Source organism: Hyaena hyaena, unplaced genomic scaffold (assembly GCF_003009895.1).
Source record: "Hyaena hyaena isolate Hyena2069 unplaced genomic scaffold, ASM300989v1 scaffold_589, whole genome shotgun sequence".
NCBI lineage: Eukaryota > Metazoa > Chordata > Mammalia > Carnivora > Hyaenidae > Hyaena > Hyaena hyaena.
Genome location: NW_024081220.1, coordinates 549212 through 667347, shown reverse-complemented (window position 1 = coordinate 667347; position 118136 = coordinate 549212). Strand labels below are relative to the sequence as shown.

The 118136-nt window shown below is 51.8% G+C and overlaps 6 protein-coding genes and 1 long non-coding RNA gene across 9 annotated transcripts; 3 read left to right on the top strand and 4 right to left on the bottom strand.

The window, feature by feature from the left end:
- The first annotated feature begins 12729 nt into the window (after window positions 1–12729).
- ZNF385C (zinc finger protein 385C) lies at window positions 12730–42774 on the top strand. Its single transcript, XM_039256738.1, has 9 exons — window positions 12730–12813; window positions 12903–13154; window positions 33376–33521; window positions 35720–35830; window positions 37222–37387; window positions 39947–40240; window positions 40756–40949; window positions 41223–41333; window positions 41802–42774. Exons 1-9 carry the CDS (start codon window positions 12771–12773, stop codon window positions 42036–42038), a joined length of 1554 nt encoding a protein of 517 aa, XP_039112669.1. The 5' UTR covers window positions 12730–12770; the 3' UTR covers window positions 42039–42774.
- On the top strand, window positions 20706–32978 carry CUNH17orf113 (chromosome unknown C17orf113 homolog). 2 transcript variants are annotated; one of them, XM_039256735.1, is made up of 3 exons: window positions 20706–20741; window positions 28433–29170; window positions 30462–32978. In XM_039256735.1, exons 2-3 carry the CDS (start codon window positions 28628–28630, stop codon window positions 31944–31946), a joined length of 2028 nt encoding a protein of 675 aa, XP_039112666.1. In that variant the 5' UTR covers window positions 20706–20741; window positions 28433–28627; the 3' UTR covers window positions 31947–32978. The 2 variants fall into 2 exon arrangements, with proteins under 2 accessions (XP_039112666.1, XP_039112665.1); XM_039256734.1 differs by lacking the exon at window positions 20706–20741 and adding an exon at window positions 22673–24014.
- A 360-nt stretch (window positions 42775–43134) lies between the features above and the next one.
- NKIRAS2 (NFKB inhibitor interacting Ras like 2) lies at window positions 43135–47331 on the bottom strand. The gene is made up of 4 exons (XM_039256737.1): window positions 47211–47331; window positions 46146–46253; window positions 45510–45751; window positions 43135–44819 (listed from the first exon to the last, which is right to left on the bottom strand). The coding sequence occupies exons 2-4, from the start codon at window positions 46237–46239 to the stop codon at window positions 44580–44582; spliced, it is 576 nt and encodes a 191-aa protein (XP_039112668.1). The 5' UTR covers window positions 46240–46253; window positions 47211–47331; the 3' UTR covers window positions 43135–44579.
- A 2485-nt stretch (window positions 47332–49816) lies between these two features.
- Window positions 49817–76927, top strand: DNAJC7 (DnaJ heat shock protein family (Hsp40) member C7). 2 transcript variants are annotated; one of them, XM_039256731.1, is made up of 14 exons: window positions 49817–49925; window positions 61380–61468; window positions 62187–62311; window positions 62784–62897; window positions 63541–63615; window positions 67791–67909; window positions 68461–68614; window positions 69134–69298; window positions 70133–70224; window positions 73304–73377; window positions 73778–73924; window positions 74434–74586; window positions 76166–76228; window positions 76692–76927. In XM_039256731.1, the coding sequence occupies exons 1-14, from the start codon at window positions 49849–49851 to the stop codon at window positions 76727–76729; spliced, it is 1485 nt and encodes a 494-aa protein (XP_039112662.1). In that variant the 5' UTR covers window positions 49817–49848; the 3' UTR covers window positions 76730–76927. The 2 variants fall into 2 exon arrangements, with proteins under 2 accessions (XP_039112662.1, XP_039112663.1); XM_039256732.1 differs by lacking the exon at window positions 49817–49925 and adding an exon at window positions 54116–54171.
- On the bottom strand, window positions 51531–54190 carry LOC120248393. The gene is made up of 3 exons (XR_005532566.1): window positions 53806–54190; window positions 52568–52725; window positions 51531–52267 (listed from the first exon to the last, which is right to left on the bottom strand). It is a non-coding gene; the product is annotated as an uncharacterized LOC120248393 (long non-coding RNA).
- A 2221-nt stretch (window positions 76928–79148) lies between the features above and the next one.
- LOC120248439 (2',3'-cyclic nucleotide 3' phosphodiesterase) lies at window positions 79149–85201 on the bottom strand. Its single transcript, XM_039256799.1, has 4 exons — window positions 85098–85201; window positions 83236–83905; window positions 81108–81247; window positions 79149–79700 (listed from the first exon to the last, which is right to left on the bottom strand). Exons 1-4 carry the CDS (start codon window positions 85098–85100, stop codon window positions 79251–79253), a joined length of 1263 nt encoding a protein of 420 aa, XP_039112730.1. The 5' UTR covers window positions 85101–85201; the 3' UTR covers window positions 79149–79250.
- Window positions 85202–86772: 1571 nt separating this feature from the next.
- ODAD4 (outer dynein arm docking complex subunit 4) lies at window positions 86773–109765 on the bottom strand. Its single transcript, XM_039256773.1, has 12 exons — window positions 109638–109765; window positions 107917–108048; window positions 107553–107703; window positions 106774–106835; window positions 106312–106477; window positions 104757–104981; window positions 104380–104587; window positions 98183–98269; window positions 95944–96140; window positions 93335–93435; window positions 89779–89863; window positions 86773–87499 (listed from the first exon to the last, which is right to left on the bottom strand). The coding sequence occupies exons 1-12, from the start codon at window positions 109749–109751 to the stop codon at window positions 87000–87002; spliced, it is 2028 nt and encodes a 675-aa protein (XP_039112704.1). The 5' UTR covers window positions 109752–109765; the 3' UTR covers window positions 86773–86999.
- Window positions 109766–118136: the final 8371 nt, after the last annotated feature.

Genomic DNA, 118136 nt, shown 5'->3' with positions numbered 1-118136 from the left:
GGCAGTCAGCACAGAGCCCGACGCGGGGCTCGAACCCACGAACCGCGAGATCATGACCTAAGCGAAAGTCAGACGCTTAACCGACTAAGCCACCCAGGCGCCCCACATTATCTCTTAATTGTCCCAACAATCGCACGAGGTAGATACCGTTGGGCCCATTTTACAGATCAGTGAAGTGAAGCCACTTGCCCAAGGTCTGATGACTCCAGAGCCTGGTCTCTGTCCCGGGTCCCACAGTGCCCCCCGGCTGAGGTCACCGAGCAGCCCTGCTGTAGGAGGCCAGACAGAGGGTCTGGGGGCTACAGGGCATGTTGACAAAGCCCATCCCAGGGCCATTCTTGGATTTTCTCAGCTGGCTTTGAAAGGCCTCCTTCATAGCCTGCAACGGCCATGTGGTTCCGCCCACCAGCCAGTTTAAGAGGAGGACTCTTTGGGGCACCTGGGTGGCTTAGTCAGTTAAGCGTCCGACTTTCGCTTAGGTCATGATCTCGCAGTTCGTGGGTTCGAGCCCCGCGTCGGGCTCTGTGCTGACTGCCAGCTCAGAGCCTGGAGCCTATTTCGGAGTCTGTGTCTCCCTCTCTCTCTCTCTGACCCTCCCCTGCTCGCGCTGTCTCTCTCTCTCTCCTAGAAATAAATAAAAATATTAAAAAAAAAAAAAAAAAAAGAGGAGGACTCCTTGATGTGGTGGGCACTTCTCCCTGGCCAGCAAGGTGGACTATGGCCACCCCTCCATCTCCCTCAGCCAGAGTGGGCTTGGAGGCTCTCCGTACGGCCCCCCTGCTCAGGGTGACCTCAGAATCTCAGGGCCATTTTCAGCTTCTCCCTGCCTCCATCCTTCTGGATTCAGCTTCTTATACTGAGGAAGGGGAAGGGCCCCCAGGTCTGGTGGGGAGGGCTGGGGTGGGAGGATTCTGTCCAACAAACTAACTAAATACGAACATCAGGAAATGAAGGGTGGGTCGGGAAAATCCAAAGATCTTAATTTCTGCAGGGTTGATCCTGGCTGGTCGTCAGGGCCTTTCCCAACCTGCTCTGAATGCAGCTCTTTAAGTAAGAGGGAAGGTGGCCAAGGTCCCATTGAGGACCCTGAGGCCCTCAGCCTTTCCCTTCCCTCCCACGGGGCAGTAGGGGGGAAGTCCCGCCAGTAGGCTGACTGCCTTCTTGATTGCTGCTATTGAAGTTAATATTCTGAGGAGGGGGCCGCCCTGCTGTGGGCACCCCAGTTCCCAGCTTCCTCTCCTCCAGCCTCTCCTATACAACTGAGGCAGCTTTGCCAAGCTGGGTGAGGAGGTGGAAATAATTTCCGTTGCATTGGCAACAAACACAAGTTGGATACAGCTTTGGACTGGGAAAGAGTGGGGGTGAGCCGCCAACCTTGTGAGGGAAGAAGGTGGGCAGGAGGGGAGGGGTCGGCCTGGGCATGGGGATGGGCACCCTGGGTGGGAGGGGGGATCGTGGCTGACATTTTGGGGGCTCCACCCAGACCCATTTGTCTTCCCTCTCTTCTTGCCCCATTGGTTTCCAAGGCACAGTTCTTTCCAAGGAAGTTCTTTCTGCAGCCTTCTCGCTGTCCCTCCTGTGCTAATGAACGTCATCCTTCACACCACAATGGCTCTTTAGGGCCTACAGGGAATTGTCTGTAGGTTATCTTCTTTAATCTTCTCAGCTGTCAGCCTTGGGTCGGGGGAGTTATTAGTAGTTATTGTTATCCTCTCCCCATTTCACAGAGGAGGATACTGAGGTGTGGAGCAAAGAGGCGTGTTCCCAGTCACAGGCTAGTACGTGGCAGACTTGTAATAAGCGCAGGTTTGCCTGATCCCAAGTCTCTTGGATGCCCCTGAGGCCCTCCAAACTACTCCCACAGACAAGGCTCATCCCTCTCCCCTGCCTCCGCCCCCTGCTGGCTCTCCACAACTCAGGAGCAGCCCAGGCCTGGACAGGTCATTCTGTCCATCCCCCTGCCGCAGGCCTGGTGCAGTGGAGCCACCAAGTGGCTGGCATCTGGAGCCATGATCCAAGAGAGGGTGACTATGGCAGTTGGGGGAGTCAAGGGTGTCAGCTGCTGCTGCTTTTTGAGCAAAGACTTTTAAAGTTTAATGTGATAATCTCATCCTGATCACCACAAACTGAGGCCTTCGCGTCCATCCAAGAATCCATCACCCGGCCTCACACTCTGAGCAGGAAGGCTGCGCTGGGCCCTCCCACCAACCCCCGCACACCCCCACACCCCCGCCACTGTGCATGCTGAGATCCACTGAGCCTTTCGGTTTGGTTTTAGTGGAAAGAAGGTGGTTCCAGATCATGTTGAGGATACTTTGGGTCCTCAAGACCGGACAAGCGTCTTGGACAAGGTCTTCCCTTTTACACATGCGAAGCTTGCGTTCTGGGAAAGTAAGAAGGGTTGCTGGAGAATCTGGATGGGAGGCCCATCAGAGGGCATAGAAGAGCGGCCTGGCCAGGGACACCGGAAGTCAACACAGCCCCCTGCTCCGTTTTACTGGCTGGGAAACCGAGGCCTGTGGCCGTTGCCCCCACATCAGGTCTGCCCAGAAGTAAACCAATTAACACCGTGTCTGGTTCTGTGTTCCTAGCGCCTGTCTCATTATTTGGGGATTTATGTCTCGGTCACCGTGAAGGACAACGGTCCCGGTTTCCACTGGGAGAGGGGGAGCCTGGCCAGGCCTGGAGCTCAGCAGGGCAGGGGTTAGGAGGTGGTGCCGTCCTGCTTGGGGCAGGATGGGGATTTAATTTCAGGGGGATTTGCAACCAGTGGGGAGCCGCCCTGGGCACATGGTGGCTCTGGGCTATTTTAGGAGGCAAAAGGCTGGCCCCGTTGGGGGAGGGATCATGGCGACCTTGTTCAAGCCATTAGTGATTCTGCCCTTTTGGTGGGAATAGAAAGGACCTGTGATGGAGGGGACAGGCCCACCTGAGGCTGAGGCTTCTCTCTCCCTCCTGGAACCCAGGGGCCCAGAACTGCTCTGCGTACCCCAAGCCTAGTTGGGGCCATGATCAGAATAGAAGCCTGAGCCCCTTTGCTTTGCTTCAGTTGCAGCTCTTGGTATTCTGAGGAGGAATGATTAGTATAGCCATCACATAATTTTGTGGTAGAAATTAGATTTATTGAGAGCTCAGGGAAGGCCCCGTGGGGCTGGGCAAAGGACTCGCCTGTGAGGCAGGCACAGCCCGGCTCTTGTTCTGTCCAAGTTGGTCTCACAGGCTACATAAGTCCCTTCCCCGCTCTGAGCCCCATTGCCCTGTCTGTCACTTGGGGACCATGACCCCTCATTAATGATACTCATTATTAATTGGACACATTTTATCAGGCCCTCTGCAGGGTCGATCTCACATCACCCTGTGCGTTGTGGTTATGTATTAATGGCCCCATTTTACAGATAAGGAACCTGAAGCTCAGAGAGGGAGAGTAACTTGCCTAAGCCCACACAGCCAGTGTAAGGAACACACTCTATGTCTGGTGCTCACAGTGAGGGGTGGTTCGTTCCTCAAGTCCAGCAGTAAATATTGGTTGCTTTCGGTATGCCAGGCACTGCTCTAGGGCTGGAGACTCTTCACAGACAAGACAGGAAGAGGAGGTAACAGAATGAGACTGGGCTGCCCTGAGAACTGAGTGACCCAACTGGACACTAAGCAGCTTTGTTTAGAAAAGGGTCATTTTCTGGCTGGGGGAAGGCAATAACCCAGGACCTGCATCCTTCCTTGGACAAGTAGTAAGTGGGCAAGGACGCACCAGCATGACCTGGCCCCTCCAGCCCTCGTGATTATGAAGATGCTCTCCATGTTTCCTTTCTCCTCACCCCCTCACCCCACCATTATAAGAAAAGTCACCGGCATATTGAGATCAGGCCTTTAGAGCCACCACGACCTGGAGCAAAGAGCCTAGACCTTGGAGTCAACCAGATGGGTTCCAACTCTACCCCTTTTTAGCTGTGTGACCTTGGGCAGGTAAGCTGACCTCTCAGAGCCTCCCTTTCCTTATCTTCAAAGGGAGGAGAGGAACACTGCTCAGGGCTAGGGGAGGGATGAAGGCATGGGAAGAATACAGAAGGCGCACAGCTAACGGCAGTGTTTCGTCTGTGTGAGGGGCTGGAGTTTAGGGGTGTGTTATTCCTAGGTATCTAGGTGAAGCCACGTCTTTGCAGTGGCACTAAGCTAGCACCTGTGTTCCCGCTGAATGACTTCAACAGGCTGGGCAGAGACGGAGGGCCAAGAAGCCTGAGCATAAAGTCTGGTGCTCCCAGCTCAAGAAATCACTCTCTTGGCTGAACTTGCTGGCGTATCATGTGAAAATAGCCCTGAGTGGGGGGGTGTTTCATGGACCCTCAGTTCTGTATAGCGCCAACTCGAGAGTGCAGAGAATTTAAGGAGTGGGCAGCATTAGGAGAAAACAAGGTTGAGGATCAGGGGAGTGACTCTCTCTCTCTCTCTGTTCTGAAGAGGACATTGAAAGCCTAAATTAGCTTAGAGGGATGTGACCAGGATCACAAACCTCTGGAGACGCATGTTTGTTAAGTTGCTTAGTTCATCTCGGTCACCATGCAAGGTATTGGGTGGAAGGGAGTAAATAAAAGCTTAGAACCACCCCACTTGGTGCAGGGAGGTGCCTGGGGCAGGCTTTGGGGAAAACCCTTCAATACAGTGTGAGAAGTACTGTGTTAGGGACCAATACAAGGTGTCCTGGGAGAACATAGGAGGGGCTTCCTGGAGGAGGTGGCCATGTCAGGGGAAGAAGAGTTGGAGAAGAGACGCCTTAGGATGGAGCTGCCAGCCATGTTGAGCTGGCTGGGGAAAGTGGTGTACCTTCCTTTGGCGCCACCAAGGAGCAGGTCTGGGGCCTGTGCATGGGCTTTACAGGAAAGCAGCTTCCAGACCTCCAGACTTCCGTCCCCGAGAACCATCCCACAATGGAACAGGCTGTCTTGTGAGGTAGTGAGCTCCCTGTCACTGGGATGTGCAAGCAGAGGCTGGAGGGTAACTTTGGCAAGTTACAAAAGCGACAGGATGACCTCTAAGACCCCTTCCAAATCTGAGCAACTGTGATTCTCTACGGACAGACACAGGATGTGGACTGTGACAGGCAGAGGTGTGACTGGATCAAGTGGGAGGGCGGGTGTGCTGCCGGGGGGGGGGAGGGGCAAGGTGCGTGTACACCATGACCGTCAGCCCCACCCCGAGCTTTTTGATAGTAGCTGCTGTATTAAGATATAATACACACAGCACACACTTCGCCCAGTCGAAGTGTGCAACGCACTGTGGATTTGCTTGTCGGGTGGAAATGAACTCATGCATTCATTCAACAACTGTTTATCAAGCGTCTGTTTGCTAAGCACCAAGCTTTGTGCTGGTGCTTCAGGTACCTGGGAAATAAACACTGTGCCCTCACAGAGGTGACAGGTAAGTGTCCAAGGCAAAGAGTGACCTCTTGGGTGACGTGCCTAGAGGGCAATAAAGCAGGGGCTGGAACAAAGAATAAGGGCCCTGGGGCAATGGGGCCTGGGGAGGTGATATTGGAGTGGAGGCCTGAGCGACAAGGCAACAACCCCGTGGAGGTCAGAGAGCCCCGGCTGAGGGAGCAGCAAGGGCAGAGGCCTCAAGACAGGAGTGAGTTGGTGGGGGCGCGGCCCCGTGAGCAGTTCTGGGAAACTGAGTGGCCACCGGGTGCCCTGCCCCAGGGTTCGAGGTGTTGCCAGGACTCCTCATGGTGGGGCCTCCTCTCTGCAGGGCCTGGTCCACACGAGGCCAGCCCTGAGCACAAGCAGGGGTGAGCTGCATTGACGCCTCTTCTTTGGCTACAAGAACCGTTTCTGTCCCCTTTCTTTGAGACTCATTTTCTTACCCTGTTACTGCCTCCCCATTAATGGAAAGGTAGTAGAGGGCTCTCGGGAGGTCCGGTCCCCAGGCCCTGCCTCCCACCCTCCCCTGCTTGGCTTCATGCCCCGGCACTGTGCCCCCACTCTGGGCCAGACGCCACGCACTCTGATTCCCTGGGAGAAATCAGAAAAGACCCCCAGGTGAACAGACACACACGTGAAATCCCCCCTTCCTTTCCCCCGCCCCCCCACCCCCACCCCCAACCCCAACCGCTGGACTCCCAGAAAGGGATCCTAGGAGCAGTCTGGAATCTCCCACTTGGTGCTCACTTCCATGGGTTACTTAACATCCCAATCGTTTCAGTCTCCAGGCCTGTAAAATGGGGATCAAACCAATTCAGGCAGAGTGGTTATTAGGATTGAATGCCATCCCTCCTGGCATCCAGTGGGTGCTCCCTGAATGTCAGCTTCCTCCTTCTCTCTGAGCTATTCCCCCAAAGAGGGGCAATTGGCAGGGGGTGGGGAGATCGAGGGGCAATTGGCAGGGGGTGGGGAGGTCACAGCAAAGCAGTGGGACGCGGCCACTTCGGGGTTCCCTTCCCGGAGCTCTAGGACCCCTCAGACGCCAAGGGGCATTCTGTGCCTGGCAGGCCAGGGGTACTGGAGGATACTCACCAAAGGGCCCAGCCCTTCTACAGGGAGCACCTCTTGGACTCCCCTCGCCTTTCCTCCCGGGGAGAGCGGAGAGCCGCCGCGCAACTCCTTTCCGGGTCTCCCCTGCGCTCCCCTCTGCTCTGCTCTGCTCTGCTCTGAGCGGCGCGGCTCCTGGCACCTGGTCCACACGGCCGGCCGGGGGCGGGCTCGGGAGAACGGCGGCTGCCCCGGGACTCGCAGGCCGGGACTCCCCCGCCACGCACCTCTAGGAGCCGAGAATCCGGATCGTCCTGGGTGGTGGGTGGCCGTGGGCGGCTGGACGCAGCCCCGCTCGGGTCCACAGCGCCCTTCAGGTAGGCGCCGGCGCTGGGCGGGGGCCCGCGCTCCTGGCTCCGTCCCCATCCGGGACAGAGCGCCGCCGAGCTGAGCGCCCGAGGGGGCCCGCGTCAAGGTGGGGGTGTAGGGCTGCGGGCAGTGGCAAGGACCCTGCCCCACCTTGGCCGTAGTGGGGTGGGGGTGGGGGGGGGAGGTGGGCAGGCAAGAAGCCTTACACCGACGCTGGGAGGGGGGACACAAGTGATGGCAAGAAGGACTTCCAGTTTCCTCTAGGGGGAGCGAGGCTGGGAGCCACAGGGCCGAGAGGGTGAGACTTCCACCCCAAGGAGGGGACCATTCTCTGGAGACAGGGAGCTGAACAAAATAATTCACCTTTCCCTAAGGAGTTTAGAGAACCCCAAAATCAATCCACCCTTATCAGCCTCCTGGGATAGAACAGAAGGGAAGGAATAAGGCAGGGGAGATCTCCTGTTGTCTTTTGGGGGGTGCAGAGCGCATACTCGCCACCCCTCTCCACTTCCATGATCTCCAGTCATTGGAGGCCTTTCTGTCTGCCCTTCCCCCCCTTCAAGCCCAACACCCCATTTTCAGCAATGGGCATAGGTTGGGCCCTCCTGGCCGGCCTCCCACCCACAACTCTCAAACAGCCTGGGGACTCCCAGCCCTCCTCCCTCCAGCTCCCTCTGGCTCCCAGGACTCACCGCCCCCCCCGCCCCCCCGTAGTTTGGGAGTGCTGATGGCCATCATGGGCAGGGAACGGGATTTGGGGGAGCGACTGCCAGCCTGGGCCAGGAGAGCAGGCTGTGGGCCAGAAGGCCAGTGCACCAAGCTCCTGGGCTCTGGTGCTAAGAGGGGTGGGGGTGGGGGTGCATAGGGGGTCTCCTGCACAAGTCGGGTTTCCCAGGCCTTGCGTGGCAGCAGAGGCTAGAAAAGGGGGTGCTAAGGCTAAAATTCCCTTACTACCCTCCCCCTCAATCACAGTCCTAGAAGCAGCTGCTCTGTGTGGTCACTGTGGCCCCTGCGGAGAGATGCAGATTAGACAGCAAGAAGGACTTCCTTCCTGAGGGTGGTTTGAGGGTCTTTTGAGGGAGTATCACTGCCCAGAATAGGTAACCCCTACCTTTGGGGGTGTCAGGATGGCAGGAGGCCCCTTGGGACACCCAGCCAATAGGGGGTGAGGACCCAAGACTGGGGGAGGGGAAGTGGTGGGAAACGGTGACCTCATCTCTGGACCATGGCTCTCCCTCACCTCTCATGCCCTCTCTCTTCCTTCCTTGGAGCTGAGTGTTGACTTTCAGCACCTCTTAGTCAGTTCACTCCTGAAATCTGCACCCCCGGCACCCCCAGGAGAAGGTGATGGGCTTCCTCTGTCACCACGTTAGATGGGAAGACAGACATGGCTGCTTTGGTTTGCCCCATGGAAACTGACCCCCCCCCACCCCGCGCTGGCCCCTGACATTGGGAGCAGCTGTTGCCTAATCCCAGGGTCTCCTGCCCCTCTCAGGCCACCCTACTCCTCTAGGTGCAGGTCTCTGGCTCCTCTGGGCTGTGACCCTGGGGTGACTCTAGCTCTCTGAATCCACAGGATGGCCATGCACTGAAGTGGCTTATTGCCCGCTTTCGCACCCTAGACAGGTGTCAGCTTGGGAGAGGGGAGGTGGCAGGAGAGACCAAAATGGTCAATGGTGGCTGCTCTGGGGTGTTGAGGGGGGCAGCTGGGCTCAGGAAGGCTCACACTCTGTTAGGCCAAGAACAGACAAGGTCTCTCTTCTTCTAGATACTTCTCTCTGCATCTGGGTGGGGTGGGATCCCCAACTCCTACTGGTGATCCCGTGAGCCACTGGGACGGGGGCTGCCGGCATGTGCCCCCCTCCCCGGCACCCCAAGATGGGAGAGAACTTGTCCTACTCACCTGCCTCTCTTTTCGACTCTGAGCCTCAGTTTCCCCATTTGTAAAGCCTCATGGGGTTGTTGTGAGGGTTAATGGAGAGGATGTTCATACAGTGCCCAGAAGGCAATGGGCACTCGCTGCGGGCAGTTCTTTCTCCATACCCACCTGCCTTTCTCTGGTGGCAGAAATAGGCAGATACAACCCGGCCTTCCCATTACGCCCGCTTCAGAGACAGCTGCGAGGTGCCTGCAGAGGACCTTTGAGATTAGTCCAGCCCAATCCTCCGTCTGCAAAGACGGAAAACTGAAGCCCAGAGGGACAGGGGCTAGCCCAAGCTTGGCCAGCCAGCCAGGCTCCCGCTCAGAGGCAGGGCCTGGGACCTGGCTGGGAAAGGTGGGAGGGCAGATGTTGGCAGACGCTGGGGAAAATACCAGAGTGTAATTGGGCTCATTAAGGATTTAGTGAGGGAGCCCTTCATGCCCTGCCAAAGGCCAGGGACAGGCCTAGAACCTTCCTCTCCCGTTAACCCTCTGGCAAAAACAGCTTTTTCCTGAGGACCCCCTTCCCCAGGCTGCAGCTGAAACAACTCCCCGCTCTGCACTTTATGGCTTCCAAGGTCCCTTTCCATCCAGCCCTCTGTGGGGAGGCAGGTCAAGAGCTTCCCACTGAAAGCCAAGCCCTGAGGTCCATTCATCACTCAGCGAGAGTGGTGGAGATGGAGCCCTGGGGTCCTGCCTGAGTGTTCCCTCCACTCCCCACCCCCTCCAGCTCCATATGGATGGACAGACAGACAGTCATATAGCAACCCTAGCCTCCATCAGCTCCCCAGCTCTGGTGTGAGCCTGCCTTTTAGAGGGTGGCCCCCTCCACCATCCAGCTCCTCCTCCCTGCTGTGGCCCTTAGCTGTCTCTCAGGGAAGGTGGGAGCAGGGGAGCTAACCCCCTTACTGTGCAAATCAGACAGACAGACACCTGGGATCACACAGGCACTTTTTCTCTGCTTTTACTTGGTCTTTTCCAGAACTCTGTTTGGGTTCAGTTCTCCCCCTTTCTTCACATTCCCCTCTCCCAGCCTCCCTGGCTCTGGCCCCCTCCTGCCAAGGTGTGGCACCTCCCTGCCTGACACTCCAGCCTGTTAGGGGCTGGGCACCCCCAAGTGTCCCCAGGAGTCCTTCCCAGAATTTGTAACCACCCCCTGCCCCTCCCAGAAGCTCAAAAGAGGGCTTGGCAGGCTATTAGGAGAGGTGGGATAGGGCAGTGGCTAAGGACTTGGGCTCCAGGGTCAGACAAGTGTAGGTTCTGGTCTGGCTGTGAAACTTCTCAACACCCATTCTCGAATCAATAAGGTGGGATAAAAGGTTAATAATAGTGTCCAACTCATGGGGTTGTGCAGCCTAAAAGAGATCCTATGTGCAAAGCACCTGGCACATAGTAAGCCCTCAATAAATAGGGTTGTAATTAGAAAGAGGTGGCCTGGGTAGCTGGGTAAAGAAGGAGGCAAGGAAGCTTCTAGAAACAGCTCTTCATTGTCTTTTCATTTACTTTGTCTTTTAAATTATTATTTTTTAATATTTATTTTTGAGAGAGAGACAGAGCATGAGCGGGGGAGGGGCAGAGAGAGAGGGAGACAGAGAATCCGAAGCAAGCTCCAGGCTCTGAGCTGTCAGCACAGAGCCCGATGTGGGGCTTGAACCTACAAGCTGTGAGATCATGACCTGAGCCAAAGTCAGATGGCTGAGACACCCAGGTGCCCCTGTCTTTTCATGTAATTTAAAACAAGCCCACTCCCCTCGCGTGGGACTCAGTTTCCTCTTCTGTTAAAGAGAACGTGTGAACCAGATTGTGTCCTGGTGTAGGTCCGGCTAGGGTGAGTTGTGCTGCTTCTTATAGGGGCCAGGGCAGAGGATGCAGGCCTGCTGGTGCTCACGGCGGGGGTTAGGCCGATGTGTGCATGCCCACCCCCCCCCCCAGCTTTTCTGGCTGGGAGTCAGAGCTTAGCTGGAGCAGGGTGGCTCCTGAGGGGACAGCTGGGAAGGCTGGGTCAAGCAGGGCAGGCCGCAGCAGGCCAGCAGCCTGGCTGGGGGAACACAATTAGCCCCGGAATCCAGGCAGGCCCTGTGAGCCCAGAGGCTGTATATCACAGGGGTTTAATCAGCCCCATGGCACATATTTGTCTGCTCTCTTGGGCTGTGTCCTCTGACTGTCATAAATTGCACCGAGACTTCAAAACCCCCTGTCTCCTAACTGATGGGGCAGGTCATTGTCCTAGGCATGGCCAGGAAGATCTCGTTCCCCTGAAGCCTCTTCCCCCCAGCAGGTTGGACCCCCCCCCCCTTTACAAAACACTTGCACCTGGTACTCTCTTCCTGTGCCTTCCTCCTGCTGGGAGGTGGGAGGAGGCGGGGAGACTTGGGCCGCAGCCACATAACTCTGACGACCTCCACCTAGAGGTATGAGAGAGAGCAGAATGCAGGTGGGGACTCAGTGCTGTGTAAGAGCGGGTCACTCACAAGGTGATGGGAGTAACCTTCCAGTGTGCCCCCTGTGGGCAGAACTGTGCTCTGAACACCAGACAGTGCCCAGGAGGTTTGGTGTGGTTTAGGGTGGGGAGGCAGCCTGGTATCCCCAGAAAGTGTTGAGGAGTGGGGTCCTGCCTATAGGGAGGGGTATGGAGTCCTAGCTCTTAGCTTCCAGCTCGATGTTCACTGCGCCACCTGGAGCCTTGCGCTGGTACTGCACCCCAGCCACACCACCAGGCTTTTGGGACAGCTGCCCTCAAAACACCAGCCACCTACCAAAATCCAAGAGTCAGACCTTCCCTGTCTTGGTTTCCCAGCACTACTGCCACAAAGTACCACGCACCAGGTTGCCCAAACAACAGAAATGCATTGCCTCGCGGTCCTGGAAGCTAGAGGTCCAAAACCAAGGTGTTGTCAGTGTCGGTTCCTTCCGAGGGCAGCGAGGAAGTCACAGACCCCTGACCTCAGGAATTCTCTGTCCCCACAATGGAGGCTCAGGCCCTGCCCTCAGGAAGCCCCCAGTATGCAGCACAGACGGAGAGCATGTGCACCGAAGTAGGAAGGAAGTGAAATTAACACAGTTCAGTGTGACAAAGGGGGTCGGCCACCCCAGAACAGAGCCAGTTAGAGGCTGAGGAGTCAGGCAGACAGATTTCAGAGACATGAGTTGGAAAGGGAAGACCATGTGTGACAGATGAGAGGCATGGAGGGGTGGGGTGTGTATATGAGAGAGAAAGAGGGAGGGAGGGAGGGAGGAGAGGCTGTGTTCTGCAGACACAGGCAGCAGGGCCCAGGTTGCTACTGAAAATATCAACTGTTGCTACGGTCCTGGGCAGCCAACACAGCAAGGGACATCTGGAGCCACGTGGGGCCGGGGTGGGGATGGCTTCACACACTGTCAATGTTTGTGAATGTCACCCGGCTGGGCACTGGGCACAGGGAGGTAGGGTTTCTGCAGTCACTCCTCTGGTTAGCGGCTGCAGCAAGCGCCACATGCCTGCCTGCCTCAGGACTGTCAGCGCCTGCTGTGGGGCCCAGAATAGGGCCCTGGCTTCCGCACATGTGACTCCCCTAACCCCACTGCCGCCTCTCCCTCAGTGCCCACCCTGTCTGCTTTCCAGGTCTTCCTCCTTGAGCTTGGCTCTGCGGCCGAGTCCCCAGCTGTCAGCCTCTTGGTGTGTAGGCATTCGTGACATTCTTCCAGATAGTCCTGTATTTTTAAAAAATTTTTTTAAATGTTTATTTTTGAGAGAGACACACGCACGCGCGCGCGCACACACACACACACACGGTGTTAGTGGGGGAGGGGCAGAGAGGCAGAGAGAAGGAGACACAGAATCCGAAGCAGGCTCCAGGCTCCAAGCTGTCGGCACAGAGCCTCACACGGGGCTCAAACTCACAAACCGTGAGATCATGACTTGAGCCGAAGTCGGACGCTTAACCGACTGAACACCCAGGCGCCCCCCAGATAGTCCTGTATTTTAATACTGCTTTGTCTGAAATGGACCCCATTTTGCTCCCTTTTGCCACCCTTGGGTTGGGGATGCCCAAAAGCTGGGGAGTTTCATCTGGGACACGGGGCTCAGGTATCTCCGGGTCTTGAACTCCTCTTGCCCCTTCTGTGTATTCACAACACGCAGCCTTGGCTGACGTGTCTCCCTCTCTATCTGCTCAGGTATGAAGCGGCCACTGAGCCCATTTCCCCCAAGTGAGAAGGAGCTGCCCACATCTGGAGCTACTGAGTGCCCACCTCGGCCCCCAGAACTGCCTAAGCCCAAGCGGGAAAGAAAACGGCCGTCTTACACGCTCTGTGATGTCTGCAACATCCAGCTGAATTCGGCTGCCCAGGCCCAGGTGCACTGCGGGGGGCGCGCCCACCAGAGGCGGCTGCGGCAGCTCAGCTTGGGAAAGACCCCGGCCGGGCCAGGTCAGTGTGGAGGGGCGCTGCTCCCACAGCCTCCGTCTGGGCCCCAGGATCTGTGGCCTCTCTCTGTGGGGTCTTAGGTCCGGAATACTCTCAAGGGGGTCTCGGGGTGTGAAGTCCCCCTGATACCATACAGTTTTATGTTGCATCTGGACACCCCTCTGTGGGGCCTCCCAGGATTTCGAGGGTCTTTAGGGCTGAGGACTTCTCTTGAGGTCTTTTTGGGGTCTGGGAGCTCTCCCTGGAGAGACTTCTGGTGCCAGGACCCCAAAGCAGCATTTCTCCGATCCGGAGCCCCCTGGCAGGGATAGGCTGTCTGGCAAGGGCCTCACCTGCAGGGCGTCCTGGGGCCCTGAAGGCTGGGCTCCGCTGTGCAGCACTCCAGCTGAGGCACAGGCAAGGGAAGCCTCTCTTCCTTTGGCCACTGGACTCCTGGCCGGGATTTCTGCCTCTCCCTGGCTGGGGTGACTTTGCCGAGGTTTGGCTCTAAGCACGGAAGGGGCCGCTGGCTACAAGGCAGATTTCTGGGGGAAATGGGTGAATGAGTCGGTGAGGGTGATTCCAGCTGACAGGCACATAGTAGCCGTGGGGGCAGCAAGGAGAGGCAGACTGCTGGCTGACAGGGGAGGAAGGTTCAGAACCAGGCTCAGTGTGGGAGGTGGGAAGGGCCAGAACTTTTGCCTGGTTCTTGGAGGCAGCACCAGAAACCCACCTTGCAGCCCAGGTTGGCAGCTTTGCCAGAGAGCCGTAACAAGCCTGCCGGTGCTTACATTTTTATTTATTCCTTTTCATTTTATCTATTTATCATATATATATATATATATTTTAACATTCATTTATTTTTGAGGGACAGAGACAGACAGATCATGAGCAGGGGAGGGGCAGAGAGAGGGACACACAGAGGCTCTGAGCTGTCAGTACAGAGCCCGATGTGGGGCTCAAACCTACGAACTGTGAGATCATGACCTGGGCCGAAGTTGGACGCTCAACCGAGCCACCCAGGTGCCCCTCCTTTTCATTTTAGAGATAGAGAAAAAGCGTAAGTAGGGGAGAGAGATAGAGGGAGAGTGAAAGAGAATTTTAATTAGGCTCCACATTCAGTGTGGAGCCCGACACGGGACTCGATCTCATGACTGTGAGATCATGACCTAAGCTGAAGTCAAAAATCAGATGCTTAACACAGCAGATGAGTGTTGTGAGTGCCACATGTGGATATAAAGGAGAAAGGGTACTTATACCTGGGAACACCAGGAAAGGCGTCTTGAAGGAAGGGGGACATGCTGAACTTTGGAACAGGCGCACGGGAAGGAGGGACAGTGCAGGCAGAGGTCACTGCATAAAGCAAAGGCAGGGAATGGTCTGACGGCTGGTACTGCTGTCCACCTGAGCGCTCAGGGCTGGACACCAACGGTGTGACTCTGAGTAAGAATGTATCTGACTGTATGAATGTTTCCCGAGTGTGTGTGTGTATATATATTTGTCTGAGTTCAAAAGTCACTCATTAATTCATTAGATATTTATAGAAACTATGTGCAAGCTGATGTTTGGAGGACACTTTTATCCAGCTTTACTGAAGTATTATTGTCATATAACATGTAAGTGTAAGGTGCACAATGTGATGACTTGATATACACATTGCCAAACAATTGCACATATCTGCAATAAGGATAGTTAACACCTCCATCCCCTTGCATCTTATGTCTGTGTATGTGTTGATAACATTTTTAATGTTTACTTATTTTTGAGAGAGAGAATGTGAGCAGGGGATGGGCAGAGAGAGAGAAAGGGAGACAGAGGATACAAAGTAGGCTCCCCACTGAGAGCACAGAGCCCGACGCAGGGCTCGAACTCATGAACTGTGAGATCATGACCTGAGCCGAATTTGGGCACTTAACTAACTGAGCCACCCAGGCGCCCCTGTGTTGATGATATTTAACATCTTCTCTCACCTTAAGTATCTCAGACAGTATTGTTAATTACAGTCACCACGCAGAGCATTAGATGCCCAGATCTTATTTATCTTAAAGCTGGGAATTTGTACCCTTTGACCAATATCTCCCCATTTTTCTGACCCGTCAGCCCCTAACAACCATCATTGTAATTTCTATTCTGTGAGACTGGTTTTTTAATTTTTTTGAATTAATTTATGTATTTTGAGAGAGAGAGAAAGGGTGCACAGGGGAGGGGCAGAGAGAGAGAGAGAGAGAGAGAGAGCGCGAGGGAGAGCGAGAATCCCGAGCAGGCTTCATGCTATCAGTGTGGAGCCCAATGTGGGGCTCGAACCCATGAACTGTGAGATCATGACCTGACCGAAGATCAAGATCCAGATGCTTAACTGACAGAGGTGCCTGGGCACAGTCTGAAGACTGGCTTTTTTAGATTTTGCATGTAATTGAGAACATACAGTATATGCCTGGGAATTCACATTTTTCAAAGGTGGCATACCTGCCTGTCAAAAAAGAGTTGTCTGAATCCACATAGAGACTAGTTTGTCCAAGAGAATAACAGTCTTCAAAGAGGTGGGTGTACGGAGCCTGGAGAAGTCAGAGGGAGAAGTGAGTGGACAGAAGTCAGGGAAAACTTCAGAGAAGTGACATTGACATTGCATCTTAGAGACCCACAAGGGATCCCAGGCAGAGAAACAGCTAGAACAAGTGCTGGGAGGTCTGAGGCCTATGGCCGTCCAGGAGCCACTGAAAGTGCTGGCCATGTGGCCAGTGTGGCAGAAGGTCAGCAGAAACCCCTGTGAGGGCCTCACAGCCAGGCTGCATGTCTAGCCTTTGTCCCCAAGGTGATGGGTGTCACCGAAGGGCTTGGAGCAGAAGTAGTTAGTGTTTTTAGACATCTCAGGCAAGGTGGAAGGATAAAACTTGGGGGTACACGAGAAGGAAGGGGGTGGGTTGAGGGAAACAGATTCTGGGGTCTTTTCTGTAGCAGAACCAGCTGGACTTGGTAGCTGAGGGACGTGGGAAGGGAAGGCGCCAAGGATGACCCCAGCTTAGGTGGTGCTGTGCTGGCCAGTTCCACCATCAGAAGGGGGCACCAAGGAGGAGGCAGTGCTGGGTGGGGGAGGCCAGTCCTGCGTGGCTGCCCCCTGGCATGGCCTCTTCAGGCCCCACGGTACAAACCTCCCTCTTTCCCTTCCTGCCCACCGTGCCCACTTGGAGACAGCAGGTGGAGTGTGAGAAAAAAGGCCACAGCGCCACATGGGGCCAGAGGCAGACTGCCCAAGGAAATGGGGACCCCTTTGATTGGCTTCCCTCTTCCCACAATCCTCATCCCCCGAGTTCTCGAGTTCTCGGTAGGATAGGATTGGGGGTTGGGACAGCAGGAAATATGATACCTGGTACTCCTCTCCAGTTATTCAATGGGAAGCGAGACACTGTCCCTCCGGTCATCCGTCTGCGCTGGCCCATGCCGGGATTCTGCATGGAGAGGTGCTTGGTGCCTGTCCTTGGGCAGAAACAGTCTAGAGGGGGAGACAGCCATGGGGCCAGACCTTTCTCATGGCCTTGTGGAGGGAGTGAGCAGCGCGGTGGGAGTAGGCGACAGGGATGGCCATGCCTAGGGCAGGGATGAACGGTCCTCAGATTTCTGGGAACCCTGGAATGTAGGGGCTCCAGCCAAGAACCTGCTCTCCATTGGCCTCATTATTTCTGAGCCTAATTCAAGCCATGACCCCCCAACACCTACCCACCCACTCCTGTGGATCTCTGTGGTCTCCCTGGCTCTCTGAGTGCTGGGGTGGGATAGGCGGATGCCAGCAATGGCCCTGTGGGTGAGGGGTGGGGGCGAGGAGACCTCAAGCACCCTGAAGGCCTTTGCCAGCCCTTGGTGGGGACGGGGCCAGAGCAGAGACCCCTTCGAGTGCAGCTGAGTGGGGAGGCCTCAGCCTGGGAAAACCAGAGTCCCACCTAAACTTTCAAGAGGCTTGAGGCAAAGCAGAAGGAACTCTGACACCTTGCTTTGTTCCGAGATACATGAGGTCTCAGGCCTGCAGCTGGGAAGGTGCTGAAGGTGTGGGGGCGGGACAGCCGCTCTGGGAGGCTCCTGGAGCTGTCACTTTGATTAGGGGTCTGTGGGGCTGGCGGCTTGCACAGTGACAGGCCGTCGCAGGCGGTGAAGGCAGGGACCCTCTCCTGCTCATGTGCCTGAGGCCATCCTTGGGAGGGGAAAGCAGGGACTCTTCCCTCTCTGAGTCACCTCCCCATGCTTGGGTCAGAGGCGTCCTCACTCCTCCACACCTAGAGGAGCCTCGAACTCTTGGGACAGGGCACGGGATGGGGAAATGGCAGGTACCCCACACTCCCCGACTCCCTTCTCCAGGCGCCTCCACAGCTTCCCCTGCCCATGCTCTGCCCACCTGTCTCACACAGGCCAGTGGGGTCCTTTCATTCTTCAGCAATGTGTCTTTAGCCATCTTTCCCCAGCTCCTTGCCCTTCTTCCTCCAGGGTGGGGAGGGGGGGCACCAGGCACCTCTGCGCCCATGAAACTGAACTCAGTGATCCTATGGACCACCACACACACATGCACACATGCATGCACACACGCACACACCAGGCACCTCTGCCCCCATGATGCTGAACTCAGTGATCCTGTGGAACACACGCATGCACACACACACCCCCTCTAAACAATGTTAGGTGGTTCCTGAACATCTACAGAAAGGTTTGCTCAATCCTCATAGTCCCAACTGCTAGTGTGGAGGTTGGGCCGGCACAGGGAACACGTAAGCATCTACTTAGGACCTGAGCTGTCTGGAAACCTCTGCCACGTGCAGCAAGGCCTTCCCTCCTCACACAGCCAAGCCACGAGTGGATGATGACATTCAGCCCTCACTTTATTTATTTGTTTGTTTGTTTGTTTGGGAGAGAGCACGAGTGGGGGATGGGCAGAGGGAGAGAGAATCTTTTTTAAATTTTTTAATTGCTTTTTATTTATTTCTGAGAGAGAGAGAGAGAGAGAACGTGAGCAGGGGAGGGTCAGAGAGAGTGGGAGACACAGAATCTCAGGCAGGCTCCAGGCTCTGAGCTAGCTGTCAGAGCCCGATGCAGGGCTTGAACCCACGAACTGTGAGATTATGACCTGAGCCAAAGTCGGACGCTTAACCGACTGAGCCACCCAGGCGCCCTAGAGAATCTTAAGCAAGCTCCACACTCTGCACAGAACCTGACACGGGGCTCAATCCCACAACCCTGGGATCATGACTTGAGCCAGAACCAAGGGCCAGAGGCTCAACCAACTGGCGTGCCCAGGTGCCCCAGCCCTCACTTTACATTGGATACTGGAGCTCAGGGTGTTTAAGCCACATATCCAAAGTCACACAGCTGGGTTCAGATCCCAGCATGTCTGACCCACCCCCCAACCCCCTTTGCTACGGAGGAGAGCAGCACGTATTAAGAGATACTGGACCTTAATGTTTTAAGAATGATGACAAAGGATGTCCAGAGAAGGTAGACTGTCTCTCAGATGACCCCATGGTGCTTAGAAGCCATGGCCTCTCCTCTGCCCTGTGCCTTGGTATCCTCCACTGAAAAACGGGGGGGATGCCAGCCAGCTCCACCTTGGCCTCGCCCAGCTGGGGAGGGGAGGGGAGCCTCCCAAAGCCAATCTGTCCCTCCCTTCTCTTGGCAGGACTGACCCAGCCACACAACTCAGGGCCCACCCCCATGTCCACTATCAGCACTGCAACCTGACACGAGAGCAGAGAGAAGGTGATTTCAGAAATCACTTAAGTTCTGAACGGGCCATGGGGGCCTTGGGTGGGCAGTTCAAGGTAGACTCGAAGGGGGACAGCAGACCAAGAGATGAACTCAGACTATAATGGATTTCAGGGCAAAGATGCTGTGCCTTTGGGGGCAGGGAGGGATCAGAGTGGTAGGTGGCCGCTGTCCCCTGCCCTGCACCCCGAGACCTCCCCTAACTCCTGTTCTAATCAGACCCTCATCTCTTCTCTGACTCTGACTGCACAAGCCTCTTGCTGCATTCAGAGCCTCAGAGATCAAAGACCTTGAGCTCAGGTCACGCCTGAGTCACCAATTTGATGAGTTCTGCACCCCCCACTCCTCGCAGATGGATTAATTTCAGTCCCATCAGGAAGCCCAGAAGCCCTCCAGCCTGTGCCCCCATCCCTTCAGTATCTCCCTGGGCTGCTGAGTCCTTCTCAGTGCCCCTCAATCCATCCCGAGGCCTTTGGGTGCATGTTTCAGAGAAACTGCTCCCCCAAGGCCACTGGGAAGTTCTTCTTGCGGTCTAACCAATACCTCCTGCTGCTGTTCTCCTTAAGTGGCAGGTGACAGAAGTGCCCCTCGCTGTCTCTGGACAGCCATCACAGCTGCCTCCCCCAGGTGTGAACCTGACCATCAGACACTTCCCCACCCCCCGCCTGGGACCACCAGGAAATGCAAGGTTGTCTGGGTGGAGAATTAGGGGGCTTAGCTCAGATCCCTGCCCTCAAGAAGACAAAGATTCCGTCTGTGTCTGGGTGGGTTAATTAGCTCTGGGCTTGAGTTTCCTTCCTCTCCCCAAACAAGCAACTTCTTCCCCCAGAGCCTCTTCCTAACAAACCTGTTTTCGGGAGCTGCTGCTGCCAAGCCCTCCCCAGACCCTTTGCCGGCTGTACCGGCTGCTCCAGAGATTACAGGTTATTGTCTGGCGGAGACAGGATGCTGAGGGGGTGGGGGGCTAGCGCTGGGACTGGAATGCCACATGGGATCCAGCTGTGGGGTTGGCTGCCTTCTCTCCCCCATTCCGCCCCCTCCCAGCCACCAGGTGCTCAGGTGAGTAGAGAGCTGGCCCTGGGTCAGGAAGTGGAAGGGGAGGAGGGAGCAAATGGAGAGACAGAGACTGAGGGGTAGAGAAAGGTGCAAGCGGGGGAGGGGTGTCAGAAGTTCTAACTGATCAGATGACCCCTCCCCCACCCCACCTGGCACTGCCCAGGTAGCAGGTCCAATGGTCCAGGTACTGGACCAAGAGGGGTGGGCCGCCTGTGCTCCCTTCCCCCACTGCCATGGCCAGTGCTCTGGGATGAAATTGGGCCTCAGTTTCCCCTTCAGCAAAAGGAGGTCAGTGTAAGGGGATGGTGGGCAGAGGATGAGTAAGGCTGGACAGGACAACGGGGGCTCCTGGAGCAGCAAGCCCCGAGGCAGGACTTCAAAGTCCAGCAGGAACTTTCTGGCAGGCTGAGAAGTGGCTGGCGGGGTCTCCTTTCTGGAGGTCTGTAGGGCAGGTCAACTCTGCGCGTCAGTACAAGAGGCACTGGACAGGGACTCTCGGGAGGAGGGGGGATGGATGCCTCCCCCTGTCTCTAGTCCCCACATTTGCCCCTGACTCCACCACTGGGTCAGGAGGTGCCCTGTGCTTTTCACCCTGGTCAGAATGGGAGAAACCAGGGAACGGGCAGCTGCTTCCAGGCAAGGGGAGAAAGGGCCCTGCACCCGCCGCTTTCCAGCAGGAAGAGGAGCCCCTCCCTCCTCCCTCCCCTCCTGTCCCTCACATCCCCACCCCTTCCCTCTGTCACTCTCAGGCTGGTTTCATTTGCTCCTCAGACGGCGCTCCACAGTGCCTCCAAAGGCAGAGAATGCTCCTGGGTGAGTGCTGAGGCCACCAGAGCGTGGGGAGGGGGCGCAGACGAGGGTGGTTCTCTCCTCTCCCTGCCCTATCCTTGTCTTGCTATCACTGGCCCCCAAAAGTTGTCTGTTGAAAGATTCTGGTAGCCAGTTGACTCCTCGTGCCTTTTCCCAGGTCCAGGGCTGGGCAGGGGGCCCCCGTTCTGGCTGGGAAACAAAGGCAGGGCTGAGGGTGGCGGGCAGGGCCAGCTCAGAAACTGGCGGGAGGGAGGTGAGCTACGCTTTGGGGCAGATGCCTGTACCAGAGGTTCCTTGTATCAAATCATACCTTCTGCTGCTTCAAAAGGGCCGCCAGGAGCCTCCAACAGTGTTGTGTGTGTGCTGGGGGTGGGGAGGGGTGTTGAAAAGGGAGTTATTAATTCAGCAGAGAGAGAGAAGTGGACGGAGGGAGACAGGCAGAAATCTGGGTGGCTCCTAACTGAGGTCCAGCCACTGTGCTGGGGTCACTGTGCTGCCCCCCCACCTTTATCCATGGTCTCCTAGCTCACCTCTCCACACAGGGGTTGCCTGGCACTGAGGGAGACAGCCATTACGTTTTAAGGAGTATTTTGGGGATCCCCTCCCATAGGCATAAGGGCTGGAGGCTATGGGGTTGGGGCAGAGCTCTTGTGATAGGTGTTGGGGTCTTCTTCCAGCCTGCGGAGGGAGGGAAGTCGGTAACATCAACCCGTCCTATCCCAGGTGCTGGGCGACCCAGAAGTGGGCTGGGGGCTCTAGAGAATGTGGCCGGGGTGGGAATCCTAAGCCTACAGGGGAGCGGTCAGGCAGGAGATCTTGGATCAACCCCCCCACCTCCCTTCCCTGCCTTTGATTCTCTCTCCCTCCTAGACTCCTATTTTCTTCACCGAGTTTTGGTTTCACCTGTAATAGGAAGGGCAGCTTTACTATTTGAGGGTGTGTGTGTGTGTGTGTGTGTGTGTGTGTGTGTGTGTGTGTGTATGTATGCTGCCTCAGGGAGGACCCTCTCCTCTGCCCCTATGACTTGTGGTAAGGCGAGAGAGAGAGAGAGAGAGAGACTCTGGGTTTGGCTACATGAGCTTGTGTTTATGACTGATGTATTTAATTTTGTAAGGGAGGGTGTGTGCACGCACCTACCTCTGGGTAAATGTGTCTGTATATAGATCTGTGTGTACATGCATCTCTTTGTAACGGTACGTGCCGCTGCCTGCCTGTGGTTTCATTTTACGTCTATATGCCTTCATAGGGGTCTGAGTGTTGTCGTGTGTCTGACTCTCTGGGTATATGCGATCTGAGTGTGTCTTTGTTGATCTTGCCTCTCGGTGTGTACGCACATGCTTGTGCATGGCCTCTGGACCCACCTTTGCCCCCAGCCAGCATGGGTATCTGGCCATGTCTGCGTGGGTACCACCTCTGTACAGGCACACTGATGTGTGGCTAGACGGACTCATCACGAGGAGATGTGTGTAAGTGTGTGCCTGGCGTTTGTGCCTATTGCCACCTCTGTGGGCACCCACGGATCTCAGCATGTGTGTCCCATGCTCTTCTGTGTATCTTTCCAAGTGGTGGCAAAACAGGAGGATGTGGTTTGCCCAGATCCTCTCCCTTGGGTGGCAGCCAGAGTGATGTTGTTTCATTAGACACCTGCTCTGTGCCCCTGCCTCAGCCTCAGTTGGACCCCTGGGGGTGGCCTCTTCTCTGCCACTCACTTAGTTTGCTTGTGTTTGACCAGAGCAGTAACCCACCCTCTTGAGGCAGCCGTCCAGTGAGTAGTGAGTAGTGAGTGGGTCCCAGCCGTGGGTCCCTGTCATGGGCCCCGGTCCCTGGCCAGGGTTGGGAAGGGAGGGGCTTATGGGTGTCGGGCTGTGTGGTGCTATCTTGGGGCAGGTGTGGAATCTGCAGCGTCTCCCTTCATTTGAGTGTACCCACAAGCCAGCCGGTCACGTGTATGTGCATGGGACATGACTCATGCATCATCCCAGCGGCCCTGGGGGCCAGGGTTCACTGTGAATGTCAGCAGCAGACAGTGGGTGGCACAGAGGAGCTCTGTGGGAAGGGTGCTGGGGGAGTTCCCAGAAGCCACCGGAGAGGTCCTGACCTCAAATCAACATGTACCGTAGGCCTTGTGTGGGAGAAAAGTGTACCCAATTGGGGGAAGGGGCTGGAAGGCATTTCTGGGTGACTGTGTGGACTGGAAGGGGAGACTAAATCACCAAGTGCCCTGGCACCCCTTCTTCAGATCGCCTCCACACCTAGTCCATTTGTTCCTCAGACCCATTCCTGTCCTGCCCTCTCCTCCGCACCCAGCCGTAATTCCCACTTCACAGATGAGGAAACTGAGGCTCATAGATGCAGTGTACAACCCAAGGCCTCAGAGTTCAATGTCACTGGAACCTCACTGCAGGCCTTGGGGCTGCAGGTCTGGGAGGGATGGTCTGCCACAACTCCACATTCCTCCGCCTCCTCCTCCCCCTCCTCCCCTCCCCTGGGAGCCCACGCAGGGGTGAGGGACTTCTGTGCTCTGAGAGTTCTAGGAAGAGGCCACGCCTCTCTCCACCAGCCCTCCCCTTCTGGCATCCCCATTACAAACAACTCATTAGATTAAAGATTGGGCTCCCAGCTCAAACACCTCCTGAGGTTCTCCACCAGGGCTGAAGGTCAAAATCCCCAGTATTCACTGCAGAGCCTTTCAGCAGCAGGCACCCCCCACCCCTCCCCTCCATACCTCCACTCGCCTTGACTGCAAACCTGCACTGCACTTTCAACTTGGGCCAGGCCCACCCACTGCCTGGGATGCCCCTGTCCTGATGAAACTTCACTTATCCGCCAGTGAAACCTAACAGACTGTCCCTGCGGACCTACGGCTTTCCACCTGCTCCCGTGGGTCCCAAAGTGTTTTTGCGGGTGCCTCCCTTAGCGCCCTACCTGTTTGGCTCTCGCCTGTGAGCTCCTCTAAGAACTGACCGGGGCACGTGATGAATGAATGAATGACTCTGTCCCTCCTGCTGGCCCTGCGGGACACCTTTCCTGAGGTCTTGCCTCCGTCTTCCGTCGTTCCTGCTGCAGCGCGCGCAGCGGGGGAGGCCGAGCGCGCACTGGGCGACAGCCGGGGCAGGTGAGTCCCGGGGCGCCGCCACCCGGCCCGCCACCCCGGCCCTCGCCGGCTGCTGGCGCCTCTTCGCCCCGGTTACCGCTAGTGGCTGCTGTCGCTCAGTGGAGCCCAAGGAGACCGCGGCCAGAGCGTCCACCGCGCAAGATGGTGGCTCCCAAGTCTCCGTGAGTGTGTGCGGCGGGCGCGGTGCCCGAGCCGGGCGGGGCGCCCCCTCCCGGAGCTTCCCCGCAGGGGGCGGGAGATGGGTGGGGGCCCTGCGGGCGGGGCATCACGGTGGGCGGAGGCGGGGGGGTCCTCCAGGACCCATCGGGGGCTCCCCGACCACGCGCCCCCCAGAGGAAGTTCCCCAGCCCACGAGTCCGGAGTCCCGGCCAGGAGCAAGCGGAGAGCCCCCACCTCCCCAGGTCCTCTCCCGGAGTGCGGATCTTCCTCGGGGCTCCGGAAGGGAAGGGGCCTAAAAGGGGCTGGGGAGGAGGCTGGGGACCGCCATCCTGGGGCGAGGTAAGCACTGTGTTTGAGGCTGACCTGCCAGGGTGAAGTGGGGACCGCAGACCAACACACAGTGGCTCCAGGGATCCCACAAGTTGTGCTGGCTCACGTCCAGGTGGGCAGGGTGTGGAGAGAGAGGTGTGCGGGACCTGGGTCTGACAGGTGCACGCCCCTGGTCACCTTTGGTCAGTCACATAGTCACATTTTATTTATATTCCACCCCATGCAGCCTGGTTCCTTCAGGTTGAGGTAGGGAGGGGAATGCCAATGCTTTGGCTAGGCTATTTAGAACAGCACTGTCCAATAGAACTTTCTGGGATGAAGTAAATGTTCTCTGCCCTGGCCATTTAACACAAATAGCCAGTAGCCACGCGTGGCTATTGAGAACTTGAAATGTGGCTAGTGAACTGAGGAGTTGAATTCTAAAAGTTCATCTAATTCTGCTGAACTATAAACAGCCGTATGTGACTACTAGCTACCATATCTGACAGAGCGGTTTCAGAATCCATCTTCCCATGTAGCCTCCCTACCTAGTCTTTTGTTCTTTTATCGAAAACACCCCAGGTGCCATCATAATTTTATCCCTCTGCAGAAGGGGGGCAGGATAGCCAGTTTCTAGGTATACGGAAGGGACTTGGCAAACCTTTGAAGTTACCACCTTGGACTTGCACCTCCTCCCCAAAGATCCTTTGGGTGGTACGCTGGACGGGATCACAGAATCATGGGATCTTGGGAGGGAGAGAGGTCAAAGGCAGCTGTTTTAGCCACCCAATAGGTGCCCAAGGCCCCACTCCATTGTTCTCTCTGCTTAAAAGCTGGTGCTTCCTTCCTCATTCACTCCCCAAATTTTGTGGGGCACTTACTGGGTGCCAGGCAGCGTTCCCTTCTCTGGGGTTCAGATGTGAACAAGTTAGTTATGTTTCCTGCCCTCAGAAAACCTGCATTCTTAAGAGAGAGGGAGAGGTGGGGGGTGGGGGGAGGATGCCAAGCAACATAAATGCAGAGAGAATAAGCAGATTTGTAAACTGTGAGGAGTACAATGGAGGAAACAAACAGGTAGCAGTGACAGAAAAGAAGGGGACCTCCTGGGAAGGGATAGAGAAATCTCCTCGGGAAGAGGGTTTCTTAGCTAGGCTAAGACCAGAGGGGAAGTGAGACAGGCAAAGTGTTGAGATGGAGGGTAGAAACATTCTGGAAAGAGGGTACAGCATGTGCAAAGGCCCTGGGGATGGGAACCTGGCACTCTGAGGAACTAAGGGAAGGCCAATGTAGCTGGAAGGGGAGAGAGGCACAAGTGGCCACCAGAGAAGTCAGCAATACCTGGGCATTTGGCAGACCTCAAAAGGGATCCGACACTGGCCTCAGAGAACAAGAGGTCATAGAGGGGGTTTTAAGCAGTACATTTAGAAAAACAAAACAAAACCTCTAGCTGCTGTAGGTCCAGATGGTTCAGAGAGGGTTAAGAGTGAATGGAAACCCAGAGTGCCATCAGAAAATGACTGCTTTGGTCCAGGCAGGAGACGCAGGTGCCCTGGACAAGGCTGGTAGCAGCGACACAGAGAGAAGAGACAAGTTAGAGGCAGATTGTGGAGGTGGAGGCGACAGCACCTGTGGACAGACTGCGCCCAGGAAGAGAGCAGGGGCTAAGGGGGCATATTTCTGGCCACAGCACCTGGGTAGGAGAGCAGGTATTTCCTGAGCTGGGGATGATTGGGAGAAGAGCATATTTGTAGGAACAGATTGACAATTCCATCTAGAAGAGCCAGGAACGTGGTTCAAAGGAGAGGTGTGGCACCCAGAGGAATGGCTCAGGCTGGGCTTGTTTATTTCAGGGTGACCAGCAGGGATGGTTCTGAACTTTCTGGAAAGTTTTAGGTTAGGAAGAGGAGGAGGAAATGCCATCAGAGGTAGAGGGGTGCTGATGGGAGAAAGGAAACCCAGGGGACATAAGATCTTGGAAGCCAAGAGAAAAGCATGTTTCAAGGAGGGTGGGGTGAGCAGTCTCTGGGGAATCTAGGGGGAGAGAACTGACTGATTTCACCACATGCAGCAACAGGGAGCACCTTCCCCTGCACGGAACAGGCTGCACCTGGGGCTCTGCTCATCTGCCCTTGTACTTACCCACTAAGTGCTAGGTTCCGTGCAGGGAGGGTGCTGGGTGTATCCGGAAGACAAGACAGTCACCACTTTCTCAGAGCCCAGAATCATCTAAACGATAGCCTCAGACATGAGAGGTTCTTTCATAGAGCCCAAGTAAATCCTTTTAATCTTTTATTTATTTTTTTAATGTTTTATTTATTTCTGAGAGAGAGGGAGGGTCAGAGAGAGAGGGGAGACACAGAATCTGAAGCAGGCTCCAGGCTCCAAGCTAGCTGTCAGCACAGAGCCCGACACAGGGCTCGAACCCATGAACTGTGAGATCATGACCTGAGCTGAAGGCGGATACTTAACTGACTGAGCCACCCAGGAGCCGCCCCCCCCCCCCCCCGCTTTTAGTCTTTTAAACAACAAACTTGTGGTGAAAGGCATCTTGATGCCCAGGCACTTAGGGATCCCAAAGTGAACAAACATGATCTTGGCCTTCTGGGAACCAAGTGCAGAGCTACAGAGAGAGTCCCTGAGTTTACCATATTGTATCACCAAGACTCATGAGCAAAGAATTATGGGAGACTAGAGGACAGGTACCAGCCTAGCCTGGGGGCAGGGGGTTGGGGGTGGGGGGCAGAGGGGATGCAGAACTGCTCTCCAGGAATGAATGGAAATTAGCCAGGGAATGGGGAGGGATAGGAAATTCCAGGCACAGAGCATGGAGGCAGGAGCAAAGTAACAGCTGGGTGTGTGGGGAGAATGGTAAGCCTTTGGAACTGGCTGAGCAGACAGGAGCTGCGGGTGGCTGGGGGGCGGGCGGGGGGGGGGGCTTGCTGGCTCACAGTGAGGTGTGTAGACTCAGGCAACTGTTTAGGACACCACTGAAGAGGTGGAAGGAGGGATCTGTGAGCTCCCCCTCTGGCTGTTGGGCGAGGGACAAATCTGGGGGCATGCCCTCAGAGGCAGAGGCAGGTGTATAAGCCAGGTGACACCAGCGTGGCCTTTGGGGGCAGGAGGACTTAGATTCTAACTCTGCCTCAGCCACTTACTGCTTCTGGAACCTTGGGCAAGTCACCTAAAGTCCCCCAGCCTCCGTTTCCTGCTCTCCAAAATGAGGTTGAGACCACCTTCAGAATACTTGAAAGAGTGGTCTTAGCCTTCTCACAGAGTCACTGCAAAGTCCTTAGCACAAGGCCTGACCAAGTTCATACTTGACAAATGGTCATGACTGCTGTTACTAGTAGGCATGGAGAGGAGAGGACAGGTTCAAGGGATAATTAGGAAGCTGGCTGGTTTTGCCCGTTGGCTGAACATGGCCTTCTGGTCCTGAACGGTTCACCTGTCACCATGCCTAGGGCGGTGGAAGAGTGAGCGAGGTATAGCCAACCAGCTAGTTCCTTCTGTCTGGGGCCTGGCCCCCACTTCTGGGCTTCCCTTCCCAGAACCCCACTATCAGGGAGTTTGTGTGTGAGTGCACCCACGTATATGTTCAGGGAAGGGAGGTCCAGTGAAAACAAAGGACATTCCTTGGTCCCGTGGCTCCAGGAGCTCAGCTTTGTGTTAACTTCCTTCCGATGAAATAAGCGATGATGGACTGGAGAGACTGGCCATCCCCTTGAGTGAGGAGTCAAGGTCTGAGGTTCAGTCCTGGCTCAGTCACAACTTATTCATGGGCCCTGAGAGCCGCTGTCACCTGGACCCAGGCCCTCACCTATAAAATGCGGTTGCATAGACAGTGCCAATCTTTCCAGAGCTGAGTTCTGACATGCTCTAGCAGTAAGAGTTAGTCAGTGTCTTGTCCTGGATGGAGGGAGACCCTCAGAGTGGGCTGGGGGCCCCCAAACCTTCCCCACTTTGGATAACATTCTATGGCCCTTTGCATGAGCCCACCATTCCCAATAGCCCTTCCCCATTTGGTGCCCTTCCACCTGTCAGCTGGGGAGTGGGGCAGCATGAACCCACCACGGACCCCCTAACGCCTCTCCCTTGTCTCTTTCATCTCCAGTCTCCCACCGGCAGAGCGGGAATGAACGTTCCCGGCTAAGTTAGATTGGATGGTCCCCATTAGCCTGGCGCGCTGCTCCCCTCCTACCTCCTCACCAATTTCCATTGTCAAGTGAGGTGCCGCTGTGTGTGGGGGGAGCCTGGGGGACCAGAGCATTTGGGTAGGGGTCGGGGGTACCCTGCCCCTCGAGCAGGAATGGTACCCCCGGGGAAGAAACCAGCGGGAGAAGCCTCCAACTCCAACAAGAAGTGCAAACGTTACTTCAACGAGCATTGGAAAGAGGAGTTCCGCTGGCTGGACTTCGACTACGAGCGGAAGCTAATGTTTTGTCTCGAGTGCCGCCAGGCCCTGGTGCGGAACAAGCACGGCAAAGCCGAGAACGCCTTCACCGTGGGCACCGACAACTTCCAGCGCCACGCCCTGCTGCGCCACGTGACCTCCGGGGCCCACTGCCAGGCTCTGGCTGTCAACCGGGGCCAGCCCACTTTTGAGGGCCAGGCTGAGGGAGGAGGGGCCTACCCAGACCTGGCGACCACCCCCACCTCAGCCGGCGTCAAGGTGGAGGTAGATCCGGCCAAAGTCGCGGTGCTGACCACGGTGTACTGCATGGCCAAGGAGGATGTGCCCGACGACCGCTGCTCTGCCCTGCTTGAGCTGCAGAGGTTCAACCTGTGCCAGGCGCTGCTGGGCACGGAGCATGGCGATTACTACAGCCCCAGGAGGGTGAGGGACATGCAGGTGGGTGGCAGCCAGGGGTATGGGGGAGGGCTTGAGGAGGGAGGACAGCGGGCTGTCTGGGCGCAGCGCCAGCATGACAGGCCCCCGGGCAACAGCCAGAGCACTTCATTCATACCTTCCTTCACCCAGCAGAACCTTTCACTGAGGCGGATCATGTGCCAGGCCCCGGGCCAGCTGCTGGGGGCACAGCCTCAAAGAGGCCAGACCAGGCCCTGTCCTCAGGGGCACGGAGGTTTTCCCTCACCGCCTACGCAAGAGGTTGCAAGCTGTAGCCTGGAGCCTCAGTCGGCCCGCAGATATATTTTGTTGATTTTTCACAGTGCTTTTGGAAAACCTAAATTAGTTTCCAAGTTAAAAAAAAAAAAAAAGTGAGAGATTACACATAAAAATGTGGATTTGTGACTTCTGAAATGCTCGGTCCCTGTGCTCTCAGGGCAGGAAGAGCAGACCCAGGGCTTCTCCATTCCCTTGGGTGTATCCCTGGCCCACTTCGAGCCCAATACCACCCACGTGGCCCCAGGGGGCATGCAACTGGCAGCTCTGTCCTAGGTACCAGTTGTGTGGGTCCTAGGGGCTGGGGTGAGGGTAGGGGAGTTCGATCTCATCCTACAGAGTGATGACAGACAGACAACCTGAGCACACAGTTGGGGTTCTATGTAACTGGGAGGGGACGTGTCTATCAGTTAATCCCCAAGCGGCAGAGTGGAGGGAGGCTCCCAGGAATGAGGCCAATTGAGCCAATGCCATCAAAGCACACACCAAATGCTGTAGAATCTTTATGGTTCCTAAAGTGTTTTTACACTTAGATGGACAGCAACATTTGTAATTGATAACAACCTTTTTAAAAAAAATTTTTTTTGACATTTATTCCATTTTGAAAGAGAGGGCGTGAGCAGGGGAGGGGCAGAGAAAGAGGGAGACTGAGAATCCCGAGCAGGCTCCAGGCTCTGAGCTGTCAGCACAAACAGCTTGTGGGCTCGAACTCACAAACCAGGAGATCATGACTTGAGCTGAAGTCAGGCACCTAACTGACTGAGCCACCCAGGCGCCCCAACTGACAACAACCTTTTAAGGAGCTTAGACGTAGGCAGTAGTCTGATTTCAGAGCTGAGGAAACTGAGGCTCAGAGAGGTAAGATGACTTGCCCAAGGTCACACAGCTGGTAAGATGCAAAGCTAGGACTGGTCTGTCTGCCCCCAAGGTCTGTGCCCTCTCTCTCCCCAGTACTGCTGCCTCCCCTCTCAGGACGAGCCTAACTCTGTCCCTTCCTTTCTCTCCCCGGCTGTCCCAGGTGGCCATTGCCAGTGTCTTGCACACGGAGGCCTGCCAGCGCCTGAAGGCATCCCCATATGTGGGGCTGGTGTTGGACGAGACCAGGGACTGGCCCGAGTCCCACAGTCTGGCCTTGTTTGCCACCTCGGTGTCCCCCTGTGACGGCCAGCCTGCTACCACCTTCCTGGGCAGTGTGGAGCTACAGGAGGGTGAGGCCACCGCTGGCCAGCTCCTGGACATCCTGCAGGCCTTCGGCGTGTCTGCACCCAAGCTGGCCTGGCTCAGCTCGAGCCTCCCCAGTGACCGCCTTGGGCGCGTGGGCCCACAACTGCGGGCCGCCTGCCCACTGCTCACCGAACTACACTGCCTCCCTGGCCGGACAGATCCCGAGCCCCCTGCCTACCTAAGTGAATATGAAAGTGTGCTGGATGCCCTCTTCCGCCTCCATGGTGGCCCTAGTTCCCACATGGTCCCTGAGCTGCGGGCGGCACTGGACCTCGCAGCTATTGACTTGGCAGGACCGCGGCCAGTGCCCTGGGCCTCCTTGCTGCCTATTGTGGAAGCAGTAGCTGAGGCTTGGCCTTGCCTGGTGCCCACACTGGAGGCCTCTGCCCCAGCCTCCCCCACAGCGAGGGCCCTGGCCCTCGCCCTGCGCCAGTTCACCTTCGTGGCCTTCACGCACGTGCTGCTGGACACTCTGCCATCCATGCAGAAGCTCACCCTTGTCCTGCAGCCAGAGGAGCCGGACTTGGCCTTGTTGCAACCCCTGGTGATGGCAGCCGGAGCCTCCCTCCAAGCCCTGCGCAGCTCCGGTGGGGCGCGCCTCCAGGGCTTCCTGCAGGAGCTGGCGTCCTCCAGCTCCGACTTGGGCGGTGGCCCCTGCACCTACCGCGGCGTGGAGCTGGTGGGCTACTCGGAGGCTGCGGTGCGGGGCTTGCAGCGGCTGCGGGGGGCCTTCCTAGACTCCATGCGGCGGGGGCTGCGGGACTCCTACCCCGGGCCCTCGCTGGACGCCGTGGCCGCCTTCGCGGCGATCTTCGACCCGCGCGGCTACCCGCAGGCACCCGAGGAGCTGGGCGCGCACGGCGAGGGGGCACTGAGGGTGCTGCTGCGCGCCTTCGCCCCCGCCGTGGTGCGCCAGAGGGCGCTGGGCGACTTCGCGCTCTTCAAGCGCGTCGTGTGCAGCCTCGGGCGCCTCGGCCCGCGGGCCCTGTGTGCCAAGCTGGCGTGCGCGCGCTCCGAGCTGCACGAGCTCTTCCCAGACTTCGCCGCCCTCGCCGCCCTGGCCTTGGCGCTGCCCGCGGGCGCCGGCCTCCTGGACAAGGTGGGCCGCAGCCGGGAGCTGCGGTGGTGGGGGCAGAGCGGGGCAGGGGAAGGCCGGGGCGGCCCAGCGGTGAAGATCGCCGTGGATGGGCCCCCGCTGCATGAGTTTGACTTTGCGCTGGCTGTGGAGTTCTTGGAGAGTGGGTGGGCGGAGGGGCTCCTGGGGTCGCAGCTCGCGTGAGGGCGGCCTCCTTCCCTACGCCCAGATAGCCTGGGGCCTTGAGCACCCTAGGGGCCCCAAGTCAGATGTGACCGTGCTGCACCCTAGCTGACCCCCTAACTGTGGCCTTCAGCCACCTGCTCCGTGCTTCCTCCGCTCCACCCTGAGTACTAACCCAGCCCCGTGGGCTGTGGAGGAAAGGGCCCTGGGCCAACCCACAGAGATGCTAGGTTTGGAGACACCCTCAATATCGCCCCTGCCCTTGCCAGAGTTTGGCAAGGAGGAACTCACCCTTTCTGCTCTGGACCCAGCCCAGGTTTGGGCCATAGAAAAGCTGAGGAGACTTGGTTGGAGAGAGAAAGGAAGACTGGGTCTCAGGGATTGAGGGAAAGGAGAATGGATCTTTGGCTATTAGCTTCCCGCCTGGCAGCATCACGTCTCTTCAGATATGACCAGAGAGAGCAGATGATTTCCTTGGTTTTGACGCAGCACAGCACCCTCTCTGTGCACAAGCTACCAGTTCAAGGGAAGTAGGGGTGGTGGCCTCTCTCCCCTACCCACTGATAGGCTGCCTGAGGCTCTTCTGTATATAGACTTAAGCATCTATAAATGTAAAACAAATCTATCTTATCTTGTGTATTGTTAACCCACAAAAAATGGAAAAGGACTTCTTATGGCTTTGCAGTGACAGAGTCCAGGAAAGTTTCAACGGACTGGATTTATTTCTAATTTTTTTCTTCCTCAAAGTCTAGTTGCTCCCCAAAGTTCCCAGCCTCCCCCGGCCCTTGCTTCAGACCTTTAAGACCAAAGACTGTAAAACCACAGGGCAGGAGGGCCAACTCTGAGGACCAGCCTCAGGCCACACCCAGGGGCTGGGGGGCTTTTGGCCTCCTAGGAGGAGTTGGGGCCTCACCAGAGCTGGGGTGGGGTGGCAGGGACACATCCCTTCAGATTCCAATGGGTTTCCCATCCCCTCTGTCAGCCTTGCTGTGAATGTGTGTGGATTAGAGAGGGGTTTGGGTTTAACTTGCAATAAACTGGAAACCCGGTGCATTTCGCAGTCTCCGTGGTGTGTGTGTGTGTGTGTGTGTGTGTGTGTGTGTGTGTGTGTGTGGATTCCTCTGTTCCCTTCCTTGGCCTAACTCCCTGCTGGGATTCACTGGGGTACTTATGCTACCTCTGTAAGGGATGGGAAGGGCATCCTCCTGGACTGGAAAGCCCAAACTGTGGGCTCCCTGCTTCTGCTCCCCTAGTTGTGGAGAGGAAAGGCCCAGAAATGGGCGGTGATTGCCCTGGGCTTGGCCAGTGCGACTTTGTGAAGAGGGAGACAGGAGTTTCTGCCCCGGCTCCACACCCAAGAAGCCCATCAGCCACTTTTTCTGGCTGTGGAGGTGGATGGGAGCCCCGTGGCTCCCCGTTTCAGACCCTGCCCTTCTTCCTCCTGCAGCAGGCCCGGCCTCCAGCGCCCCCAGCCCCCTGCTGGCCTCCCTGCCCCTGCCTGCCAGGCCTCTGCAGCCCCCGCTGGACTTCAAGCACTTGCTCGCCTTCCACTTCAATGGCGCCAGCCCGCTCAGTCTCACCCCCAACTTCAGCACGGTACGGGCTGCCTGGCGGGTGGGGGCCTGTGGCCGAGCTTGATCTTGCGGGTGGGCGGGGAAGGTGGGCTCCGAGGGGTTGGCTCTCAGAAGCTGCATCTACGTAGGAGCGACATCCCCAAGAGTGACTAGGCGACCCCCCCACCCCCAGTGGGGACCCCTGGGCCCAGCTTTCCCTTAGGCCAGAGATTGAGGATGGTTCCAGTAACAACTGCTGGGCCTGCAGTCTGTAGGTTACACTTGAGCTTTTGTAGAGGGGCATCTACGGGTGATCTCTGTAGGTCTGTGTGCATGTGGGGTGGTGTGCCCTTCTATTTTAGTTCACGTCCCTCTGTGGGTCTTTGTGTGTTCCTTGTGGATGGGAATGTGTGTGTGTGTATGTGTGTGTGTGTGTGTGTGTGTAAATATCTCTTTGTGCCTGAATCATTGTATGTAATTAACGTGTGTGCCTGTGTGTCTGAGAGAGATTTTTGTGTCTTTGTGTCAACTCTGTACGTGTTTGGTGTGTTTCTGACCTCTGAGCATGTGTGTGTTTGTGTGGTTTGGGTTATTGTGTGTCTATGCAAGTGTGCCATTTGTACGCATGTGAGTGTGTATCTCTCTGCATGGCTCTGTGATTCTTAACTGCCTGTAGGCTTATGTGTTATGTGTGTGTTTACCAGTCTGTGTATTTCCATGTGTGGATGTGTGTGAATGACGAGTGTAGGGAGCATGAATGTTACTTCACTATATGAGTTATGAGGAGTAACCCCCACTTTAATTCTAAAACTTCAAATGTAATCACCAAGGAGCCCCACCCACCCCATCCTGACAAGATGGTGGGAAATTCAGTTTCAGTCACCCTTAGGAGTCCCTTCCTTTCTAACCTCCAAGGTCGCACAGAGGTCTGAAGAAGCCTGAGCCATTTGGGGAGGGCCCTCTGTTCTTCAGTCCCCTCTGTCCCCTCTGTCACTTGCTGACACACTCACTGTTCAAGCACACAGTCCCTTGGGAGTGGGTAAAGTTTCTTTCACCCTCCTTGCTGGGGACCCTGCTGGCCATTCTCCTGTCCCCTGCCTGCCCCTGGTCCTAGGTGCTGCTAGGTGAGGCTTAGAACCTCTTTCTGTTCTCAGGGAAGTTTCTGAAGCCATGCTTTTCTCACAAAGCCTCTGTTCTCGGGGCGCCTGGGTGGCTTAGTTGGTTAAGCGTCCGACTTTCGCTTAGGTCATGATCTCGCGGTTTGTGNCTTAGGTTATGACCTCGCGGTTCGCGGGTTCGAGTTCATCGTGCAGCAGTCTGCTGACGGGCTGGTGAGATGGGACTGGAGTTCTGAGTTTGTGTCTCCCTCTCTCTCTGACCCTCCCCTGCTCACGCTGTCTCTCTCTCTCTCTCTCTCTCCTAGAAATAAATAAAACATTAAAAAAAAAAAAAAAAAAACAAAGCCTCTGTTCTCTTCTCTCAGGAAGGTTGAGAAAGTTCCACTTGATAAGCAAGCCCAGACCACTTCTGCTTTTGGTCCAACAAACCAGGCCCTGGGAAAAAGTAACATGAGGCTTGGTTTGATAGAAGAAAAAAAGATGGTTCAAATAAGGAAAAGGAAAAAAAAATCCCACATAAATTAACATTCCAAACAAATAATCCTGCTGCTCGGGGAACCCTCTGGCCTCCAGGTGCTGCCACCTTTCCCTTCCTGGACCCCACCTGCCCTGGCCCTGCTCTCCCCCTCTCAGGCCCCATGACAGTGGCAGACCTGATGAGATCAGCCTTCTCTCCCCCAGCCCACGGGCCCAGCGCAAGGCTGGGTTATGGGAGAGGATTTCAAACAGAAGACTCTTTGTCCATTCCCTGCTTCTCCCTGCCTCTAACTCTGTCCCGATAGTTGTGATTCTTGTGAATGAGGGGAAAAAAAAAAACAGAGACCAGAGGGGCAACAAGAGATGCCAAGGTGATCACCAGGACAGGGTTCTGTTTCCCCGAACATGGAGGTCACCCTGGCCATCTTGCTGCCTCTAAGCAGAAACCCAGGCGGACAGAGAAAGTCAGCCAGGGAAGAGACTGTTTCTTTTGTGTGTCTCCTATCCCCAAGGATGGGGAAGGTCTTCCTATGGCCTGATCCCTGCCTTTGTCAATAATCTCTAGTTTTTGGCATTTTGCACTGCCCGCCCCCCCGCCTTCCCGAGCCGACCCCGTAGTTATTGTGCCCTCCCACCCCCTTCACAGATGGACCCGATCCAGAAAGCTGTCATCAGCCACACGTTTGGGGTCCCCTCCCCTCTGAAGAAGAAGCTCTTCATTTCCTGTAACATCTGTCACCTGAGGTTCAACTCAGCGGTGAGAGGGAGTAGTGGAAACAGATTGGGGAGGGGGCTGGGCAGGGAGGGGGCTGGACAGTGGCTTCCGGGGTCTTTTCTGGAGGAATAAGGCCAGCAAAGGGACTGGGGTCCATGTTTTCTGTCCCTGGGTGCAGAAGAGGCACACCCGGTCCTTTACCCATCCCACCCTCCCCTCTCCCCAAATTCCTCTACCTCTTCCCTCCCTCTCTATGGCCCTGGGACTCCATTTCCCTCCTGCTTCTCTCTTGTGTTCTGGATCCTTCTGCAAGAGAGAAGACTGCCCTTTCCTGCTCTGGGTCCCAAGGGCCGCCATCCGCTCCTAGTCTGGTGCTGAGTTCTTAAAGCATCTGACAAGTTAATGTGTTGAATGTTTTCATGCCCATCATCTTAAATAGTTCTCCTGATACCTTGTTGATGGATAGAAGCACTATTATCATCCCCACTTTTCAGATGAGGAAACTGAGCCTCAGAGAGGTTAAGTGGCTTGTCTGAGGTCATACATCTGGTGAGTAGCAGAGCTGAGATTTGAACCCAGGCTCAACTGACCCCAAGGCCCACATACTTTCTACCACCGCCTACCCCTAGGTAGTGAAGAAGCCTCATTCTGGCCTCCCAGGGAAGATTTACCTTCTGTCTGGACAGCTGTGGGGTTTGGAGAGATCTGCTCTGGTGAAAGGGTGTAGGGAGTGGCCATGGGGGCCTGTCTTTCCTATGCTTGGAAGCAACAAGCAGGGACCCCTAGGTGAAGAGGGGAGGACATGAACAGGCTAGATTCAGGGGTTCCCTCTAGGTTTTCAGGTTATATGAACCTTGCAAGAGATGGACAGGAAGACCTCATTCCAAGGGAAGGACCGTGTCTTTTTCATGCTGGGCTCCTGGCACAGAGCCTGGCAAAGAGCAAATGCTCAGTAACTACTTGCTGAAAAACTGAACAAAGGGATGAATGTTCTGGGGTGCACATACCCGAAGCATGAGGACTGCTATTTTTTCCATTTGTGCACTTATGAACCTGGTAACTAACATTTGTTGAGCACATGCTGTATACACTAGGCCTTTGTCATTCATGTTCTTTTTTTAATTTTCATAATCCTTTAAGGCCAGTATTGTCATCACAAAGTTTACGAGTCAGCAAACTGAGGCTCAGAGAAGTGAGGCAACTTGCGCAGGGATGCACAGCTAATAAAGTGGCTGAGACAGAATTTGAAGCCAGAGGCTGCTTGCCTGGAGGCTCATGTATGAGAATGAGTTCTGTAAACCTCAAGGCCACACACGTGTTGTGATGACAAGGATTCACCTCTTGTCTGGCCAGAGCCCTGCCCCTCGCCAGCTTATGGATGGGGTGTGCGGAATCAGCAAATAAATGGTGGCCCCAATCCCTCCCCTCCCCAGAACCAAGCTGAAGCACATTACAAAGGCCACAAACATGCCAGAAAACTCAAGGCTGTTGAAGCTGCCAAGAGCAAGCAGAGGCCACAAACCCTGGCCCAGGATGGGGTGCTAGTGTCCCCAACCCCGACTCCCGCCAGTGGGTCCCCTGGAGAGTCGCAGAGCAAAGGTCAGTCCTGAACTTTTCTTCCTTCTCCCCAACCCAAATCTGGTTTCTGGTGAGGAGTTGGGAGGTTTCTGCGTATTATTATTTATTTTTTTAATGTTTATTCATTTTTTGAGAGAGTGTGTGTGTGTGTGAGCGAGTGAGCGAGAGAGAGAGAGAGAGAGAATGAGCAGGAGAGGGGCAGAGAGAAAGGGAGACACAGAATCAGAGGCAGGCTCCAGGCTCTGAGCTGCCAGCACAGAGCCCAACGCGGGGCTCGAACCCATGAACTGTGAGATCATGACCTGAGCCGAAGTCGGACACTTAACTGACTGAGCCACCCAGGCGCCCCGGTATATTATTATTATTTTTGACTGTGCTGGGGTGTCTCATACATACAGAAAAAGGCGCACATCACAAGTGTTGAACTCGATGAATTTTCCCAGTCTGAATGTACTGAGATCAAGAAACAGGCACCCAGAAGCCCTTCTTGGTCCCCTGGTCACCACCTTGTTGGACGAGCTTACTAGGCTGCCATAATCAATGACCACAAACTTGGTGGCTGAAAACAACATACGTTTATTTTCTCACAGTTCTGGAGGTCAGAAATTTGAAATCCAAGTGTCGATGGGGTTGGTTTCTTCACGGGGGCTCAGATGGAGAATCTGTCCCATGCCTGTCTTCTAGCTTCTGGAGCCCGAGGCCAAGACTTGGCATTCCTTGGCTTGTAGATGCGTCCCTCCAATCTCTGCCTCTGTTCTTCACATCACGTTCTCCCCGTGTCTCTGTGTCTCCATGTGGTCTTTTTCTTTCTTTTTTTAAAATTTATTTTTGAGAGAGAGAGAGAGCAAGAGCAGGGGAGGGACAGAGAGAGAGAGGGAGACACAGAATCCAAAGCAGGCTCCAGGCTCTGAGCTGTCAGCACAGAGCCTGACATGGAGCTCGAACCCACAAACTGTAAGACCATGACCTGAGCTGAAGTTGGACGCTTAACTGACTGAGCCACTCAGGTGCCCCTCCATGTGGTCTTCTTATGAGGACACCAATCATTGGGTTGGGGTGCACCCTGGTCCACTGTGATCTCAGCTACTTACATCTGCAAAGACCCTAGTTCCAAAGAAGATCACATTGTGAGATTCCATGCAGACATGAATTTTGGGGTGATACTATTCAACCACTTCCACCCCTCCCCCAGGTGATCCTGACTTTTCTTGCCATCCATCAGTTGCACCTGGTTTTGGTGACGCCTACAGCATGGGGCTCTTGTGTCCCGCCTCTTCCGTGCTGTCACATACAGCTGTGGTTTGTCCTTTTTATTGCTGTGTAAGTGCTCCATTTGACTGTACAGCTCTCTCTTTTTTTATTTTTATTTTTTATTTTTTTAAAATGTTTTATTTTATTTCTAGGAGAGAGAGAGAGAGAGACAGCGTGAGAAGGGGAGGGTCAGAGAGAGAGGGTGTCACAGACTGAAACAGGCTCCAGGCTCTGAGCTGGCAGTCAGCACAGAGCCCGACGCGGGGCTCGAACCCACGAACCGCGAGATCATGACCCGAGCGAAAGTCGGACGCTTAACCTACTAAGCCACCCGGGCGCCCCAAGCTCTCTCTTTTTTTAAAGACTTTTTTGTTTTGTTTTTAGTGGCACCTGGGTGGCTCAGTCAGTTAAGTGTCTGACTTCGGCTCAGGTCATGATCTCACAGTTCATGGATTCTAACTCCACATCAGGCCCTGTGCTGACAGCTCAGAGCCTGCAGCCTAGAGCCTGCTTTGAATTCTCTGTCTCCCTTACTCTCTGCCCCTCCCCCACTCATGCTCTGTCTTCCTTTCAAAAATAAATAAACGCTAAAGAAACTTAATATATATGTATATATTTTTTGTTTTTAAAGTAATCTCCATGCCCAGCATGGGGCTCGAACTCACAGCCCGGAGTTGTGAGTCGCCTGCTCTACTGACTGAGTCAGCCAGGTTCTCCCCTCTCTCTCTCTTTTTTTTTTTTTTTTTTAATGTTTTTTGGGGTGTTTTGTTTTAATTCTTGAGAGAGAGACAGAGCATGAGCAAGGGAGGGGCAGAGCAAGGGAGGGACATAGAATCTGAAGCAGGCTCCAGGCTCTGAGCTGTCAGCAGAAGAGCCCGATGCAGGGCTCAAACTCACAAGCCTGAGCTGAAGTCAACCGACTTCAGGCGCCCCTCCCTCTCTTTTCTTTTTTTTGAATCTATTCTGTTGATGGATATTTGGATAGTTTCCAGTTTTATGCTATTATGAATAGCGCTCTATGAATATTCCAGCACATCTTTTTGGCGACTTCCACTTACTTAACAGTTAGCAAATAACTGTAAAGTACCAGGGGCTGTGAGGGCGATCTGAGACCACTCTGTCCAAGTCTACATTTTCAGATGGGGGAGCTGAAGCCTAAAGAGGCCTAAGTCGGCCCCCATGAGTTGGTGGGAGAGTGGAGTCTAGACCTCACTGCTGGTCATCCCTACGCCAGGGGACGCTTCCACTCTGCCCTGCCACCCCCAATAGGTCACGACTTAAAATCATGGTCTCCAGATGATTCTAACCCGATGCCTTCCATCTCCCCAGCTGTTCCTGCAGCCCCACCTCCTGGCCCCCAACTCCAGCCACCACTGACTCCTGACCCCACGCCGACAGAGCCGGCTCACTCAGATCTCTTGGATGCTGCCTCCTCTTCCTCCTCTTCCTCCTGCCCACCCTGCTCCCCAGAGCCTGGGAGAGAGGAGCCAGGGCCCGAGCCGGCGGCAGCTGCTGTGGGAAGCGGAGTGAGTGGGGAGGGCAGGGGCGAGAAGGGGCGCCTCTACTGCCCCACGTGCAAGGTGACAGTGAACTCCGCCTCCCAGCTTCAGGCTCACAACACAGGTCAGTGGCCCCAGAATCCAGGGGAGGTGTGGGGCAGGGAGACACCCTCCACAGCTGCAGACGGGCTGGAGTTTCTGGGCACTTTGCCCAAGGGCTTCGTGACAGAGGTGTTGTGTTCAGCTGTGATTGGGTGGGCATTTGGGGTTCTCCTGCTAATGCTTGAGGTGGGAGAATTGGGAAGAGAAGCTGGGAGCAGCAAGAACTGAACACTCAGAGAAGGCAGTAAGCACCTCCTCCATCTGTCCTTAGGTCAGACCCAGGAGGAACAGGAGCCAAGGGAAGCCGCGAGGTTCCCCTGCAGGAAGGCGTTCTGGGGAGGCTGGTGGGGGGCAACGAGAAAAGCTGGGAGGCCTGGTGGAGGGGGGAAGAGAACCCTCAGGCGGCTGGAGGGGGGAGTATGTGCAGAGCAGCCTGGTGGCTTCAGGGGGCAGCCAGACTGACCTAGTTCAGAGGCGTCTCCACAGCCCTGGCAGCCCTTCTTGGGTGCTCACGGGCTATCTTTCCTTCCCTCTCAGGAGCCAAGCACCGGTGGATGGTGGAAGGTCAGCGAGGTGCTCCTCGAAGGGGCCGGGGCCGCCCTGTGCCCCGGGGAGGTGGACACAAGGCCAAAAAAGTGGCAGGGGGCCAGGGCGGCCGACAGGGGCCCAGCCCCCCCTTTCACTGTGCCCTGTGTCAGCTCCAGGTCAATTCAGAGACCCAACTCAAGCAGGTGGGAGAAGCTAGAGCGGGGCTGAGGGGGTGGGGCTGGTGCCAGGAGACAGGAAGGAGCCAGAGGAGGAAGAGGAGCGAGGCTGGAGGGGCAGTGGGCTCCTGGAGGGGCCAAGGCTGGGTCTCACCTCCCTTCCCAGGGTGATACCCAGTAGGTGTGTGTCCAACGTGTGACTCATGGGTGGAGGAGGGTTAGCTAGTGGAGGAGGATAGAGACATCTAGGGGTCCCTGGGCTTCCTTATCCTGTTGCCAGTTTGTCTGTCTGTCCATTAGCACCTGAGCAGCAGGAGGCACAAAGACCGCCTGGCTGGGAAGCCCCCCAAGCCATCCAGCCAGCACAGTAAGCTGCAGAAGCATGCAGCCTTGGCTGTGAGCATCCTCAAGGTACCTGTCTCCAGGCCCCAGGTCCAGAGGGGAGAGGGTGGGCCAGAAGGCCAAGCTGGGGGGACGGGTGGGGGTGGGGCAGGAAGGAAGCTACCTCCCCCTTTAATGCTCCCTGGGCAGAGAGTGAGTTGGGCTGGGGTTTTGGGCCATCTTGGGATCTGCCCAGAGGAATTTCCGGGGAGGCGGGCCCAAGATAGTAATCTCAGGGTCAAGAGTGATGAGTGGGCGTGCATCTCCTAGAGACCATCTCTGCCCCCACCCCCCAGAGCCTCCTTCCTCTGGGCAGGAAGACAGGTGGTGGAGAAAGCCTTTTGGAATGATGTTTGGGGGGTGGGGGCGGGAAGGGTTTAGGTTTGGAACCCTAAAAGGCACGTCTTTCCTGCAACAGAACGCCTAAGGATGGGGCCCTGGGAGAGCTGGGATTTTCCCCGGTCACACGGTGTCCATTCCTCTCCCTCTTCTCTGCAGTCAAAACTGGCCTTGCAGAAGCAACTCACCAAGACACTTGCGGCCCGCTTCCTGCCCAGCCCGATCCCCGCCGCTGCCGCAGCCATCTGTGCTCTGCCAGGGCCCCTGGCCCTCCGCCCTGCCCCCACAGCAGCCACCACCCTCTTCCCAGCTCCCATCCTGGGCCCGGCTCTGTTTCGCACCCCAGCAGGAGCCGTCCGCCCTGCCACGGGGCCCATCGTCTTTGCCCCCTACTAGGCTTCCTGGGGAGGCAGGGCTTGGCGCCCAGCAGTCACTGTCCTTGCCTCGTCTTCGTGAGATGCCTCAGTGCTCTCCGTTACCCAGGAGACTGCCATTTACAGCCTAGAGCTTCCTGCCCGGTCTAGGAAGAGCTGGGCTAGTTTTAAGGGCAGCTGCCCTTTGCCCAGTCTGGACTAAGGATTCAACTACAACCCTCCTGGCCCAGGACCTTCCACCCCCCTTTCCCCAGCCTCCTCAGGCCAGCGCTGGGCTTCCCTGCATTGCCCAGCCTGATTTACTGGGAGCAAACTGAGAAGTCCCAAAGATCTATGCAAAATCCTAGCCCCAGCCCCATGGTGCTCTCAGTTCCCCAACTCGAGACCTAGAACCCCATGGCCAGAGGCCCTAGTAATCTTGACTTTGAGCCCGGGAAGAAGTTTAGAGAAGCAGCCCTCTCCATTCACTGGATTCTCTGGAGAATCACTGGAAGTGGCAGATGGGGTCTCAAGCTGGACAGGGTTCAAGGTGATCTGGACAAGGTGACCCTGGAGGAGTGAAAGAAGACTTTGTGGGGAGCAAAGCCAAGGTGGGGCTGGGGCTGAAAGATCTTGGGGTTCCTCTGCTGTGATCAGACAGGGCTGGGAGAGGGGAGGGAAGGGTGATTTTCTGGTGGGGCCCAGTTTTAGGAAGTCATCAACCCCACACAGCTCTCTCCTCAGCCTTTCATTGATTGCTCCTGAACCCCAGCTGGGGGGGGGGGCATTGAGTCTCTCCAGACTAGGGACCCAGCCAATACCAACCCCCCCCAGGGGTCCCAAAAGAAGAGCTTTCCCCTAAGGCTCCTCAACCCAAACTGGTCCCCGACACTAAACCCAGCTGCCCCTCCTCCCAAGCCGACTCCAGCCCCCTCACTGTGAAGCTGAGTGCTGGGACCCAGGCTCACACCCTCAAGACCCATTTCCACGCTGTCAGAGTTAATGTCACAACCTCCATCCCATCCCCCCCATTACTGCTGTCACCCCACAATATGGGACTTTGCCAGTATCTACCTGTATCTTTTCCTTTTTTAGGTATTTCCAATAGGAGGACAAGAAGGGGGGAGGGAAGGGAAACCTTTTGATAACAGTTGTGGTTTTATTGTGTCCAATGCATCAATAAATGAATTCAAGCCCGAGCCTGTATATGCCCCAATGCGACTCGCCCAGCCCTGCCCTGCTCACCTCTCCCATCTCGGGGAGAAGGGGTGTGGACTAGAGGTCACCTGGCTCTGGTGTCTCATCCATGCTGGGTGTGCACATTAGAAGCCCCAAGTGGACACGGGAAGTTGTGGGTTATAAGCTCACTTTATAGCGTGTTGAAAGTGTAACCACCCTCTGAGCCCCGACAGATCCGTCAGCTCCTGAGAAGCTGCTATTAGTGTGCCTTGTTCTGTGTAGGCATCTGAGGTAAAGAAGGGCTAGAGGAGCACCTTGTCCAGCCTTCACCATGGCAGCAGGCCTATAAACACAGGTAATTTATAAATAGAAGTCCAGCTATTAGCTGAAAGCAACCACAGGAAGGGGTGAAGACCAGGCCGCACCGGGTGTGAGGCGGGCTGACAGGGCACTGGGCGGCCACTCTGGCAACTAGAGCGGACAGTACACGCCTGCCCCCTGGTGGTTGGGGGAGAGCAGCGTCTTGGCTTCCAGGGCCAGTAGGCATAGCACCTTGAAGAGGGAGAAGCAAAGGGTACAGTAACTGCCAGCCCGAAGCCACAGGCGTTATACACACAGAAGGCTGGAGAGGATCCAGAAGATCATCTAAGCAACTCCCGTCACCTTACAGATGAGAAAACTGAAACCCAGAGAGAGGCAAGGCCTTGCAGGGTCCCAAAGACAGCTGGGGCAGCCCAGCCTTCCTTCCTTTCCATCTCAGCCAATGAGGGCCTCGTGCTCCCTGAGCAGGAAGAAGAAGCAAAACAATGGGGGAGAGGGGAGGAGTTAAAGCAGAAGATGACACTTCCCGGGAGGCTGGCTTCTTCCAGCCAAAGACTGACAGGACAGGAGAAAGACGAGGGGGTCAGAGTTGGACACTGGCATGCACACACATGCACGTGTGCACACGTCTCCACGCACATACACAATACCTGGACGCCCTTCCTCTGGGAGTCCAGGCTGCCAGAAGTGTGAGTGAGTGTGTGTGTGGGTGTGTGTCTGTCACTGGCAGGACGCCCACAGGTGGGGGACCCCTGTGACAGGAACCAGAGCCTAGACTGGGCACCTGTGCATGGCAGCTCAGTGTCCCGTCCAGGGCAGGTGGAAGTGGACATTGACCCACAACTGCCCCAGGGCGTGGAGGGCAGGTGTGAGGAGAGCTGGTCGGGAGGGAGGCTTGGGGGGACACTAACCTAGATTCCTCCACTCCCCACAGCTGGGAGGGAGCAAAAGTGACCCGAGCCTGGGACAACCCAGCTGCCTGGCCTGGGAAGGACAGCATGCTTAACCCCACCCCTGGACAGATCTCCCTGCGCCCCAGAAGCCAGAGTGGGGCCGGGAAGGTTGGGGAGGGACGGCAGCTCTATCAGCCATCCAAGGAGCCGCTGCCCTTGTTCTTGCGGCTCAGGGGGAAAGCAGACTTGCTCTGGGGCTGGGTCATCTTGCTGGCCAGGTAGACGAAGGGCTCCAGCAGAGAGCGGCGGTCAGCCACAGACACCTCCCACAGCTTCACCTTCTCGGACTTGGCCCAGTGCTGAGCCACGTCTGGGTCCACACGCCGCTGCTCTTGCAGGTCACACTTGTTGCCAAGGACCACGATGGTGACCTGAAAAAGAGGGACAGAGGAGAGGCCCGAGGATGTACCGTGGGCCTCAGGACTGGGTGTGAGGGCTCGCAACGACCTAGGAGTCCTAACTAGGTCCTAACGGAAGAGAAAGTCTCAACAGCTAATGTTTCGCCTCTGTACGCTGGAAACAACGACTGGGGAGAGGGAGATGGTTGCTTTTTGCGCTCCTTTCTCTGTTTAAATTCTAGCCTCCATCTGGCCTCCCTCCAGGCATTCTCGTGCAAGCCCTGGATCACCTGTGCCTGCTCATTACCAGCAATCAGTCTGTTTCTGGCTCAACAGCTGGCGAGGGAACACTCCCCAAGTGCCTGCAGCCTAAAGGAGGATTTAGGAGCAGAAGGACAAGAGCAAGGAACCATCATAAAGATTAGTGGGGGCTTCCAGAATGAGGTCAGGAACCTCTAGAACTAAAGGAAAGCCTCTTTGGTTGAGCTGCCTCAACAGACGGCCACCTGCAGGGGTGAAGACACCCTCCAGTGGCCTCCATCCCCCCTCTAGCTCCTACCCCACCTCCTGGGGCATGAATGAAAAACAGAGCCATGCCAGGCTCCCCAAAAGCCAGCCCGGGGCCCACTCTCTCTTCTAACCCCACCCCTGGACATGTTTTTCAGGGCCCCGGAAGCTGGAATGAGGCTAGGAAGGTGGAGAAGGGATCCCTCCCACACACACCTCCTTCTTGTCCTTGGATTTGTCGATCTCCTTCTTGAGCAGCTCTACACGCTGAAAGGACTCTCGGCTGTCCGTGCTGTAGACCAGGACATAGCCGTCAGTGCAGGAGAAGCAGTGCCGGGGTAGCTCGGCCCCATCCCGGAGCCCCCGGGTGTCGTAGAAACGCACCTGCTCCCGCACCCCCCGGTCGGTCTCAATGGAGCCCACGTAGATGTCTTCTTGAGTCTCAATCATCTCAGAACCTGGGACAAAATGAGGAGAAAACCTGTTTGTAGAAGGATGGGAAACATGAGTGACTGAGTATATCCTAACAGGCCAATCCACCAGAGAATGAAAGGAATGTGGGGCTGAGGACCGATGGCCAGGGACCGACAGTCTGGCAGGACTGGACGACTTGGGGAACAGCACGAATCTCATGCTAATACCCTGCTAAGCAGAAGTGTGACTTGAGAGCTTTTCCTCCCTATCGCAAATATTGGGTTTTCTCTTTCCAGATTTCAATATGCTGGGGTTAAGGTCATTATGTAGATTTCACTCTCTGGGAAATAACCACCAGCAGCAGCTTTTAGCCTTTTTGTGTTATGATCAAATCCTACTTATTCCTCCACCATGTCCCTACCCCCAACAACAACTCACCTACTACATGGTTCCCATACAGAAGCTGCTCCAGGATTGAAGTTTTGCCCACAGATGCTTGGCCACACACGACCACCTTGCAGCTCTTCCCCATGCTTAGCCTTCAACCTTGAAGAACAGAAGCACACTGGGTGAGGTGGGATGAAAACAGAGGGCAGACCTCCTATAACTGAGAGCCAGGTTCTGAACCTCAGAAGCTCAGGGATTCGGCACCGTCTGTCCCCTACTCTGGTCAGGGTGTACGGCTGTGATGTGTCTATGTCCGCCCCTGGACAGTGGGCTGTACTTTATTCACCTTTGTTATTCCAACTACATGACCAGTAACTGGCTCAGAGCAAGTTCTCAGTAAATGTTGCCATAAAGGAGGAAGGAAGTCTTTGGTTTAAAGGAAACACTGGCCGGGTTCCTTTCTGTGCGCAGGATGTGGAAGGGAGCTCCGGCTTAGCTTCCTGACTTGAGCCATGCCTCTACGGAGAAATAAGCAGGAATGCTATTTTGTGTGGATTTGTCTTAAGTCGCTCTTCGTCTGAAGAGTGAGCAAATGAGGACAGGGTTTTGCTTCCCTGTATGATTTATCTGGACAACAATTCATTCCCTCTAATTCCCAGTCAGGTCCATGGCTAAGATGAAGAACATCACACAAGAATGAGCGAAGGAATCTAAGGGGAAAAAGGAGAAAATCTGTGCTGCCCTTGAACTGATAAGCCAAGATGAGGCTAAGACACAGAAACCTCCCAGGCAGAGATCTCGTCGAAGGCATTCCAAACACAGGCTTCCCAGAAGAAAACCCTAGACAAGGATCGCCTCAGAGAGCAGATACAGAGGGCACTCCCAAAAGGTGTCCTAGACAGAGACCTCCCGAGCAAACTCCTGATACAGACACCTACTCCCCGCTCGGGGCCCCATATAGTGGGCCCAGCAATGAAAGGATACCCCAAGAGAGACTGCCAGAGGGGCTTCCGCCACCGATTTCCCGAGGGGGCCCCCAGGGAGAATCGGAGGCAGAGACTCGCCACCTAAAGCGGCGCGGGTGCGGTGGCCGACCCTGGCCTGCCAGCTCCGTACCTCCCGGAGCCCTCGCAGCACCCCGGCTGGGCCCCTCCAGGCGCGCCGGGACTAGGGGAGGGGCAGCACAGCCACAAAGACTCCGCTTTTCCTCCCGGGTCGTTCCAGGCTCCGTCTAGCCCCGCCCCCCAGCTTCCGTCTGGCAGGGCCAATTCCGGCGGCAGCTAGCAGGAGCCGGGCACACAGCGCCCCCAGAGGCCGGAGGGGAGAATGACGGGTAGAAAACCGGGACCTGCGCTGGCTGCACACCTGAGCACACGGTTCTAGGCTCCTTGGACGCAGGGTGCTGGTCTCTCTGATGCCCAAATATTCTTTCTCTAAAGGCTACCGTAATGCGGTGACACGTCTTTTATTCAATCGTTTATTAGTCACATGTCTTCTGGTCACCTACTCTGTGCCAGGTATAAAACCACAGGCTGAGAAAAAATGTAGTTATTAGACAAGGTAGCTGCTCATGAGAATGCCACCATCTAGAAGAGCTAGATATCTAAACCGACAATTACAGGACAGCATGGTAAAAGCTATTTTGGAGGTGCTATGGGAGCACGGCAAAAAGCATTGGACTTCAAGGACAGTGGGCATCACAGAAAACTTCCTGGAGGAGGTTATGTCTGTTTTGAGATTTGAAGGGTGTGGGAGGAAAGAGTAAAGGAAGCATGGCAAAAGTCATGGCATTTTTCTGAAACTACAAGTATTTTGGTTCAATATTGTTGGTAGAAAGAGGCAAATAATTGAAGACCTTGTGTGTTAGGTCAGAGTTCAAAGTGTATCCTAACAGCAGTGGAAAGCCATTGATATGTTTTATGCCAGTGAAGTGACATGGTCATTTTTGTTTTTAATAAGGTCATTGGCAGAAGAGTAAAGAATGGAGATGAGACAAGGGGCCAGTTGGGAGACTATGGTAGAGTTTCAAGTTTTAAAAATGAAAATGAGGAGAGCCTGACTTGGTATGGAATAGAGATAGATTTGGAAGACATTTGGTAGGAGAATCAACAAGATTTGGTGATAAATTAGGAGTCAGGAGCGAGAAAAATGGAGTTCATGATATCTCCTATCTTTCTAATTAGGTGACCAATTGAATGGTGAGCCCATTTGATAAGATTAGGAATTCAGGAAAAGAGAATCAAATACAGCATTTGTTTTTTCTTTTGTTGAGGAATGAGGAGAGACCAACAAATTCGACTTAAATATCAATGTCTCCAGGATTTGCGAAACATCCAAGTAATCTAGTAGATAATTGGATATAGAGATCTAGAACTCACAAGTGAGAAGTCTAGGTTGGAAATATCAACAAAGCTGAGGGTCATCTACAGCTAAAATTAAAAGCTATGGGAGTCAATGAATTGGCTTAGTTGCAAAGAACACACAGTGGGAAGATGTTACAAAGACAAGTTGGCTTCTTTCTTTAGACCATAGATTGGGAGCCATTGGCCGACAGGGCAGGTGGTCTGTGAGTCTTTACCCGCCCAATCTAGCACACTCCCCCAAGGAGGCAATTTGGAGAGGCTAGTGAATGATTGGCTGGATGGATTGGTTGAATGACTTCTCTCTTCCCACCCACTGAGCCTCTCCCATCCTTCTCTACCCAGTGGTGGGTGTGGCTTCCGCTCCCTTGGCACTGTGGTAGGCGGGGGCCTCCAAGAAGCCTACTGAGGGTGGCACTTACTATTTTACTGGAAGAAAGGAGTAGATCCTTTTTAAATTCACTTGCCCCCTTCTTATTTTAGTTCTCAATTTTAAAACTTTAACCTCAAAAAAACCCCAGTTTTATTCAAACCCATGACTACGATTGGTCCGAGTTCCCAGTCCAGACTGCATTCTGCAAGACAAGCGTGCTGAGCAGGGTATTTCTATAAAGGATGAGTACTGGGGACACTATGGAGCAGGGACCTCACCCTGAGAGCTGCCTTTTAAACTCCAGGGCAGGGTCTGGGGCGCCGTGCCACCCTCCCTAGGCTTAATGCTGAGATGGCACTCCCAGGCAGCTGACATGAAAGCAGCCTCATTAAAGGGTCGGCGTCATTAGGGTGATGAACCAGTTGTTGCTTGGAGATCCAGTGGGGATGAAAGGCGCGGGGTGAAGACGCCCTGCGTTCCCCTGGCTTGGTTGGGCAGGGCTTCCAAGGGCCGATGAAAGCTAGGGGAACTGGGCTCAAAGTGTCTCTTCTTGCCTTTCCCGGGAGGAAGCTGTGAACACACTCCAAGGACAGGAAGGTAGTAGTAAGAGCTCTTTCCCTCCAGACTCCTGGGTCACCGAGTCCCCAACCCAACCCAGACTCTCCTAAACCTTACTGGAGACTCTCTAGGATTGGGAGTTGCTATGGCAACGAGGCTCTCAGACTACTGAGGAGAGCTCAGGCCTAGAGAGGCATCACCTTCTTGTACCCCTCACTTCCGACCCACGGGTAAAGTGGCGCCCCCTACGCATAGGAACCGTCCCTGGGCCCCCGGCCCGGCGCGGAGACCACCGTGGACCTCCGGAGGCGGGAGGCCGCTCTGGCCCCAAGCTGAGCCTCTCGATGGTAGACGGGCTTGAGGGAGCCCCTCTGGGCGCAGCGCCGCCGAGCTGCTCGATGCTCCAGCCGGAAGTGCTCTTCACCGCCTGCCTCCCACCCGCCTCTTTGGTCCCGGCGGTAAGATGGCGGCTGCCGCGGAGTGCGATGTGGTAATGGCGGCGACCGAGCCAGAGCTGCTCGACGACGAGGAAGCGAAGAGGTAACCGGGTACCAGGGTGGTGGAAGGGGCGAGCTGCAGCTCCGTGGTCCCTGGAAACCCGTCCCTTCTGTGATGCAGCCCCTGTTTCGGCGACGCCCCGCCCTCCGCGACCCCCCCCCCCCCCCATCTGAGAGAAGTCCGGATGGACCCCCTGAAGGGGCGCTCCCGGAGGTCGGCCCTCCCCTCCTGCTTCCGCCTGGCTGGAGAGCTGAGGCACGGCCTGGTTCCCCCAAGCAGGGAGGAACGTCGCCCTTATTGTAGAGGCCGGGTCTCGGAGGGGATCTGAGGTCTGTTGTGGGGTGGGGGAGGCTGCGCGGCGACGATGACGATTTCCTTACATCGTCCCCGACCCCCTCCTGCTCTTGTTAACTTCTGTGCATTGTTGTCTGTCAGCACTTTGCATCTCCGAAGCCCGTGTGCTCCTCACCCCCTCTCCCCAGTAACGTATCCCTGCGACCACGAGCCTAGGTCCGAGTATGTCTTCATTATTGACCTGGTGCCCCCTCACCTACCCCAGAGGTTGGAGATGAGAGAGAAAGAAGGAAGAGTGAAGGGTTTGTCTCGTGCTTTACACGTCAAACTCCGGCCCTCCCGTGCTTCCGGAGTAAGATCCTCATTCTTCCCAGGACTGTTTCTTAAGTTAAGCAGCAGAAAGGAAGGCAGCTGCTTGGGCGCTGTTGGCCCTGCTGGGCAGCCGCAGTGGCTCGAGATTGCCAGTCTGGACTAGCCAAGGGAGCTGCTGAGTGAGTGGTTTTCGAGAACGCTCTGGATTCTGGCTACAGCTAAGGCAGGTTATTGGAACGCAGTTGCGGGTAGTCACACATGTCCTGATCCTGAAGGAGAATTAACGAAATGGTTCTGGAAGCCTGGAGCCCTTTCCTTATCAACTGCAGATTAATGGACTACAATGTCCTCAGTCTCCTTCCCTCCTCTTTCTTATCTTTGTACTCAACCCTGTCTGTATGGCTTCATTCTGGATCCATGAGATCCGAAACCAGGATTCTGAGGGTGTTTTGTTATCCAAGTTAGAATATGGGGAGGTACTCAGGGTGGCAGAATGAATAGTTATCAAGCTTCAGGGTAGTTTTAACTACAGCCTATGTCCCCAAGATCTGTTGAGAACTGAGAGGCCTGACAAAGTGTAGGAAGTCCTTGGGATAATCAGAGAAGGCAAGACAGAAGAGTCTAAGTCTCTCTCTGTTCTTTTGAGTTTTCACAGCCTACCTACTTCTCAGGTGTTGAGGATTAAGCATCATTAAAGAGACAAAACGAGAAACAACCCCCACTCCCGCACATACCGAGCTTACATACATTAATTGCATGGATTTACTCTATTTGGGATTGTAAAGAGTTCAGTGGTTTTTTTGGGATTTTGTTTTTGTTTGTTTTGGTGCTATGGAGACTTGGGCTATGTGTAGTAATTTGGAAAAAAAACCCTTCTCTTACATAATATAGATCTCTGATGTAGGGACTGTCCCTAATTTGGGTTTTATTTCAAAGCTATCTAAAGCAGGTCCTTTTCTTTAAAACAAAACAAAACCAAAAAATGCACGGCCTTAGAGGATATTCTAAGATAAAACTATAGTAAATGAACCTGAAGATACATTAAGAAACCAAAGTGAGTGATGCTGTAATGTGACCACATTACACAAAAACATGATACTTGGTAAAAGAGGTGTCAACTTAAGTAATCTCTGCCTTGTTACAAGGAATTTAAGGTGTCATTGATGGTTAAATGCATAGTTGTCTCATCGGCCACTAAGATCCATCTTTGCTAAGTAGATTTCTGTGTTACACGTGTTTATATAGATCTCTTTGAGAGGTAATTAGAAATGGATATTTACTATATACCACTTATGTGAGCCAGTCAAAAGGAAAACATACTGAAATTTTTAAAAAATCAGCTAAGAAGCCATGTTTATGTATGGTTTTCCAATGCTGAAAATGGACTGATGGTGAAGAAGTTTCAGAGGAAGGTGGGGTTACATTTTTCATGTGTCCTGGAATCCTGTGTAGCCGTAGCAGAGGCAGGGATAGAGACATCCCTTACAGATGCCCTTTACCATCTGGCTTGCTTAGTTATTTGGCCAGGTTTGTGGCTCTTATTACAGTCCTATTACCAGTTCACTTGGGGACGCAGGAGTTGATGGGTCTCTTGGGTTGTTTTTGTAAAGTCCAGCAAGGAGTCCTTCCTTCCTTCCATCTTGGCTCAAGGGCTTGCTGCTGCTGCTAAATTGTTATGGTCTCACAGCGGCAAGATGAGAGGAGCTTTCAAGACATGGAGCCTCGTGGCTGCAGCATTTTAAGTGGCTACATGTTTTCTTTCATTAACTTTAGTGTCTCTAGAGAGAAAAGAAATGGACTTCAATTTTTTTTTTTTTTTTTGCTTGTCACTCTGACAAAGTCCTTTTTCCTCCAGAGCAGCTGAGAGGCTAAAATAAAAGATGTATTAGTTGGCATTCCAAAATAGATCAGGGTTCTGAACATGAAGATTATTTATTTCTCTTTGCCCACCAGAACAGATAAAGCTACTTGCGGAGCCAGAGAGCTGAATTTCAGAGGTTTTACAATTCAGCTAATTTAATTTCAAGCCTTATATTTTCCTGGGAAGATGCTGATTGCTTTATCTAATGTATAAATACCTGTCTTGGATGAAGGCTCTCTGGCCACATTTCCTGGGCTGGGGAGGTCACCGTAGGTAGTCTTTATTATAGTAAAATCAAACGATTTCAAGTTGCTCGTCCACCGAGGAAACACTTCTGTTTCTCAGCGTTTATCTGGCATGACTGGATAATAGGATCTAAAAGAACCAACAGAAGCCATAGATTTAGGAGACAGAACATCCTTATCTGATTCCTTGATCTGATAATCTTGTCGGTCCGTATCTGTGTGAATGCAAGCAAGAACATTAGGACCCTTCTTAGTATCCAGATATTATAAAGTCTGTAGTTTGCTTTTTATTTCTCTTCCTGTTGCTGCTGGGAAGCCCTGAACTCTAAATCCATATCCCAGGGTCTGCAATAGGTGCTATTTATTTTACTACAGCTTCCTGGGACATTTTGGTGTTCATGGTCATAGCCAGAGAGCTTTAAGGCGTTCGTCGTTTTCCCCAACTGTTCTTCCTCACTCTGTTTTAAATTCTTAGACACATGTCTTGCTAAACTTTCTCTTGACGTTCATGAAATGAAGCTAGCCATTTCAGTAAGCCTGCAAGGTAAATGGGATATTATCTTTGACCTTAAACCCAAATCAGTGAAAACACTGCTTGCAGCCTTCATTTTCATTTTGGTATCCTTTTTTTTTTTAATGTTTTATTTATTTCTAGGAGAGAGAGAGAGAGAGACAGAGACAGCGACAGCTTGAGCAGGGGAGGGTCAGAGAGAGAGGGAGACACAGACTCTGAAACAGGCTCCAGGCTCTGAGCTGGCAGTCAGCACAGAGCCCGACGTGGGGCTCGAACCCACGAACCGTGAGATCATGACCTAAGCGAAAGTCGGATGCTTAACCGACTAAGCCACCCAGGCTCCCCTCATTTTGGTATACTTTAAGTGTGGGGTCAGTGGTGAACAAATGGGAGGCAGGACAAGTAAGTCATGGTTAAGGAAGGGATAAACCAAGGAATAGACAATCCTGCACCAGCAAATTAATTGAATCTGGTGTTAACAAGTGGCAAAATTGTTAAATCAGGGGCACGTGGCTGCCTCAGTCAAAGCATGTCACTCTTGCTCTCAGGGTTGTGAGTTCAAGCCCCACGTTGGGTGTAGAGATTACTTAAAAATAAAGTCTTTAAAAAAAAATTAAGTCATAACTAGAGCAAAGGTAGAGCAGAGAGGAAGGGTCTCTCTGTCCTTACTGCTTTAATTCAGGTCCACATACTAACCAGAGCCAGACACCAACCAATTTGAGCCAAGTTGAGTGGCAGTTGCTCTAGCGTCTAGTCCATTCCAACGACCAGAACTCTGATTGGCTTAAAACCCAGGCTGTTGAACATTCTAGCCAATCAGGGATGAGTACGGTCATTGAAGCTCGTATTTTTAGTTTTTAAAAGCTGAGTACTGGGCACTTGCCTTTGCTTTTTTTTCTCTAGGAGTTTAGAAGATTGGAAAACAATGGTCAGCGGCTGCCTAGGTGCCTTGTGGTCTGATGCACAGCCCCTCTGAGAGCCCGTTTCTCCCTTACTCCACTAATGTTTGCTCCCTTTTCTTCAGTGCTGAGTGATGTGGAAGTTACTTAGAGGTCGTTCCAGGTATTTCAAACTGGCTGAATTTCAGCAACAGCAGGATTCATCGTGCAAATTATCCCAGTGTCTGTTCATTTTATTGGATTGACAATTTGTTTTCATCCGCATCCAGATCAAAATAGCAGTTCCTGTGTTTTATACCACCATTGGCAGGGGGATGAATGTTTGAGGCTTTAGAGAATGAAAATAGGAGGAGGAATATTTGACTTTCAAGGTCTAATTCTGACACTTAATATTCTAGTGTCACATGACTTTAAGTTTTTGCAGGGAGGCTAGATTTTGTTTTTGGAGTTTCTGTCCTGAGAGGTTTTCCTCTGGCAGTTTGCTCTGAGATAGCCTACTGTTAAAGTAAGGAACCAAGAGAACTCTGGAAGCAGCATACCAGTCGACAGTCTGGACCCCCCACTCTGGCTCTCATCTCCACCCACTCCCCTTACCCCCTCCCAAGGAAAAAAGCTCAGAAAGCAGCTTTTTTCTTAATTATAGTTCCTTAGTTCTAGATTTTTGTTGTGTAGTAATATCCCTATGAGGGAAGTAGTGGATCTCACAGAATGGGGAACCAAGGGATAGAAAATGGTGGGGTTTGGGGTGTGTTATGAAAACAAGCCTCTGGCTATTGCTGAAAGGCCAATGCCTTGTGGACTTGGAGTGGCTTCTGAGAAGCTGTTTCTCCATGTCTTCTCTCCCCAGGAGTAAAGAAGGTTAGGTAGATGTCACAGATTGTGATACCTCCCATTTAAGGAACTAGCATAAACATATTATGGTTGAGTCAGCTATTTCATGTGACAGTCTCTTCTGCCTGCATTAATGGGATTTCCATCTGGATTGATCGATTAGTTGGTTGCTTTTCTCCCCACTGAATAAGATATTGCCAACGCCAGTGTGTGGCCTGGTGCCCTTCCCTGCTTGAGCAGTAGAGTGTGCCACTGCCTTGTGTAGACTGTATCTGTGACTCCACTTGATGCCTCTTGGTCCCTTCTGGCCCTGCCCCTGTCAAGGGTTCCCCCTGAATATCTAGAAAGAGAACAATTTGAACTGGTATGTTAATCAGTTTTCTTCATCTTGATCTCTCTTTTAGCCATTGGAGAGCCCACCCTTTGTTTTCTCTGCACCATTACGAAGCCTGTATTCACACTCAGCATATAGCACTTGTGTTTAGCAAGCACTAAATCTGTGGAATTGTTCCGAGTCTTATGTGGCTTCCACCTATAAAACTTGTGACATCATCCCTAGAATAGTTGCAAAAGAAAGAAAGAAAGAACAATTTAGTCATTTGGTAAGATGGAATAAAAGTAAGGCTCCTGGGCGCCTTTTACTTTATTCTCACGGAGGTCAGAGAGAGTACAGCCTGAAACAGGCCCTGTGACATGCCTTTGGAGACAAGAGGTCTCCGACTGTGGGAAGGAGGAAGGAATTTCTACGCTGAGACTGGCCAAGATCCCGTAAATTCTAAAGGGTGGAGGACATTTTTAGATCAACAGGCAACTAGTAAACTTGACTGAATAAAAGGGTGCAACAATCACAGAGTGAAAGTGACATTTTGGAATTAGTAATTATAAATGCATAAAGGATATTTGATTCATGGGCAGTGTAAAGTATTATTGTTAGTAGATATCTTTTTTTTAACGTGTGTTTATTTTCAAAGAGAGTACAAGTGGGGGAGGGGCAGAGACAGAGGGAGACAGACTCCGAAGCAGGTTCCAGGCTCCAGGCTGTCAGCGCAGAGCCTGATGGGGGGCTCTAACCCATGAACTGTGAGATCATGACCTGAGCCCAAGTCAGATGCCTAACCAAACTGAGCCACCCAGGCGCCCCTAGATATCTTTTTTCTAAGGTTATTCCTGGCAATAAAATAGTCTCCAAAATCAAAGGCCCTGAAACACTCCTCTCCGCTAGCAAAAGAAATCATCTTGTCCTGAGTTGTAATTTTAGCAGTTAGATGTTTTTTCCACATTAAGAGTAGCAGAAAACGTCAAGAAAATGCAAAAAAGAGGCGAGAAAAAAAAGATCTCATTCAAGCTTCTGCATCTCTTTTGATTTAAACTATTATAAATGGTTCTTGGAGAGCTGAAAGTTATTAAAAGTATATTATTGTAGCCAAATACTTGAAATAAGTAAAAGCAGTCAGATAATGTTTTTGTCATACAAAAATCAAATCAGTGTTTCCTGGGTTGCAAATATAGAATAGTGACCTATGCTAGTCTGTATTTTTCCTGTACTGAGGTAACTAAATAATGAACTGATATGGTACAAATGATGAAGCATCTCATCCCTCTTTTAGTAATTCACAAATACTGAAACATGAAGCAGTTCCATAGAGAACCAAGTCATTGAGGATGTTTTAAAAACTACCACCCAGTGAATCCTGCATTAATGAAAGCTGATGAGTAAAATTCTCTGCGTAACTCTTTCGTTGCTAAAAGACCAATCGGCATAAGGCAAAGATCTTGTTTAAGTGTTCAACTTGGAAGTATTTAGAGAGAAAATGGAGATTTTTGTAGAGCATCTTATTGGGGTCAGTCACAATGTCAACTGCAGTGTTTTAAGGTATGTTTAATTTAGCTGAGCGGTAGATGTGCAAAGTTGACTGGTGATCGTAAGCCCAAGTTGACTGATCACATGATGCTGAGCCCTGCTAAGACCAGTGTGACACCATACGATTCTCTTGGCCGTTTGTTGGAGTAATTGGCATTTGTGATGCTAAATTGGGGTCGAGAGAGTATAACTGCGTGGTCAGAGGACACGTAGATTTTTAACACTTCTGGTAGTGTAGAAGACCAGGTATCAGCCTGCAGTTTCCTAATCAATGAAGTTATTTCCAAAAAATTAGTATTTTTAAAATTTTAAAAGCAAATTTCAAAAAAGCAAAGCAGACCTGGAATGCAGTCTGCTTATCCCTATGGCAGAGAGAAGCCTCGCCGGGCCCTCTGATTGATGGTGACCCTATTGTTTGGAACCCTCCCTATACCTCCAAAGAGGATAGAGATTTTTAAAAATCTTTTAGTGGCTCTTTTCACTGGAATTTGTTGCTGGCTATTAAAGGGAAAGGACTGGTTTGCTGGAGGCTAGAGTCTTTCTTTCCCCGTGTCTCCTGGTGAGTCAGAGTGGCAAAGCTTATTCTGCTTAGAGATTGGGTGGGAAACTAGATACATTAGTTTTAATTTAAAAACCTTGGTACGCCAATGGCCAGGCTCTAGTGGGGGAAAAAAACTCTTGGAGTTAGGGACCGTGTGCAGCCTGGGACGCCTCTCTGGCTCTTCCTCTACTGAAGGACATATTATAATATCACCACAACCACTTCAGGAGGCCAGGATCTTCCTTGGGAATGCTTTGAAAATCAGAAAAAGCACTAGAGATATGGTGTAGCTATTCATAGCTCCATTCGGTCAGTTAGGGCCAAGTCTATATTTTGATGTGATGTTATATTTCAGGGTTTCGCCTGAATTTCGTTTTGTGGCCTTAGAAAATCGGTAGTTTAATTAGTCCCTTTTGGAATCCTTTCCTCTTTTTTGGTTAGTCCAGGTGAGCTTCATTAATCCTAATTCTTCCTTTCTCAGTTCTAATGTGTTTTGGTAGGTACCTGTTGTAACTTCACTTCGTTATCAGTCGACCTGGCAACGAGCGGCGTGACAGATACCAATGCCAGATTGCCCTCAGTTCCAGTGTTAACCAGCTCTTCTCCTTCTTTTCCAGTCCCACGCCTTTGACATCTCATCCTTCAGTCCCTTTGCTGTAAGGGCAACTTGAACAAGCTTCAGCCCTTTCTCAGACTCCCAGGGCAGGACTTGAATGGATTTGACCCTGGAATTGTTCCTGATGCAGCCTTGTTCAGTTCTTGCTGCTGCCATGCTGGATTCCAAAGATCCTCTTTTTCCTCGACTGGTCTCACAGGGTCAGGCCCATTGGTTACAGCTTGTTGCGTACTTGGTGGGGAGGTTCAAAATGAAGGAGGGACTCCACTTTGGGAGTTGGACCTGGAGGCAAAAAATAAGCATTCAGCCTAAAAGCACCAAGTGCCCATTGTTTAGGCAGCTGTTAATCAACCATGTTTCTATGAAAATAAGTCCTTTTCATGAGGCAATTGTGTGGGAATAGCTAATTCTGGCCTGATGCTGTGCAGTGTGAGGTTAAAAACATGGTAACTTGTCACAACACAATTCTTCTTGTTCTTTCTGCTGTGGGCTGACTCTACATTACTCGCTTTGTTTGCTCTAGAATGGAATCTACTCACCATTTACTAAAATGAAATGCATTTCTTGGGGGAGGCAAAGTCCAGTTCACTAGGTCTTGCATCTTAAAGAGAAAGGAGCTCTGCTCTCTCTGTGACTAATTGTTAGGAATGTCATTTAGCTTATTTAGATCCAGATTGTAGTTCTGGAGTTGGATTGTACATGCTGTGGCTATTTTATGTCTTAGTTTGAAGAAATTTCATGTTCGTTGCCCATGTCTTGTTCCTAGCAAGACAGATTAATTTTTAAAGTTTTAGGCAATAGATAGAGATGAGCATTAGAAAGCTAAGTGTGGTGGATAGCGCACAGGCTTTGGAGTCTGACTAGTGTGGGTCTACATCCTGACCTTGGGCCAGTTTTTAACCTCTACCCCTTATTTTACTCCTGTGAGAAATGGGAATAATGAAACACCTGGCAGGAAGATCATGTATGGAAAGTACCAGACTTCAGTAATTATTACTGACTTTCCAAAGAGATCATCCTTTGTCTTTTTTTAATGTTTTTTTTTTTATTTATTTATTTCTAGGAGAGAGAGAGAGAGACAGCGTGAGCAGGGGAGGGTCAGAGAGAGAGGGAGTCACAGACTGAAACAGGCTCCAGGCTCTGAGCTGGCAGTCAGCACAGAGCCCGACGCGGGGCTCGAACCCACGAACCGCGAGATCATGACCTAAGTGAAAGTCGGACGCTTAACCGACTAAGCCACCCAGGCGCCCCGTCCTTTGTCTTTTTACTAGAAGCCAGAGCTGAACTTCCTCATATCCATGGGAGTTAGTGTTTCCGGAAAGAAAGAGCACCTTTCTGTATGTAGCTCTACAGGTTGCTTCACCTTTGACTAACAAGCTTTATACTGCTGGTAACGTCTCTATCTACGTGCCTGAATGCTTTTGGCTTTCCTCAAGGATTTGTGTATTCTTAGCCACTAGCCTAAAAGAAGGCTAGATCTTCTCAGGTACATATTGGGTCTAGATCTTCTCAGGTACACATTCACTGTTTCCTCTGAATTTACCACTCCATTTCTTCACAGTGGTTTGACTCAGCTTCCAGCAGCCAGGGTTGGGGAAACCGTTTCTTCGGATCTTTTGGCATGTCTGCTCTTAAAAGATAGGCTCCTCATAGTTTTTATAGTGCCTTGCTTGATTTAGAGTTACAGGATGGTGTATACCGTGTAGAAAGATTGGAGTTGGTCCTATAAATCTTGCAGTTGGGGATCCTTCTTGAGGACTTTTAATGGCAGATAGCCTCTTTACAGCATTGTGACAGTTGGTGTAATAAAATTATTCAAACAGATTTATGTCCATCACAATTCAAATCTGTCAACATTTGTAGACCATTCCCATTTTCCTTTCCCTTTCTTCTAGCAGCCTTTTCATGTTAGTAGGGCTTGCCAGAACAGTGATGAGAACAGAAAGGGAGATGGCCTCAATTTAAAAGGAGGGTGGCTTTGCTACTTTGTAGTTTAAAATATGTAAATAAATACATCACAAATCTTCCTAGTGCTGATGTCCATAGAATCAAGCTGTAACCTCCCATACCATCACTACAGTTAAGAGCTAGGTACTTTTGTCCTTACTTCCCTTGAACTGGGTTCTTTTTGTATGTGTACAGAAAAAGAAACAAAGATTCTTCCTTGTAGCAAAAATGCTCAGATATTTAGTTATGTTGTAGTAATTATTTTGGTAAAGAATTATCTTTGTCATTCAAGTTAGACATTAGAATGATTTGGGGTATCTTTGGTAGAAGTTACTAGTTCTTTTAAGATATTGTTGGCCATGTTTTACTCAATTCTGGTTTCTTGATCTGGAGTATAATTCTCACAAAACATTGTTCCTTTTGGAAAGAACAGTTTTTCTAATGGCACAGCTTCAAAAAATGGATCTTAGAGTAGGGCAGAAATTCTGATATTACCCACTTGGTGGTTATACAAGGTACTATAGGAACAGTATAGGGCAGTAAGAACCCACACAGACGTGATATGCAGAGGGAACATCAGTAGGTGGGTACTTTTCAAAGCATAGCCATGGCAGGCTGTACCTCACGTGTCCTTGTTACCCACGTTCTTGGTCTCCGCTGTCACTCAACTCCGTCCTCCTTCTTAAACATCAAAATGCTTTGCTTTTTTTTTTTTTTAAATGTTTTATTTATTTCTAGGAGAGAGAGAGAGAGACAGCGTGAACAGGGGAGGGTCAGAAAGAGAGGGAGTCACAGACTGAAACAGGCCCCAGGCTCTGAGCTGGCAGTCAGCACAGAGCCCGACGCGGGGCTCGAACCCACGAACCGTGAGATCATGACCTAAGCGAAAGTCGGACGCTTAACCGACTAAGCCACCCAGGCGCCCCGAAAATGCTTTGCTTTTAACTCCCTTGCCACATGCTTTTACTCTGTCCTTTCAGTGACAAATGCATGAGCCAGTTTTCAAGAGAATAACCCATTAGGACTCTAAGGATGTGACCCATTTCACATTAAGAAATTGTTGCCTCATCATGGAATGATCTGTAACTGGTTTTTTACGGTTGGTAAAGAGGCAGAGGTTGTGGCACAGTGAAAAGGCAATAAGTATAAAAATTCTGGGGCTCCTGGCCAGCTCAGTTGGAGGAACATGCAACTCCTAATCTCGGGGTCGTGAATTCAGGCTCCATGTTGGTTGTAAAGATTACTTAGACAGATAAACTTTGAACATTTTTTTAGTTTCTGTGAGAGGATGTCTAAATTTGCCTGTTGTATGGGGTATGACTACAGGCAGGAATAGTGAGGAAAGGCAGGCAACACAGGAGAGGTTTTCTTCATTTAGTTTAAATGTATCTAACCAAAACCAAAACAAAACAAAAACAAAAACCCAGCATCGAACAAATCTGTATATTCCTTCAAATATCGCACTGACTTTCAGCTCAGTTTGCCTGGGGCTCTAGACCAAAGATTGCTCCCATGAGATTACAGAGGTTATTCCCTGTGTAAAATACCACGCTCTTCTTTCTCTTTCCTTTTCAGGGAAGCAGAGTCTTTCAAGGAACAAGGAAATGCATACTATGCCAAGAAAGATTACAATGAAGCTTATAACTATTATACAAAAGCCATAGGTGAGAAGGACCTACTGCCTGTGCTGAAGGATGAATTTACTGAACACCGTTACAAGTAGCCCCTCTCGAAGAAGTAGCCTTACCTTAGTGGGTTCATAACTGTCACCGTGTGAACTCTTGGACTTAATGGCTTCATGAGGGATGACACTTTCTAGCTCAAATGGGTAGTTTAAAGGCAATTCTTGAAATTCTAAGCCTAATGGCAAAAAGGTAACCGCCTAAATGCATCTCAGCCATTTCCAGTTCATTTAACTATCTTGGAAAATGGCTCTTGTAGATATTATCAAGTCTTAACAATTTCCATGCTCAATTTGCCAGCGTATTTTAATCCTGTGTCAGCATGTTTCTCACCTAACTTGCTTACAGGTTCACTACCCCTAATTCAACAAATGCAAATTCATTTTCATCTCTTATTACATAAAATACAATTCATTAAGAAGATAAATATGCTGATGTCTCCCATCAAAAAGAGCACTTTAAAGCTAAGTGTAAATTATTTTTAAATAACTTTCTTTTTCATTGGTTGCATCATTGCTGCTGTCCATTTGCACAAGGAGTCAAAAACTTTGCTGTGGCCTTTTCAACAGAGTATGTTAGCATTCCTGTTACAGTTTGATTGCCTTGATAATAGTTCTGAGGGAGATGGCCCCGGCCCCGGAGTTTTTGAAGCAGTGACTTCCACTAAGCTGTATTTTACTTTTTTCTGCCCTTCCTGTAGATATGTGTCCTAAAAATGCTAGCTATTACGGGAATCGAGCAGCCACCTTGATGATGCTCGGAAAGTTCCGGGAAGCTCTTGGAGATGCACAGCAGTCAGTGAGGTTGGATGACAGTTTTGTCCGGGTACGTGATGTGACCACTTGGGAAGAGTCAGCTGGGGAGGACCAGTTGCTTCAATTAAGTTCTCTATCTCTAAATTGAAATTATCTTCAATTAAGTATCTGTATCTCTATTTCTAACTGAGAAGTTAAGCTTCTCAGTCTAGACACTGTAGACTTTTGGGACCAGATCATTCTTTGTCGTGGGGGGCTATCCTGTGCATTGTATGATGGTTAGCAGCATCCTTGGCCTTTAACCACTAGGTATAAGTAGTACCTCCCCCAACCCCCGCGGCCCCAGTTGTGACAACCAAAAATGTCTCTCACATTGCTAACCATCTAACCATCCCATGGAGGGCAGGGTCTCCCTTGGTAAGAACCACTACTCTGGCCATTGTCATCCCATGTTGGTGTTCTTTGGGTGTTTCTTGCTTCTGTTGATTGTTCTTTGCTTGGCCAATCATGCTCCTTTTCTTCCTTCTTTGTGTTTCTTCTAGGGACATCTACGAGAGGGCAAATGCCACCTATCTCTAGGGAATGCCATGGCAGCGTGTCGTAGTTTCCAGAGAGCCCTAGAACTGGATCACAAAAATGCTCAGGCACAACAGGAGGTATGGTTCTGATCTTGTGTGTATGGAGAAAGACAGTGTGGTCTAGTGACCTGAAAGTCTGAACTGAGAGCTGGAATAAAGAACTGAACTAGTCTCACTCCTGCCACCGGCCACGTCTGGGTAGCTGTAGGCAGTCTCCTAGTCTGTCTGAGGTTTCGTTTTGTAGATGCAGACAGTTCTGAATATGATTTATAGCTTTAGAAATCTGAGAAAAATCGGAGGGTTTCTGAGATTCCTCGGGGGTGGGCAGATGCTTCAAGGACTGATTTGAGTGAAGTTGAAGAATCTGAGTAAGTTCAAATCCTGATTAAGTTGGTATCAGATAAAACATGTTTTAGTTCCATTTCCATATGTACCCTGTTTACCTCTGGATGCATTTTAGTGAGAATCTGAAAACTTCTGCTCAACCTCTGACAATGCCTTGCCCTTATTTTATGTCTTTCAAGGCATGACTCTTGTATTCCTGACTTTAAGTTCAACTCAGGGCACAGGTTGTGCCTTTTAGCTGCATCTTCACCTACTTGATTTATAAAGTCTGTGGTTCTGATTTTCTTGAACTAATAATTTATCAAAGCCCTGATTTTTGTGGTTGTTGAACGTATAACTTCATTAAAACTTCCTCTTATCTGATTTTCTGGCATAGTTCAAGAATGCTAATGCAGTCATAGAATATGAGAAAATCGCAGAAACGGATTTTGAAAAGCGGGATTTTCGGAAGGTAAAGTCCAACTATGGGAAAATCTCATTTACCCTTTCTCGCAAGGTTTCATGTTGGGGGTGGTATGGTACATGAATCCAGAATAATAATTTATCACTTTAATTTGACTTTTTTTTCTTTTCTTTTTCTTTTTTAAAGAGCAATTTTAGTTTCACAGCAAAATTCAGAGGAAGGTAAAGAGAGTTCTCCTATGCCCTCTATCCCCTCCCCCCCCCCCGACATGCATAGCCTCCCCCCGTTACCAACATTCCCCCCAGAGGTATATTTGTTATAGTCATGGTTTTGACACTTAAGAATAGAGCTGCTCTAAACATCTGTGTGCAGGTTTTTGTGTGGGCATAAGGTTTCACCCCTTTTGGGTAAACACCAAGAAGTTCAGTTGCTGGATCGTATGGTAGAAGTATGTTAAGTTTTGCAAGAAACCACCAAAATGGCTGTACCATTTTATATTCCCGCCAGCAATGAGTGAGAGTTCCTGTTGTTCCACATCATCATCAGCATCTAAACATTTTTTTTGCCAAGGTACTTCTTTTATTAATTATATTTGGCTTTATGATGAGAAGCAGTAATAGTTTACTTGAGTTTCTTCCTATTTTTGATATGGTAGCCTAAAAGTATGCTGCTAGTAGAGGAAATGCTAGTTGGAATTAAATATTAGGTTTGGATAATCCATTTTTATTTAAATAATGGGAGCTAGCTTTAACTCTTGCTCTATGTGAATAGATGCAGCTCTAACTAAAAACTAGAGGCTCCTTATGGATTTTTAAACAGCGTGTATAACCTGTCATCAGTACCATTTTGATATTAGCCTTTTTTGCTCTTTAAGTTTTTATTTAGAGAGAAAGCATGAGTAGGGGAGAGACAGAGGGAATCCCAAGCAAGCTCCTGCACTGGCAGTGCATAGCCCGGTGCGGGGTTCAAACCCAAGAAACAGGAGATCATCACCTGAGCCAAATTTGGACAGTTAACTGACTGAGTCACCCACGGGTCCTACTGATGTTAGGCCTTTCTATGAAAACACACTAGCCTCTATGGAGCTGTGTGAGTCCATGAAAATTTATGTGCCGAAAAGATTGCCTTATCTGAAAACATGTGAAAGGTATAAAAGTTTGAGGTACCTTTCTAGAACTTGTTTATAGTGGTTATGCCTCATCTGTATAATTCTGAATTCCCTTCTTTAGATGATATTTTGAAATAACTTTCATTAGAGTTTCAAAACGGGCGTTGAATGGCCCCCTAAAAAGTTAAAAACCACTGATCAGGATCAGTTTTCAGGATCACTTAAAAGGTTTGTATTGAATCGGTTGAGTGGTAGACTCTTTAATTTCAGCTCAGGTCATGATTTCATGGTTTGTTTGAGCCCCGAGTCAGGCTCCGTGCTGACATCATGGAGCTTGCTTGGTTGGGATTCCCCACCCACCCTCTGCCTCTCTCCCTCTCCCTTCCTCCCCGTTCATGCTCTTTCTCTCTCTCTCAAAAATATAAAATAAATAAACTTTAAAAAGTTTTTTAAAAAGTTTGTATCATCCAAGAAACGTGGGGATTTGCTCAGTGCTTTCTGTAAAAGGGACTCAATAAATGGTTGATAAAAGGGTACAGTTAATTATTTGTAAGTCACAAACTGCAGGTCATTTATTTGGTAATGTTTCTGATTAGCTTATGCAGAGTCCCAGCATTAACTTATCAGCATCCCTCTTCTGTCCATTGGTTTTAATAACTACAGTGTCTTGGTAGTGTGATTCTTAAGTTTTCTTGTGTGTATTTGGAAAGCGATTCTGCCTTCTGTCATGTTTTCTGAGGTTTACATAGGCAACAGCTTTGTCTCAAAAGGCAATCTTTTGAGTTTCTTTTCTCTCTTGCCCACTCTGGAGCCAGAATCCCCAGTTTGTGACAGAATCCTCTGTTTGTGACATCCCAGCCCCCCCACTGTAGCTCATGGTGATGTCACAAATGAAGAATTATGATCCTGGCAGGGGAAACAGATGAACTTGGAAGAAACAAAGATCTTCTTTGCCTGCAGCTGTCCCTGGTCATGGGGAGATGGGGGTGGGAAGTGAGGCACTGAGCTTCAGCTCACACTCCGCTGACCCAAGGGGCAGAACCATCTCCACACTGAGCATTGCGAAGGCAGCAGGGTGTGGCTGCTTACATTTGACTGCTTCACCTCCCCCCAACTCTTTGTCTATTGAAGGGGGGAAAATCAGCACCATGACTCTACCCTACATCACACCTGAACTTTAGTATAGTCCTGGGACTTCCAGGATAGTAACCTGTGCCCCTGAAAGAGAGGCATCCCCACCACTACTCTGAACCCTGTAGGGAGTCTTCCCAGTGGAGCAGCTCTCGGGGTTTCCCAAGAAAATTTAAATTTTTGAATAGGTCCTACTCATTGTTAAAAGAAGTAGATACAGGGACGCCTGGGTGGCTCAGGTGGTTAAGCGTCTGACTTCGGTGCAGGTTATGATCTCACGTTTCATGGGTTCGAGCCCCGCATCGGGCTCTGTGCTGACAGCTAGCTCAGAGCCTGGAGCCTCTTTCGTATTCTTTGTCTCCCTCTCTCTCTGACCCTCCCCTGCTCACGCTGCCTCTCTCTCTCTCTCTCTCTCAGAAGTAAATAAGACGTTAAAAAAAAAAGAAGAAGTAGAAACAGATACAGATACTTAGTGATAGATATTTCCCCAAACTTGACCAGTTGCCTGTTTGTTGGAATTAGACCTATTTCTGCTTCTGAGTTTTCAGACTTCATCTCTTCCTGATTCCCATGGCCAGATTCTGAGAGGAAATGGGTGTCCCTTAATTCCACGTTTCTCCTTTGGGTCATTTATTGCTGGACAAGAATGTGATTCAGCCAGGATCTCCCAGGAATAGCAGCTAAACCAAAAATGAAAGCTCAGAGAACAAACTTCTGAAAAGAAAAAATGGAAGGGGCGGGGCAGTGGGGGGGGGGGGACTGGGTAGCTCAGTGGGTTACGCATCCGACTTCTCAGGTCATGATCTCATAGTCCATGAGTTTGAGTCCCACATCAGGCTCTGTGCTGATACCTTAGAGCCTGGAGCCTCCTTCGGATTCTGTGTCTTCCTCTCTTTGCCCCTACCCTGCTTGTGCTCTCTCTGCCTCAAAAATAAACAAACATTAAAAAAAATACAGGGGGCACCTTAGTGGCTTTATTCGTTGAGCATTCAACTTTGGCTCAGGTCATGATCTCACATTTGTGACTTTGAGCCCCACGTTGGGCTCTGTGGTGACAGCTCAGCCTGGAGCCTGCTTCAGATTCCGTGTCTCCCTTTCTCTCTGTTCCTCCTCTGCTCGTGCTCTGTCTCTCTCTCAAAAATAAGATTTAAAAAAAAAATTTTTTTTAGTGGGAATATGTGGAGAGTATCAAGCTGGAAGATTGAAGGAGTCCCAGCTGTGTGCATGTGTGAGAGAGAAAGAACCTTGCGTTTTAGTTTGTGTAACAACATGTTGGGTACAGTAATCTGATAAAGTGTTTAAAATGCTCCATTGTATTGGTGTATTTGTGTACTAAGAAGTAGAAGGGTGGCCACCGGGGTACTTAGTGAGATGTGAGACTCATGGCACAGGGAGGAGGGAACTACAAGCCATTCTGATCCTCTAGGGAGCAGTGAGTCTACGTCCGATTATTTGGGGGTATCCTTGTCTTCTATGATAGGCTAAGCATGGTGAGTTAGGCAGAGTAGCAAATGAGTCTACACTAGCAGAACGTGAATTCTGACCACTGTCACTGTGGTTATGATTCAGTATGGAGGCAGCTTAGCATGGTGATTGAAGTTACAGGCTGGAGGCTCAGTGTGAGAACCAATCCTATTTTCTGTCACTTACCAGCTTTTTTGACCTTGAACATGTTACTTAATCTCTGCGTTTTTGTTTAGTTTCTCATTGACAAAATAAGGAACTTCATGAAATTACTATATAAAATTGTGGTGCACATTAAGTGGGTCAGTATATAAAGTATTTAATAAACGTCTGCTGTCATCATTATCATCTGGATCAACTACTCTCCTTGTTTCAGTGGTTTAATCAAATGACTTAGATATGTTCCTAAACTCTGATATTACTTTCCTTTAAATCTGTTTGTTGCCTGTGGCCAAACTAAAATGAAGATGTTTCTGTAGAATCCAGAAGGAAGAGTTATTTGCTTTCTTCCTCCCCATAGGTTGTTTTCTGCATGGACCGTGCCCTAGAATTTGCCCCTGCCTGCCATCGCTTCAAAATCCTCAAAGCAGAATGTTTAGCAATGCTGGGTCGTTATCCGGAAGCACAGTCTGTGGCCAGGTATGAAGCCTGGCCAGGTGGGCCTTGGTGCACCAGATACCACTGGATTGGTGCTTTCTGGCAGCTCTCTACAGCAGGAGCTACTGTATGTCCTGGGCTGATCAGACCTTCCTGGGACTTAAAGCCAAAGGTTAGACCAGATTTGAAAACCCATCGGATGTGTGAAAGTACATATAGTAGGTACTTCAGCTGCTTTGCAAGTCACATGGTCTTGTCGCAACTGTTCGACTCTGCCACTATAGTGCACATGTGGCCATCGATGATAAGTGGATGGTGTGGGTAGGCTTCAGTACAGTTTTATTACATAAACAGTGGCAGGCAGGATTTGGCCCTGTGGGCTATAAATTACCAACCACTGTTCTAGTAAAGACTGAAACACATGAAGATAAATATAGGTGTTTTTTGGGGGAAGGTATTGGGATCTGTCTACCTTTGGATACGTCTATACTAGACACACAGTCAGGAGAAACACTGGCTGTAATAATCACATGTTCAGTAATGGTGGAGAGATCCAAACCACAGCTGAGTGTGCCCCTTTCTGGCTATTGCAGTGACATTCTCCGAATGGATTCTACCAACGCGGATGCTCTGTACGTACGAGGTCTTTGCCTTTATTATGAAGATTGTATTGAGAAGGCGGTTCAGTTTTTTGTACAGGCTCTCAGGATGGCTCCTGACCATGAGAAGGCCTGCGTGGCCTGCAGAGTAAGTTCTAGGCCCCAGATCTGAGTAGGAAAGCAAGCTTCCTTTTTTGAGCCTTTAAGAGAGTCACAAGTAGAAGGTTCTAGGATATGAAATATGAAATATGATAGCTCCTCTTCCCACCTTGCCAGGATGCTTGGTCCTTTCCTTAGAAATTATTTCAGAACAACTTTTATTTGTCTAAAGGTAAATGTGATCATATAGGGTCAGATCCTTCTAATACTAGGTGTGTTTTTTTTTTCTTCCCTCAGTGAAGAAAAAAATAGTAATGCTTATTCTGGGGAATGGAAGTAAACCCTCATGGGTATTCTTTTATAAATCTTGGTTTCCCCTGTCCACTCTGTACGAAGCACCAGTGAGCAACAAATAGCCCAGGTGGTGGGGATGGAGAGGAAGGGGATAAGGGTCTGTATGATGCTAAACATCAAGGATCTGAGAAATTGGAAATAGACCTGGGCCTTTCTGTACAGTGACCTGAGATTTCCTGCATGTGAATTAATCTCCCTTTGCTTTTCCCTGTAGAATGCCAAAGCACTTAAAGCAAAGAAAGAAGATGGGAATAAAGCATTTAAAGAAGGAAATTACAAGCTAGCATATGAACTGTACACAGAAGCCCTGGGGATAGACCCTAACAATATAAAAACAAATGCTAAACTCTACTGTAATCGGGGTACGGTTAATTCCAAGGTAAGCACTCGCTCTGGGTCTCGGGGCCTATGGAGGTGCGTCTCAGGGACATCAGAGGGGACTTGGGGAATCTGCCTAATGAGGGCAGGCGACGTGAAAGGAGAATAGGTGGTTTTAGCTGAGAGCTCAGCTTGTTAGGCACTTCCCTTTGAGAAGCAAGCTTTTATCTTTTCCCTAGAATTTCAGGGCACTTGAGGGACCGCTTGGAAAGATATTCCTACCTGTTCTTCCTCAAGATCCCTTTCCTCCACTAAGGGAATGGCTAGAGGCTCTGGGATAGTTTTTTAAGCAAATATTGCTGCTGCTTTTTGCCTAAGCAAGTGATTGTGTCTTTCTTTGAAGTGGTTTGGAAGAAATTAGAGTACGAGGCAGGCTTAGTTTTTTTTGTCCAGCATGCTCTGCTGCGCATGGCCTGAGTGCCCACTGCAGCCCTGTGGACCATAAGAAACCAGAGCCGACTCTTGCTCTTGTAGCGTTCCAGTGGTCAGAGAGCAGTGATTCTTACTCCTGTAGTTAGCCTTTGCGAGAATGGAGGCCCGGAACCACCCTCACTGTTTCCACAGGTGTCGTGTTTGGGCACTGCCCTGGAATGGTAGAGGTGGCTTATCCTTGCCCGTAAGTGTGCCTGGCTTCCATCCCATAGAAGAGAAACCAGTTTTGAACCCGGTGTCCTTAGCCCTCCGAGATACTGGCTTTCTCAGTGACCAGGAATGAGTGTGACAGTTAGGGACCTGGCATGACTGATCCTCTTAGAATTGTGAAGCCGTGCTCACAGCTTCTGGGCTCCCTCAGTCACCGAAGATGTGAAGTATGACTGCTCTCTCTCTCCTGAAGCTTAGGAAACTAGATGGTGCAATAGAAGACTGCACAAATGCAGTGAAGCTCGATGACACTTATATAAAAGCCTACTTGAGAAGAGCTCAGTGGTAAGTGGCGCTGGGGGGTGAGGGGAAGAGGGAGTTGCTGCCAGCCTGCCAGGGGGATTGAGTTATGGATGCTGAAGCAGCCCCAGGGATGTTGTGAGGTCATTTGGTCCTTCCCCCTGCCTCTAGGTGGGATTGTTCCAGCCCTAGACTCTCTTTATAGACCTCCAGCCGAGGAGATTGCACAGCTCCCTCAGTCTCCCATGCCTGTGTCTTACGCCCCTCACGGTCAGTAAGTTTCCTCTGATGCCTGACCCAAATTCCTTTTGTTAAAGTTTACACCCATTTCCTTTGGAGATTGTATTTTGTATTGTACACTTTTGCTCTAACTTGGCACAGTGCTTGGCACACAGTAGGTGCTCACTCAATAAATGTTTTGTCGAATGAATGTATGGTGCTTGGAGGAGGGAGACAGTTGGAGACATTTGAGAGTTCTGCTTCTCCTGTTTGTTCCAGGTTGCAGAAAACAGTCTTTTGGTCAGAAGGAATTTAATCTGGCTCAACCTCCCAGCAGTATAAGGAAGCCCCTTTTGAAATAACCTCTGTGTGAGTTGGAGAGTTAGGAGCCAGATGGGCCTGCCTAGATCTAGTGCCCGGATTTCCTTCAGAATCAGGGTGCTCCCCAGCTTACTTGTCCTCCTTACTCTTGGACCCACCACACTCTTTTCTACAGACAGGAACCTTCGCAAGGGCTAGGAGAGACCTCCCCAAAATCCACTTCTTATTTCAGATGATTTCCCAGACAGAGAAGAACATACTACCTTCAAAGTTCCAAAAGGAAGACCTATGTGTTGTATTCTAATCCTCCAATATTCATTCATTCCATTTCTTGTCCTGAAATGTCAGATCCAAAGAAGTGGTGCTACCAATGCCTGATGAGCCCATCATTCTTCAAGCTCTTTAGTCTCATTTTTGCAGGCCATGCCTGCCTCCTGTTTAGTTTTCCCAAAATGATCCACTTTTTTTTGAAAGCAGGAAAAGTGCTCCTGTGTGTAGTGCTTTTTTTTTTTTTAAGTGGATTTCTAAGTAGATGAGTAAGTCTATCCAACAGAAGCATACACAGAATTGTATCATAGATCCTGAGACCAGCTGTCAATCATCTCAAGTTTGCAAATTGCTGGCAGGCAAACATGGAAGCTTTGGAAGACAACAGGTACCCTGTGCCCCAGCTAAAGACTTATGGTAACAGAATACTATGTGCAGGTTTACTGTGATGTTATCTGTAGGAGCAAACAAGGAGTTTCCCCTAAGCGTCTAGTGGGGCAAGGGTGGCTAGGTATGTGACACCATGTCAACTCAGTGGATACTCTGCAGTGTTTGAACAGGGAATGGGGAGATAATATTCTTGTTTTTTTTAGGAAGATAAAGGGGTGGACAATTACATCCTCATATGTGTTCAATAAAGAAAAATTAAATGGCTTTAATCAAATAACTCCTTAAATTTATGATAGAAACAGAACTGTCCTTTGAGTGGCTCTGCCTTTGAGATCCCACCACAAGGCATGCACTTTGGGGCACAGTTGGCCAAGAACTTGGCAAACAGTCCCCTCAAGCAGCTGGGATTGACATGAAGTATTGGAGATTAGTTTAGGCCAGACCCTTACCAGAGTCCTGCCTGCCACCTCGCCTTATCTCTAAAGATGGGGAGATGCCACATCTCTCCTGCATCTCCCGTCCTGGGTTGGAGTTTCCCATTTTTCCTAAAGCTATACTTCTCTACATTTTCTTCAACTTAAAAAAAATATTTTTTAAAAATAAGTTTATAATTTTCATACAATGTTACAGTGTTTCAGGTGTATGACAATAGAAAAAAAACTTAAATGGAAAGATGTCCTTGAATTTTAAAAACACGTTAAATAAAATTGCAAATCACTGTAATACAGGCTTGTTTAATACATTCTAAAAGGGCATGGAAAGTTCACTAAGGTTGCTTATTTGACAGATGATTCTACTACACTTGGGAAAATCAGCTTATATTATTTCATCCTGTAAATGGGTTCTCTGAGCTCCTGGTAACATTTGTGCCCAGTGCCCACAGGGCACTGGTTTTTGTCACCATTGTTTAACACTGTAAATCAAGACATTGCCAGAAAATCAGAGATGCCTAAGAAGCTGGGCTTCTGTCTTGCCAGCCACACCAGCAGCACCCCTCTGGCTCTGGCCCCGAAGCCCAGCGGGGCACTGATGTTTGCACAGATGGGATGTGTGGTGGTGGTGTAGTAAGCTTGGCCTCTGTTGGGCAGTGGCTAGCTGTGCTGCTCAGTCACTCCTGCGCCCCAGCCAATAGGGTATGTCTCTAGAACTCCTACCATAGTCTGATTGATTGGTAGGCCAGTCTTGGCACCAGTGATCTCATCAGGACATGGAAAATGCCACTTTGCTTCTGTGGAAGAGAAGGTCTTAACAGGTCCGGCAATCAGCCTGTCAAGCTAGATTCCTCCCCTCTTGGGCCAGGACACCCCCCTCCTCACCCCCCCACTTCTTCTACACTACAGAAATAAAAGCAAGCCTGCATTTAGAGTCTCTTTTTCTTCCACTTACCTACATCTCAGATTGATTCGTCTTAATGGAGGCATTTGCCAGCAGCCACCATCTTGAACTTGATCCTTCTAGTGGCTCACTAATCCCACTTCTACTCTGGATGGGAGCTAGCCCTGCATGTTTCTGGCACTACAGGTTCAAAGCTTTTCCATATTCACTGCTCTCGCTTGATGATTTTTCTCCTGCGTTTCAATCCCAAGTAATTAGCCAAGTAGGTGCCTTCACATTGCCTGTCCCATGGCAGTCCAGATGCCTCTTAGTGGCTCTGTGAAATCAGAAGGAACTTTTCTCCCTTTGATTGCTTTCTGCTCCAAGCAGAGTATCACTTTGCTGGGTGGGTGCAAGTGGCATGAGACCTGTCTCTTTTTACTTGAGGAACTGGTAGTTAATTTCTTCTTACAGCTAGCTTAAGGACTCCTGTTTCATGAAGCATCTCAACCAAAAGTGTGTGTCTCTTGCTTGAGCCGTGCCTCTTCCTCCAGAGTGATACTGAAAGCCATTGGTATCTATGTTGATGGACCGTCCTGTATTTCTTTTTCAGTTACATGGACACAGAACAGTATGAAGAAGCAGTGCGGGACTATGAAAAAGTGTATCAGACGGAGAAAACAAAAGGTAAAGGTGTTTGGGAGCATGTTTCTCAGGGAAATGTGAGGTCTTACTCATAGGCCTTAAAACTGGACATAGTAGTTTGATTCAGGGATCAGGGAGGGACATACCTAGGGCTTATTTGAGCCCCAGCCAGGAAGAAATTAACAGAGACCCCAAGTGCAGGACAGGGCACTCATTTTCTGGCCCTGTATTCTCTCTATCACTTTCACTTCCTTTTATGTGTAATGAGGCTAATGTGCAGAACCGAAGTATGAGTAGTTTTGTTTTTTTAATCTTCAGGGAAAAAACACCATAAGAGCATCTGGTATGCGTGGTTAACAAGGCTTCTGACTGCAAGGCATCTGGGTTAGTAAGGGAATCCAGAGTCAGATTTGTCCATTTGACTCTAGATGTCTCCTTCTAGAACACAAACAGCTCCTAAAAAATGCACAGCTGGAACTGAAGAAGAGTAAGAGGAAAGATTACTATAAAATTCTGGGAGTGGACAAGAATGCCTCTGAGGATGAGATCAAGAAAGCTTACCGGAAACGGGCCTTGATGCACCATCCAGGTAGAGTGGGTGTGGAGAGGGGACTCAGTGGGAAGAACAAACCAAACGGGCTCTGCTGCACTCAGTCCAGAATGAAAGTTCCGGCTCTTCGAGCACCTGGGTGGCTCAGTTGCCTGGGCATCTGACTCTTGATTTCGTCTTAGGTCATAATCTTGTGGTTTGTAGAATTGAGCCCCGCCTCAGTCTCCAGGCTGACAGCACAGAGCCTGCTTGGGATTCTCTCTCTCCCCCTCTCTGCCTCTTACCCTGTGCTCACGCTCTCCCCCCCCTCCCCCCGCCTCTTAACCCCGTGCTCACTCGCTCTCCCCTTCTCCCTTCCTCTTTCTCTCAAAATAAATAAACTTTAAAAAGCAAGCAAGAAAGATAGTTTTTGGCTCTTCATAAGGTGTTGCTAAGTTCCATACCCTCCAAATTTTGGAAGTACCAAATTCTAAAATCGGACAATAAAGTGATCTTTCTCAACTTTGTTTTCTTGTGACCCTGAGTTCTTCCTGTACTCCTCCCTTTAGATCGGCACAGTGGAGCCAGTGCCGAAGTTCAGAAGGAGGAGGAGAAAAAGTTTAAAGAAGTTGGAGAAGCTTTTACTATCCTCTCTGATCCCAAGAAGAAGACTCGCTATGACAGTGGGCAGGACCTGGATGAGGAAGGCATGAACATGGGGGGTGAGTTGGTTGGGGCAGTCTGGGATGAACCTGACCACTGTGGATCTTTAGAGTTTTTCTAAAGACACTCCAACAGGGAGTCTGTGTAGCAGCTAGTGACGCATAGTGGTTTGTAAGGCCCACCCTGGATGAATACCCATAACATGTGAGGCACTGTGATGGGTGTCAGAAATAACAAAGTGAATCAAACAGGCTCCCTGAGCTCCAAGAACCCAGTCTAGGGCTTTGCAGACTGGCTCACAGGCCACTTGTGACCTCTGACCCCTGACCTCTGGATGTGGAATCCCAACAGGTACAGTCAAATGTAGCAGGTGCCCAGGGTGCAGAGGAGGTAAGCACTAGCAAGGGAAGGCTTGGAAGTGCAGAAATAATACCTTTGGGAGCTGTAAGGGGCTGAATGTAGAATAGAGAGTGCTCAAGGCAGGGAGTGCTGAGCTGTGAAGCCTGAGAGGAGCTGGATCCCCCCACAGGGGCTAGAGTAGGAAGTATGGGCTTTTTCCTGTTGGTTAGAAGTTTCCCCCCCACTATTGAAGGATCCTAAGTAGGGGAGCTGTGAACCAGAGTTAGGCCCAGAAGTATATCTGTGGTGGCAGTGAGGAGGGGTGAATTGGGGTGCTGAAGGGGGAGAGATGGAGGCGGGCATGCTGGGGAGGAGAGGGTCGGAGGGCACAGTGGGAGATGCAGCAGGAGTTGGTTGCTGCGTGTGTTGGAAGAGAGGAAGGATAAACTTGAGTGGCTTTGGATGGCTGACTCGACAGAGCCATTCCCTGAGCTGGGGGGCCCAAGGTGGGCAGATACAGAGAGGCAAGGAAGAATTTGCATTTGGATACAGTGTGCCTGCTGGGTCAACTGGTGGAGATGCATCCTCTGTGGAGCTTAGGAAGTGAGGAGCGGTATGGGCAGCGGACCTGCTGTGGCCTGGTGGTGAGGGCACAGCACTGGAGTCAGGCAGGAGTTGGAATGTTCAGGTCTGTTGCCTTCACTTGCCACGTGATCTTGGGCAAGTTACCTGAGCTCCTACTTGGTTGAGTATAAACTGGGAATGATGTAATGCATGCAGAGGACCCAGCACCGTGACTGGCACCTAGTAGGTACCTAATAAACCATGGCACTTTTTTTTTTTCTTGGCATACAGTCTAGACAGAGCATGGAATCAAATGAATACAATAAGTCTTAAAACTCCTGTATTTGTTGTTAGCACAGAAGTGATAAGATTTTAGCCTTTTTGGTAGCAGCCCGGCATCATAGGGAGACAGTGTGGGGAAAGTCTTGTGTCTGTAAGTGCAAACGGCATCCCAGTTGTTATGGAGGAGGTCCAGCAAAGTAAGTGGCAGTGAAGAAAGCTTTCCTTCAGGCTCTCACTAGGAAGGAGAAAGGAAGGTGTCCCAGGAGTGGCATTAGATTGGGGGGGGGGGGGACACGTGCCCATCCCGGTCAATGATGTTTAGGGAAAGGACGGACGTTAGGGGTGCATCTGTGAAGGGGGACTCATTCTCCATGTCATCGTAAGTTCCTATTAAGACAGGTCTAACTTTTGCACTTTTTTTTTCCCTTCCCTGTTTCTCACTTTGCTGCACAGATTTTGATGCAAACAATATCTTCAAGGCATTCTTTGGTGGTCCTGGGGGCTTCAGCTTTGAAGGTGGGTGTGCCCGCTGCTCTCAGGAATTTGCAAATCACAGGCCTGTAATGCGGCTCCCCGCTAAGGTAGCTCCCCACTAAGGTAGCTCTATGAGAGTCAAGGGGCCCCGTAAGTGGAGGTGGCAGAACCCCCATCCAGCAGGGTCCCGATCCACACAGGTGCTGCTGAGGATGGAGGTAGGGAGGTTCCTGGGTGCACCGTGCCTCAGGACCATTAGGACCACACCTCTGCAGGGTCTGGGAGGCGTCTACGCGGTCTAGTACCAGGGCCTCTCTGCAAGAGTGAGGGTTAGAAGCTGCACACACAGCTGCTGCCCTGATCCCCTTAGGCCCTCAGGCCTCAGGCTGTCGGTCGACTTGGCATTTTCTGTTTGAACTTGAAGCAGCCCTTGAAGACTTTCCCATAATCAGAGCAAAGTGGTCTTCCCGCACAGCCAACTAACAAGCCTTTCTTTCCCTTACAGCATCTGGTCCAGGGAATTTCTTTTTCCAGTTTGGCTAATGAAAGGAAACCATCCAGAACCCAGAAAGTGGAGACTTGCTCAATGTAACCTTGAACGTGGGCACAGTTCACCTCCTCCCTTCATCTCATCTCCCCGTCCTTAGAGCAGTTTCGTTTTCTTAGTTGGATACCCTGTGTCTGTGTGAGTGGGGGGAAGGAGAGGGAGCCAGCGCCGAAGACCGCAGGGAGGGGAGGGAGGCGGGGGTTGGACAGGGAGGCAGCTTGTGAATTTTTGTTTTACTGTTTAACTTTATTAAAAAAGAAAAAAAATTAAGAGAATAAAATGTTTTGACCCTTTCTGGCACTTTGCTCTGGCAGCTGCTTTGTGTCACTCCAGACTCGGTGGGCCAGAGCTGAGCCCCCAGTGCAGAGCTGGTGCTGACATGGACTTTAGGCTCCGCAAGCTGCTCCGCGGGGGACGTGGGCACCCAGGGCCCGATGGCAGGGGGAGGCTGGCTGCCTCTCCCAAGCCTGTTCGGTATGTGAGTGCCCCGCAGGCCCTCAGTATGCTGTTGGACCCCATGAGGTCAGTCATGGGGAAGCAGAGTTCAGAGAATGGGTTTATTTGAGGCTAAGGGCCACCATGAATCAGAAGCTGTGTGTCCAGAGTCACATGGAACATGGCTGGGGGCTAAGTGTCAGACTGAGCTGACACAGGAGGTTTACGTAGGCCCTTGCAGTCCTGCTGCCAGTGCCAGCTAAGAGAGGGACAAGGACAAACCCCTGGCCCATTCCAGGTGGGATGCACAGCTCCTGGGGCACGTTTAGCTCACATGGTCAGAAACAGCATTCTTAGCATATACTCCTCACTTTCTCCACTGGTGTCCCTTTCTGTGTGGGAGGCAAACTGGGGAAGGAAGCAGTGGCCGAGGTCCTGCTGTCCAGGTCAAATTCAGTGTTTGTGGCAAGTAATCTTTCTAGGAGTTCCGGGCAGAGACACTTGAGACTTTTGCTGAAGCTCAAACTTTTGGCGTTTCGGTAGTAGCGATGGCTGGGGAAAGACCGTGGACCAACCAGGTAACTTACACTTCTCTTCCTTCTGAGCCCCTGCCCCTTTTTCCAGTCTTCCCCCTTTGTCGCCAAAGCCATGGTGACGGGATGACCAAGGTAGGCCTGAGACCTTTGTACATTGGCCTGTACAAAACTTCTCAGTGTCAGGCACTGCCTGGTGTTTTGAGAGTGGCCCGTCCCTAGAGGACTGAGGGACCCAGGCTAGGGACCGTGGGTCTTGCTGGGCAGGTTCTCTCCTTGCTTGGGTGGGGGAGGGGGGGAAACACCTGTGGGCCCGTTGCTGCAGTCAGTGGGGGAGACAAGCTCCACATCCCTCAGACCCAGGCAGCCCCCACTTTCTGTGCACGTCTAAGATCAGCCTCTCTCCGTTCTGCCTCTTCATGAAAGCCAACACTGTTCAGCTGCCCAGCCTCACCACAGCTGTGCCCGGCCAGTAGAGGGGAGACAGGACCGATGGCCCCATGCTGCGGGACAAAGCCGGTCCTGATAACGCCAGCCCCGACCCCAGGGAGGCCTGAGCTGGGCACAGAAGGGTGAGAGAGATTGCACGCGGCCAGGATTAACACGGTTTATTTCACTGTCAGTCTTACAAGTCACTGAGGTTGGGCAAAGCCAGGATAGTAACTCAAGCACTTTCGTCCAGTAACAACCCAATGAGCAAGGCCTATTACTCAGCAGGGGGCAGTGGAGGGCACCCCAGGGACCGCAGCACGCACCGGTGTTCCACACCCCTTCCAGAGGCGCCAGGCAACTGCCCCACTGGCTCATGGTCCCTGCCGACTGACCCCATTCCGAGGCAGCACACGGGCCTCCAGCGGCAACAAGGAGGCAAGCTGGGCAGACAGCAAGATTGGAGCTTCCCCACCAAGGTACTTTCTCTGGCTTTGATCTCCCTGCCTGCACAGCAGAGCCACACGGCTGGAAAGGCGGCCAGCCCGCCCCCACCCCAGGAAAGGGGGAGACCTGTAGCCCTCCGGGATGTAGCTGTTGCTTACTGTTCTCTTTTGTCCCCTACTTATCAAACTGTTCCCTAGTTATAGTGTGAAGGAGGAGGGGACAGGCACTTAGGACCAAAGATGGGACGTAAACCCCCTTTTCTACCCTGGTAAAAAGCCCCAGCCTTCCTGGGGCTGCAATGATTAAGATCCAGGGTCAGCTTCCCATAGCCTGTGGGGACCTGCAGCTCTAAGGCGCCCCCTCTACCCGACCAGCCAGCTCTGGGCAGGGGGACCAGCGACAGGCAGCTGGGCTTGGGATTGGGGCTGCGGCTCCGGCCCGGCCCAGCCTCTCTGCTCTGGGCCCCTGAATGGCGCTCCCCACCCCCCTTGTGTTGAAAGCTTGGGCTTTAGCAGGGAGGAGGGCAGGCAGGAAAAGTTACTTCACAAGTTTTTAAAAAGTTACAGGAAGGTTAACTTGGAGTAAAAAAAAAAATCTTAAAGATCAAGCAGACGGCATGCTTCCCTCCCTCCCTCCCTTGTAAGGAGCAAGGGGCTGACCGCAGTGAGGACACTCAGATGATGGTGCAGGACTGAAAGGCACCCCCCTTGCGGCTGCCGTGCGTGGGCACAGGCTTGCCCTTGCCGTAGTACCCCGTGAAGATGGCCCTGACCTCCATCTTCTTGGCCAGGCTCAGCAGCCAGCGCCCATTGCCCAAGGAGTAGAGTTTGCCCCGGTTTAGCTCACCCACCTCCTCGCCTCGGCTGCCCCCTTTCTCCTGCCGCACGATCTCCAGGAGGTCGATGCCCGTCTGCACGGCCTCCACATCACCCGCGCAGCCGAGGGTGATGTGAGCGCGGCTGCCCCGGGGCAGGCTGTCTGAGGGGGACAGCTTGTCCACGTCATTTGGCCACAGCGGCAGCTCCTGCTCGCTCAGCTCCACCCGGGCACCAGTAGTCTTGGGCGTCACGAAGAGGGCCGTGACGGTCAGCGTGAAGGCCTTGCAGTAAGATTTCTTCACCACCTGTGGGGAGAGACGGACAGCGCTCAGCTAGAGGTGGTGGCCCCCGCGGTGGACAGCTGACCGCCAGTGGACCCGACAGAGGCGAGCACGACACGGCCAAGCCTTTGAGGAAGAGCCACACGCAGCCCGTGTGTCCCGGGAGGACATCTTTCCACGGACCCTATTCAGGCTGATGTGACCAAGCGAAGGTGCCAGACACAGGGCGGTGGGCAGAGTTGGAAGCCAGGCTTCCCAAACTCAGAACCTGGCGCCCCCTGCAGGAATCCAAGCGAGCTGTTTAACCTCGCTGCTGCGTTGGCTTATTCACCTGCACAACAGGAAGGGAACTAGAACCTACCTCAGTGCCTGGATTAAGGAGTATCTGGGTGAAGATTCTAGGAGAGTTACAAGCATGTAACATGTGCTCATGTCATTGCTATTCGATTCATCCTGGTAATCAGCCACCCTAGTACCCAGGCAGTATCCCAGAGAACAGGGTGAGGCCGGAAGTAAAGGCCTTTGATCAGAATCTGCCCTGTATACCTCAGTTTACATCTGATTACATGTCTGACTGTATTGGATTCTTTTCAGAAAGGGCCATTTCTCCTAAAAGGACGTAAACACATCTCCATTTTTGCTCACAATCCCTTGTGTCTAGTGTATTAACAGGTGCTTAATACTAAGTGCACAAGTGGCTGGGATGGTGATGCGACCCACTCATTCACGCAGCTACGGTAGGTGCCAAGAACACTACCATGAACCAACTAAAGCATGCAAGTTAGGAGCCTAATAAGCAATCAGTAGTAAGGTGGCTGCCTCGACCACCTAGGCAGACAAGTAGGGGAGGCGGGTGGAGGGCCAGAGGAAGGCCTCACTGAGAAGGCCACCATGGAGGCTGGAGACAGCAGCGCACAGCCTGGCGACACGCCTGCTGCATAAGGACCACGTGGCAGATGCCGTGGGTGGAAGCTGAGCTGGAGGGAAGGGTCTGGCATCCTGCAGTCAGTAGGCCTCACTATCCCTCGATGTACCCAACTCCAGGGCAAGGCCAGGCCCAGGACCTGGGGGCAGGGACCTCAGAGCACAAGGCTCCCTGGGGGCAGGGGACAGCTGGCCTTTGGAACCCCACACAATCTTAGAGAGGCCAGAGCAGGAGCACCAGTCTGCAAAAGTAAAAGGCTCTGGTGGGCAGGCCTTGGAGGTACATACACAGGCTGGTGGCAGTGCTGGGCAGGGGGTGCTCTCCAGAAAGGGTGGGTGACGTCTGTGCAACTGAGCCGGGGGGGGGGGGGGGGAAGGGGAGTAGATGCCATTTTTTCCGAGAGGCTGTCTGGTTTCTGGTCCCTGTCTTGAGCCAGCAGCGGTCTCCAGCAGACTTTCCCCCGTCCCCACCGCGGCTGGCTGTCCCCGGGGTTGGGGGGCACTCACATCCTGCTGGGCGTACTCTTCTGCCCCGGCAGCCTTCCCGTAGTCACAGAACTTGGTTGTGCAGTGCAGCACGCCTGGGGGTCTCTTCCCAAAGTAGGTGACCAGTTCAATCTTCTCCCTGGGTTCATCTCCAGAGACAACTGCAGGAGGAGAGAGGGGAGCAGTCAGGGCAGGAGAGCAGGGGCCATCCCAGCATCTTACCACGACCATGGAGGCCCAGGGGGAAAAACTGGACATCAAACAGCAGTTCTTAAGTAATCCAGTACAATCCACTCATTCATTAAGCTGGTCAAACAGCCACACCAGAGCTACAAAAAGGGGTCTGAATTCCCTGGTTTCATGTCAGGTTTTTAGATCTCTTCCAGATTTGAAAATGAAAGCACTTGTAACTCGGGGACAGGCAGCAGAGGCCAAGGGAATCTTGGCCTCAGCAGCTCCACATCTGAAAGAGGGAAGCAAGCCATGAAAAATCGGGTAGATTCCCTCTACCCGGTAGAGAGTGTTGGAATGGTGCAGTACAAGGGAAGGAACCAGAAAGAGCATAATTAATATCCCAGCCCACTCGCAAGCCCTTCAGCCTTAGCTGTCTGTCAGGCACCATCAGGGTGACCATACACCCATTTTCCCAGGGTCACCTGGGGAACCCTGAGTAGTGCCCCATTGCACTCAGGGCTTCCTGGACAAGAAGTTACTCGGCCACCATGACATGTACTTTGCAGGCCTGTTTGGTGGATGAAAGCATATTAGAAAGGGCCTCGTGTGCGACAGGCCTTGGGATATAATGAGGTGACATCACGTGGCAAGACCTGGAGTATCTGTGATTTCAGTTTCCAGACTCCAGGCCTGTGGCTAGCTTCTGAGTCACTAGGAATGTCCTATTTACTCCCAGAGTCGAGGCCCTGTGAGGATGTCGCATACCCTTCACGGGGGAGGGAGACCTCTGCTCTGAGAGGAGGCCTGTTACTTTTCTCCTGCCGGGTCACAGGCAGAAAAGGATTGTAGATTTTAAGGGTAAAAGCAGCTTCAAGAGGCAGCCACTCTCCAAGGCAGAGCCACCAGCTCTAACCAGGAGCCCTGCCTGGTGGGTGCTTTTCTGCCAAGCCATTCCGGGCTCAGGGGTCACATCTGGATGAGGTCACTGAAGGCTCACAGTCCCCTGGTTTCCCAGCATTCCAGCCTTAGGAGCCAAGAAGGGTTCTCTGAGCACACGTGCAGGCACAGATCACCTGCCTCTGGGTGATACACAGAAATGTGGGTGGGGATGTTGCAAGTAGGAAGATGATCTAAAATGGGGGAAAAATCAGAGATGGGGTAAAGGAACAGATGGATTCATGGGTGACATATCCCCAGTCGGCTACTGGAGGAGAATGAAGGCCACCAGGAGCAGACAGCCCTTGCCAGGAGAGAGCCAAGCCAACGTGAGGAGGCCCCCGCTAGAGGGGCTCCCGCCATGGCTTTGGGCAAGTCCCACATCCCTGCTGGGCATTTTCCCATCTGCCAACTGTGGGGTTCACACTAGGTTTGAAGCCATTCCCTGGAGCTGCAGGATGACACAGGAGGTGCAATGAGTAGCCGGAGACCTGGGAACCATCCCCAGTGAGGGAACAATAGTCCTAGCTGTGCTTTTGTGGCAGCTGAGATTTCCATGGAATATTTTGAATTTATATTTTTAGTAATCTGTGCCCAACACGGGGCTCAAACACATGACCCCGAGATCAAGAGCCACGTGCTCTTCCCTCGGAACCGCCAGGCAACCCCTCCGTGGAACAGCTCATTTCAGAAGATGGTTCTGCTGCTAAACACAAGTTAAACAACGGGGCCAGATCCTCCCTGTATGGTTATACGAAATGCCAACACACTTTCTGTTGTGACAGTAAATCAGTTCCCCCCCTTCCCCAAGACAGGGTCAGTGGTCTCCAATGGGGGGCGGGGAGGAAGGGTGCAGTGAGAGGAGAGGTGCCCCGGGAAGGGCCTCTCCACACAGCCCACCATGCCTCACACCAGGTGAGCCTCTGCTGGCTCCCAATGCCGGGACGCACACGGTGCGGGGCGCACAGCACCCAGTGCTCGGCTCGGGAGGCTCACGAATAAGGCTGCCCACCCGCACCCTGGCCAGCCTGCCACCTACAGTGCCGCAGCTCCTTCTTGAAGGCCTTGTGGTTCCCCAGCTCCTCCAGGAAGGCCTGGCCGGCTTTGCGAAGGCTCTCGGAGCTCTTCTTGGTCAGGAACCAGCCGAAGTAGAGTGGCAGGAAGTCCTTCTCCAGCCCCGGCTTCAGCTTCTTCAGCTCGTCAGCCGACAGCTGCCACTGATTCTTCTCCTTGAGCTGGGCACAGTCCAGCCGCCACGCCGTCTTGGGCTCCACCAGCACCACCTGGTACTGGTACTGGTCGGCCAGGTCAAAGAGCTGCTCCAGCCGCTCCCGCTCGTGGTTGGTGTCATCCAGCACCAGGACGCGGATGTCCCGGCGGCAGTAGGCGGCCAGGTCTTCGTCCAGCCGCTTGTACTCCTCAGAGAAGTCTCCTCGAATGCCGGGGTTGATCTTGTAAGCGTCAGCAGACACCATCTTGGTGCCATCACGGTACCTGTCCACAATGACCCGCGCCAGCGTGGACTTGCCACTCCCCGGCAGGCCTCGCAGGATGAAGAGCGTCTTGCACTCCTGCAGCGTGGCCACCGTCTCCTCATCCTGCAGGAAAGGAAACTGCAGCTCAGGCTTGTCCTTGGCCCCAGCGGAGGACATTCTGCGGAAGAAGATCTTGGGCAGGAACGCGTGGCTCTTTCTGGAGAAGCTTCTATTCTGTATGAGGAGGGGAAGAGCAGAGGTTAGCCAGCTCACGTGGGGCCTCCCCGCCAGGTTTGCCCCCTCGCCTCTGGCCTCGTTCTAATCGGTGGGGCTCCCAGCGATGAGTTACAAGCAGCTCCGGTGCTGCGGGCGTCCCCCCCGAGCCGCAGAGTGGACCTTTCCCTTCTCTGTACTACGGAGATGGAGGCTTCTGGTTGTGGACAAGGGAGGGGAGAGCTGTCTGGCCGCTGCTAGACTCTTAATTCCCTCTGGCTGGAGCTGTCGCTTCAAGGATCGCCTACTACTGCCACCGCTCAAGGGAACGTGTGCAGGAAGTGCGCGCCTGTGGTTCTAGGAGCGGACCCTAACTTTATATTCTTGGCACCTGTTAAGGATGACCTCTTTGGAGGTGGGGCTGCTATGTCTGGGCCAAGCCACAGCTGTCCTGGCTCTGGGGGTGCAGAGAAGGGTGGGGGTGGAGAAGGGTTACCCAAAGACTGCCTCCCTCCCCCCAACAACGGCAGCAACAGATAATACTCTCTTGTCTGGGATGGGGGGGGACAATGGTCCCACAGAAGGCCTGGTGGGGGGCAGGGCAGGAGAGCGACCAGACAAAGGGCCTCATTCACCAAGTCTGCCACCCCCTCCTCTGCCCTCGCCCCCCCCCCCAAGTCGTGGTCTTTGTGCCTGCCCCAGGGCCAGGCGGTCCAGGGCACCTGTGTCCAGGGGCCAGCTCTATCCACCACTTTGCTGTGCGTCAGCGGCACCCCTCTGAGCCACTTGTTTCCCATCCTGCTAAAAGCCACAAGTGACAGCACCTGTTGCGGTACGCGGTCTCCTCCACAGCGGCTCCACCTCCACGCAGCACTCTGAGCGCTGCGCTAGCACTCGCTTTGCTCAGACAAGGCCCGCGGGCCGGAAAAGGCGAGGAATGCTCGCCCCGCGCTACCCCCGACCCAGACTCGGTCTGCCGGCTCCCGCGGCGCCCGGTACCCGCCCTCCTCCAGCGGCCGTGCCCGCTCTCCGGCTCGATTCGCCTCCCCCCTACCTCGGGCTGCACTCTACCACCCACAAAGCCGGAGCTCAACTCCGGAACTTCGGGTGCTCATTTGCATGGCACTTCCTCCCGAAAATCCCCCCACACTCCCGTTTTCCGTTAAGGGTGCTTCCCTGATCGGCCCGCTCCCGCCTCCCCGCTTGCGCTCACCATGATGAGGGGGGCGCCGCCGCCGCCGCCGCCTTGGCAGGCACTAGCTCTCCGGGGCCGCCCGCCTGCGCGGAGGGACTCGGAGTCCAGCGGTGGCGCGACCCCCGCGGGGCCGCTTTATATAGCCCGCGGAGGGGGGAGGGAGGGGGGAGACGGAGCGCGCGCCGCGGGCCGGGGCGGGGCGAGGCGGGGCGGGGCTTTCCGCGCAGGCGCGGCGAATCGAAACCCGAAACTCCACGCGGGAGGAAGCGGCCGTCCGGCGCCCAGCTGTGCCTTGGCACACCTGTGCCCTCGAGCGTTCCCGCGGAGCTCTAGAAAGACGGAGGCAGTCACCCTTCCCCGCTCCTGCAGCAGGGTTAGGGTGAAGCCAGGGAGGCAGGGTCGTGCAAGAGCAAGGTTAGATCCTGTCTTTAAATTTTTACTTAAATTTTATCCATTGTGGGGTTTTGCGTTAATTTGGGTGTGTGTTTTACATTACCTTAAAATACTGTATCTCGGGGGCCGCCTGGGTGGCTCAGTCGGTTAAGTATCTGACTTCGGCTCAGTTCAAGATCTCATGGTTCCTGAGTTCAAGCCCTGTATTGGGCTCCGTGGTGACAGGTCAGAGCCTGGAGCCTGCTTCTGATTCCGTCTCCCTCTCTCTCTCTCTGCCCCTCCCTCTCCCTGCTGTCTCTCTCTCGCGCTCTCTCTCAAAAATAAATATTTTTTTTTAAAGACCAAATACTATATCTCGCTTACTGAGTTTCTTGGCACTCTATGAAATATTGCATCTGAAATGCCTCACTCACTTCACTCTAGTCGAGACCTGGTCCTAGCTAGCCTCATATCAGCCCTAACCCTTCCAAGGACTGTAGATGGAACGATGATGGCCATGGCCAAGGGACAGATGAATAATGTAGTGAAATCCTAGCTCATCCCCTAGGGTAGGTGTTCAGCTGCCACCTCCTCTGGGAAGCCACTGAAAGCTGGTTGGATTTTTGAGAGCTTCCTGTGTACCAAGCACTGTGCGAAGCACCCCTAGAAGCCTCACGCCAAGCCGGGAGGCAGATCCCCATTCTACAGAGGAGGAAACAAGCTTGTGGGAGCCTGATTTCCTTGACCTTGCCGCCTGGAAGTGGTGCAGGTGCAGCCCAGCCGCCACTCCAACTTGGGGCTGCTCCCTGTGCTTGGGCAGGAACCTTCTCCGTCCAGGCTCCTAGAGCACAGTGCCCGTCAGTGCCAGCATTCACTTCATCCTGCCTTCCAGGCTTCAGGGTTTACAAGTAGGTCTTCCTCACTGTGATGGCTGAGGCTGCCCCATCATTATTTCTTCCATAAAGCCTCCCACAGTGCCCTGAATATGCACTCAGCAGGATGGACAGATGGCCAGTGTCCGGGTGGACACACCTCTACTCCCCTCTGTAAGCTAGCCTGTTTCCTTGGAGCCCACCTGTTTCTTCACCCTCCTGAAACCTTTTCTTCTTAGCACCTCTCTCATTTCTTCCATGCGATCCTTCAGCAGGGCTTGGGGGAGAGGACCACACGTCCCACCTCGATCACGCTCTGTAGGCCTTGCTTGGAGTCTGTGTCACCTGGCCAAGGTTAAGGTCAGAGTTTCACCTGGGATGTGGTACCTTGAGCCAGGTTCTCTAAGGCTCTTGTGGGTGAGGAGGGAGGCAAAATGACAGACCGGGGGTTTGTAAGAATGAAATAAATCTATTTAACGGGAAAACAGTAACAGAATGAGGCAGAAGGGACTTGCGGGGCCCAGTCCAGATGTTCTCCCATCAAGGACAAATCTCAGCTTGAAAGTGCAGATTAAGATCCTCACAGCCCCGGGAACCACAAGCCGCCCCCCACCCCCGGGCCCCATGCCTGCTGACGACTACTTCATTCATCTGTTCCTCCATCTTTTTCCATTTCTTAAGCGTTTTCTGCCGTTGTCACTTCTGTTTCTCTTAGTTCTGTTTGCTCTACTTCTTCTGACTCGTTTCTGCTGCCTTCTGAAATTTTCCTCTCCAGTCCTTCCAACTCCTTTCCACTTAATTCTCCTGAGAGTTTCTGGTCCAAGTCTGAAGGCCTCCTGTAAATTTCTCTTGATTTCCTTCTGCTCACTTCTCCCGCTCTTTCTGCGCCTACTTCTCCAGACACACTCTTGGCAAAGTCTCTCGAATCTCGGCCCGTGGCCCCCAGCCCTATTCTCTGGAAGGAGTGGGCTTTCCCTCCTTCTGTCTGCCTGTTTTCTTCTCGTACAATCACTGTGGTCCCCAGAGCCTCCTGAGACAGCTCATCGTCCGTCTCCTTCTCGTTGACCAGCTCTCGTTCCCAGTGCTTCATCACCTTCTCGGGCTCATCTCTTCCTCTTCTCGTTGTTTCCTTCTCCTTCACCATCATGGCCTTCTTTTCCATTTCAGCCGCCTCTTCTGAAAAACAGGAGATAGGAGGGAAGAAAAGTAAAAGTTTGTCCATCTCTGGGTCTGGGTGAACCTCAAGGCATGGGAGCCTGTGCTTCTGAGAGATAGCACGCCTTTCCCAGAGCAGAGAAAGTGGATGGTTGTTTCCTGAGTGCCAGCCCTGCTCCAGGCATTGTGTGAGCTGCAGAGGTGATACCATTCGGTTGTCGTGGAATTGCATAATGTCAGTGATTCAAGTTCACAGTCAAAGGACCTGAGACTGATGACAGAAAACACAGCCAGTGGTCACACTGCAGATAAATAAATGGCAGGATCAGAATTTGAACCCAGGACGGTCTGCCCTCAGAGCACATTCTCCTTCCTGATGAAAAATAACACAGGAACTGGGGGATCACAGAGGGGTTCTCTTCTCCAGCACCCTCATTCTGCATTTCTCTTTGTCCCTGGGAAGCACAGTCATCACTTATTGGGAGGTTCCCTATCAAAATAGGAGCAGACTGTGAGCGGGAAGTTCAGCCTGAGAGCTATTTTTACAATCAAAGAGATCCTTGCCCCACGTTTTTCTGGGCTACAGAGAAAAGTCACAATCCCCTCCTGAGTTCTTCCATATTCTCTTTCTGGAAGCCCCTGGTCTAAGATGCCCTCAGGGGCCCTAAGTTCACAGCAGGGAAAAGGCCACCATTTGGCATGAAGACATATGCAATGCTGCCACCTGCTGTTCCCAGAGGGAAGTGCCTCCCCCAGTGGGTTTTCAGGATACCTTCCCAGGCCGGTGGCCCACCAAAGGGATGGGAAGCTGCTAGGAGCATCCGCCCCTTCCCTGTGTAGCTCTTCACATACATTGCCCCTGCGGCTTCTGAGCAGCTCTAAGGGCCTGTGGGAACAGAGGCCAATTCCTTCCGTGAGGAGGTCCAGCCACCACATGGCAGACTGCATAATAAAGGGCTGTCATCTGGCTGCCTGGGTGCCCAGAAACCTCACGCCCAGCTTCCCGCTGCTGCTGCTGCTGCTGTGCCTGAATCAGAGAGGACTCCAGCCTTGGTGCCTGGAAGGGGGCTCTGTCCTCCTGGGGACACGGAGCCCCAACCTAGCTGCCTCTCGCGGCGATGCAGCTGGAATGACACACCACCACAGAGGGGCAGGCGGAAACGGGGTAGAAGTATGGGTTCTAGGCCAGGCTGCCAGAGACAGAAAGCCACTATGGGACTTGAACCCTTCTGCCTCTGTGTCCTCATCCATAAAATCAGTAATACTCATTTCATAGTGTTCTGGAAGGGATCAGACGAGTTAGCTCATATAAAGCCCTTAGAGGAGGGCCTGGCACACAGGAAGCACTGAATGGAGAACATTCTTTCATCACCCCATCCCCTCTGGGGCCCACCCCCGCTCGCTGCCGTGGGGCTGGGGTTGCAGCCACCTCCTCTTCCCTCACTTCTTCCTAGAGCTGGAAGGGGCTGGGGGGAGGGGCGAGGCTTCCTTACTCCCTGGAGGCCAGACTGCTGCGTGCCCTCACCTGACCCGTGGCCTTGCATGCCGGCCAGGAGAGCAGTGTGACGCAGCAGAGGACAGCGTGGCTCCGAGTCAGACTGCTGTGTGACCCAGGCAGGTCACCCAACCTGACTCAGCCTCTATTGCCCCCCAGAAACAGCTGCTACCTGCTCTGGTGGTGAGGACTGAACCGGATCATTCCTGATCCTGTGCTGGGTGTGCAGGAAGAGCCCTCAGAGTGCAAGCTACTGTCGTTCTGCTGCTGTGTCCTCGTCCCCCCTATTTCCCACCAGCACCTCCTGCCTAGAAAGCCCGAGGGCATCTTTTGGAGCCTGAAACAGATGGTTCTTCCTCTTCAGAGCCTTCCCGATCTCCCCCAGACAGCCGGAGCTCTCCGCTTGTGCCCACAGAAGAGTGATTCCTCCCAGTCAGCAGGGCTTGCCTTCAGGAGCCCATTTGCTGACAACTCAAAATCACCTGGCTTTGCCCCCGGGCTGTGGGCTCCTCTGGGGCAGGGGCCAAGCCTCTGCCTCCCTCCCAGCGCTTGACAAGTGCTTAACAAATATCCGATGAATCAATTGGAGAAACACAGGAGTGGGCTCTCAGGGAACACAAGGTGGGCTCTGACCCCACCAGAGATAGGCTGGACCGCCCTCCTCTCCTGCCCCAGGAAGGGCTGGGGCTGGGGGGGAACACCTGGTGGGCAGTGCCAAGCCAGCACCGGAGAAGCTGCTGGGAAGGGCGGCTGAGGACGGACAGGAGAGAAGGCAGCAGAGAATCCTGAAGCTACTGGCACTCACCTTTCTCCCTCTTTTCTTTCAGTGTCTCCCTGTAGTTCGTTTTCTTCAGCTCTTCAATGATGCCCTTGTTAGCATCATCCAAGGCCTGTGGGTGGAGCGGAGCCATGAACTCGCTTAACCCCTGCTGGCACCTGCCCCTGCCCTTTCTCTAGCCAGGCCCCAGCCCCAGCAGGCGGGGCTCTGCAGCAGCCTGGCCACCCTCCATGGTCTCCTGGCTCCTCTGCAGATGCCTGCCCCGGGGCTAATTTATACTTACCGACTCGGAATTACCCACACCAAGTGGTAGGGGATACGCCACTGCTGGGAACTTGGACTTCACCTCCCTTGGGCTGAGCTGTGTACTTGGGAGCTGTCTCTGCTCATTTTGACCTCCTTACCAACAGCTTCTTTTGGCTTCAGCCAGTGTAGACAAGAAAGCCCCTAAGCACTCAGTAAGGCAGCGAGCCACAAAGGGGGCCTGGGAAACACACGCAGGTGGCGCTGCGGTGCTGGCACGCGGGAGCCATTGCGGAAGGACCACGGGGCCTGGTCCTGGGGGACGTTGGTCTGCCCATTAGTACACATTCCCACCTGGAGCTGCCAGTCCCGGAGGGCAAGGAGGCAGGTACCTGGTCTCCTGAGGTGTCACCTAGGGCCGAGGGGCCGTTTGGCCCAACGGGCACTTCCTTGTGCCTCTCATTTTCAAAATGCTGCCCTATCTTCAAGGCAGCCTCAGACCCTCCTGGACGGGAAAGCCCAGCCCTGCCTCCTGAGCTGGGCTCTCTCACTCCAGACCCCCTGGTCCCTGCCGCACTGGTCAGGAACAAGGGATTTTTGGTTTAACCTTCCCACTGACACAGCTTCCTGGCGGCCAGCACCACAGCTGTCCCCTCTGGGCTGGGCAGCTCAGAGCCAACTCTCAGACAGCAAGTGTTTACAGGACTGAACTGTCAATCCGTCTCTCTGCAGGGCAGTCATGCAGAAGGGCATCAAGTGGGAGAGACCATGCATGTGACCGGAGGACACACAGGGCTTTAGCGAAGGAACGCTCTTCCTCTGGAGGGCAAGGGGCATATTTGGGGAGCTGACCCCCGCCCCCCCAACGACGCTGGTGTGACGGGCCAGAGCTGCCCTGGGACAGGTGAGGGGAGGGCACAAACGGCCTCATGGTGGAATCTCTTGGGAGCAATTTTACCATGACAGGAAAGGGGTAGTCTCACCAGGGTCCTCACAAACCATGAGCTCACGTCTTAAAAAACTGAGTGAGGCATGTCTCTCCTCTGCCACTCCCAGCCCTTCAAGTCCGAGCTGGTCCACTGACCGCCTGGGGTTCTCTGGCCCTACTCCTGCCACGGTGAGCCAGCCTGTGCACCCAGATCCAGGGTCTCTTCTCCCTCCCACAGACTCGGCAGTGCCCATGGCCTCCTGTGCCTCAGCAGCTCTCACCCCTTCTCAGCCCAGCCAAACCTTGCTGTCCTGGTCCTTCGAAGCCCAGAATGAGGCCCACCTCCAACTGCAGCATCCTTGGCTGTCGCTTCCCAGGGTCCCTGCTCCCTTTCCGGAAAGCTTGCTGAACCTTCAGTCTGGTCCCTGAGGCCATCCATGCCCCTCATGGTGCCCCTAGTTATCATGTCTGGCCTCTCCTACCCATGGGGGCATGCTCCCCAAGGACCAGGGCCCTGCTTGTTGTTGTGTTAAGTAAGCTCCACGCCCAGCATGGAGCCTGACTTGGGGCTTGAACTCACAGCCCTGAGATCAAGACCTGAGCTGAGATAGGAGTGCCTGGGTGGCTCAGTTGGTTGAGTGTCCAACTTCGTCTCAGGTCACGATCTTGCAACTTGTGAGTTCGAGCCCCGCATCAGGCTCTGTGCTGACAGTTCAGAGCCTGGAGCCTGCTTCAGATTCTGTGTCTCTGCCTCTCTCTGCCCCAACCCCACTAGCTCTCTCTCGCGTGTGCTCTCTCTCTCTCAAGAATAAATAAACATTAAAAAAATAATAATAAATAAATAAAAGACCTGAGCTGAGATCAAGAGTCAGCCGTTCAATCAACTGAGCCATCTAGGCACCCCAGGACAGGGGCCCTGCTTAATTCACGCCGGCAGATGCTTACTGGGGTCCAGCCAGGTGCTTGCTGGTAGTAGCTCTGGAATTTCAAGATGCGGCAGCCTAGGGGACAGTGGGAGGTGGCGTGGCCAGGGGACTCATGCCAAACTGCCTATGCATCGTTGAGGCCATTGCACGGACCCTATTGAGGTTATGTGTTTCCCTGGAGTGACTCTGGGAACAGTGGCTAGAAGCCTGATGCACCTGCAGGCTTCCTGGCTCCCCCTCTGGTCTCTGCCTCCTGGAGCTTGCAGTCTAGGCCAGCACTAGCCAACAGAAATTTCCACCACCGTGAGAATCCTCTAGATCTGCAGTATGTGGTACCCCCAATCCACACGTGGCTATTGAGCATTTGAAATGTGGCTCATGTGACTGGGAAACTGAATTTTACATTTTATTTGCTCTCAATGCATTTTAATCTAAATAATCAGTGTGTGGCGGGTGGCCGCCTTAGTGACAGTGAGCAGCGCAGGTCTAGGTGTGTGAGGCTGTCACACTGTATTTCTTGTTGTCTCCTGGAGGAGGCAGCATTTTATACACTGTGAGTCCTAAAATCAATGGAGAAGGTTTCAACCAGCCTTAAAGAAAATGAAAACCCTAAGAGAATATAATAGGAGATATCAACATACATAGTAATGGGAAACATGTTTTGTAAAATTTTTGTTTCCATTGCTTATTTCAGTTAAAAAAATTTTTTTAACGTTTATTTTTGAGAGAGAGACAGAGGAGGCACAGAGCCCAACGCAGGACTCAAATTCATGAGCCGTGAGATCATGACCCAAGCTGAAGTCAGACGCTTAACCGACTGAGCCACCCAGGTGACCCCTCCTGTTTATTTCAAATAGAAATAGGGTCACCTGGGTGGCTCAGTCGGTTAAGCATCTACCCTTGTTTCGGGTCATGATCTCACGGTTCGTGAGTTTGACCCCAGCATCGGGCTCTCAGCTGTCAGCGCAGAGCCTGCTTCAGATCCTCTGTCTCCCTCTCTCTCTGCCCCTGCCCCACTCACACTCTCTCTTAAAAATAAATAAACTTTTGGGGCACCTGGGTGGCTTAGTCGGTTAAGCGTCCGACTTTCACTTAGGTCATGAACTCGCGGTTCGTGGGTTCAAGCCCCACGTCGGGCTCTGTGCTGACTGCCAGCTCAGAGCCTGGAGCCTGTTTCAGAGTCTGTGTCTCCCTCTCTCTGACCCTCCCCTGCTCACGCTGTCTCTCTCTCTCTCCTAGAAATAAATAAAAATTTAAAAAAAAATTTAAAAATAAATAAATAAACTTTAAACAAATAGAAATAAGTATGTCAGGTCGCTGAATAAACTGATGGCAGTAGCAAGCATTTGAAAGCCACTAGCCCTCCTAGAACGTGGCCTGACGTTGGTGGGCAATAAACACCTGTGGACTGGCCTGAAGGGTGAAGGGGCTGAGACCCACCCACCCCCTCCCCGCAGCCAGGGCCCATGGCGGGTGGGCAGCTCACGCTGATGATGGCCTGCTGTGCCTCGTTGTTATGGACCAGCTTCGCTCTCTCTAGGGCCTTCTCAAAGTTGCTCACAGCCGACTCGAAGTCTCTCAGCTTGACTGGAAAGCAGGGAGGGGGCACAGCACAGGTAGATTGTGGCAGTGTGTGGTGACACTGCCTGGCTGCTCCCAGGGTCACTGAGGAGCCCCAGGCCTTGGGCAGCATCACTGCCTAGCACCAGCCTTTCCATCACATTCCTGGGCCATCTCGCCACTAAGGACCAGAACCTAGGAGCCTGAGTCTTGGATAGCAGGCCATTCAGAGAAGTCATCAAGGAAAGAAGATCTGGGGTAGGGCCTGTGCACACATCATGTGTCTCCTGGGAAGTGGGACAACTCTGTCTTCCCTCAACTTCAGATTTTTCCAGAAGTGGTAATCCATATTTTAAAAATGTTCATTCAAATTGTACAAAAACCCGCAAAGGCCACGGAAATATCAAAAGGCTGGATGCGACTCGCGGCCCAGCAGCTGGAGTCCAGCCCCCGCACCTGTGGACCGGAACCCAGAGAGGAAGTGGCGCTGTCCGAGCCCCTTAGTGCTGGAGCTGGAACCCGATCCTTGACGGACTGACCGAGTGCCCGAGGTTCTGAGCCTGGAACGCCCAGAGCCCCCGCTCTGGCTGCAGAGCTGCGTGGCCTCTAGAACTCAGCAGCACCCAGGCTGCTGCATCTGAGTTTTCCCCTCCCAGGGAAGCTGAGAGCGGCCCAGCGGCCAGGAAAGTCCTCAAGGGTCGACCCAGGAAAATGTCAGTTCTGAGGGCTACATCGCATTTCCCCTTGAGCTTATACCATGACCTCCTAAGACTAGGAAGGGGTTCTAGGAAAAACTCCACTAATCACACTTTACCCCAGTTTACACCTTCCAGTGGAAGTTTCTATCTATGTCTTTAGGGAAGAATCTCTGATTTTTTTTTTTTATGTTTATTTATTCTTGAGAGAGAGACAGAGACAGAATGCGAGCAGGGAGGGGACAGAGAGAGAAGGAGACAGAATCTGAAGCAGGCTCCAGGCTCTGAGCTGTCAGCACAGAGCCGGATGGCAGGCTCGAACTCACAAACCGTGAGATCATGACCTGAGCTAAAGTCAGACATTTAACAGACTGAGCCACCCAGGCGCCCCAAGAATCTCTGATTTGTAAATGAGGCCCATGAGGCTCTGTGGATCTGCCCCTCATCAACCTCCCCCACTCCAGACCTCCCTGGCCTCCCAGGGGCTCCAGCTGACACTGGTCTCCCTCAGCTTCTTAAATCAGCCAAACTCCTCTCCACCTTCTAAATGCTGTTCCTTTGGCTGGAAAGCTCTGTCCTCAGCTCTTGGAACAGCTGGTACCTTCTCATCCTTAATGTTCCTGCTTAAAAGTGACTTTCCTTGGATATGAAGGTAGGACATGGTTATCAATGGCCAGCCCCACTGTAGGCCCAACTTGGTGCCTAGAAGGTGCCAAGGAACTATTTGCAGTATGAGCGAATGAAGGATGATGCCCTGGATTATAGCACCTGCTGCATTTCCTCCCTTGCTGGGGGTCAGCTGCTCCGCCAGGGCAGGGCACTGGGCTCTGGTCCCAGCTTCATTGCTTCCTAACCTGTGACCTGCATCTATTTCCTTTTCAGCTTTGTGTTATGTGTGTATTTCAAATACACACGAAGTAGATGGAGTAGTACAATGAGCCCTCACTGCTCACCCAGCTTTGACAATGATCAAAGTCACCAATCTTGTTTCATCTACTCCTCCTCACCCCTGCTCCCTTGCTAGTCTATTTTTGACAATTTCATTGAGATGTAACTTTCATTATTATAAAGTGCACATTTGTAAGCATACAGTCCAGCGATTTTTAGTAACTTCATGGAGTTACAACTCAATGGAAGGGTGCAATGCTCCCCACAACTCAGTTTCAGAATACTTCCATCACTCTGTAAAGGCTCCTCGTGTGACCTGGGGCAAGCTGCTGAACCAGGCAGCGCCTCTTCCCCCACCCCACCCCCCACCAACCTCCCCACCCCCCATCTGCAAAAATGAGGAAAATAATGCCTTCCTCATTGGCTCACATGGTGAGTGAGTGTGAGAATGCGTGTGCCCAGAGCACCAGGGCTGGGGGAAGCGGTGCCCCTCTGACAATGGTAGAGTGCTATGCCAGTCTGCAGCAGAGCTCTTCAACAGCAGGGCCTGCTTCCGGGGTGCCCCAAACTCTGTCTGAGCTTAGCTTAACGAAGGCACTGAGCACACGCTGGTCAAAACGGAGGGGTTTATCACCCACCCTCAGAGTCAGAATTCATCTGGCCAGGCTAGGGGCGCCTGGGGGGGCTCAGTCAGTTGTGCATCTGACATCGGCTCAGGTCGTGCTCTCACAGTTTGTGGGTTCGAGTCCCGCATCGGGCTCTGTGCTGACAGCTTGGAGCCTGGAGCCTGCTTCAGATTCTGTCTCCATCTCTGCCCCTCCCACACACGCTCTTTCTCTCTCTCAAAAATAAATAAACATAAAAAAAATGAATCTAGCCAGGGACACACTGAGGGTATGGCAGCGGGCCCTGAGGGCTGGGAAAGGTAGGGCAGTCGTCTCTGGGCCCATACCTTGTGCCTGTGCCACCAGAACACTGGCGTTCAGCTGCCACTCGATGTCCCCTTCTTCCTCAGCGCACTGCTGGGACTTCTCGCCGTACTGCTGGGCCTGCCAGGCCTGGTCCAGCTCTAAGTAGCAGCGGCCGATCTCGTGGAACAGCCAGGTCTTCTCCAGCGCGGTTTTTGCCAGAGGGATCTTCTCCTCCCACCTAGAACATGAAGAACCAGGGTCACTCTTCCCACCCAAACCCTGTACTCAGCCACAGGAGCCCAGGGCTCCTTCCCAGCAACAGAACAGAACTTGTGCTCCAGCTACCAGCTCTTTCAGACATGGGGGTAGAGCCAATAAGCCCTAAGATATTTTCAAACTAACAAAGCTATTTTGGTACAAGTAATAGAATCTGATACAATCGGAAATAATGTTTATAAACTTGCATTTCAAATAACATAGGGGTGTCCAGGTGGCTCAGTCGGTTAAGTGTCCCGCTTTGGCTCAGGTCATGATTTCAAGGGCCTACATCGGGCTCTGTGCTGACAGCTCAGAGCTTAGAGCCTGATTCAGATTCTATGTCTCCCTCTCTCTCTGCTCTTCCCTACCTCGTGCTCTGTCTCTCTCTCTCTCTCTCAAATAGAGTAGCCACTTAAAAAAAATTTTTTTTAATGTTGTATTTATTTCTGAAAGAGAGACAGCATGAGCAGGGGAGGGTCAGAGAGAGAGAGGGAGACACAGAATCTGAAGCAGGCTCCAGGCTCTGAGCTAGGTGTCAGCACAGAGCCTGATGCAGGGCTCAAACCCATGAACCGTGAGATCATGACTTGAGCCGAAGTCGGGCATTCAACTGACTGAGCCACCCAAATGCCCTGAATAACTACTTTTTAAGGGGTGTCTGGGTGGCTCAGTTGGTTGGGTGTCTGACTTCAGCTCAGGTCATGATCTCACAGTTTGTGAGTTCAAGCCCCACGTCCAGCCCTGTGCTGACACCTTGGAGCCTGGAGCCTGTTTCAGATTCTTTGTCTTTCTGCACCTCCCCTGCTGTCTTTCTCTCTCTCTGTCTCTATCTCTCTTTCTCAAACATAAAACATAAAAAATATTTTTAAAAAATCTTTGAAAATAACATAAAAATAACATTGAAGAATCTCATTAAATATACAGAAAACAAAATCAATACAGAGAAAGGATTAGAATAAAAAATATAAGACCTCAATAAAATAAGAGCAAGATCAGATTTAGTCATTGTCTTTGGGAGGTGACACTGAGTAGTTTTTCCGTTACTTTTCCACATTTTCCAAATTAATGATTTTAACAATAAGCACAGATTTACTACAAAACATTCTCTTTCTTTCTTTTATTTTAAAGTAGGCTTCACACCCAGGGCAGAGTCCAATGCAGGGCATGAACTCACAACCATGAGATCATGACCTGAGCTGAGACCAAGAGTCAGACACTTAACCCACTGAGCCACCCAGGAGCCCCTAAGACATTTTCTTATAACAAGATGCAAATGGGTGGGTGAACTCTCAAACCCCTCCATCTTTCGGAACATAGACACCAAGGGCCATTCAGGAAACCAAGTGGAGGACAGGGTCCCAGTGAACGAGTCTATTTCGATACAGCACTGGGTGCCAGAAAGACAGCTGCTCTCAGGGCTAAGCAAGCAGGCCCGTGGAGCCTCCCCATGCAGGCTGGGCGCCAGGCAGGCCAGGCTCTCTCCTGAGCCTCCCTGGGGCCAAGTTGCCCCACTAGAGTTGATCGCCAGCCCGGGCTTGCGCATCAAAAGTTCAGCGGTTAGGTCACCTGGAGAATTCAGCCTCTCTTCCCAGGGACTCCACGTTGACTGCACAGAGTCACGGAAGAGTCTCAGAAGAGGTTCCCAAGGTCAGGTAGTTCCTGAACTTGGCCAAGGTGAGGACCATCTGGAGTGCTTGTTAAACCCAGCTTCCTGGGCTCCAACCCAGACCTGTAGAATCAGAATTTCCAGTGCAGAGACCCCCAGTAATTCATATACCTGTGCTCCAGGTGACTCTTGTCATTGGGAAACTTCAAGAAGATGCCGATTCCAGTCAATTAATTTAGCAAATGAGCCTCAGAGCTTACAAAGGGCTTGCCCCTGGTCACCTAGCAGAGCCTGGAGCCAAACTGGCGTCTTCTGATGCCTCTTTGCCTGGCATGCTGGCCCCAGGCTGGGAGTCTGGTGTAAAGGTGGGAAATCTTGACCCAAGGATGGGGGAGAGGCAGCCCTTGCTCACTCACGTGTCAATGGCTTGCTGGAATTTCCCAACTCTGGCAAAAACCCTGCCAATGTTGTCAAGGGCTCTTGACTTAGCATCAGGGAGGTCACTGTGGGTGAAAAGGAGGATAAGGTGTTCACTAGAAGTTGGCCATTGAAAACAAGCAAAGACAAGGCCTCTGGCCTCAGGGATGTGGGGTCCATTTGGAGGGATGATATCCAGGAGGCCAAGCTGTGGCACACAGGCCCTTTCGTGCCCTGTGGCCATGAAAGAACACCCTGGAATCTTTCCAGAGAAGAATCACTCAAGAGCTTACCACATGTCCTTTGATGCAGCAATTTCCCTTCCAGGAACTTACCTCCAGAAGATAACATGACCAGAGCATTCGTTAAAGCACTCTTTATAATGGTAAGCATTGTAAACAAGCTGAACCAGTGCCCTCGTGCTAGCAACTTTTGTGTATAAAAAAAATAAACGCCCCTCAGATATTAAGTTAAAAAGTCAGATTATGGGGGCACCCGGGTGACTCAGTTGGTTAAGCATCTGACTCTTGACTTCGGCTCAGGTCATGATCTCACTGTTTGTGAGTTCGAGCCCCAAGTCAGGCTCCATGCTAGTGGCATGGAGCCTGCTTGGGATTCTCTTTTCCTCCCACTCTCTCTCTGCCCCTACCCTGCTTGCTCTCTTTCTTGGTCTCAAAATAAATAAATAAACTTATAAAATAAAAAGTCAGATTATAGGAGTATATAGTAGGTCTGTTGCTCTGTTTGTGCCAAAAATAAACATGCAGGCCTAAGGCTCAATATCGTGCCGCTGGCCTGACGATGGAGGAAGGTACCGTGGATGAGGTGCGCAAAGCACGGGGTACAAGTGTAGAAGGTGGAAAAGGCTAGAAACAGATCCTCCCCAGAGCCTGGGGAGGGAACACAGCCCTGCCAACACATTGGTTCTGGCCCCGTGACAATGGCTTCAGACTCCTAGCCTTCTGATCTCTAGGAGAATGAGCACGTGTTGTTTTAACTCACCAAAAAAGAAGTGAATGGAAATAAAATGGGCATCTTTTTAAAGATTTTCTCTTCTTTTTAATAAGGTTTATTTATTTACTTTGAGAGAGAAAGAGAGCGTGAGCGTGCGTGGGAGGGACAGAGAGAGAGAGGGAGAGAGAGAATCCCAAGCAGGCTCCACACTGTCGCACAGAGCCCTATGTGGGGCTCAGACTCATGAACTGTGAGATCATGACCTGAGCTGAAATCCAGAGTCGGATACTTAACTATCGCCCAGGCTCCCCTAAAGATTTTATTTTCAAGCAATCTCTACACCCAATGTGGGGCTTGAACTCAACCCCAAAGTCACAAATTGCATGCTCCATGGACTGAGCCACCTCATTTTTAGGGCCACCTGGGTGGCTCAGTTGGTTAATTGGCCGACTTCAGATCAGGTCATGATCTCATGGCTCCTGGGTTTAAGCCCCACATCCGGCTCTGTGCTGACAGCTTGGAGCCTGGAGCCTATTTGGATTCTGTGCCTCCCTCTCTCTCTGCCTCTCTCTTGTTCACTCTGCGTCTCTCTCTCTCTCTCTTTCTCTCTCTCTCTCTCAAAAATAAATAAACATTGAAAAAAATTTTAATGGGCATTTTAAAAAGCAGTTGAGAGGATGGAAGTCTAGCTGTTAACAATGATTACCCAGGGGAAATGAGAGTATGAGGAAAACTATTCATTTATCCATATTGTTTAAATTGTTTACAGTATTCCTGTAACAACAGAAAAGAGATTAAGATAGTTCTGTAAAGAAAAACACAATTGTTGCCCTTACATTGGTTCTTTAACATTACCACCATATGAATACTCTAATTCGTTAAAAAATTCCTCCCCAACAAAGAACATAAGAAAACCTTCCTCCAGTGCTCCCCCATCCCCAGCATCTCCTCCCACTCTTTCCCTCCTCCTCACTCCTCAAGGCCCTGCCTTTCAGCGAGCTCCCATGTCCCCCATGAAACTTTGCTCCTCAGACTCATTCTCCCCACTGTGACAGAGCCTGCCTTTCAAACACGCACAACTCATCAGGCTATTCCTCTCCCTGTAGAAACATGCACACAAATGAGCTGAGTCACCCTGTACTGCTGTGCATGAGGACAAAAATGGAACATCCTGTGTGTTTGCCCACAGGGACATAGCTAAAGAAATTACTGTGTGTGTTGAAATTCCTTTCTCTGAAACCATTTAAAGGATGAGACCCTTTCCAAGACACATGCTTTTTAAACACCATAAAAATGAGTTGCTTTTGTTTTGAGAATCCTAGGTATGTGCTTATGTGTAGAAATACACAGGTAAACACATTGAAAAGGGGCCAGAAGGCCGCAGGTCAACATGGCCCCAGGGAAGTGAGGGGAGTGTGGTGCTGGGAGCTAGCTGGGGGAGGAGGAGGGGACTCCCAAGTTCTGTGCCACAGAGCTCGGGACCAAGTACCAGACTCACTTTAGTACTTGTGTAAAAACACATGGGTCCTTGGCCCTCAGTCCTCCTCAGCCTGGGGTCTAGACTGCCACTCCCCATAGGTCCTGCCCCGCCCCTGGGCGGCTTCCGCACCCCCTTGCCCCCCAGCTTCCACCCCACCTGCTTCTCTCCGGCTGGGGTGCCCTCCTCCCTCTCCCCTCGGCTGACCTGTCCTCATTGAGGCCCCCTCAGCCCCCACCTGCCTCTCCTCGAACCTTCGACCATGTGTGCACCCGCTGCTCTGACGGCAACCCCCCCAGATGGCGCCCTCCCTCCCCCTTCTAAAGAGGGTGCTCTGCTGCGGTGTGATGAATGAATGAAAGAATGAATGTTAATTTATTCATCATACTGTGCAACAAGAAATAACAATAGCAATGGGAAAGCATGCAATCTAGAGTGTCTGAAGGGAGAAATGAGGGCTGGCAGGTTCTGGATGTGGGAGGCACATGTAGGGTGTGGCTGATTAGAATGAGGGAGGACCTGAACTCTCAAACGGAACTGGAGGCCCCTTCATGGGTGTTCAAAAGGGCCTAACATTACCAAAAGAACACCTCTGTTTGTTTAGCCACTTGGCGTGCATTTGTCACATGCCCACTACATGGCAGGGCCTGGGATGAGAAAGGGGTATAAGATAGTCCCTTCCAAAGTCCAGAGTCTAACTGAGGAGACAAGATCCATGCGGAGTGTGGAGAGGGAACATTAAAAGGCGGTTTCTATATCACCCAGGGACACATGGAACTTTGCTGATGGGAGACACACATTTAAAATTAGAAGGATGCGGGGTGGGTGCTTGAGTTTCTCAGTCAGTTAAGCAGCAGACTCCCAGATTTCAGCTCAGGTCATGATCTCAAGGTTTGTGAGATCAAGCCCCACATTGGGCTCCACGGTGACAGGGACAGTGCATGAAGTCTGCTTTTGATGCTCTCTCTCCCTCCCCAACTGGTGCTCTCTCTCTCAAAACAAATAAACTAAAAAAAATTTCTTTTAGTAAATAAAATTTGCAGGATGGGAAGGAGGGAGTTGATAAAGAAAGTGCTGGCGAGAGAGAAGGGAGGAACAGAGCCACAAGATGCTGGCTGAGGCACGAGCTGCCCAGGGGCCTGGAGAGAACTGGGTCAGGCGGGGCCAGCACAAGCCCGGTCAGGAAGGGCAGACCAGGCCGGGCAGAACTGCGAGCGGGAACTTCATCCCGACCCACCACTGGGCTTGTTTTGCACAGAAGGACCAGCCGGGCTCCTGGAAACCCAGGTTGGAAGAATCAGTCTAGAAGTGAGGAGGGTCCGGGCTGAGCTGTGGGAGGGAGACGGAAGCACCTAGGAGACAGGCAGGAGGAGGCCCAGGCAATGCGTAGGCTGGCTGGGCGTGAGCGTGGAGGGGAGGGAGGACTCTGGGAAGCTGCCTGGGCTCCTTCTTGGGGACCAAGTGGCCAACAGTGTCATCCTCGCAGACAGAGGCCCCTGGAGCAAGAGGTTTGGGAGGAAAAACAGCGGTTCCACTTTGGGCTTGTTAAATTTGGGATTTCCGTGGGACATCCAAGTGACAGTGCGTTCGATTCGGTTGGCTATGCAGGCCCGGGGCTCGGGAGGGAGGTGTGATGATCATCAAAGATAATAAGTAAGTCTCTGGGGCCAGGGAGATGGCTGGATCCATGGCACTGTAAATACATATCTGATTTAATCCTCGTAATCTCTGAGTTGGTATTATTATGCCTTCATCAGAGATGGGCAAACTGAGGAGATGAGCAACTTAATCAAATCCACACAGCTTCTGAATCAAAATCAGTTCTGTCTCCAAAGCTGCTGGGTTGCTTTCTACTCCCAGAATGGCCAGTGTGGGATACTCCCCAGCACAGCAAAGGCCAGTGAGAAATGAATGGGGAACAAATAGCACATGGGGCTCAGGTGAGTGAGGAGAGGGTGGGAGGCAGGAGCCTTCAGGAAATATGTTCTGACCAAGGGATGCCTGGGTGGCTCAGTCAGTTGAGCACCCGACTTTGGCTCAGGTCAAGGTCTCGCGGTTTGTGGGCCCCACATCAGGCTCTATGCTGACAGCTCAGAGCCTGGAGCCTGCTTCAGATTCTGTGCCTCCCTCTCTCTCTGCCCTTCTCCCACCTACACTGTGTCTTTCTCTCTCTCTGTCTCTGTCTCTCAAAAATAAATAAATATTAAAGATGAAAAAAAGAAAAAGAAAGAAAGAAAGAAAGAAAGAAAGAAAGAAAGAAAGAAAGAAAGAGGGTTTGACCCAAATGGAGGAGTGACAGGGAGCGCTGTGCAGAAGTGGGTTCACAAGGAGCCTTGAGTGCCAAGCAAAGGCAGGTGGTTTGAACCCGCAGGCAACAAGGGGCCAAGGCTAGTGTGTCAACAGGGGAAGAAAGGTTGGGGAATGAAAGGCAGGTCTCTGGAGGTGATGCGTGGGAGCAGCTGGAGGCAGGGAGAGCCGAGCCCCGAACCTGTGACTGGGAATGGGATGGAGGGAGGTGGGGGAGAGACTCAGACTGTGGGCAAATGGAAACCGAGTAGGGGTAAGTCATGGAGGACTCCACAGGCTACATCCAGGATGCCTGGAGAGTGATGGTATCTTTGAGAGGGGCCCTCAAGTCTTGGGAAGAGCTGATAGTTGGTATTCGTACTATCTTGGATACCCGGCACTATCCTGAGATCTTTACATGGACTTCTGCGTGGCTTCTTCCTTCCCCCCATCAGGAAGGGGGTATTGTTACACCCACTGACAGAGGACACCTGGCTGGGAGAGGGGGAGCGCCTTGCTCAAGGCCCCACTGCTGCGGTGTTGGCGGCAAGGTCCAATTCCAAAGCCCAGGTCAGGCTGACTCCAGAGCCCAGGCTCTTGGTCAGCATATGGAAACCATAGTTTCCAAGGCCCTGCTCCATCTGACCCCTGCCACTTGGCCTGGCTTCCTCTTGGTCACTCCTCTGGCAATACTCTGTGCTCTCCAGCATCAAGCTTCCATCTGCCTCATTCAGGGGCCTCCCACAGACCAAGTGTGATCCCCAATGCCCAGTCCAATGCTCTCGGAACATACTCCTCATAGCACCGGGCCCTGTACTTGTCCTTCACGACACATCCCATGATTACCATTTATTAGCTATGTCACTTTTTGTTTTACGTCTGCAGGGAGATGACCCTTGCATTGGGGCACTGCCGTGTTCCTGATGTTAGCAGCATCTGGCAAGTCTGGGGTTGATGTACACATGTGGAGATGATTTAAGAACAGAAATACCTTTGGGGCACCTGGGGGGGCTCAGCCGGCTAAGCAACCACTCTTGATTTCGGCTCAGGTCATGATCTTGCAGTTTGTGAGATAGAACCCCGAGTCTGGCTCTGCATGGACAGCATGGAGCCTGCTTGGGACTCTCTCTCTCTCTCTCTCTCTCTCTCTCTCTCCCTCCCTTTCTCTCTTTCTTTCTCTCTCTCTGCCCCTCCCTCACACATGTTCACAAGCTCACTCGAGTGCGCTCTCTCTCTCTCTCAAAATAAATAAATGAAGAAAAACTTAAAGAAATAAAGAAATGTCCCCTCAGAGCCAAATCTCTGAGCTTTCTGGCATTTTGGGCTACTTCCTTCCTCTTTGTGGCAAAAAAGCTGACAGTCTAGGTCTGCCTCTTAGCCTCAGTCCTGGGAGCTGACCCGTCAGCAGACCTGGCAAGAGGCCAGGCATGACCCCTGCCCCCCTCGTCCACAGCTGCTCAGCCATCCCTGGGCACTCACTATTCCTTGGCGATCTCCAGGTCCTTCCTGTGGTTCTGTAGGGCTGTGACCATCTGCCCTAGCTCAATCTGGGCGTTCCCTATGCAGCTGTACAAGTTTCCAAGCAGCTCATCCTTGTTGGGTACGTCCTCTTTGTTCCATTCCAGCACTTTCTTCAGCACCTTCTCAGCCTTCTGAAGGCTCCCTTCAGCACTGCCGCTGCTCAGCACTAGGAAGGGGAACAGGGGACAGGGAGGTGGGAGCAGCCTTCTCTGGCTGAGGGGAGGACCCGCCTCCCCGCAGATACCATCCACAGGCCAGCAAACCACAGTCTCGGGCCACCATGCTGCTCTTCCACCACCTGGCAGAGGCCTCGCCCTTCCGAGAAAGCTACTCACACATGTCGATGTCCTCGAGGCTCTTGAGGATGTAATGGGCTGTCTGTGAGGGACGGCGTCTGCGGTCTCGCAGCCATTTCTCTTGCATCAGCTTCCGGTCGCGCTCCCTGGCGTAGATGGGCTTCTGCTGTCTCCAGAAGTTACTGCGGCTGTCCAGGTAGTTGATGCCTGTCATGATGAGGTCCTCCACGGTCAGGCCGTGCTTGATGGTGCCTTTGATCAGGTCTGGGGAGAAGGGTGTGAGGAGAAACCGACTGGAACAGGCGTCTAAGGAAGCCACCTCTTCTTGGCTGGGGATCCTTGCTGCTGGGGCCCCTGTGGGGCTTTCTGTTTTGAGTTGAAGAAAGCGAGGGCATGCAGGTGGCAGAGTGGCCCTATGTGGATACAGGTGAGGCCAGAGCCCCCTTTCCAGGTGCTCGCAGGGTGCTGAACTCAGTGCACAGGCCCCTTGAGGCAAGACAGAAGGAGCTGGCAGAAGAGTCAGCTGGTGGATAGCTTTCCGAAAGGACCCCAACCCTCAGGGTTCCCTTATTTCAGGTTATGTCCTCTGGGAAAACTAAGTATGAAGGCACAACCTGGTCCAGCTTGCCAATGCCAAGTGATTCCCCAGGAGCCAGTGGATCAGTGCGAGCTGGGAGCTGGGGGCGGGGCATGCCCAGGCTCCGCCCACCTGCCTGATAGAAGGTTAGAGCTGGTAGCGAAACTATAGAGCTTCTTGCGGGTAAATTTCAGGCTACCCCTTCCTCCACGGAAGCTCTTCTGGAGGGAAGGAAGCTTTTAGGCCTCTTAGAGACGTGCCAGCAGTGAAGCTGTTTCGGAGACATAGACCTGCGGGGCGTCCTGCAGATGACCCTAGGAAGTCAGTTCTGGAGAAAAGGTATTTGATTCAAGGATGGGCCCTGCTTAGGCTTATCCGCTAATGGCAAGACTCCCACCTTCCCATTTCATTTCGAGGCTCTGCTCTATTTTCTGCCATTGGTAGCCCAGTATGGTGGAAAGAGTGCTGGACCCGAGGTTAGGAGGCTGGCCTCTGGTGTCAACTTTGCCATGAACTTGCTTGTCACCTTGGACAAGTTAGTTCCCATTCAGGATCTCTCTTTCCTTATCTATAAAAGCAGGGGGATTACACCAGACGAGGTTTCGGAACATTCGAGTACTAGTATCATAGGATTCCCCTCCTAACACGTCCCAGCTAGATTCTTTTGCCTTTTGTACAAAGTGAAGGCTCAGGGGGTACCCCTGTAAGAACCATGGTGGTAAAGGAACGCACATTTCTGGTGTTCCCTCCCAGGGCACCTAGGGCCAAAAGTACTGGTTCTGCAACTGGACGTCCTAAGATTCAAAACCGCTGTTTACCTATGTGCCATCTTAGGTGAGTTACTCAACCTTTCGGCACCTGGGTTTCCTCATCTGCAAATGAGAACGCAGGGAAAACCTGTCCTTAGGAGCACAGCGGCTAATGCTTCGCGACAGGCTGTCTCCAGCTCACGCATTAAGCACCCGTCCCAGATTTCTTCTGCGCCAAGTTCCCTGTTGCAAACAAAGTGTCTGAAACCTTCATCCAAAAGGAGCTTCTCCAGATACTCCTTGTCCACGTGGAGCTCGCCCAGGAGCTGGCGGACAATCTTCTCACTCTTTAACGAGCCCTTCCGCTTGGACTCTGCCTTGGGGTGGTGTACGAGGTGTCTCACGGGATGAGGCTTCTGCTGGGCTTTCATATTCTGGGAAGATGGAGCGACACCCAACAGAGCCTCAACAAGGATCACAAGGTCCCCAGCCATGGTCCCAGAGTCTATGATCCTAGACATCTCTTCCAGGGCCCTCTCTGTGGGCCGGAAACCATGGAGGGTGTCTGGTCTGGGAACAAGACCCCTCTGGGGCTGGGGCAGAACCCCATGGCCGCCCGTGATGGGCAGGAGCTGACTGCCCCCAGCTAAGAGGGCCACTGAGACCTGTGCTGCTCAGGCCCATGTGGGCTTTTCTGGGAGGGATGTGTAATCAGAACCAAGGCTCTCACCTCAGCCTGCTTGCTCAAGAAGGAAAGGTTCCCTTTGTTCTCCAGCTTAATGGAAGAAGGACCTGGGAAGAAAGAAGTCCGGCTCAGGTCTGCTAGGCCCTTGGGCATGTCCTATCTCCTATTTTTATGTAGAAATGGCTGCCTTTGGCAGGGGGTGGTGGAGGTTGTGGCAAAGCTGGCTCTGAGCCAGACCAGCAGGTTAATGGTACGGGGTGTTTAGAAGAAATAAAGCCTCCTAAGAGCTAGGCAGCCCCCACTAGCCCATGGCCAAGGCAGCCAGATTCCCAAACAAAGGCAGACCCTGTGCACAGCGGGAGCTCTCCAACTCCAGGCATTTCCACACTCCGCCACCCACAGAGGGTAAACTCTTGCTCTCTCCCCTCCTCCCCCTGACATTAAGCTCTCCTCCCGCCTCCCCCTGCTACTAACCTGACAGGTAAGGTCAGTCTGTGGATGTGGTAAGAGAGGAAGCCAGGGCCTAGGGAAGGCTCCGCTCAGAACCCCATTCTACCCTATGAAACCAGGCCAAAGACAGGCCTAATATGAGTAGCCTTCTCATCTGGCTTAGAGCAGAACCAGAAGTTTCAGAGCTGAGCACAGTGGCTCAGGAGCTCGTCCTCTGGGTAGACAGTTCCTAATCTTCAACAAAATCAGCAGCAAAGAAATCTAAGCGTAGGACTCCCTGCAGGCCTGGTGGTGGCTGCTCTCTCACTGTATCTCCAAGCCTAAGGATTCTAACAGGCTCCCTGGACAACGGCCTGGGTCCAACGGTCACTCACTTCCCACTGAGTTGTTGATGGCTTCCTGGGCTTTCTGAATTCCAACTTTGAATTCTCGGTCAGGCCGCAGCTTGTAGCCTCGATGATAGAACACCAGGGCAAACTCAAAGTCTCCCATGGTGTACAGGGTCTCAGCCTTTTGTAAAATCCCCTGAAATGAGAGAAGTCAAATCGAGGTGGACAGACAAGGCCTTATGGGACTTAGGCGTGGTGGAACAGAGGGTCCTGGGTTGACGATCGAGGGGTCAGGGTAATACAGGATACAGGGATACAGGGGGAGGTAAGTGACCCAAGGCAAGAAAATGGCATCAAACCCTAGGCAGTCTGGTTAGCCTGGGTCCTCCCACCCATACATAGCAGTCACCTTGCAGAAAGTTGGGTCACCCTGGAGTGAAGCCTCAGCATCCTTCAGAGATTTCTCCAACTCTCCCATCCTCAGGAAGCACTTAGACCGGGCCACCAGGCAGTTCTTATCTCCATTCTGAAGGTGAAGAGCCTAAGAAATGAACCATCCAGGTCGGCAGGCACCAGGCAGCACGAGGTAGAAGTGGGACTGGAAAGGGGCTCCCAAGCCCTCCTGCCAGGACTCGCAGGGGACCCCTCAGGCCAGCACACAAGTCTCTGGATCTGATCAGACCCAGAAGCAGCACAACACTGGTCTTCATTCTGCCACCTCGATTGTCTGCACATAGCTCCTCTGGAACATGGTCAGATCACGAGCTATTGTGGAAGCGACTGGCTGAGATGTACGGAGATACCACTCTGTGGATATCCTGAATTTCCCCAAATGTCTCGGATTCCTCCGGTCCACTCAGGTGATAGAAGCTTAGGAGTTTAACGCATATCAAATTCACCCACAAACCTCAAAAGGCTGCACGACACTCAAAAATATATTTGTGAGGCTAAGGGTTCTGAAGGCTAATGAAATGAATTTTAGGACATCTGCTACTTGAGGCATCCATTCCCCTAGCTCTCTCTTCTTTAGTAGCTTATTGAGAATGAATCACTATTACAGGAGATCAAGATGAAAATGCTAGCAAAACCGAAACTATGATTTGGGTGGTATCCTCTCTTCTGTTTGAAATCCTCATTGGTGCTTTGATGTCCTGTTCTTCCTGAGGCATCAGACTGTACTCACAGCTTTCTAAGGCCTTTCTACTTTTGCAGGAAGAGGAAGTAGCTACTGGCTTTTATGAAAGAAGGTTACTTCTCACCCAAAGCTATTTTCCCGCAGGGTGTTCTTTTCTCTCTGCCTGAGCTTCTCTAGGATGGAATGTGATCCAGAAAGAGGAGACTGGGTGGGGGCAGACCTCCTGAATTCAACCGTTGACCCATCAGGCCAACCAGTTCTGGTTTTAGAGTGGCTGGTGATCCAAAAGGACAAAGGACTTTGGGTAGCAGAAGAGAAGCTTGACTTTAGGGGGAGTCTTGGGACTGGTTAGAGGACTATCCTACCACTCCCTCCGGAATAAGGATTGGTTGTAAAAGAAATTGTGTTAAGAACATCTAACAGCTTACTTGTGAGGTGGTTAGTATCTAGTACTGGCATCTGACTATCTGAGTTTGAATCTTTCTTTTGCCAGTTCAGTGATCTCGGGCATGTAATCAACTTCTCTAACAGTTCCTCGTCCATAAAATAGAGTAATAACAGAACCTCTCTCATAGGGTCCTAGGGTGCTTAGCACCGTAGGGTGGGGTGGATCAATTCATACTAAGGTTATGTATAATGTTAGTTACACACTGACCATCTTCTGTGAGCAACTGTGTGTCAGAGATTTCACCACTTATACATGCAGCTTCCAAAAGTAATTAAGGCTGCTCTGTGGAAAGAGGCCAGTGAGTCACAAAACATTTAGTAAAAAGTATTAGTCACTGTTAATGCAGAGAATGGTTATTAACCGTCAAGCAGAAGGCAAGTGAGAATTGGTAGAAAATGGCCAAGCACCGCCAGTAGTGACAGTAGAGCGTCAATTAGGCACAGGGAATAATAGAAACAATAGGGTCCTTCAGGCACCACGGAGCCCTCCGCGTTATCAGGAATTAGAAGGGGTGATGGGTGATTGGTACGTTCAGAGCGCGACTCACGTTGCTGAAGCTCTGGGCGGCCTTCGAGAACTCCCCGCACAGATACAACCGCTCGCCCTCCGCCATGTAAGAGGGAAAGGTGCTTCGCAAGGTGTCAGTTTCTGGGTCCGACATGGTGACCGGACGCGGTGACGCTGAAGCAGAAAAAGGGAGGCAAAGAAGCCTGAGAACCTCTGCTTGGCGTGTGGAAGCCCCGTCTCTTAGCAACCGGGAGGCATAGAGGTGCTTCCGGCCCCTCCCCTCGCTCCTTAGGGGCTGGAGTCCCCGGGACAACCACCTCCGGCGTGCGCATGCGCTGGCCCTGCGGCGCACTGGGCGAGGGCGTGAACTGCGCGTGTCTGGTGACTGCAAGGTGTTTGCAAAGCGGCTGCGGTGGGCCGTGTATACTTTTGCGTGCTCCGTTAGTTCTTTCCCAAGTTGCATCGTGTCCAAAATTTACAGCCAGCAAAGTGGGAAGAGGATTGGAGGCAGCATTCCAAATAGGGAAAGGCATACGTGGCAAGAATGTGTGCAGCGTGTACCGCCATATGCAGGATGTGAGGATTTGCAAAAGACAATGTGGCAGATACTGTTGGGTTGAACTTTAGTTTCACACATTTATTTAGCACCTGGTAAGGGTAGGCTCTCTGATCGAAGCCTTTTCTGACTTCTTTCCCCATTGCCTCACTCTCTCAACAAGGTAGACTAGGTTATTTCAGGTTGCAACAAACAACCTGCCTTTGCGACATTAGTTTTTTGTTTTTTTTTTTAAGTTGATTTTGAGAGAGAGAGAGAGTGCTCGCGGGCAGAGAGGGAGGGGGAGAGAAAGAATCCCAAGTAGGCTCTGCACTGCCAGCACAGAGCCCTATGACGCTGGGCTCCATCTCACAACCATGAGATCATGACCTGAGCTAAAACCAAGAGTCCAGGACTTAACCGACGAAGCCATTCAGGCACCCCTGCGACGTTACTTTTTAAACGTCAACTTCCAGGGGCCCCTGAGGCTCAGTCGGTTGAGTGTCTGACTCAGGTTCAACTCAGGTTGTCATCTCACTGTTCTTGGGTTCCAGCCCTGGGTCCAGCTCCATGCTGGCAGTGCGGAGCCTACTTGGGATTCTCTCTGTCTCTCTGTCTGTCTCTCTGTCTCTGTCTCTCTCCCTCTCTCTCTGCCTCTCCCCAACTTGCACTGTCTTGGTCTCTCTCAAAAAGAAATAAATAAACTTTTTTTTTTTAATATTTTTATTTATTTCTAGGAGAGAGAGAGAGACAGCGTGAGCAGGGGAGGGTCAGAGAGAGAGGGAGACACAGAATCTGAAACAGGCTCCAGGCTCTGAGCTGGCAGTCAGTACAGAGCCCGACGCAGGGCTGGAACCCACGAACCGCAAGATCATGACCTAAGCGAAAGTCAGACGCTCAACCGACTAAGCCACCCAGGCGCCCCAATAAACTTTTAACAAAATATAAAAAAATTAAATAAACATCAACTTCCAGAGCCAACGAGATTGTGACCTCCATTAAGGCAAGGACCTTGTCATAATCTTTTATTTCCAGATATCAACTCTCTGGCACATAGGTGGGGGCTAAATAAATCATTGTTAAAGTTTAAACAGTAAAAACATGGCCTTAATACACACATGTACACAAAAATGGATACATGGAAAACTAGGGATATCTGAGTAAGATCACTGAATCATACCTATTTTGTGTTATTGATTGTACTCAAGTTTTTCAAAGTGTTGCCATTGGGGGATAATGGGTAGAGGGTACATGGAATCTTTTTATTATTTCTTATTACAACTGCCTATGAATTTACAATTATCTCAAAATAAAAGTGTAATTAAGAATGTCTTTAAGAGGCTCCTGAGTGGCTTGGTAGGTTAAGCGTCTGACTTGGGCTCAGGTCATGATCTCACAGTTTGTGAGTTCAAGCTCGGTATCCAGCTCTGTGCTGACAGCTCAGAGCCTGGAGTCTGCTTCAGAGTCTGTGTCTCCCTCTCTCTTTGCCCTTCCCCTGCTCACACTCTGTCTCTGTCTCTCTCAAAAATAAATAAGGATTAAAAAATTAAAAAAAGAATGTCTTTAATAGCAAGATAAAAAATAACATATTTCCAGGGTACCTGGATGGCTCAGTTGGTTAAGCATCAGACTCTTGATTTCAGCTCAGGTCATGATCTCATGGTCTGTGGAATTGAGCCCCGCATCTGGCTTGGAATTCTCTCCCTCTCTCTTGGCCCATCCTCTGCTGGCGTGCACACTCTCTCAAAATAAATAAATAAATTTAAAATATTTAAAAAGTAATAAACATTAAGAACACCCCACAATCAGAGATGGTGCTGGGCCACCTGACATACTGGCGGATTCAATTCAGGTGGAGAGTTGGAGTCACAGGCTCCGCTATGCTGGAGTGGTGCTCCGCAGGTGTTCACAGAGAACCTGAGTGCATGATGGTGGCCTTGCATGGGTGACTAACGGCCATTGGCCGAGGAAGTCGTGGCGACTTCAAGGATATCACCCCTGACAAACTTCTCTTGGCCGTCAAGACCACAGTTTTCCTGGCCATCAAGCTAAGCCCAGCCCAGCTGGGGACATCTGCACAGGAAATGTGCTTCAGCTCAAGGCCAGAGCATTCATGGCCCAAATCACTCTGTTTATGAGTGACACCCCAGAGACTGACTTTGTCTACTGTCAACAGACAGTGTTCATCTGGGCTCCAGGCTAACATAGCTGGTAGCATCACAAATGGGTCTTAGGATATTGGCATGGCTTGTGGGTAAACACTTCTTTCTGCCAGAGCTTATCAACCAACTTCCAACAATAAAACTAATTTTCATCTCCAAAAACAAACAAACAACAAACCCACAATCAGGTACTACTACACACCTGCAGGATGGTTAAAATAAAGACTGGCTTTATTAGATGTTGGCAAGGATGTTGAGCAATTGTACTCTTAAGTGCCGCTGGTAGGAATGTAAAATGGCATTATCACTTTGTGAAACAGTCTGGCAGCTTCTTAAAATGTTAACCATATGCTTACCCTATGACTCAGCCATTCCTCAATTCTTGGGACTTTATCTAAGGGAATTCAAAGCTGTACACAAACATTTATAGCAGCTTTATTTGGATAGCCCCAAACTAGAAACACATCCATCGGCAGGTAAAAGGATCAAAAAACGATAGTTTAACCACATAATGGGATACTACTCAGCGATAAAAAGGAAAGAACTAGTGATACATACATAATATGGATAAATGTCAAAATAACAATGCTGAGTGAAAGAATGCAGATGAAAAAGATTATATGAGTCCATTTATATAAAATTCTAGAAAATTCAGGGGCACCTGTGTGGCTTCATCGGTTAAGCCTTTAACTCTTGATTTTGCCTCAGGTCATGATCTCACAGTTGTGAGATGGAGCTCAGAGTGGATCCTGCTTGAGATTCTCTTTCTTTCTCCCTCTACCACTGTCCCACTCAAATGCACTTGTGTACGCACCCTCTCTACCTCTCTCTCTCTCTCTTAAAAAAATTCTAGAAAATACATACTTAATGTACATTGCCCAAAAGAAAATTGTGCCTCCTAGGAATATGGATGTAAGGGGGGGGTGCCTGGGTGGCTCAGTCAGTTCTGTGGCTGACTTCAGCTCAGGTCATGATCTCACGGTTGGTGAGTTCGAGTCCCACGTCAGGCTCTGTGCTGACGGCTCAGAGCCTGGAGCCTGCTTTGGATTCTGTGTCTCTCTCTCTACTCTCGCTCTCTCTCTTTCTCAAAAATGAATAAACATTTAAAAAAAATTTTTTAAAGAAAAAAGAAAAGCTTTAAAGAAAAGAATATGGACATAGGACAGGGATAGAAGACAAAGGAGCACAAGTAGCTTTTGGGGGGCGGGGGTGAAGGATATGTGCATTGTCTTGGTTGTGGCAATGTTTTCATGGTGTATACCTGTGTTAAAACTCACCTAGTTGTATGCTTTAAATATGTACAGTTTATTGTACACCAATTACATATCAATAAAGCCATTAATTAAAAAAACCACAGTTAAATAGCAATAATAATGAGCCCTTTGGGCAGATTACAAAGCACATTGTGATCTTTTTTTTAATGCTTATTTTTTGAGATAGAGAGAAACAGAGCATGAGTGTGGGAGGAGCAGGGAGAGAGGGAGACACAGAATCCAAAGCAGGCCCTGGGCTCTGAGCTGTCAGCATAGAACCTGATATGGGGCTCGAACCCATGAACTGTGAGATCATGACCTGAGCTGAAGTTGGAGGCTTAATCGACTCAGCCACCCAGGCATTCCAAGCACGTTGTGATCTTGACAGCACCCAGATGAAGGATGGAGCCAGGCCCTATTTTCCTGGTTCACGGATGGAACAATGAGGCTGAGAGAGGTGACAGGGTTTGCTAGAAGCCACAGCACCAGCAAATAGGTTGATCTGGGCTGGGGCCCATGCCTTAGGTTGGATCAATTAGGGTAAAAAGCACTGGAATTAGTTCCTAACATGTCCCAGCCATTTATTAGCTGGGCTTCTGTTATTTCTTTATATCTCCTTTTTCTCCCTTTACATCTCCTTCTGTTATGAAATATAACACAAGTACAAAAACATACATAAAATATACTCATACAGTTTACTAGATAATTATAAAACGAACACACATGTAATCATCACACAAGTAAGTCAAGATACATTGTCAACAGGGGGCACCTGTGAGCCTCTCCTTAATCACAATCTCATCCCTGAACTAGCCCCTCCCCAGATAACCACCACCTTCCTGGTTACTGCCCTGCTCTTAGCCCACATGGGCTCCCTCCAGGATTACTGCAATATCCTTTTTTTTTTTTTCCTGTAACGTTTATTCAGTTTTGAGAGACAGAGAAAGACAGAGCATGAGTGGGGGAAGGGCAGAGAGAGAGGGAGACACAGAATCCGAAGCAGGCTCCAGGCTCTGAGCTGTCAGCATAGAGCCTGACCTGGTGCTCAAACTCAACGGACCACCGTGAGATCATGACCTGAGACAAAGTCAGTTGCCCAACCAACTGAGCCACCCAGGCGCCCCTACTGCAATATCCTTTTTTTTTTAATTTTATTTTAATGTTTTATTTATTTCTGAGAGAGAGAGAGACAGCATGAGCAGGGGAGGGTCAGAGAAAGAGGGAGACACAGAATCTGAAACAGGCTCCAGGCTCTGAGCTGGCAGTCAGCACAGAGCGCGACGCGGGACTCAAACCCATGAACCGTGAGATCATGACCTGAGCTGAAGTCGGATGCTTAACCCACTGCACCACCCAGGTGCCCCTGCAATATCTTTTTAACTAGATTTTTTTTTTTTTTTTTTTTTTTTTTACTTTTACCCCTTCCTTCTCAGCATACCAGTTAGAATATTCCATTAAGGGGCACCTGGCTGGCTCAGTGGGTAGAGTATGTGACTCTTGATGTTGGGGTCATGAGTCCAAACTCCATGTTGGGCATAAAGCTTACTTAAAAAAAAAAAAAGGATGTAAAAATATAAAGTTATCCTATTAAAGAAAAAATATATATTTCTTTTATTTTTTAAAAATATTTATCTTATTTTTGAGAGAGAGACAGTATAAGTAGGGGAGGGGTAGAGAGAGAGAGAGAGAGAGAGGGAGACAGAATCCAAAGCAGGCGCTAGGCTCTGAGCTGCCTAGTGCAGAGCCCAACATGGGGCTCGAACCCATGAACCTTGAGATCATGACCTGAGCTGAAGTTGAATGCTTAACCAACTGAGCCACCCAAGCACCCCTGTATATATATTTAAAAGGAATTTATATATATATATATATATATATATATTCCTTTTAAAATGCAAGTCAGATCCTGTCACTCCCCTACCATGGGCCCCCATTTCATTCTGAATTATGGCTACTCTCTCCATCACTCCCTATGCCATGTGGTCTCTTTACAGTTCCTTGAACAGGAAAATAGCAGACATGCTGCTTCGTAGGGCTCTGGGTATTGTCTCAGCACCAAATGGCTTGAAATTGATTTGCAACGCTCCCTCCTAGCCACTTAACTGACCCCTTCCCCTCCTTCATGTATTTGTTCAAATTTCTCCTTTGTAATGAGGCTTCCCCCTTCTACCCTATTTAAAACTGCAACCTACTTGCCCTTGTTCATTGCCATTTCCTCTGATGAAATGTGAGCTACACAAGGCTGAGCATCTTTGCTTATTTCATTCATTGGTGCTCCAGTGCCTAGAATAGTACCTGGTACACTGCAGGTATTCAGTAAATATGTATTGAATAAAAGAACTAGGATCCGGGGCGCCTGGGTGGCTTAGTCGGTTAAGCGTCCGACTTTCGCTTAGGTCGTGAACTCGCGGTTCGTGGGTTTGAGCCCCGTGTCAGGCTCTGTGCTGACTGCCAGCTCGGAGCCTGGAGTCTGTTTCAGAGTCTGTGTCTCCCTCTCTCTCTGACCCTCCCCTGCTCACGCTGTCTCTCTCTCTCTCTCCTAGAAATAAAAAAAAAAAAAAAAAAGAACTAGGATCCAATTTTTGGTGATAATCATTTCCTTTCGAGTCTTGGTTGCTTCCCCACCTTTGTGTATCCGTTCCAAATAATATAGTTTAGGTTTGTCTCTTTGAACTCTATGTAAATGGAATCATACTCTATATACACTGTTTCTGTTTCACTTTCTTTTGCTCAACGTTATGTTTTTGAGATCCGTTCATGTCGTTGCGGGTGGCTGCAATTCATTCATTTTCCCTTGCTGTCAAGTTTTTCCTTGTATGAGCGGCCAACCATTCAACCATTGAAGGAAATTTGGGCACTGTCCAGTTTTGCGACAATCTCCCATGAATCTCCTGACACGTGTGTACACGTGTGTATATGAGATTCTCCTGGGTACATACTTGGAGTGGAGCTGTATGGCCTTTGTGTATGTGACTCCCCAGTTCTATGAGATAATGCCAAATGGTTTCCAAAGTGGTTGCATCCATCTGCCCTGCTATCTGCAGTATGGTTATCTCTTTGGGCCTCAGTTTCCCCTGCACTTCCTTTGTAAAATAAGAGGATTGGACGAGAGGATTTCTGAGGTCTCTTTTGGTTCTGATGAGATGAGAAGTGAGATCACCACCTGAGCTGAAGTCAGACACAACTGACTGAGCCATCTAGGCGTCCCCATGACTGCTGCTTCTGCTTGCCCTTGAGAGAATTTCCAAGCACAGAGCATGGCAAAGAGAGACAAGAAACAAAAATAATGAGTTCATTCAGAGATGAGGTTAAAGATGTCAAGTGAAAGTCAAGGTTAAGCGATGTGTGTGTGGGAGGGGCCGTGTAGGTTCTGTTTTGGGATAAGAAGGGGTAAAGTGGAGGAGTGCCCCCCGAAAGAGGAGGCAATTCCAGAGGAACACACCTAATGAGCATGAGGCAGTGACAGTTTTTAAGACAGGTTGAGGACAGAGTTGGGGGTGGGGGGATGCTGGGAAGAAGCCAGACAGGAGCTGGGTGGGCTGGCTGGAGAATGGTTCCTGAGCACAGAAGCTGGTTCTGGCCGTACCTCCTTGGGGAGCTTCCTCAGGATATACGGGCTCTTGGCCCTTGGCTCCAATTAGAGACCGATCAGTGCTGGGCAAAAAGTGAATGTTGCTGGAGTGAGAACTTCCCTGGTTCCTCACAGGGTGGGTCATGATGGGCCTCTGCTGTAAGCCCCTGTCTCTGGTGATCACAAGGAGACAGATTTGTTTAGAAGTGCACACTCAGATAGACCCATATCCTGGCTGCATCCCCTCCCTCCTCCCCTGACCTTCTATAATTTCCTTCCTACCTTCACATAGGTATACAGCATTTATTCAGTCATGTATACAGAGAGTGCCTAATGTGTGCCTAGCACCACGCTAGGCCCTGGGGATGCCAAAAAGAACAAGGCACAGTCCTAGGGCTTGAGGAGCTTCTAGCCAAATAGGGGAGGCTCACTGGATATGATTTCTTTTCCCTCCTCCTCACCTGCAGCAGGTGGCAGTGGACAGGGCAAGGGACCTGGCAGTGGACAGGGCAAGGGACCTGGCAGCGGAGGGTCAGTTGTTCATCGGGAAAATGATGATGACGTTCGGCTCAAGGGGTTGTTGTGAAGAGTCTGCATTAGCACACATGCCTTTCACATAGTAGGTGCTCAATGAATATTAGCTAAAGTGGAATAAATCTAGGGGGGAGCCACTGGATAGTCTAAGGCTACTGAAACTGTAACCTGGGCATGGAGATGGTGCCCATATCCTTTTGTTTCGGGGGGGCATGGACTTGTCTTCCGGCCCCATCTAGAAGAGGAGAGAGGTGACTCAAATGGCAAAAACAGAGTTGCCTGGGTGGCTTAGTCAGTTAAGGATCTGGCTCTTGATTTCAGTTCAGGTCATGATTTCACCATTTGTGAATTGACCAATTCAGAGCAGAAGAGCCTCTGCAGGAGCATGGTGGAGTAAGGAGAGAGTTTTCCCTGGGGAGGTCGAAGGCTGTGGGGAAAGACCTAGCACTGAACCACTCAGAGAACTGAAAAATCCCAGTGCTTG

Bases quoted from the DNA above. Each gene is read 5' to 3' on its own strand.
- ZNF385C (XM_039256738.1), top strand. From the start codon at position 12,771: ATGCCCAAAAGCTGGGGAGTTTCATCTGGGACACGGGGCTCAG. The intron at 12,814-12,902 runs GTATCTCCGGGT...CTATCTGCTCAG, and splicing joins ATCTGGGACACGGGGCTCAG to GTATGAAGCGGCCACTGAGC. The intron at 13,155-33,375 runs GTCAGTGTGGAG...CTCCTGCAGCAG, and splicing joins AAAGACCCCGGCCGGGCCAG to GCCCGGCCTCCAGCGCCCCC.
- CUNH17orf113 (XM_039256735.1), top strand. From the start codon at position 28,628: ATGGTACCCCCGGGGAAGAAACCAGCGGGAGAAGCCTCCAACTCCAAC. The intron at 29,171-30,461 runs GTGGGTGGCAGC...CGGCTGTCCCAG, and splicing joins GGAGGGTGAGGGACATGCAG to GTGGCCATTGCCAGTGTCTT.
- NKIRAS2 (XM_039256737.1), bottom strand. From the start codon at position 46,239: ATGGGGAAGAGCTGCAAGGTGGTCGTGTGTGGCCAAGCATCTGTGGGC. The intron at 45,752-46,145 runs GTGAGTTGTTGT...ATTTTGTCCCAG, and splicing joins GTATGGGAACCATGTAGTAG to GTTCTGAGATGATTGAGACT. The intron at 44,820-45,509 runs GTGTGTGTGGGA...CCTCTTTTTCAG, and splicing joins AATCCAAGGACAAGAAGGAG to GTCACCATCGTGGTCCTTGG.
- DNAJC7 (XM_039256731.1), top strand. From the start codon at position 49,849: ATGGCGGCTGCCGCGGAGTGCGATGTGGTAATGGCGGCGACCGAGCCA. The intron at 62,312-62,783 runs GTACGTGATGTG...TGTTTCTTCTAG, and splicing joins TGGATGACAGTTTTGTCCGG to GGACATCTACGAGAGGGCAA. The intron at 63,616-67,790 runs GTAAAGTCCAAC...TCCTCCCCATAG, and splicing joins AAAAGCGGGATTTTCGGAAG to GTTGTTTTCTGCATGGACCG.
- LOC120248439 (XM_039256799.1), bottom strand. The intron at 81,248-83,235 runs GTAGGTGGCAGG...CTCCTCCTGCAG, and splicing joins CAAGAAGGAGCTGCGGCACT to TTGTCTCTGGAGATGAACCC. The intron at 79,701-81,107 runs GTGAGTGCCCCC...CTCTCCCCACAG, and splicing joins AAGAGTACGCCCAGCAGGAT to GTGGTGAAGAAATCTTACTG.
- ODAD4 (XM_039256773.1), bottom strand. From the start codon at position 109,751: ATGTCGGACCCAGAAACTGACACCTTGCGAAGCACCTTTCCCTCTTAC. The intron at 98,270-104,379 runs GTGAGTGCCCAG...TTTCACCCACAG, and splicing joins CTGGAGATCGCCAAGGAATA to TGACCTCCCTGATGCTAAGT. The intron at 96,141-98,182 runs GTGAGTGAGCAA...TTCATGTTCTAG, and splicing joins TTCCAGCAAGCCATTGACAC to GTGGGAGGAGAAGATCCCTC.